At 42.1% G+C, this 144179-nt stretch overlaps 1 protein-coding gene across 8 annotated transcripts; it reads right to left on the bottom strand.

Annotated features, from left to right (window-relative positions):
- Positions 1-40258: 40258 nt before the first annotated feature.
- Positions 40259-123657, bottom strand: PIK3R1 (phosphoinositide-3-kinase regulatory subunit 1). 8 transcript variants are annotated; one of them, XM_036309166.1, is made up of 17 exons: positions 123522-123657; positions 113720-114425; positions 72891-73013; positions 68321-68413; positions 67820-67894; positions 62469-62600; positions 61426-61627; positions 61157-61236; positions 49174-49276; positions 48338-48436; positions 48054-48234; positions 47671-47796; positions 46909-47051; positions 46496-46672; positions 46330-46398; positions 45538-45708; positions 40259-44458 (listed from the first exon to the last, which is right to left on the bottom strand). In XM_036309166.1, exons 2-17 carry the CDS (start codon positions 114051-114053, stop codon positions 44269-44271), a joined length of 2298 nt encoding a protein of 765 aa, XP_036165059.1. In that variant the 5' UTR covers positions 114054-114425; positions 123522-123657; the 3' UTR covers positions 40259-44268. The 8 variants fall into 8 exon arrangements, with proteins under 8 accessions (XP_036165059.1, XP_036165052.1, XP_036165053.1 ...); XM_036309159.1 differs by lacking the exon at positions 72891-73013; XM_036309160.1 differs by lacking the exons at positions 72891-73013; positions 123522-123657 and adding an exon at positions 116945-117392.
- Between the last annotated feature and the right edge of the window lie 20522 nt (positions 123658-144179).

The raw sequence follows: 144179 nt of genomic DNA, 5'->3' as shown, positions 1-144179 counted from the left end.
CCTTTGTAATGGCAAGAGTTCTCCCAATCACCGCCCTTTTTTCCAACTGACTCATGTGGCCATCTATAATTATCTTTTGTCTTCTCAGGAACTCTTCCCATAGAAAGCAAGATTCCTGCATGTCAGAGTGGAGCCCTCAACATAATTTGCTGCCCCTAGAGACTATAATTCTTCCATATTCTATATGCATGTCCCCTATAGAAGTATAATTACATTCTCCTCTTCCATTTCCTGAGAAGGGAGGGCGTATTGACAGTCAGGAACAGGGAAACAATATAATCATCACATCATTGAAGGGAAGAATTCACCAGTAGTAGAAAGTAAAATGAAGGGGAAGTGAGCATTGACCTAGGCCTGGGTGATTATAGACAAAAACAATCCAGAGAAAATGCCACTGCCCTGCTATCACCATAAAACTCTGTCAGTGTTGACCTACCTTTAGAGTATTCCCATTTGTTAGTTTGGGCCTTTGGGAGAATGACCAAAGATTTTGAGGTTCCCATCCCCCGTAGAAATGATGAATGTGCATAGATTCATCTACAGCCTCTCTTTTGATTCCTGTCCGAGCCAGTAGGAGACCACTGCTTGGAATGAGGTTATACTCTGTGGCCGTGGGATTAAACCAAGATAACAGGTCCACTGAGGGGACAAACCAACATAGCTGACCTCTGCTTCACACTTCAACCAACGGTGCCAAATTCTGACCAGCTGCTGAGGACGGGCTGAATCACACCTTGATGTGACCTGAGCTGGCCCCCAGGCCCCACTGTCCTGACCTGCGGTTCCTCAGGAAGCTCTCTCAATAGACCAAAGGAAACCTCCAAATTTAGAAATGACCCGTGGCCTGGAGGCAGCAGACCCAGAATTTCTTCAACCTTGACCACACAGCGAGTCAGTGGATAAAACTACGTCTTCACCAAGTGTCCTTCTGGTACAAACTTGGGAATTCAGCAAGATCTGTAGGAGGGATAGCATTTCACTGTGCCTAGGAGGTCAGGTTCAAGTTCCCAAAAAGCCCATTAATATCTTTTATTTAGCAAGAGAACATATATGCACATTCCTGTGTGAATATGTATTACTGACCTGCAAATTATTATTAGAAGATTGGGACTCTCACTTCTTAGCCAAGATGGCTCCTGGTGGAGAATGTTCAGGCAGTTTTCCCCATCCTACTCACCAAAGCCACATTAACACATATTTTGGAAGGATTTATTTCTCCATTGTAAGTGTTACTATTTGGGGGTCATGGCTAAATAGTTCCTAACTTGGAGGAAAAGGGGTTGGACGCTATTTACAGTATTTCCTTAAATTACACTTCCATTACTCTTGATAATTATAATGTTAATAGCATAAAAAACTTACTGGTTGCAAAAGTGTGAAGGCCCCTATGAAGTTTTACTTAGAGAATCATAGACTTTTGTATGTGAAGGGGTTACCTAACATACATTCTCAAACCTTCTCTGTAACATTCTCTACAAAGAGTCTTTCCTGCTTGAATGCCACCGCTTCTAGGGGAAGTCTGTGGTAAATATCGCTGGAGCCCTGCCACATCACCCACCCACCTCCGATTTTAGCCACAGCCCTGACCAGACTTACCTTGAGCTGATGGAGTCTCGCCTCCAATGGGTGCTCCACATATTTCAACATCTGCTCATGACCTTATCCCAGGCCACTTAGTGTGCAAATGCAGCTCGAAAGCTGGGTGGTGCTGAAGCCATGGGGGAAACCCTCAGTCTGTGGGGGGGACCTTGGGTCAGAGTTGCAGCTGACCCTCCTTTAGGGGGGTGACTGGGGAGGCTTTCTGCAAGATTCTCAGAGGTTTCTGGATCATGCTCACTTACAGCAGCTCTTATTCCTTCCCTCTCTCATTATCCCCACCCCTTCTGTCTTTTCTGTTACCTGGGACCATCTCCCAAGTCAGTGGCTTACATTCAAGCCCTTGCCCCAGGCTCTAATTTTGAGGGAAACTAACTAGAATGTGGCCTATTCTACTGCAGTGGGTAAGAATATGAACTTTAGAAATATACTGCCTGACACTACCTATGTGAGCAAGTATCTTCACCTTCTGTGCCTTAGTTTTTTTCATCTGTAAAGTGGAAACAATAATATTACCTACACCCTGGGATTATTATCGGGATTAAATATTTTGAAAGCTCTTAAGAGCTCCATCGTGAGTGCTACATGAGCATTGTTGGTATGTACAGGTTCCCGTACGTGAAACAGCTGTCATTGTTTAAGAGCTTTTCCCTACGGTGAGCAGAATCTCTCACCCTATAAATTTCATCCTTTAGACAAAAAGGGCCAAGAGTTTCAGGTCCCAGTAGCTCAGATTTACAAATGAGAAGGCAGGCAAGTGAGTTAAGTTTATGGGGATTCCTAAGTCCCCTGGCAAGTCATTTCTCTGGCTTTGTCCTAGGCACTAAGGCCATTAACAACAACAAATTCTATAGTGATAAGGCAAACATATTATTTTAATAGATCTGTAAATGGATAGCTATTCATTGTTACAAAAATACTAATGAAAACGCTATTAAATGCAGTAATTTTCACCTCCTCGATGTTTTTCATTTTAGAAGCAGGGTCATAAATAGTAGAATGCAATATCTAGCCTCCTGACAGCCTGAGTTTATTACCGTAAATGTTCTTCTGCTGATAACGCCCGCCTCCCTTTGATACAGAGCCTCACACTATGTTTGGATTTAATTTGCAAGTATAAAAAGTACATTTCAAGGAAGTGATAAAAATCAGAGATTGTGAAACCACAATGGGTATTTGCTGGGGTCACCAAGTGGCAGACTGTGTGTGTGACCAGGAATACAGGCAAAAAATACTGAATTGTAATTGCAGGCTCCAATGAGCCCTTTCCACTCCCACTCCTTTGCAAACCTATCTGCTCAGTTTCCATGGCCTCTTTGCTCAAAGTCTGGTGCATGGACCAGCAGCATCAACACCACCCGGGAGCTCGGTAGACCCACAGAATCTCAGGTCCCGCCCAGACCTCCTGAACCAGAATCTGCATTTCAGCAAGATCCCAAGTGCCCCCAATGTGCATGAAAGCCTCAGAGGCTCTAAGGAAGGAGGGTCATTTGCTTGCTTAGCCAGCTACCACGTCCCAATTTTTTCTGATATTTGCTCACATCTTCCCAGAATCATTGCCCTAGAATGATTGATGGCAGATGGAGAGTAGAGCAGACTGCTTTCTCGTGGGGGAAGGGGGACAAGAACTGGCTCAATGAAGGGCAGTAGGACTGAGTGATAGGCAGGGAGATGAGCAGTGGGACTTGGGGAGAGAGGTGTGTAAGGTGAATCTTAGGAAGTTGGGGCTGTGATTTGTTTCATTCCTACTTTTCAGCTTCCTAAAGAGACTTTCAATGAAACCTTTTTCTTTTTTTGAACCTAGAAAAAAATAATAGAAAACTGTGAAGGATAATACTGTCAATATTTATGTACTCCCCACCTACAATCTATAAAGGTTAATAATCTTGCATGTTTAGCCTAGATTTTTTTTTAAATTAAAGCGTTGTTGATAAAATTTAAGACCCCTATGTCTTCCCTGGTCCCATTCCCTAATCTACCTACAGGCAACCACTATCATGATTTATATACTTTTACCACATGCACATTTCTGAAGAATATAAGGCATTGTTTTGTGGTTTTAAAATTTGCGTAATTGTTATATTGCACAAACTATAACATTTTAAGAGTTATAATTTTGAAATATATCAAAAAATATAGATCTAGCTCATTCCTTTTTCGAATTTTATTTCTTATTGTGGTAAAGTATACATGGTACAATTTACCACTTTTAAGGTTACATCAGTGGCATTAAGTATACCCACAAATTGTGTGACCATCACCACTACCCATTTCCAGAACTTGTTCATCGTCCCAGACAGAAACTCTGGAGCCGTTAAACAATAACTGCCCATTACCCCCTTCCCTAGCCCCTGGTGACCCTATTTTACTTTTTATCTTAGCCCATTTGCTTTTTTAAAAAAAAAAAACAAAAACAGCCGAAACCGGTTTGGCTCAGTGGATAGAGCGTCGGCCTGCGGACTAAAAGGTCCCAGGTTCGATTCCGGTCAAGGGCATGTACCTGGGTTGCGGGCACATCCCCAGTAGGAGATGTGCAGGAGGCAGCTGATCGATGTTTCTCTCTCATTGATGTTTCTAACTCTCTATCTCTCTCCCTTCCTCTCTGTAAAAAATCAATAAAATATATTTTAAAAAAAACAAAAACAAAAAAAACCAAAAACATTACTCATTTGCTTTTAGTAGCTACACCACATTTCCTCAATACATGCACATTATGTATTCCTCTTTGGGCTAAATCACTGTATTAGTTTTCCATTGCTGCTCTAACAAAATCACCGCTTTCGTGGCTTAGAACAACACAACTTTCTTATCTTACAGTCTCAATAGTTCTGAAGTCTGACACAGGTCTCCATGGGCTAAAATTGAGGTGTTGATGGGCTGCATTATTTTCTGTAGGCTCTAGGAAAAAACTGTTTTCTTGTCTTTTCCCATTTCTGGAGGCTGTTCTCATTCCTTGCCTTGTGGTTCCTTTCTCCACCTTCAAAGCCAACAACACAGCATCACTCTGACTCTGCTGCCATTGTCACATCTTCTATGACTCACCTCTTTCGCTTCCCTTTTTTACTCTTAAGGACCCTTGTGACTACATTGAGCCCACCCAGAGAATCCAGGATACTCTTTCTGTGTTAAAGTTATTTGACTAGTCACCTTAATTCCATCTGTAAGCATGTTTCTCCTTTGCCAAGTGACCTAGCATACCCACAGCAGATTAGGACATGGACATCTTTTGCTAGGGGCATTATTGTGCTGGCCACAACGACTACAACAAACAATGTTGCACTGTGCTCACTTGTGAGAGTTCTCAGGGCAGTACATTTACAGTAAAATTTCCTCTTCCTCCTTCGTTCTTTAAGGTCATTGTAGAATCAGACTTGGCTTTATTTTGGATACAATCTTTGCTGAGACTGACCCCAAGGGGCCAGCTTTACTCAGGCTGCCCATGAGTGGAGGAGTTGACCTTCACCTCTCAGATCTGGTCTTGTGCTTACTCCCTTATAAGGTCCTACTCTGGAAGCTTTAAGGTCAGAGTGGTAACTGAGGGAAGCTAGCAAGTACCACAGAAATCTGCGGAGGAGTCTGTGGCAGAAGGGTCTGGGACATGTGCTGCCAAATAGAGCTGTCGCTGAGATAAGGGAAATTGGAACCAAGAAGAAGAGTTGGCGGGGACAAGGCAAGGAGACGGTCCTGGCGGCTGGCTCACAGTAAGACTGGGTTCCTCTGCACCAGGTGTAAGTGTTATCAGATGCACAGTAGGCACGTGCGTCCAGAGGGCTTTCCCCTTCGGACTCAGCAAATGCATCACTCATATTACAGAGATGCTGCTGTTGATCGAAATGCTTTTAGAATTTCATTAAAACCGAAAGCACATTCTTCTGACCATCATCGCAGAAGGGAAGTCATCATTCTTTCCAGAAAAGGCTTATTTCCGTTGATAACAAAAGCTCATCACAAGTTGTCTTGTGGAAAAGGAAGCTCTCAGCTGAGTAAGAACAGTTTTGGTCAAACAATGACTAACATTGATTTTCTGACGTGGCTCTAGAGCAGCGGTTCTCAACCTGTGGGTCGAGACCCCTTTGGGGGTCGAACGACCCTTTCACAGGCGTCGCCTAAGACCATCGGAAAACACATATATAATTACATATTGTTTTTGTGATTAATCACTATGCTTTAATTATGTTCAATTTGTAACAATGAAAATACATCCTGCATATCAAATATTTACATTACGATTCATAACAGTAGCAAAATTACAGTTATGAAGTAGCAACGAAAATAATTTTATGGTTGGGAGTCACCACAACATGAGGAACTGTATTCAAGGGTCGCGGCATTAGGAGGGTTGAGAACCACTGCTCTAGAGCCAAGTGATCACCCATCTTAGTTGCCCAAGACTGGGGTTTTGCCCATTATCCTAACTTGATTATTAAGAGTACCCACGGTCCCTCCAGTGTGTGTGATAAATTATGACATCCTGCCTTGAATGCAATTTCAAAAAAGGAAGTGAATGCGTAAACCATGGCAGGCTTGGGGATTGAGGGCCCTAATTTCCCAGTGTGACTGCTTTTAAGGACACATTGACATAAATGTATAAGTTCTGATAGGTTTGCTTGAAAAGAACACACAAACAAGCCACCCTCTACATTTTTCTTGACTTTTTAATAAAATCCTGAGCATCCAGTTCGCAGGCAAATAAGTTGTGGTGTGGCAGTGATTGGCAGCAAACCTCTGTCCTCCCCTTTCACACAGCATCAAGATGAACTTATATGACTTCTCTGCTTGCCGATTACCTTTGGTATTATTTACTGAAACTAGACTTCCCCTCAGTCATAACGTTGGGAGAAAATGAAGGCGCTCATGTAGTATCCTGCAGTCCCACAGGAATGTCCTTGGAGACATGGTCTTCTCTGGAGGCCAAGATAAAACCAGGAGTGGCTGACCCATGTCACTGTAAGGGGGTTGTGAGAACTGTTACTAATGAGGGCAGCTTATCCCCGTTGCATTGACAACAACCTAATTCCATACACACTTTATCTTCCTTCTCATATTGGGGAAAGATATACTCCCCAATCACTTCATAAACATGACCTTACTCATTATCATAACACACTTTCCCGAAAGCTGGAGAGGGCCAAAATACCTCCTGGTGGCTTGTGACTATTGATGTAACATCATCAAGTTCTATTAGAAACATGAAGACATAATACTGACACTTCAGACTATTTTGGGCTAAGGAATGTAAATAGACAATGTTTCAAATAGAAACATCCCCAACCTTCTGATATCAAAAATAACAACTTTGCAACAGGCTATATATCTGGAGTCTGGCAACAAAGAATTTCAGAGTGGGATCAAAAAACCATAGTGATGAAATACAGAATCAAAATAACACAGGGTGCACTATTTTTGGAACTCTTTTCTCCCAAAGAAGTCAACATCATGAAGATGCTTGATCATTTTCCCGAGTGAGGCTCCCCCCCGAGAAGGCAGGACTGGTTCAGAGGAGGGACAGGAAAATCAACAGTTAATTGATGAGCAAATATTTATTGAGTGACTATTGTGTGCAGGGCATAGCACAGTGGTTAAGTACATAGGCATTAAATCTACCTGCTCCACCACTTCCTAACCTCAAATGACTTACTTTACCTCCTCTGTCCCAGTTCTCTAGTGTGGGGCTAAGAACAGGATCTGCCTCCTAGATTTATTGTGAAAATTAACAATTCATTTTAGGCACTTATAAATTATAATTAGGCGTTTATTAACTAAGTGGCATAGAGCAAGCACTGAAACATTATAGTTAGGGGAAACTATATCTGCAGATACAAATACAACTGCCAAGAAATGGGCAGCATAGAATAAATATGGAAGGGTAGATCTCTGTGAATTAGAGTGGAGGAATTCTAAATGGAGGAAGTGGGGTTCTACCCAAGTCTTGACATGTAGGTGGGAGGGGAGGTGGTCCTGGGCACATCTCAGCAAGGCCAGGATACAGGTGTACCATGTGCAGATGAGAAGGAGGTAACATACATAGGCCTTTCTAGCCGGAGCAGAGGGTTGATGCAGGGGACAAGTGAAGGAAAGGTAGTAGAGATAATTCAGGCTTAGTTTGGAAGAAACTTAGATTTTAGCTAATTAAGGTTTTTATGGACAAGCTCATGCCCTGGTGCATGTGGCGATGTTGGGAGCATCATGGGCAGAGCTGGCTGGCCAGCCTGGAGGAAAGACGACCTGTAGCATGGGGATCAATGGCCTGAGGCTTTGGTGGTACAATAGGGGTCAAGTGTAAGGGCCTGGACTGGGGTAAGGCAGCACAAGAGCAACGCTCCTGTGGATTCAGACAGGAGGGGCCTCTGCTTAACTTACACTAACTGACCCCAAGGGCCTTCTGGTGCCCAGGGGAGGTCAAAGGACAAGGTCCAGCCTGGGTTGCTAGAAAGGCGAGGCCTTCATAAAATAACTGGTGCCTGAATTTTCTTTTTTTGTGTTGGACAAGAATGTCCAGCAAGAATGAGCAATTCTTATTAATCATAAAACAATATTGGGGACCTACTTGTGCTAGAGACATTAAGAAGAAATACAAATCCAGTTCTCTGAGGTCCCTCAGGGTCTCACAGCCAGGACAGGGGAAGGGAGAAGAGGTGTTTGGGGAGAGGCATTTGTCAGAAAGGCCAGATATGTGGCCGCCGGTTGTTCGATAAATATTGTGAGTAATGTGGGTAACATGTGCTTCTGAAGGTCAAAAGAGATTCCCACAGGCCACCGTAGTTAGAGAAGGCTGATCCAATGATTTATTTTATTATGAATCAAGATATTTATAATTTTAGAGAGGGGGAAAAAAAATCTTGTTTTGGTTAAAGTGGAGACCAAATTAGAAAAATAAAATGAAATTTGATAATATTATTTATCTTTTTGCTCTCATGTAAAATTCCAGCTGGGCCATAGACTTGAATGCACGAAGATATTTAATAATAATAGCTAACAAGTATAGAACACTTACTTTATGTCAGGTACTATGTTACACCACTTACATATGAGCTCATTTAATCCTCACGAACTTTATTATTATGTTCATTTTACAAATGCGGAAAGGGAGGCTTAGAAAATGTTGAATTGGTTCCCCCAAAAGTTATGCTTGGCTGAAAGTATAATTATCCCCATGATTAGACTCTGGCCTGTCATTTCTTTTGTTTTAGGGGTTTTCTTTGTCACCGTTTCCACCACTCTTTTGAGACTAATAACTTTATATTTAGGTAGCGTCCCCTGCAGACACCCTTCAGTTCTGGCTGAGGCAGCGTCATGGCTTTAGGATTGGTGGTGGTTACCCCACAACACCTGCCCCAGATTCAAATCTACAGACGTTGTATGAGCATGTGTAACAGCCACTGCTGCTAGCAACTCCCTGCATTGCCTCCAGTCTGTAGACCTGCTCTGCCTGGTTAGGAAGCCAAGGGGTAGAAGTTGGTGAGTCACTTGGGGTCTGCTTGGATCTTCTGCCTTCCTTGGACCCTTGACCGTTGTTGAATGGGCTGGCAGCTCATCATATTTCAGTCATGTCCAGCTCCTCAGCTTAGCTGTGTGATCTGGGTAAGTTCAATACTCTAACCATCAGTTTCCCTACCTATCACATCAGGACCATCATAGTACCTACCTCTTAGGGTTGGTGTTTAAATAAGTAACTGTAAAACACTTATAATAATGCTCTGCATAGTAAGAGCTCAGTCAATGTTTATTTTTGCTTCTGGATCCTCTAAGACAGTGGTTCTGAACCTTCCTAATGCCACGACCCTTCGATACAGTTCTTCATGTTGTGGTGACCCCCAACCATAAAATTATTTTCATTGCTACTTCATAACTGTAATTTTGCTACTGTTATGAATCATAATGTAAATATCTGATATGCAGGAGGTATTTTCATTGTTACAAATTGAACATAATTAAAGCATAGTGATTAATCACAAAAACAATATGTAATTATATATGTGTTTTCTGATGGTCTTAGGCGACTCCTGTGAAAGGGTCGTTCGACCCCCAAAGGGGTCGCAACCCACAGGTTGAGAACTGCTGCTCTAAGAGTTCATTGAGGATATTGGGTGGGTTCAGGCGCTAGAATCAAATCACAACTTAGGAATTGTAGATCATTGTATACGAGAACAAGTTGTAACATGATTACAGAACAAGACTGACAAGGAACTACTTTACAAGTAAAGTACATTAGGCTGTAACTTAAGTTTCTTTATCAATTGGGAGGTAGAGCAAAGGGAGTGGGGCCGCATTGCCAGAAGAGAGCCCAGCACCCTTGGTTTGCACGCGCCAAGGGCTGTCCTATGTGCTGATCAGAGTGAAGTCTGAGGGCCTCTTGCCCGGTAATCTCATGGATCCTACTGATTCAGAAGCCCTGGAATGTCTGTTTTTCCTTCTCTCTTTCTCTCTCTTTTTAAAAACAAGTATCCTAGGTGATTGTGGGCCACTTGAACATTTGGTTACCATTCACCGAAGGACCGAGTGTTCTGCCAGGATCAAGGTGGACTTGCAGCTGGATAGAAGCAAGTCTGAGCCATGAGGTTTGACAAAATGATCCCAATTCCTAGGCCTTTGGGACATCAATTGACCAGAGAGATAATTACCAACTGGCCTTGTGGGGCACTTGTTGAGTAAAGGGCACTGATCACACTCTTGCCTGATGCCAGCTCCATAGGACACCCGGGATCAAGGGACATGGGGCTTAGCAACAGCAGAGTGACAAAGCCCCCCACTCTCCTCTCAGAACTCATCCCCTTAATTACAAGAATTACAGGAATCAGCAACACTGCCCTCCACGGGGCTAGAAGCCAACTAAAGCCCTAAAGCATAAGCTACGAAGACAAAAAGCAGATGGAAGATTGGTAAGTGACTTAGCAAAAGAGTACAAGGCCACAACTGAAGGTTTACAGAGAAAAAAAGTAAATTAAGCCACTTTGCCTACAAACCTCTGGAAAGACATCAAAACTGGAACACCAAAAAGTGTAAAATATGAGAAGAGATTGGGTGAAGGTGCCTGAAAAACTGAGTGGGGTGATTGATTAAAAGCTACCTTAAAGTTATCTGGACCCCCGGATTCAAATAACCACCCTACCCACTTTTTAAGGAAACTTTTGAAGAGTGTACTGACCAAAACAGGGTACAAACTAAGGAAGAAGTCAGGGATGTTAGGAAACAAGAGATCCACACAGGAAGGAAGGGAAGGGAATTCCCAGGAAGATGACAGAGAGAACTCCCGGAACAGCTGTGCAGCAGGAATAGCGGCCACCCAGCCCGAAGGGGAGCGGGGGCAGGGGACTCTGGGGGGAATGTCTCCAGAGAGAGAAATGGGAGTTTTCAGTTATTTGATGGGTTTAAAATGGGAAACATTGTATTGAAAGCCGTGATTCAAGCTATAGAAAGATATGGGAAGATTTTGCCATTGATTTAAAGCACCCTAAGTAAATAAAAAATTAGGAAATAACTGCAAGAAAAACAAAACGTTATACAATATAGGAATGTAAATAATGTGTACATTACTTGGCGTAAAAGTGAGTAGTAGTCAACAATAATGAAAATATCAAATATAAATTAAACCAAAAATTATGATTATAATTATATTAAAGGCATATAATTAAAGGCTAAAATGCTCATCTACCATAAAAATTAAGTAGATTATGCAAAAATTACAAACCAAGAGATACAAGTATATGAATATTATTTAGCACCACAGTGATAAATACACAAAAACACAGGAGTGGGACAGTGAGGAGAGGGAGGGAGAGAGATAATATATGTGTGTTTAGGAATCTGCTACCTTTTAATTTTAAAACTCTAAATTCATCTTGTACTACAAACTTTTTGTAGCAGGATAATGTAATATTGAATGTGTTGGTTCTGGAGGAAAGCTGTCGGGGTTCAAATTCTAGTGTCACTACTTAGTCACATTGTGACCTTGGGAAAGTTACTGGTGGTTCATGTGCCTCGGTTTTAACATCAGTACAATGGGGATGACTCATGAGTTGTGTTGAGAATTAAGTGAGATAATTCTAACAAAACACCTACGATGGCAGTGGTTCTCAACCTTCTGGCCCTTTAAATACAGTTCCTCATGTTGTGACCCAACCATAACATTATTTTCATTGCTACTTCATAACTGTCATGTTGCTACTGTTATGAATCGTAATGTAAATATCTGATATGCAGGATGGTCTAAGGCGACCCCTGTGAAAGGGTCGGTCGAACACCAAAGGGGTCGAAACCCACAGGTTGAGAACCGCTGTATGGTGTCTGGCACATAGGAAGCATTCAATAAATCCTTTTTCACTTTTAAACGTATATTCATGTGTGACTTCGAAAGAACAAAATGATACGTTTTTTAGAAAGCAGATGGGACAATCAGAAATCCCTATGAAGGGAGCTTTTGAGAGGTTTTCTGTCCACACCCACCCAAAACTGCATCCTGGTTTAGCAGGCCCCGAAAAGGAAACTGAGAGAGAGAGAATGAAGCTGTTGATTAATGTGTATATTTAAAAACAAGTTTGTGTCACTAATATTTTATCGTTAGCCTTCCTCTCTAAGTCTTCACATCTGTAGACGAAGTTCCCTTTCTAGGCCTGGTTTTAGAAAGTAGGCAGGAGGAAAGTCTGGGTATTTCTCCTGCTGAGTTAGCTCAGGTGCTTGCATAGCCTGCTATCGCCTCGCCTCGTGGGTCGAGCACATAATTCACAGGTGGGGTCAGTGGGCTTCATGCAGCCCTGTCTCTCCACCTGTCTTGCTGGGGGAAATGACAAGTTAAGATTGGAAACAGCTGAGCTGGGGTGCTTTTCCTGACTGCTGCTAAATCAAAGCAGCTAATCGGTACCTTTTCCAGCTCACTCTTCAGTGGTTCTCAACCTTCTGGCCCTTTAAATACAGTTCCTCATGTTGTGACCCAACCATAAAATTATTTTCGTTGCTACTTCATAACTGTCATGTTGCTACTGTTATGAATTGTAATGTAAATATCTGATATGCAGGATGGTCTTAGGCGACCCCTGTGAAAGGGTCGTTCGACCCCCAAAGGGGTCGCGACCCACAGTTTGAGAACCGCTGGTCTAGGTGCATTTGGCTGACAATCAACCATAGCAGCTGATACAAATGGAACTTGATTTTGTTTCTCCTGGAGATGTTTGTCTGCAGGGCTCCTATTAGGAGCAAATAGCATCTGCTGATTCACTCTACTCAGGCTTTCAGGGCAGCGTCCGCCACAAGCCCTACTCCTGGGGACCCACTGCAGGTGTCAGAGCGCAGCTTCTCTTACTACCCCCTGCCAGGAGGTTCACTGATGGCCCTGCCCCTTTGGAAAGCTTTTCCCAGCAATGGCCACTGGAACTGACTTCTCACTCCTTCCTGCCTGGACTTGGAAACTGTGAGTCATTCCTCCCCAACTCCCCACCCCAGTTAACCAGCCATCTACCCTTTATGCACTTACCCTTGCCCTTAATGGGTCAATTCTTTCTTGTCTATTCACTGTCTATGTTTAGGTTAGCTTGTCTGCTTCTCTCTCTCTCTCTCTCTCCCTCTCTCCCTCTCTCTCTCCCTCTCTCCCTCTCTCCCTCCCTTCCTCACCTTCCTTCCTTCCTTCCTTCCTTCCTTCCTTCCTTCCTTCCTTCCTTCCTTCCTTCCTTCCTTCCTTCCTTCCATCGGAGTCCTAGATGAATCAGGATGGCTTGCAGTTAACTGACTCCTGTTGTCCTGAGGAAGTTTCTTTGAACAATTCACTGATCCATAACCCTTCTCTGGAGTAAGGCAGGGATGAGTCTCATTCACTCTATTTTATGGATGTGGCATCTAAGGCTGAGTTCAAGTGCCCAAAGTTACTTGGCAAGTTGGTGTTAAGACTTGGTCACTACCCACAAATGCCTGTAGGGCTTTTCAACATAAGCCATTCATTCCGGCTTGCTTGCTCCACTCTCCTCCTGGGAGAACATGCTGCTGAGGTGGGTGGAAGTGTTCAAGCCTGGAGTGTGAGTCACAGAAGTGGGCAGGGAAGAATGGGTCTCTGCATTCATCCAGGCCAGAGCCCACAGTGCACCTGGGGGCCATCCAGCAGTCCTGCGGAGGAGGGTGTGGGGAATGCTGAGGCCAGAGGCAGGGCGTGGGGAAACCCCAGGGTCCGCGGGTGGGCCAGCCCTGTGCCGCTTTACAGAGAGCCTGGTATTGGTGGGTAGCCCAAGGATTCCACTGCCATCAGTCTTGTGTGTTTCCTTCTTCCCTTCCTTGCTCCTCAGAACGCTGACCTAGGGCCACCTTCTCAGGGTGGTTAGGACGATAAGGGCTTTTCAGCTGCACAGGGAGTCAAATGTCACATGTTGGCCGGTTCTCCTTTTCTTTTCCTCGTGTTCATTTTGTCTACATCCCTCCTCCCACCTGCCGGCTGCTTCCTTGGAACCCTGCCATGGCCCCTCTTCTCCCCGTGGCCTGACCTGGCGCTCTCAGAATGTGGCCAGAGGAGCTTGTGATAACCGCTCCACTCTGAGCAGCAGACCCTTCTCCATCACGAGTCTTTACTGCCCGGCAGACATGCTTTTGCATGTGTTTCCTCTCAATGGCTGACATTTACTGGGCATTCTTTGCCTGCCCGGCACTGAGCTAAGTCCTTTATACCAGCGGTCGCCAACCGGTTGTCCTCAGACCACTGGTGGTCCATGAGGTCCGAAAGGTTGGCGACTGCTGCTTTATACAGTTTTTGCTCCTCATTTAATCTTCCTCACACCCTATGAAACAGATAGTATTATTGTACCCGTTGTCTAGATAAAGAAACTGAGTCACAGACAGGTTAAGAGAGAGTCTGTAGTAAATATGTTACGTTTCAGAATGCTCTAGCTGATTCCCATGGAGGGGGCCCAAGGGTAGGTTACTCTCAAACCCCCAATGTGGTCAGTCCCCCAAACTGAACTTCAGGTACAGGGATGACAGGAGAGGAACTGTTCTGAGTGATCTGTTAGCAGGTGAGCAGGTTATGTGATATGTGGGGAAACAGCACATGTCACGGAACTACAGCCTGGCTGTCCTTGGGCTGCAGGGTCCTTCTCGTTATCCCTAGTGCTTGGTCTCTTCATCTGTAAACTGCAGTGGTTGAGCTATATTACCGCCAAGAATGTTTTTAACTGTGAACACCTGGAAGTACACAAAGTAATGTTTTAGAAAAGCAGAAGTCCCGTTTGACCCTTAACACCTGCTCCCCTTCTGTGCTTGTGGACGTGGAGCAAGGCTTCGTGTTGGACAAGTGGCCCAAACAGGGGCTGTGACCTGAGGGGGCCCAGAGGCTTGGGCTGGACAGTGCCTGCCATGATGGGAGAATCCAACTGCGGGGGGCGGGGTGGGGAAGGGGGGCTGAAGTGGTTTGCTAGCATCCATGTTCCAAATAAATTCCTGTTTCATTGTCCTGCTTATAGGGGCCACTTCAAGCTCTCCTCTCTGCTTCTCCTCTCCTTGCTGTGGTCTGTGTGGTCTGTGTAGGGACTTATAAAGGGTGGGCCTGATCCAGCGGCGAGGGAATTTCCTCTCTCCTGAAACCAAAGATCTTCTGGAAAAGGAGGTGGTATTAGAAAGAAGTTATGATGAGAATGTGGGAAGAGAAGTCATGGGAAACATGGGGTTTCTTCTCTACCCAAAACTGTACTCTAAATAGCTGGAAAGCTCTTGGACCATGTGAGAATGGCATGCCACTAATGTCATTGTGAGCTAGAACCAAGATCTGGGGTCATCATCTTCCCATTGTGACTTGAGAACCCTCTTTGGAGAGAAACAAAGATGGCCAGAGGGAGAATGAGCTTGAAGAGGGGGAAGGAAAAGACGTTCAGTTTAGAAAGATCACGTGCATCTCCCTCACCCAGCTCAGACTGCATAGCTCCGGACAGAGGTTGCCCATGGCAATATGGTGATTACCTTTGATCCCAGTGAGAGGCCGGATATCCAAGCTGATGTCCACTTGAATATAACGGCGGCCTTGTGGGGCCAGGAAGGAAATGAGGACTCTGGGGTCACTTTCCTTAAGCTATATCCCCTGGTAGAGCAGAGAGCCAAGATAAAAACATGCCAAACTAGACATCAGATGAGCAGGGTCCTTGGTCAGACCCTCCATGTATGAGCAATGAGACCCTGGCCCTGCTGCCTAACCTCTCCGAGCCTGTGTGCTCTCATCTGAAAATCATAGATTGTTATACCTGTTCTTCCCACCTCAGACCGAGCGGTTGTGAGGAGCATCTGAGATAAGAAATACTGAGACAATGAGTATATCAGTGTATTAAAATTAATGGCTTCCAAAAACAATAAAATTTGCTATCTCACACGGTTGCAGTCTGTCAGGCTTTTGGGGCCAGTTAGCTGAGTGGCTCAGATGTGAGGATGCTCAGGAGGTTGCAGTCAAGACAGCTGCCGGGGCTGTGTCATCTGAAGGAGCTTGAGAACCTGCCCCTCAGACAGTGCACTCACATGCTGGTGAGGCGATGCTGGCGTTGGGCAGGAGGTCTGAGGTCTTCAGCGCGCAGATTCTCGGTAGGGCTGCCTCCGTGTTCTTGTGACATCTAGCAGGCTTCCCCCTGAGGGGACCTTCCCCGGCTACATAGGTCTACCCTGGTCAATGTGGAAGGACCTCATAGGAGCATGACTGACAGGGCCAGGAAGGAACCATCTCAGAGGCCATTTGTAAGCTGGCTATTGCAGGTATCGTCAGATTTATTGTTCTATCTGAGGACATTGCTGTAACTTGGAACTACTTTTAGCTTAAGGGGACTTTGGCTGCAATTCAGTCTCTCAGACCAGCAGCTCTTCTGTTCTCTGAGCTTGTGGCGCCAAAAGGCAATTTTGTTTTCAAAGGACATTTGGGAGAGGAGGGTGGGTAGGAAGGTAGTGCCGATGATAGGAAAGAGGAGGCAAGTGTCATGGATGTTTAAAAAGAGCAGTGAGTGCCCAGCTAGTGTTGCTCAGTGGTTGAGTGTCGACCTATGAAGGTCATGGTTCGATTCCGGTCAGGGCAGATGCCCAGGTTGTGGGCTCGAATCCCAACGTGGGGTGTGCAGGAGGCAAATGATCAATGATTTCCTCTCATCCTTGGTGTTTTGATCCTTCTCTCCCTCTCTCTTCCTCTCTGGAATCAATAAAAATACATTTTTTAGAAAAAAGGAGCAGTGAGTAAGGATCGGTGAGGCAGCTCAGAAGAGGGTCAGAAGCACTGAGCGATGAGTGCCTCAGCCCTCATTGTGCTGGTACAAGACCGAAGCAGGAACAGAGTCAAATCTAACCAATCGTTTCAGATTTCCACCAAAAGCAAATGTGAGCTTGACTTCCCGTGCTGTTTCCTGCTCAGCCTGTGAGGGGTCAGCCGGCACGGAAATGTCAGGAAGGTGGCCAAACAGAGAGCGGGAAGCTCAGCAACCTCCCTGTGCTCTGAGCGTGGCATTTCCCCCACAGCAGTGGAGTACACTCAAATCGTGACAAAACTTCCCCAAGGTTTTCTTTCGCTTTTTTGGTCTCAGGGAAACGTAAGAGTTTATGAAACAAAATGTCAAAAAGAACGTTCCTTTTATTTCTAGGTAGTTTATCCCTAATAAATTCAATCGTATAGGCATTTATACACTACCAACAATGGGCACGTTATCTTTGCAAGACTATGGTGAGAGTGGGGAGGGGCACACTGTCAAGAACCATGTGGTCTTTGCCTGTGACTAAGGACTTTTCTTTAAAGAGCCACAGGGCAGACGCTATTGCCTGGCAGCCCCAGCAGCCTTCTCAGTACCTTCTCCTGTCCACCTCCCACCACAGGTACAGAAGTGAGGCACTCACTTTCTTGGCTTCACTGGAAACTAGGGTGGCCCCATAACCTAGGCTTGGCCACAGCAGTGTGAAGTCTGCTGCAGGCATTTGGGAATGTTTTCTTTCCTTAGAAAAGGGACAGTTGTGAGAAGAGAGTGCATTGGCACTGCCCCTTCCTCTCCTTCCTCCCTTGGATGTGAATGTGATGGCTGGAGTAGGGCAGTTATCCTGTGACCATGAAGCAACAAACACGAGGCCAAAAACCCATATGCAGAGCACAGCATGCAAGGAAGCTTAGTCATAGATGGTATAGTTGCCTTACCAAACCAATTCCAGTAGCTGCCTGCCTGCAGACTTCCCGTAATATTCATTCTGTCATTTCCAAGTGGTTTTCCTTTTATTTGCAGATTAGTCCTGACATGAAAGATACAACTTAGGGCCAAAGGAGAGTGTTAGAGAGTAAATGGCCTGAAAGATCAGTGAGAGGTGGATTCAGTGAGAATGGAGAGGTAAGGGAGGGCTGGTTAGAGAAACCAGGGACCATGGCTAGGTGGAAATGTAGCAGATGGGATGAAGAATGACATTATAGAGTGGATGCACCAAGAATCTCTGTTCACTGCTGCCACGGAAGCTGTATTTCTAAAGATAAGGTTGTGGGTCCTGTTCCCTGAGATGTAGCACATGGCTGAAGACATCTGGTGTAACTGGAGGCGGTACAGGGTAGTGTGTGTGAGCTGGGGCTCTGGCGTTAGGTGGACCTGGGCCAGGGTCCCAGCTCTGCTACAAATTAGCTGCATGACTTGGAGCACTTTGCATAGCCTCGTTAAAGCTCCAGCTTCCTCATCTGTAAACTGGGGGCAAAAACAATTTTTAGTAAGATAATGTATAAAGCATGGTTCCCATGCTTTTTAGGGGGACAATTGAGAATGAGTTATTAAAAGTAAGTCTTTTGCATTTCTTATGCTTCTAGGGGCCTCATATCTATAATAATAAAAGCGTAATATGCTAATTAGGCCAGACAGCCGAACAACCTTCCAGACAAAGCTGGGGCTGCGAGGGCTGAGGCAAGCTGCCTCAGCTGCGAGGGCCAAGCCCCTTGCACGAATTTCGTGCAGTGGGCCTCTAGTACAGTATATAAATATATATTGTAACATATCTATGCATTTCAGTTCTCGATTATATGTTTTGAAACTTTATTTGCTAGTTTTTCATATTTCATATTATTTTTTTAAACAATTTCTTAGTGATTTCTTCCTCAGTACTTCAACTGTCCTTTTGTTCTTTTATTTTTCTCTGTCATGGATGCCATGTTTTTTGGAAGTTTGTTTAGACCAAGTTAATGGCCTTTTGGGCTTCCTCCATGTGAACAGGAGTTCATTTTTTGAATAATAAGAATTATATGTCACAGGGGAGGGGGCATCAGGATTTTAGAGATGCTTAGGTGGGGCATAGCCAAAAACATTGGGAACCTCTGGTGTAAAGCATGAAAACAGTTCTCAATACATAACATTCAATCACATGAGTGGCAGCTATTATCATTATTATTGTGACCAGGTATTAATTATTTTGTCCATGTTTGCTTGCCACCATAAGGATGCTTTCTTAACCTTCTAGAATCCAATCGTCTCACCTATCAAATGGAAATATCATCTCTCAAATGTGTATTAAATGTTAATGAGGGTCCTTGTGAAATTGTTTTTCTTTGAAGCAAATTTGCCTAGAATGTGTAAATAGCATTTTGTCATTTTTAAGCCCTTAATACTTTTGAGCTATAAATCACTATGTGACTTTTTCCCAGCAGAAGATACAAGAATTATGTAAGTCAGGAATATAAAAACTCTAAACAATGACCTTTAAACCCAGTGAAGCTTTCAGGGTTGCCATAGTATAAACTGGCTTAGATTTTGACAATTTTTAAAGAAGTTTGGACCTCAAGGCATGCCCTGGAAAATTCAAGGTCATTCTCTTTTAGTAAGACTTTCTTGTTAAACAGTCTTCATTGGTCAACAAAGGATGGGAGATAGATGGGAAGATTGAGAGAAGGACAAGATGAAGTGTCGTAAACCTGGAAACTGCCATCTGCATGGTACTTTAAAATTCTTGAAAATTCCCTACAGTTATCCAGGTGGTGGTTCTTCAAGTAAGTGGACCATATGAGCATGCACATGAACACACACATATTCATTCATTCTCATTCTCTCTCTCTCTCTCTCTCTCTCTCTCTCTCTCTCTCTCTCTCTCTCTCTCTCTCATACACACACACACACACACACACACACACACACACACACTTACACTTATATGCATTTCTTCAGTTTGGATGCCTTTCAAAACTTTTCCCTCCCTATTCACGATATCTCTTAAATGCCTTTCTAACACTCCCAATCAAAACTTACCACTCCTGTATTCCCTTAGATATCTACTTTTAACTTTTAAAATTTTTGTAGGTATTTCATGCTCACTGAGGAAGAGAGAGAGAGAGAGAGAGAGAGAGAGAGAGAGAGAGAGAGAGAGAGAGAACGAACACCAAGGGCATGACCCATGAAGGAAAGGGTAGACTTCTGCTCTACAAAAGACAGTATCAAGGGAATAAAAAGACAGGCCACAGACTGGAAGAAAATATTTGTTGAAGACACATTTGATAGATGACTGTTATCTAAAATATACAAGAACTCCTAAAACTCAACAGCAAGAAAAAGACAACCTGATTAAAAATTAAGCCAAAAACCTTAACAGACACTCACCCAGAAGATATACAGATGACAAATAAGCATATGAAAAGATGTCACTAGAGAAATGCAAATTAGAACCACAATGAGATACCACTACACACCTCTTAGAACAGCCAAAATCTACAACACCATCAACACCAAATGCTGGCCAGAGATATGGAGCAACAGAAACTCATTCATTGCTGGTGGGAATGCAAAACGGTACAGCCACTTTGGAAGACACTTGGGCTGTTTCTTACAAAATTAAACATGCTCTTCCCATATCATTCAGCAAATGCACTCCTTGGTATTTATATAACGTTGCTGAAAACTGATGGTTCACACAAAAACCTTCACTCAGATGTTTATAGCAATTTTATTCTTAATTGCAAAACTGGACGCAACCAAGATGTGCTTGAGTAGGTGAATAGCTAAATGCCGGTGACACATCTGACAATGGAATTTACTCGGTGGTAAAAGGAAGTGAGCTACAAGCCGTGAAAAGACATGGAGGAATCTTCAGTGCATATTACTTAGTGGACGAAACCAATCTGAAAAGGCTTTTGCATATTATGTGATTCCAACTATATGATACAGTGTTCTGGAAAAGGCAAAATTATGGAGACAGGGAAAAGATCAGTGGTGGCCAGGGGTTAGTAGGGAGGGAGGAATCAATAAAAAGAACATGGAACAATTATGCTGTTATTTATTCAGCAAATTGTTCATTTAGATTAACTCCAACATTTATTATTAAAAGAAATCTATCAATATGCATGTTTGCTTATACTCATACACACACCTGTTCAATTGTCCATTACCTCCCCAATCCTCAGGATTATTGGAACAACTTCACCTTTTTGATCCAAACAACTGTTCTTTCAAATCTCAATTTTTTTTACATTATACATATTCTCATTCAATAGCTATTTTGTCATTTTCATATATTTTAACAACAACTGTTTGAATATTAACTGTTTTTACTGCTGCCACTATTCTCCGCCATTAAAAAAAATTTCCCATATTTATGTTCTTTCTCTTGATTTACTTTTCATTTGGCTGGAGGATTTTTTGAGTAACTTGTTCAGAAAAGGTAAATAGTATCATTTTTAGACGTTACATGTCTTAAATTTCTCTTGCCTTAGAACATGATCAATTATTTGGCGGTCAGATAGCTGTTTTGTCACGATTGATTTTCCTCAGACACTGTACATGTTCTTCCGCTATCTTCTGCCATTGAGTGCTGTGAAGGAAAGGCATTATCAACTTTATTTTCAAAAACTATTTTATTAATAACATTTTGTTTTTGTTTGGTTATTTGTAAAAAAAAAAAAATTTCTCATATGCTAAGAGGAGTTACCTTCAATTTGAGGCTCTTAATTATTTTTTCATGCTACCCCAGGGTTCCTTTATATACATAGGCTCAATCCTTACTCATCTCGAGGAAATCTTTTCTACCCATTCTTTCATGAGTACTTTTCTGCCTACTTTGCTCTCCCGCAGTCCCTAGTATATGTATTAGATCTCCCCAATCTACTGGCTAGGTCTTCAATTTTTACTTATTAGGTCATCTCTTTTCTCTGTATTCTGAGAGGATACCTTGAATTGTTCTACTAATTCACTAGTTTAAGTTTCTGTAGTACCCAATGTGGGTTTTTTTACCAACAAAATTTCATTTTACACTTTGCTAATAGTGTTTTTCATCTGCTAGCCATTAGACCTGAGCTCAAATTGTTTCCTTTTCATTATAATGCAAGGTTCTCTCAAATTTTATTGAGCAAATTGATTCTGTTTGTTTGTTTGTTTGCTTGTTTCCTGGAGTTAGTTGGTTATATGTAGGAGACATTTTCCCTAACCTTCCAGGCATGTCCCCTTTGGTTTAATTACTAAAGCTTTCCACAGGCCCAGTGGTTGACTGTGAAATTTCTGCAGCATGGAGACTATGTGGCTTAGTAGTAAGAGCACATAGAGATTCTACCTGAAATCAACAGGGGGTGGGAGGAGTTAAGTAAACGTTTTTGATAATTTAAGGTTTTAATTAATAAATAATTATTAACATTTTAATCTAAAAAGTTCTATTTTTCTAGATGAGGGGATCACTGTTCTGCAAGAAAATAAGTCAGAACTGTTGACTAGTCGTTGTCCCAAGTGTCTTTCCGTCTTTCCGTATTATTGTGATAGCCCCAAATTAGACAAGAAACCATCTGCTTTTTCTAATTGAAATTATTAGGAACCTGGTATGGGGCTACTTCTCCTCTTCTTAGCAGTCATTCTTCCATCCCGAAGTTGGTTGTGAGGTCCATATGTTTGTATGTCAAGACCCATGCATCTCCCAGAGTTCTTAAAGTTAAGATTCAGCCCTTTGCGACTGCCAACTTAGAAATCAACTTGCTACATTTTCATGTATTTTGTGAGATGGTTGTTATACACAGCTATTCTTGAAAATTAAATGACACAAACTTAAAATCAAATAAATTATCACAGGTCTCAGTAAGAATTAAATCATATACACTTACAATCAAACAAATTTCAAAACTCATCATTTCTTAATTATTGTATTACTAGAGGCCCGGTGCATGAAATTCATGCACGGGGGTAGGGGGTTTCCTCACCTCAGCCTGCACCCTCTCCAATCGGGGACCTCTTGGGGATGTCTGACTGCCGGTTTAGGCCTAATTCCAGCAGTTGGACATCCCTCTCACAATCTGGGACCGCTGGCTCCTAAGCGCTCACATACCTGCCTGCCTGATTGCCCCTAACCACTCTGCCTGCCTGCCTGATTGTCCCTAACTGCCCTCCCCTGCAGGCCTGATCTCGCCCCCAACTGCCCTCCCTTGTAGGCCTGATCTTGCCCCCAACTGCCCTCCCTTGTAGGCCTGATCTCGCCCCCAACTGCCTTTCCCTGCTGGCCTGATTGCCCCTAACCCCCTGCTGGTCTGATCTTGCCCCTAACTGCCTCTGCATCAGCCCCCACCACCATGGCTTTGTCTGGAAGGAAGTTAGATGTCTGGAAGATGGCCGGCCGACCTGGTCTAATTAGCATATTACACTTTTATTAGTATAGATAGATTATATCGGATAGAATTTTTTAAATGGGCGGGGGGGAGAGGAGTCTTTTTCAGCAGGAGGAGATGCTGTTAGCAGACAAAAATACATAATCCCTATATCTGCACTGATAGCCAGCCATATGCACCATACTGCCAAACCAGTCATTAAAAAATTTAACCACTTTTTTACACCTTACACAAAACAGCTGTTGCCCTTAAAACCCCTCCTCAGCCCCTGCCTTCGCAGTTCACCCAGATTAGGTTCTGATTGGTTGGTTTCTATGCCAGTCAACATCAAAAGCTCTGCCTCCTAGGTAGCCATTGGCTCCTTGCAGTTCACCCAGATTTGGTTCTGGTTGGTTGGTTTCTATGCCAGTCAGTGTCTCTGGACCTATCTCCGGACCTGATCTGCAGCCTCCATGGCAGCTGCTGATCAGGCCTTGCCTCTCTCTCTCCAGGCCTCACCAGCAACTGTGGCAGCTGCTAATCAGGCCCCTCCTCTTTTTCTCTCTGGGCCTTGCCAGCAGCCATGGTGGCTGCTGATCAGACGTCACCTCTCTCTCTCTCTGGGCCTCTCCAACAGCTGTGGCAGCTGCAGATCAGGCTCTGCCTCTCTCTCCAGGCCTCTCTCTGGGCCTGATCTGCAGCCGCCCACCTTGCCCTGCTGCCCCACCTGCCCACCAGCCGCCAGCCTTACTGTGATAGGAGCCTATAGGCCCTGGGAAAGGGACCGAGAGGTGCTCCATGGACTTCCTGGTGACCGGTCGTCCGTCTGGTTGTTTAGGTCATGACTGCTCCTGGCCTTTTATAATGTAGATTATATGTGCTCTTGAGGGTATTTCATCCATCCCATCTGCATCAGTGACATGTGGGAGAGCGACTGGTTGAACATTTCCCAGCACACCCCTGATGACCCATCCTAACTCCAATGTCAATGTTTCTGAACTTGGGGAAGGAGAAGGTTATGCCATGGAGTTCTGCTGAGGAGTTAGAGCCACTTACACCCAGGGACACCTTCCCTTCTAATGCCTTTAATCCTAGACTGGTCAGAATCTTCTTCCATCCTATCCTATGCTCCCACATTTTTGCAGAAATTTCTGTGTATCGATGGCAACTCTCCCCTCAAGAAAAGACCAGGAAACTTGTACTTCCAAAGATTGACAGATGTTATTTAGCTAAAATGTATCTTTGAGAGATGAACTTTAAAAAAGGCAACCAATAAAAATGAACTGGAACTAGCATGTCCCGTGGAAGAGTGATGGACAGAATGTAGTACCTCGTGAAGTTGGGCTCCAGACCTGACCAAACTCATGTCTGGAAAAGAGCACAGTGTCCAATTCTCCATAGCTTGAGATTTGGCACCCCCAGAGATGTCCCAGGACTTCTTGAAATGTTACATTCACTTATATCTTGCATTAACTTTTATTATCCACATGCCAAAACTACCATTCAGTAGCAAAAGAGATTTACCACTGAGCTTCTGGCCTGGAACTGTTTAGCATGTGAACTGTGGTCTGTGATTGTCTTTCTGAGGAACTTGCAGCTTTGTCAGGTCTGTTGAAGTGCAGACCGAAGCATGCTAGGAAATGGACACGTTGCACCATGAACAGGGTTTTAGAGCCAAGCCACACAATCTCCTTTCTAGAACAATATCCAGCTTCTGACATAGGTTGAGTAAGAAAGCACAATGGGGGGAGTATTTCTAAAATAATTTTTAAAAATCAAGAACATTGTATGAGAGGCACCATCATTTACAAAGACCCCTTTGACAGATTCCACTCAAGTATGAGGGCGAGGGAAACATTTTTCTCACAATGAACTAACAAGTTCCTCCTATTGGAGCATTAGAACTATGGAACTATTGTGTGGTCCTTTTCTTGCCTGGCTGGTAGGAAGCTCTGTTTTCCTTCAATTATTGGAACTTTCCTTAGACATGATTTGGTTTTATTTTCAATAATTTTTCCCTTCCCCTCCTCTACTACTTGTTTTGCACTTATGTTGATCTTTTAAAAAAAAAAAAATCTTATACTTGTGTTTAACAAAATATCATACAATTTTTTTTCAGAAGAACTACATAAATAGAACAGCCAAATATTCAGGAATCAGTGATTTTAGTGTGTTGGATTATGAGAAATCCAATTTTGTGTACCTAAGTTCCAATAAAAGTAAAATAATAAAATATTTTGTTGGTAAAGGTATAAATAAATATTTTAAAAGTAGGTACATTTTGAGTGGGTCTACCATATGTCCAGCCCTATGCTAAGAACTACAATAAATCAAAGGTTGTAGTTTCTTGAGAAACTAATTGTACTGGATAGGAAAGCCTTACCATCAGCCATAAATATTTGCTTCCATTCATCCCTTGCCAGCCATGTTCCAGGGCCAGGCTACACATTATCTTATTTAATCCTCACCCCCAAGATTCCACATGCGATAGGTCAGTTTTGCTATTAAATTGCTACCCAGGTGACTCTAATATACATCCAGGGTGGAGAATTTCCAATCCAGTCTAAGATAAAGATGCATTAGGGATGTAAAGTACAACATGATGAGTGTAGTTAACACTGTGTAGCATATTCGAAAGTTCAGAAAGTAAATCCTAAGAATCCTCATCACAAGGAAACAAAAATGTTCTTCTTGTGTCTACATGAGATGATGAATGTTAACTAAACTTATTGTGGTCATCCTTTCACAATATATGCGAGTCACATCATTACGCTGTACATCTTAAACGTATACAGTGCTGTATGGCAATTACATCTCAGTACAACTTAAAAAAAATTAAAGAATCCTGTAGTGATATCTTGTGTGAATAGATTAAATGATTGTTGGCTACACAAATTTCCGATAATATTTTCAAACGATAGCACTTGGTTATCTCCAGCTTGGTATTGATGTCATAAATCAGCTCAACAGAAACTGCCGAGATGCTTTTGGAGAGAAAAAAAAAAAAAAAAAGATAGATGACTAACCACCAACATGCTTATCTGCTTTTGCTTTCCAGAAGGAAATTCAGAAATTCCCCACTCTCTATAGCACTCAATCACAAGTGTCTGAAGCATGACCTCGGGCTTAACTTGTTGTTAAATAAAAAATCCTAATGCTTTACCTCTCTTCACACATGTAAAGTTTTGGCCTGTAATACAAGAACAGGACAGTCAACTTCCAGCCATCACCACTCATCACATTAACAGCGGAGTTCCAGGGAAGCGCCATTCATCACCAGGACTGCTCATTAGAATTGTGGTTTTGACTGGAAAGCATGCCACACGTTCTATGCCTAACCTACTGGAACCAATTTATTTATGGAGCTCTCATTTCAGAGCTCAATGATTTATAGTCCAAACCTTCGCAAACCAAGAAAATACGGATAACTTCATCGCAATGGAGAAAATGTGCTGGTCACTTGGTATCATAGTTACTGTCATCTTAAGAGAGGTCCTGTGGCACATGGTCTAACAATAAGACAGGTAGCTGCCTTCAGAGACCTCAGCCTGGTGGTGAAGGCAAGCTCTTAACCACCACCCATCATGAGAGATACAGTAGAGAGGAATGGACAGTAAGCCTCAAAAGGCTAGAGGGAGGGGAAGTTAGGCTAAGCTTCAGAAAGGAGCCATATCAAACTGTTACTTAGTTTAGAAAAACCGGCCCTATGCCTGGTTGCTCCTTCTTAGTCAGCTCCAGCTGCCATCACAAAATACCGTAGGCCTGGCAGCTTATAAACACCAGAAAAACAGAAATGTATCTTTCTCACCATTCTGGAGGCTGGGAAGTTCAAGATCACAGTGCTGGCAAGGTAGGCTTCTCCCTGAAGTTTCTTCTCTGGGCGTGTAGGCGGTACTTTCTGCTGAACACTCTGTGCCCTCTTCTGCGTGCCTACATGGGTGCATGGAGGGGACAGCACTCGGGAATCTCTTCTTCCAAGGGCACTAACCCCACCCGGACTCCCACCTTGTTACTTTATCTAGCCCTAATTACCTCTCAAAGGCTCCTTCCCAAGTACCATCACATTGAGGGGTAGGGCTTTAGCTTATGAACTGCCATGGGGCGGGGGGGGAGAAAGTGGGGGGCAAATATTTAGCCCATAACACTCCTCCCACCTCTGGTAACCACAAATCTGATATCTTTTTCTATGAGTTTTGGGTTTTTGATTTTTTTTTTTTTTTTTTAGATTCCTCATATGAGATCATACAGGATTTGTCTTTCTCTGTCTGACTTATTTCACTTAGCATAATACCCTCAAGTTTCATTCATGTTGTTGCAAATTACAGGATTTCCTTCTTTGTATGGCTGAGTAATATTTCATTGCATTGTGTGTGTGTGTATACATATATATGTGTGTGTATATATCTCTATATATACTATTTTCTTTATCCATTAACCCTTCAATGGACACTTAGGTTGTTTCCATGTTTGGGCCATTGCAGATAATGCTGCTATGAACATGGAAGTGTAAATATGTCTTTGACATAAAGTTTTGTTTCTTTTGGATATATTTACAGAAGTAGATTTCTAGGATCATATGGTAGTTCTATTTCTACTTTTTTGAGGAGCGCTCCACACTGTTTTCCATAGTGGTTGTACCAATTTACATTCCCACAAACAATGCATCAGAGTTCTCTTTTCCACACATCCTCCCAGCATGTGTTTCCGCTTGTCTTTTTTATAATAGCCATTCTTTCCCCCCACAGTTTTATTGAGATATAATTGACATACATCACTATATAAGTTTAAGGTGTAGAGCATAATGGTTTGACCCGTATATATTGTGAAATTACTACATTTAGCTCATAAGACTCCCCACACCTCTGGTAACCACAAATCTGGTATCTTTTTCTATGAGTTTTTGTTTGGTTTTTATTCCTCGTATGAGATCCTACAGAATTAAGATCATAAGTTTAGTTAGTATCCATCCTTTCATGCAGATACAATAAAAGAATATGCAAAAATGATTTTCCTTATGATGAGAACTCTTAGGATTTACTCAGTAGCTTTCATACCTATCATACCGTAATGTTTACTGTAGTCATCATGTTCTATATTACATCCCTAATACTTGCTCACCTTATAACTGGAAATTTGTACCTTTGACACCTTCCAAATTCCCCCTTCCTCAACTCCCCACATCTAGTCTGATCTTTTCTATGAGTTTGGTGTTTGTTTATTTTTTAAATTCTACATATAAGTGAGGTTATATAATATTTGTCTTTTACTTCACTTAGCATAATGCCCTCACAGTCCATCCATGTTGTTACAAATGGCAGGATTTCCTTCTATATTGCTAAATAATAGCCTACCTAATAAAATGGTAATATGCAAATTAACTTACTCCGTCACAAAGATGGTGGTGCCCATAGCCACAAGATGGCAGCACCCAGTCCCCTCAGCCCTGCCGCTGGAATATCTGGTCCTATCAGCCCTGCCAGGGGGAGCAGTGGCTGAGCAGAGGGAGGGAGGGAGGGAGGGAAGGAGGGAGGGAGGGCCTCTGGCCAGAGGCCGGCTGGGACACACGGGACGCTGGGGCAGCGTCACCCTGGCAATGGGCCCCAGCATCCTGTGCACTCCAGCCCATGGAGGGAGGGAGGGCGGGCCTCTGGCCAGAGATGGGCCAGGGCACAGAATGCTGGTATCATTGCAGGCTGGGCTGAGGGACACACTCCCCCCTCCGCGCCCCCCCCCCCCGCCCCACCACATGAATTTCATGCACCAGCCCTCTAGTTTTTATATATATAAACCATCAGAAAGGGAAATTAAGAAAACAATATATATATGATAAAGGCCTGGTGCATGAAATTTGTGCACTCATGGGGGGGGAGGGTCTTCCAACCTGGCCTGTGCCCTCTCACAGTGTAGAAGCCCCGCGATCGATCACCCCAAAGAGGTAGGCCCTGCCCACCCATCCAGGGTTCCTTGATGGATTGCCCCAAAGAGGTAAGCTGGAGCCGTGGGCCCTGCCTCCATGCCGCATGGAGCTGCGGGACCCCCAGACCTCACCACGCGGAGCCATGGGACCTGCCTCCTCACCGTGCATGCAGCATCAAGCCCTGCCCACCAGCGTGCGCCTGCTGTGCACCTGGTGATGGTTGTTGTAGCATGAGGGCGTCACAGTGTGAGGGTGTGATGACCACATAGGCTTTTATTAATAGGATGTATATATATGGATGGAGATATATATATATATATATATATATATATATATATATATATATATGCCACAACTTTTTTATCCATTCATCTGTCAGTGAACACATAAGTTATTTCCATGTCTTGGCTATTGTAAATTATGCTACTATGAATATGAGGGTGAAATCAATGGACACTTAGGTTGCTTCCATATTTAAGCTATTGTAAATAATGCTGCAATAGGCATATGGATGCATATGTCATTTTGATTGAGTCTGCAACCCAGGCATATGCCCAGACTGGAATTGAACTGTGACCTTATGGTTCATAGGTCGATGTTCAACCTCTGAGACACGGTGGCTGGGCATAGAACTTTTTTTTTTTTTTTTTGCAATTGTAAATGGGATTGTTTTCTTAATTTCCCTTTCTGATTGTTTATTATTAGTGTACTAGAGGCCTGGTGCATGAAAATTCATGCACTGGAGGAGTGGTCCCTCAGCCCAGCCTGGCCCCTCTCACAGTCTGGGAGCCCTCAGGGGTATACCCGGAGGCGACTCGGCGATCAGGGGAAGGCGACACCCCATCACACCTCTGCTGGCAGTGCAAGCCTTGGCCGGCCCTGGTTACCTGAGCCTTGGGCAGCCCTTGGTGTCTGGGGCAGCCCTGGGCAGCTGGGAAGCCGCCATCCGAGGCTTGCCTGAGCCTTGGAATGGCCCTGGGCAGCTGTGGGGCTGAGGAGACTGGGGGACTCTGGAGGCAGGCGTGCGGAGTGGCCGGGCCTGCCTGGGGGGGCAGGCCCAGCCTTTCTGCGTGCCTGCTGCCTGGCGGGCTGAGGGAACTGGGCATTGCCATCTTGTGGCTGTGGGCGCCGCCATCTTTGAGAGAGTGGCAGTCAATTGCATATTCCCTCTTTATTGGCTGTGGGTGCCGCCATTTTTTTTGAGGACAGGACAGTCAATTAGCATATTCCCTCCTTATTGGCTGTGGGCGTCACCATCTTTGCAACAGCATGAGGGCGAATTAGCATATTCCTTCTTTATTAGATAGGATAGAAATGAGCAAGTTTTTGTGTATTGATTTTGTATCCTACAAATTTGGGTATTAGTTCTAACAGTCTTTAGGGTTTTCTGTTTATAATATTACTTCTTCCTCTCTAACTTAGATGCCTTTTATTTCTTTTCCTTGCCTAATTGCTCTGACTCAAAAACTAACTATATATATAAAAGCCTAAGCGACCAAATGACCAAACAACTGAACGACTGGTTGACCAGTTGCTATGACATGCCCTGAGCACCAGGGGGCAGACACACAATTCAGGAGCTGCCCCCTGGTGCTCAGTGTTCTCCCATAGCCAACCTCCATGGCCAGCCAACCTCCTGCAGTCCCTCCTTCAGGCTGACCAACCTCCCATGGTCTCTACCCTTGGCTGGCCGGCCCCAATTGCCCCTGATTGGGACTGGGAGAGATGGCCCTGATCGGCCCTGATCGCTGGTCAGGCCAAGGGACTCCACCCATGTATGAATTTGTGCACCGGGCCTCTAGTCCTATATAATAAAAGCCTAATATGCAAATCGATTGAATGGCAGAATTACCAGTCAGTGCGGGACAGGGCCGATTAGCAGGTAGCATTAGGCCAGCCAAGGCAGGTGCCAGTGGCAGAGGGAGGGGACAGCAATCAGGGGGTGGTGGCGGGGGGTGATTGGGGACGGGACCAGCCACTCATTGGCTGGTGAGTCCCCCAATCAGCCAGCCAGTTGCCTCATGCAGAGGGAGGCCACCACCACTTTCCTCCCGCAGAAGGGGGCCAGAGAGGAGCGGGCCTAAGCCATCAGTTGGAAATCCCCCAAGGGCTCCCAGACTGTGAGAGGATGCAGGCTGGGCTGAGGGACCCCCTGAGTACACGAAATTTCATGCACCAGGCCTTTAGTGTTGAATAAAGGTGCTGATAGTGCACATCCTTGCCTTGTTCCTGACCTTCAAGGAAAAGCTTTCTATTTTTCACCACTGAATATGATGTCAGCTGTGGGCTTGTCATATGCAGCCTTTACTATGTTGACATACATTTCCTCTATACCCTCTTTGTTGAGAGCTTTATTATAAATGGAATTTGAATTTTATAGAATGCTTTTTATGCATCTATTGAAATGATTATGTGATTTTTATCATTATTTTGTTATTGTGGTGTATGACACCGATTTGTGGATGTTGAACTATCCTCGCCTCCCTGGAATAAATCCCATTTTATTGTGGTATATAACTATTTTAATATATTGTTGAGGTCAGTGTACTGGTATTTTGTTGAGGATTTTTTGCTTCTATGTTTATCAGGAATATTGGCCTATAATTTTCTTGTGGCATCTTTGTCTGGTTTCAGTATTAGTGTAATGCTAATCTTGTAAAATGAGTGAAATATTTCCATCCTCTTTTGCTTTTTGAAAGAGTTTTGGAAGGGTTGATATTAAATTTTTTGAATGTCTGGTAGAAATCACCAATGCTAATTTCTTGTCTGGTCTGGACTTTGGTTTGTTGGGAAGGTTTTTATTACTGATTAAATCTTTTTACTAGTCATCGGTCTGTTCAGATTTTTCTATTTCATCATGATTCAGTCTTGGTAAGTTGTATGTTTCTAGGAATCTCCATTCAATCTAGGTTGTCCAATCTGTTACCATATCATTTTTTTATAGTAGTCTCTTATTATCCTTTATATTTCTGAAGTATCAGTTATATATCTTTCATTTCTGATTTTATTTATTTGAGTACTCTATTCTTCATGGTGAGTAGCTAAAGTTTGTCTATTTTGTTCATTTTTTTAAAGGACTAGATCTTAGTTTCTTTGAATTTTTTCTATAGTCTTTTTTGTTTCTGTTTTGCATATTTCTGCTCTGAGCTGTTATTTCCTCCTTTTCACTAATTTGGGGCTTCATTTGTAATCTTGCTAGTTCTTTGAGATATAAAGTTAAGTTTTCTGAGACTTTTCTTGTTTCTTGAGGTAGTAATTTGTCATTATGAACTTACCTCTTATAACTACTTTTGCTGCTTCCCATTTATTTTGGTATACTACATTTCAATTTATCTCAAGATATTTTTTAATTTCTCCTTAAATCCACTGATTTGTTCGGTAGCAAGTTGGTTAAATCTGCACACATTAGTAGAATTTTCAGTTTTCATGTAATTAATGTCTAGTTTCATGCCATTGTGGTCAGAAAAGATGCTTGATATCATTTCAATACTCTTAAATTTATTAAGGTGTTTTTGTGGCCTTACATGATCTATCTTAGAAAATGTTCCATTTGCACTTGGGAAGAATGTGTAATGTTTTTACTATTTAATGGAATGGAATGTTTTGTAAATATTTTAAGTTTATCTAGTATAACTGATGTTTCTTTATTGATTTTTCTTTCTGGATGATCTATCCATTGATATATGTGGGATATTAAGGTTTCCTACTATTATTGTTGTATTGCTGTCTATTTCTACTTTTAGATCTATTAATATTGCTTCATATATTTATGTGCTTCTATGTTGGGTGCACATTTACAAATGTTATATCTTCTTGTTGGATTGATTTCTTTATCATTATGTAATGGCCTCCTTTGTCTCTTACCACAGTCTTTGTTTTAAAGTCTATATTATTTGATGTAAGCTTTCTTTTGGTTTCCATGATATGGAATGTCTTTTTATATCCCTTTTCAGTTCTTATATCTAATTTTATTAACCAATGCCACACCAATAAATTCAATAAAAAATTAAAGTGAGTTCTATATAATAAAACCTAGGTGGTGCAACGCCCTCGTGCAACGTCATCACAAGATGGCCGCCACAAGATGGCCAGCAGGGGAGGGCAGTTGGGGGTGATCAGGCCAGCAGGGGAGGGCAGTTGGGGGTGATCAGGCTGGCAGGTAGGGCAGTTGGGGATGATCGGGCTGGCAGGGGAGCAGTTAGGTGTCAATAAGGCTGGCTGGGGAGCAGTTAGGGGGTGATTAGGCTGGCAGGCAGAAACAGTTAGGGGCAATCAGGCAGGCAGGCAGGTGAACGGTTAGGAGCCAGCAGTTCCGGATTATGAGAGGGATGTCTGACTGCCTGTGGGATCAGGCCTAAATCAGCAGTCGAACATCCCCCAAGGGATCCTAGATTGGAGAGGGTACAGGTCAGGCTGAGGGACACCCCCCTCCTGTGCATGAATTTCGTGCCCCAGGACTTTAGTAGATGCATATTTATTTTTAAAAAGCTATTCAGCTACTTTGTGTCTTTTGATTGAAAATTTTAGTCTATTTAAAGTAATTATTGATAGGTATGTGCTTATTGCCATCTTGTTAGTAATTTTCTGGTTATTTTTATATGTCCTTTGCTCTTGCTCTGTTTCTTTGTGGTTTGATGACTTTCTTTAGTTATATACTTACTAGTGACCCAGTGCACGAAATTTGTGCACATTAAGAGGGAATTAATTAGAGAAAATATTTTAATACTAGAGGCCCAGCATGTGATTGAAATTGCACAAGGAGGCGCCCCGCCTCCCACTGTGTGAGGAGGCACCCCGTGGGGGGCTGGGACCCGCGCCTGACCTGCATAGTGCCGGCCGGCCACAGTGTTGTGTCTGTTGGGGTGGGGGCATGCTCCGAGCTGTGCAGTGGCTGCTCTGAGCACTTGCCCAGCCACCGCATTGTGTCCACTGGAGTGGGAGTGCAGGCGCTCCTGCGTGTTGTGTCTCCACTCCTGCCTGCCCCCAGCCTCCCCACAGCCACTGGGGTAGGGGTGCAGGCAGTCCCCTCCACCCATCTGCGCGCGCAGCTTCTCCTGAGCGGTCGTGATGCAGCTCCTCCTGAGCAGTCATGACACTTGGCTAATTAGCATATTCCCTTTTTATATATATAGATTGCTATTTGCCCTTTCTCTGTAATAGAAGTGTCAGAGATGAAAGAAAATTAGTAAAATGTATATGAAAATCTTCCTCCTGTCAGAGTCTAGAGCAGGGGTGGGCAAACTTTTTGACTCGAGGGCCACAATGGGTTCTTAAACTGGACCGGAGGGCCGGAACAAAAGCATGGATGGAGTGTTTGTGTGAACTAATATAAGTTCAAAGTAAACATCATTACATAAAAGGGTACGGTCTTTTTTTTTTAGTTTTATTCATTTCAAACGGGCTGGATCTGGCCCGCGGGCCGTAGTTTGCCCACGGCTGATCTAGAGCGTGCCATGGGAACCAGAGTCAAGTCCCTGCCCACCCACATACACCTTGAAATCGCGTGAGACCCAGACCCAGCTGGCCCCATGCCTGCCAAGCCCCGCCAGGTGGGGGGCGTGGCCTCAGGTCTCCCGGCCTGGCGCCAGGGCAGGGGGCATGACCTGAGGTCCCCCAGCCTAGGGCAGATAGGGGACACACCTTGAGGTTCCCTGTCAAGCTCTGTGGGGGGGGGGGCACAACCTGAGGTCCCCCATCAAGCCCCGTGGGCAGGGGACATGGCCTGAGGTCCCCAGTCAAGCCCCTTATTGCGGGGGGCTCAGCCTCAGGTCCCCCGGCCTGTTGCCAGGGCAGGGGGTGCGGCCTCAGGTCCCATGGCCCGGTGCTGGGGCGTGGGGCGTGGCCTCAGATTCCCTGGCTTGGTGCTGGGGGCATGGCCTGAGGTCCCCCTTCAAGCCCCACCGGGTGGGGGGCAGTGGCTTGAGGTCCCCTGTCAAGCCCCGCCGGGTGGGAGGCATGGCCTCAGGTCCCACAGCCTGGTGCTGGGGCATGGGGCGCGGCCTCAGGTTCCCTGGCCCAGTGCCAGGACAGGGGGCACAGCCTGAGGTCCCCTGTCAAGCCCCACCAGGCGGGGGGTGCAGCCTCAGGTCCCCTGCCCCGGCCCAGTGCCATGCAGCCTCAGGTCCCTGCTGATTGCTCGTTAAGGCTCGTTACAGGAACTCAGCCTCTGCTGTGGGTGCAGCCATCTTGACCATTACAGCCTGATGGTCAATTTGCATATCCCCTCTTTATTAGATATTTCTTTCTCTTTCTCTTTTAAGTACTGACTATAGGATTTTGCTTTGTGGTTACCCTGAGGCTTACATATAACAACTTATATCTATAGCAGTCTATTTTACATTGACTACAGTTTAAGTGTTCTTTTCTCTTGCTGCTTTTAAAATTCTTTGTCTTTGACTTTTGACAATTTACTTATAGTGTGACCTGGTGTTATCCTCTTTGGGTTTAACCTATTTGGTGTTCTTTGGGCCTCTTGAATCTGGATGTCTACTTCCCTCTCCAAGTTTGGGAAGTTTTCAGCCATTTATTGCTTTAAATATACTTTTTTATCCTTTCCCTCTTCTCCTTCTGGAGTTACCATGCTATGACTGCTGCTTCTTTTCATTGTGTTCTCTTTTCATTCTTTTCCTTTTTTTTTTTTTTATTGTTCTCTGACTGGTCATTTTCAAATGTCTCATCTACCAACTATCTTATTCTTTCTTCTGTATGGCTGAGTCAGCTTTTGAAGCTGTCTGTTGACTTCTTCATTTCAGTTATTACATTTTTCAGCTCTAAGCTTTCTGGGTTATTTTTATAGTTTCTATTGCTTTGTGGAGCTTCTCATTTTGTTCATGCATTGTTTTCCTAATTTAATTTAGTTGTCTGTGTGTTTTTGTAGTTTACTAAATTTCTTTAAGATAATTATTCTGAATTCTCTGATATTTCTTAGCTCTCCATGTTTTCAGTGTCAGTTATTAAAGCTTTATTAGTTTCCTTTGGTGGGTGTCATATTTACCTGATTTTTTCATGATCTTTGGTTCCTGTGTTAATATCTGTGTATTTGAGTAAGTGGTCTCCTCTTCCAGACTTTGCAGCTCCCTTTTGGCAGCTAAAGTTCTTCTCTAATCACTTCAGTTTGGGTTTCTGGACTTATCTGTTGGTAAGGTCGTTGGGTGGGTGGGGCCGTCTGTAAGGGCGTATTTTGGGTGAGGCAACTGTTTGAGCTCTGAGGTTGGTGGTAGCGGGTGTGTGCCACTGTCTCAGAATAGCTGGATAGGACTACTGGCTTGGTTCCCTGTCCAAGTGAGGCTGTAGAATGGGCTTCACAGTTGCCTGAATTCTCTTGTCAGGCTTACTAGACAGCAAGGACTGGTTCCTGTACTCAGCAGTAGGTGGGGCTATGAAGTAGCTTCCCTGCCCTGGTTGGAGTCCAGGGACTGCAAGTCTCATTGTTTGAGGGCCTGATTAGGCAAGAGTGTGTACTGAACGTCCTGGTCAGGTGAGGCCACCAGTTTTGCTCTGAAGACAGGAAAAGCCATGCTCTCTGTCCAAGTTCCACTGTAAGCAGGGCTGTTGGATGCCCTATACAGCTTCCCATCTCTCTGGTAAGGTTCCTAGTCGGGCAGGCTGTATTCTGCAATAAGAGGGCCATGAGTTAGTTTCCCTGCCCAGGCACGGTGGGAGACGCAGCTCCAAGGCCGCTCAGGTTCTTTGTTTGTAGTTTTATCTCAAGCTGACCTGTGCCCCAAATTCCCGAGCTGTACAGGGCCACTGGCTTTGCTCTGAGAGCAGTCAGCTCTGCCTGCCTGCCTGCCTCTTGGCTCGAGCATTGCTTGGTTGCAAAGCTTCCAGGTGTTTTCACCAGCCTTTCCTGTCAGGTGGGGCTGGGGGCCACACACCACACCACAGTGGGTGGAGCTGTGGCTCAGCTCTTCTGCCTGGGTGTGGCAGACCTAGCTCTAGGGCCAGCAAAACTCCTCAATTAGGACTCAAATCAGACAGGTCTGTACCCTGCCAAGGACCCTGGTCAGAATGCACCACTGACTTAGTTTTGCAGATTAGCAAAGCTGCTGGTTGGGCTCTGCAGGTAGGAGGGTAGTCTGCCAAGATCTGGGTGCTGGTTGTTGGAAGGCCCTCTCCTCTTCTCTGTCACAATCAGAGTCCCAGTAGTTGAGCCCTGCAGAGTCCCCTGTGGGGCAAGACCAGAGTAGGGGTTCCCAAGAAGTGCTCCACAAGGCTGGGGGTGGGGGCTAGAGGTCACCCCTGAGTTCTCTTTTCCCACTGAGGTGACATAGGCTCAGGGAAGGGTCTGCATGTAGCTGTCCCTCTTACCCTTGTCGTGTAGTTTCTCTTGGTCTCTGTGGTGCAGGGGATGCTTCAGCCTCACTCCTGAGTTCTAGGATTCTCTGAGAGATGTCTTGTCCATGAGTAGTTGTTAGTCGTTCCTCTGTGAGGGAGAGCTATGTCAGGAATGACCTACGACACTATCTTGGTGTCTCTCTTGTCAATGATAGCCTGATAGCCATTCTAGCAGGTGTGAGGTGATACCTCATTGTGGTTTTGATTTGCATTTCCCTGATGATTAGTGATATTGAGCACCCTTTCATGTATCTATTGGCCATTTGTATATCTTCTTTGGAAAAATGTCTATTTATGTCCTCTGCCCATTTTTTTTTTCCAACCCTGTCTTCTAATTCACTGATCTGATCCTCCGCTTCCCCTAATCTGCTGTTTGAGACTAGGTTCAGCTCTTAGGGACTAGCTCCAACCTTCGGGATGGGCCTCAGCTGTTCGTCTTCTGCTCCTTTTTAAGTTGGGTTATTTGTGGGGTTTTGTTTTGGTTTTTTGCTATTGAGTTGTATGAGTTCTTTATATATTTTGGATATTAATTTCTTATCAGATACATGGTTTGCAAATATCTTTTCCTAGTCTCTAAGTTGCCTTTTCATTCCACTGGTTATTTATTTATTTATTTATTGCTGTGCAGGAGTTTTCTAGTTAGACATAGTCCCACTCATTTATTTTTTATTTTGTGTGCTTTAGGTGTCATGTCCCAAAAAATCTGTTCGAAGACCCATTTCAAATAGCTTTTTCCCTATGTTTTCTTCTAGTAGTTTCATGGTTTCAGATCTTACAGTTAAGTCTTTATAGAAATCTTACTTTTAGGCTTTTTAAAGGACAACTTCAGGAAACAGTTTTTTAATGGGCTGATACAGGATCAGATCTTAACATAGTACACTTACATGCCACTCGCTGTGTCCTAGAGGATTTGCAGGCCACGTTCTCTGACCCAGTGCCCTGTGCTTTAGTTAGATGGGCAAGGTGTCATTTCCAAGCATATGCCCCTCCACATTATCAAGAACTTGGCTGCTCATTATGATACAGCTGAAGTGTAGCTTTAAGGCATCTGCACGATAAGTGGGCCCTCATCCTGCTAATGCTTTCTTGGGCATCATCACTGACAACACAAAGGGCCAATACTCAATCAACAGCAGTGGTCTGCAGTCACCAGTCATCAGTCACATTGTGGGTTATAACTGTGATCAAAGTGCAAGTGGAGAACTTGGGGGAGGGGAGCACTCTCATTCAGTGTGCTCTGTTACAACGTACACTCTAGAAGCAGTCCTGAAGACTGTCTAGAGCAGTGATGGCGAACCTTTTGAGCTCAGCGTCAGCATTTTGAAAAACCCTAATTTAACTCTGGTGCCATGTCACATATAGAAATTTTTTGATATTTGCAACCATATATTTTATATATTTAAATGCCATTTAACAAAGAAAAATCAACCAAAAAAATGAGTTCGCGTGTCACCTCTGACACACGTGTTATAGGTTCGCCATCACTGCTCTAGACTCATAACCTTATTTCATAGATATGGAGGCCCAGACAAGTAAACTGAGTTCATCACGTTTCCACAGCTGGTTAAAGACAGAACTAAGACCAGCTTGAGCCTCCTAAGGTGTAAACCAGTCTATTTCCTTCCTGTGGAGAGCCTACACTATGAGCATAAATTATATAAAGCATTCTTATATCACTCATTGATGTACTAGTTCAACAATCAGGTGAACTTAAGTAGTCAGTCTCAAACTTGAGTGTGCGTTAATATCACCTGGAGAGCTTGTTGAAACAGATTTGCTTGGTCCTGATTGGAGAGTTAGTAGGCCAGGGGTGGGGCCCTGGAATTTGCACTTCTACCAGGCAAATCATCAATGAAGGATATAAATACGCTTTATATAATATATGCTCACGGTGTAGACTCTCTACAGGAGAGAAATAGACTGGTTTACAGCTTAGGAGGCTCAGAAGCCAGAGGCTTAGACTGAGAGCCCTAGAGTGAGGTTGCTTAGACCCCAGAGAGGGTCTGCCTGAGGAGCAGGAGCCACACACAGGAGACTCACTTCCTGGCAGCCAGAGGGCAAAAGACCCTGGGAATACAGTTCTCTGGAGTACAGAACAGAGCAGGGGAAAACTGATTCTGAGTTACTGCCATACAGAGAATCCGGACTCATTACTTATGTGCCCCTCATCTCCATTACCGGACCATGTCTTCATGTCCAGGGCTCTCTCTATGCCCACAGGTAAAGTCAGCACCACATATATATAGGATGTTCCCCCAAAATGTATAATAATTTGAATAATTATTAAGGCAGTGCTTATTAAGATACATTTCATTGTCAAAATGGAGTTATCAGCTGTTAAAGTGTGTATACTGTACAAGCAAAGTGGCATTCATTGTCATAAATTCACTCAGCAAGGAAAGTGACATAGGAGTTATTTCAGAATCAGAATACTTTTTATCTGTATTGACTAGATGCCACAATGCGAAACCTGAATCTGTTGTGTGGTTGGCTCTGTCTGCAACTCCATGTCACACTCTGCATGCTACTCAGTGCCTCATGCTGCCCCTGTGGGACAGACACACCAACTCAACAAACCATAGTTTGTAGAGAGCAATTCTGAAGGTTTGGAAGTGGATGGTGGCGGGATTGAGGGACGATGGGTATTCTATTTTCTTATAGCAAGAACATGCCTTGAAATGACATCACCTAGAGATTATGTCATCATTAAGGACATGGTGTAATTATGTAAACAACACTAAGCAATCATTCATGTGACTGCTTTTCATGGCCTTCCCACTTTACAAAAGTGAGGTGGTAGAATGAAAGGGGGTGGGAGGGAGACTATAGAGACAGCAACTTTCATTAACCAAAAGAGCAAGAGAGTGGTTTCAGAAATATTTCTTAGGCAATAATTGAAATTTCAAACCATCACATACGTTTCAAAACAACCTTTATTCTGTTTGAGGCCCTAATACAATGCATTACAGCAACTTAAAACAACAAGACATAGCTCCATTAAATCTATAGCTTGAACCAAGTGTCAAGGAGGCACACTCCCCCCGCCCCCCACCCAGGTTGCCTTGTAAAGGCAAAATTACAACAGACCATCACATCCTCCCTCTCGTCAAAAGACAAACGTTATTTTAACAATGTCATATAAACAGATTTGTAAAAACATCCAACAGACCGTAGCTTTAAAAAATACACACATATAAATGATTTTTTGTTTTTGTTTTTTTAATAGCAGCATCCTGGGTAGCTAATGCTATCTCATGGTGACAAGTTTAATGTTAAGTTAGATAGTGTTTCCAATTTTGTTCCCTCCCCACTCACACTAGTATTTTATATAACTAGATGTTTAAAAAATAAGAATTTGGCATTTTGGAACTTTGTCTCATGTGAGGCATTGTGCTTTTAAACTGCCCCTTTCTTAAGTGACCCTGAACTCAGATTTCAGGGTCTGCTTTCCAGCTGACTTGAATACCATGCATAGCAAAAGCACAGTTGTTAAAACCAGCAGAACTTTTCTCCCAGTAAGGAACATCAGTAGGACTTCCCAAACACATTACTAGTTCATAACCAGCTACATGACAAAGCAATAGGTTCCCTATAGTGACAGCTCACATACACACATTTTGACTTGACACACTGAAAACAAGGATTTCCAAATTAAGCGAGGCCAGCTTCCCAAAAGGAGTTAACTTTTAAACACAGGGGGGAAAAAAACGCCAAAAAATTATGAACTTCTCACTTCACTTGCAAACAATTTTCACCTTTGTAAGACAAAACAAAGCAAATTCACAGGAAAAAAACCACCCATACACATATATAAGAACTATACTAGACATTTGCTTGTTTGCACTTGAACTCAACTGTGGATCTGTTTTGGCTGAAAGGTGTACTGAAAACACAGTCCATGCACATATACATATATACATATATCAAGGGCCACGAAGTTTTCAGATGTTGCAAACACATGCTTTTTGCCTTTTCTCACGGTTATAATATTTCTCTTGTGTCTAATGTCAGGTCCCAGTGCTCCTACCTTATAGCCCCGTCATAGCCTCTCTGAAGCCTAGTTCTGGCTTTATTTTTAGGATGCTATCTTGGGTAGGGGAGATCAATGCATGGCTAAGAAAATGTCTCAGAGCACCTCTGCTGTATCCATTCATACTTGTGAGCCACTGAGACGATGTTGTTGGATGACTGTCTGAGGAACCCAGAGAGCCCTGCTGGTCAAACATCTGGAAGGACATAGGTGGTGGGCATGCTACACACAGTCAGGAAGGCACCTGGCAGAGGGGTGACATCACAGGTGTGTAACTCACTGTGATATGGAGTGAGGAATCCTGCCTTTGCAGTGCAAATAAAATCTATTGTTTGTGCTTGTGAGATGCAAAACTAAGGCAGATGCCTACTACCATGTCATCTTGCAAAATGTTGAAGCAAAAACACTAACAAAACTATGAAATGTATTGTTAATGAAACATTCCATTTCAGATCTTATATTTTGGAAATTAAATGAAAATTATTTATACTTAATAGCATACATGGATGTGCTACCAAAAAACAAAACAAAACCAAAAAAAACAAGAACAAAACCACTCTTGTTTACAAGCTACTATTAACTAATTGTTAAACTTCTGTGAGACATGGAAGGATAGTTTTAAACCAGACACCCAGACTCAAACCAGGAGAATCGTCAGTTGTCTGGAGATGAGAGAGAGGTGGTCAGATCAGTACAGTCAAGTCTCAGGCTGACAGTCTGGCTGTCATGCTGACTATTGCTCTTGATATGAGTAGCTTCATGAAAAAAGGACCAAAAAAAAAAAAATACATTTTACAGTTAAGTCAGCTGCTAGACACATTCTTTCAAAAGAATTTTTAAAGGAACAACGTTAAGAAAACCAAGTTCCCTCACCCCAATATTTGAAGGAAAGAGAAATAAAGGTATGAAATTGTAAGATTCCATCTTAATCCACCAGCGTAGTTGACTATGGTTATAATTATCCTTTATTCCTCCCAATACATGCACAATTTCCACGGAACAGAAAGGCTTTTTGCGTATGTGAATCAGGGAGGCCTCTCACTCATGCCCCGAATTGCAGAGATGACTCTGACACCCCTTCCTTTTCCCCACAGTGAAGTATAACACATGCAGTTATTTGGATGAATGAGAAGGACTGTTATTACGATTCCTGAAATGGCCGTGACTTTAGCGAGTTCCACACAGCCCAGAGCAGTAGCAGTTACCATCATGCCTCTTTGCCTTATGGTCTACGGTGAATGGGAAGCTAGGAAAATAACAGCCGGATAAAAATCTTTTCTCAAATCATGTTTTCTCAAAAACGAATGTTTGTTGGTTGTGACAGTAGTCTAATGTTAAAAAGAGACATTTTCTAAGTGTAGCAATTTAACCTTGAAATCAGTGTTCCGAACGAGGGTCAGCACTGGAACATCTGACCAGCCGAGCCGCACTGGTAAGAGCTGTAGCAGATGTGTAATTGTCATAATTGGCAATAACTAGCAGGTGAGAGTGGGAAAGACTGAAGTATAAGCAACTTCCCTCTGCAGTTACCTACTTTTTCTCTAATCATGAGAAAGAGAAAGTGCATTCCACCACCACCCCCCACCTGTACAACCTTTCGCTATATCCCTCCTCCCCAGATTCAGGAAGTTCACAATTCTTTATGAAACAAACATTGCCAGGTACCGTATTTTAAGAGTTTTGAAACAACATTGTCGAACTCCGCGACACTTTTGTCATATTCATATATCTTTCTCTTTTTTATTGAATAAAGCAGCTTTGAAGCTTATCAGGCACTGCCCAACAAAACATTTAGTCCAAAAAATCTGTTAGGAACTTTTTAACCTTGGACTAATAGCCAAGTACTCTGTACAAGAAAAACTGTAAAATATTTCATAGTTTTAATTCTGAAGCCTTTTTAAAAAACTGGCATCCTGTACATTTCTTCTTTAAAAAAAAAAAAAAAAAAAAGTAAAAGAATAAACAAAATGAATATTAACACAAAAATCAGGAACAACAGTATTTTCAAGCAACAAAAATTGGGGCAGGGGAAGCTTATTCTGAACGTACATTTAAAACTGAGATAACAACTTAATGAAAATTAGGAATTGCATAGCGCTGTGAATTTAGCCTTCAGCAAAACAAAACAGAAGCTATTTGGTATTGATACAAATCCATCTATTTGATAGTTAGTCATCCAATATTATGTACATATTTTATATACTAAATGTCACTTGAAGTCCTGTTTTCCAAGTTCCGTTTTTCCAATGGTAGGTTTTGTTTTTTGTTGAAAAGTTTAAACAAAACGCTTTCTGGCACTTTGCTGCAACAGAATTTCCTCTGAACACATGTGAGCTGACGTTCGCCCCAAAGTGTCCCTTGTGAGTGGAAGTGCCTTTCTGCTACATATCGTTCATTTGTTAGGAAATGAAATAATCCACAGTGCGAAGTGTCTGGGTCCACCGTGCACAGCAACACCAGGCTAAACCAGGCTGGACCGAGCGCTCCCGGGCCAGGGCTCCACAGCCCCGTGCATCCTCGGTCTCCAAGGTCCCAACTTTGAGCTGGTAAAGCTTCAGAAAGCATTAACGAGCACCATGGTGAAGGCCTCTTTGTCCCTGCACGCAGAGATTTTTGCATTTATTTTTCTCTGTGTTGTGGTGGCTTTAAATTAAACCAAAAAAAAAAAAAAAAAAAAAGGAAAGGAAGGTTAAGCACTCCAGATTAGCAACGTCTGGTCATCGCACAGTGCTGGCTGCATGTCTTCCCCTACTGCTTTCTTTTTGTCGAAAGCTCCAGTCCCATCTGAAGACGTGGTCTCCGCAGCTCAATTCACAGGTCAGGCTGGAGAGGAGCCCTGTGCTTTCCAGAGGCCTCGGGTGGTTGAACATCAGGAGGAGGACCGGAGGGCACGCTTCATCGCCTCTGCTGTGCATATACCGGGTAGGCTAGTGTGACGTTGAGGGAGTCGTTGTGCTGCACGAGGGAGGTGTGTTGGTAATGTAGCACCAGTTCTTTGAGGGAGCTGTACAGGTTATAGGGCTCGGCAAAGCCATAGCCAGTTGCGGTTTTGTTTATGACACAATGCTTTACCTCGCCGTCCACCCTAGAGAGGAGAGAGAACAAATGCATTGTGACCTTGACCGGGACAAACTGTGACGCAGCTAGGCGTTTTTAACAAAATCATCATCAAAAAGTACACTTGACACAGGCCGGGGCCCACGTGGGCAACTGTCCCAGGTGAACTGCCAGACTCGTGGCTTTGCCACCTACTTACTGGCTGAGTGACTTGGGTACGGAACCCAGCTTCACTGAGCCGCTGTATTTTCATCTTTAAAATGGTGTAAGAGGAACATGATAGTAATGTGTGTCACCAGGTGGCTTTGAGAAATGAGATGATGTGCACGATGTGCTTGGTAGAATGCCTGGAATGCAGCGAGCACGCAACAAGGGGGAGCCGCCGGCCATCAGCGCCGCGGTGTGACCAGAGGTGTGACTAGTTATTAATAGGATCCCTTCTCTCAGGCTGGCTTTCAAGTGTCTACGTGTCTCTCCATCTTGGCACTTACGCAGAGCTCTTCTCACACCTCCTTCCTATAGGACGTCTCCATAAATGAGAGAGCTTGCAGGGTAGGATGTGCTTTTAGAGCAAGCAAACTCTAACATGGGCCAAATAAACGAGCCATGCAGCCTGCGGGCCCCGAGTTCGACATGCTTGTTTTAGAGCCTCGCACTCGGAAATGACGCCAGTGACCCAAAAACTCACTGTCCATTCAAGGTGCTCCCTGGACTATTAAGAAATCAACAGAAAGAAAATATGCCAGGGGACAAACATGTCTTCTGGGTGTAATTACCTCAAGGACAGTTCCTGATGGGGACTTTTCACCTGTGTGTGGTGCTCTTATGTGAGTTACCTCAGACTCTATACTAGCCTCGAGGCAAACATTGCCATTTACATTTTTAAAAAGACTTAAAGTAGTTCCTGAATTGGTACCCAAACAAAGTAGGTCTCTTTCTACTAGACTCTACTGACAGGCAGACTTTAAATATCATGCCTGTTTTATTCCCTCTTCTACACTGTGTGCCATAAGATTCTTCCAGGTTAGAACTTTTCACCTCCCTGCCCATGGCTGGCGGAATGAACCCCCCTCCAGGAGACAGGAGATGTGGGCGGGAGATACATACACTACAGAGCAGGCGTAGCAGCCCTGTTTACTGCTTTCCCGGACCAGGAAAGTGCCGTCTCGCTTCCCTCGTAGTAGGTTCTCAGCCTTGTTTCGGTTGCTGCTTCCAACATTCCAGGTCTTCTCGTCATGGTGGGGCAGATCTTCATCATCCTCCACCAGCGAATATTGGCTGAGGAGGGAAGGGAGGAGGTTCCTAAGTGAGGTGCATGGAGCCACAAGCCTACCCTCACCTTTTCTACCTCGGTTCTGCCCCTCCTACAAGCAGGCCAGACCAGCGATCACCGGTCTGACCCAACCAGCCCTCCCTCTCATCTAGGGAGGGGAGCCTTCTAGGTAACTTCCCTGGACAAAGAAAGAGTCAGTATTAAGCTCAGGTACCTGGGCAGAGAGGAAGGTATTAAACAATCCTGTTTGTCCAGTTTAGATCAGGAAATTGATGGTCTAGGAGGATTGCCAGCTTTCAAATAATTCAAACAAAACATATGCTTAAGCTTCAAAAACATACTAAGCCTAATTCTGTCCTTTTTTTTAATTGTTCCAAAAATATGTTGGGACATCACTGTGGACACAGTGTTGGAATGGGGGGGGGGGGGGAGGGGAGTCTGTATCTTCCCTCCCTAAACTCTCCCTTTAAAATATTCTGGATAATGAGACTGAGTTTATACATTTTCTCCTACAAGATGTTCCAAACTCAGTAAAATTCCTCACTTGTTCTCTAAATAAGGCAAGTCATGCATTTTCCTAAAATGAAAAAAAACCCCTGCTGCCGCCATCTGTGGTAACGACTTACTCTTCAGTGTTTTCATTGCCCAACCACTCGTTCAACTTCTTCTGCCGAACACCTTTCTGAGTCAACCACCTGAAAAAGAGTTTCAGAGAGAAAACGCATTCAGAACTTAGCCTTAATTTTAGCCACTGGCAGTCATTCCCTTGCGGGTTCCGTGCCCACCACTTACATCAAGTACTGGTCTCTTGTCTTTCTCAGTTGGATGAGGTCGGGCTTAATGCTGTTCATGCGCTTGTCAATCTCCCGATACTCAGCTGCCTGTTTCTTCAAGTCTTCCTCCAGTCTTCTTCTGCTGTCCACAATTTCACTGATCCGAGACTTCAACTTTTCATAATTATGCATAATCCTGCAGGCAAGAGAAACGCACCTGTGATCACCCGAGTTCATCATGAAGGTATCCCCCAGTTTATATGAAAAGGCTCCCTGTGGAGCCCCAGCCATTTTCCTAAGGCAAGGAATGCTTTGCTTTCCCTTCCCGTTGTTTTCTAAATATGCACAGCACAGAAAGCAAGATCATTTTTAAGCAGTTTAAGAATATCCTGGTTATCTCTAGCAGAACAAAGGAACACTCCTCTGACCAACCTTTGTATTTCTTTCTCATTGCCTTCACGTTTAAACTTTTCTATGTACTCTTTACTGTAGCGCTCCTGTGTTTGGCACTGTTCTTCAAATATTTTTATGGTTTCATTAAATGCTTCAATAGCTGTTCTTTTCATTTGGATTTCCTGCAACACAATATTAGTAAGACCATGTCACACCTTTCGTAGAAGAGGTGATTTCTTATTGTGAGAGACTCCCATTATGATTATCTAGAATGTTAAGTACTTTGTTAGCAAGGTGGAACTCTAATTCATAGAATCACTAAAACACTATCACAAAAGCACACACTTCCTTTGGGAATTATTCCAGTCTATGGAAAATGACTACCTGACAGTTTCCTAAGTTTTCATCTTGGTTAAAATCATGCCATTTTATCAGCAATTCATGACATCCGTCTTGTCCTTTACTCCCCCTGCCGGTCCCGATGGTTAAATCCCTATTTCTGATATTAGCCAAGTTCCACAAGTCTGTGGACCTTCCAATCTAAAAATAATTCTTCAATCAAGAATTATGTCAAATCAACTTAAAACTCACAGTAACCTCTTCCTTTCTCTTGTAAACTTACTATTCTGATAGGCTTCATTTACAAATAGAGATATAATGAATAAATTACTAGAATAATCCACAATGATTCACAAATGAGCTCTCAACCTTTTTATTCTGTTTTTGAAGCTGACTAATATGCGTTAGGTTTTAATAACTAACACTTCTAAAATTATAATGTGATTTTCACAGAAAACTCACCTGGGAAGTACGGGTATAGTCCTCATATAATCTATCATATTCCCGACTTTTTTCTTGAAATTGAGTGTTATATTCATGTAATTTTTTTCCTACAGCTTCAATATTATCTTCTTTGACAACTTGATCCTAGAAGGATTAGAGAGAGCAGAAGAAAAAGCAATTCAATGGATAAGGTATGTAATCAATTAAGAACTATTTAACCAAATATCTGACGTGGAAAAATCCTTAGAGTATTTTATTGAACTACTCTGAAATTGTAATTTTGTGATTACAAGTACAAAGCTTTTCAAATTTCATTACATGCAATTCATCTGCTTCTAAGTGTTTCTAAGCACTGAAAGTACCTTATTTAAATGACATTAACAATGTGAGCATTTGATTACCTGTTGGTATTTGGATACTGGATAAAGTAACTTCACATCCAGCTTGGGATTGTACTGAGCTAGAGATTCATTCCGGTAGTGGTTTATTAATTCAACCACAGAGTTGAAGGTTAATGGGTCCGAGAAGCCGTATTTCCCATCTCGGTGAAATATTTTGATTAATTTGTTATTTCCTCCTTTCCTGTAAATACAATATGAATGTAATGGCATACTATTTCCTTTAAAGAAATGTGTTTTAATGTCAACTTGAACCACCCCGGCTTTGCCTCCATTCTCTGACTCACCTTAGTGTAAGAGTATAATCTCCGTGCATTTTAGTAGATGCATCTCGTACCAAAAAGGTTCCGTCAGCTGTATCTCGGAGTTTTTCATTCACTTCCTCCCTGATGTGAAAAGAATACAAGACAGGGCTTACCTCAAGGATTTAGTGATTATCTAAACAGACTTAATTTTTAGAGCAATTTTATGTCCACAGCAAAACTGAGCATAAAGTGCAGAAAAACCCTCTAACACCCTTCCCCTATAGATTTATACTTATTAATTACATTTTCAAAGCTCAACAATTTATTCTTATATAAAAAACGTTACAAACTCCATCTCATTATAAACAGGTGCATGGGAGTTAAAAAAAACAACCACCTACTTTCACTGTCCATATAACTGTGGTACACGTTTTTATTTTTTAACCAAAGATGCTAACAAATCAGCAAATCATGATCCCAAAAAGGTTTCCTGCCCATCCCTCCCCGCTTAAAAACAAAAAGCTAAGAATAAAAATGCCACTTTATTTTACTGTGTGTGAGATAATCGTATGAATTCTTAGAGTTCTGCGTGACAGGAGTGCCTGCACGCTGCCTTGGGCAGGGCCACTTGTCCCGGTGCCTCCCTGACATCTGTCAATAATCGAACTTCTCAGTGTGTAATTTCCGGTGGCACCAGCACCCACAGCTCTCCAGCGTCTCAGTGACTTCTCTGGTATCCTTTGGAAGGGAATCCAGTATGCTTCAATGCTTATATTGGATGATATCCTAAAAATGGAACTTAGCAAGCTGGTGCTTTTCTTTCTCTTAACCTAAAACTCTCTATCGCTAGTGAAAACTAAGCGTTTCTGTGGGCTTACCTCGAGATATCTCCCCAGTACCACTCAGCATCTTGTAAGGACATATTGTTATTCATACCGTTGTTGGCCACAGTAGTAGGTTTTGGTGGTTTAGGAGGCAGTGCTGTAGATTAAGGAGAAAGGAAAAAGTTGTTTGCGACCCCAAACTAACATTTTAAAACAGACCTAATTTCTTTGGATGAAAGTAGAGTGTGACATACAGCAATAACTCAGAAGTCCATGAAACATGCAAGATTGTTTTCTTCTAAAAAAAAAAACAAACCAGAAATCTTTCAGAGTACAGCTCAAAGAGAAAAGAAACTGAAGAAAACAGCTTGGAGATTAATAAATGTGAATTTCAGAGTAAATCCAGAGTTGTGCCATTTTCTACTTCTAGGTTCTAGTTATAGTAAAGTTGCATGCCTGGTCAAATCCAGCTGAAGTCAGAAACCATGCATGCACAGTGAGCAGGAGGAATCACATGGGTTGGCTTTAATTTCCTCCTGTTTAATTAGGAGAGACAAATTTGGCTTCTGCCCTCCACAAATGCTGGTGTGGTAGAGGCTCACCTACAGCAATATGTTTTCAGAGGAGAGTTAGTATTTCTCATCTTAGTATTTCAGGCACTGTTCTGCCAAAAGCCACTCTAAGAAACTCATCCTTGACCTAAATCTCTTTAGTGTTAATTTTTTATTGGAGAAATTGTGCTCTATATGTCAACTGATTAAAAACTATATTCCTCTTTCTCAATGTCAAATCAGTATTCATATACCAATTGGTGACAAATGAAAGGCTGTGGTATTTCTGAAATTTCTTCATTGGGAAATGGGCTAATAACATAGGGATAAAATAAGTTAGAAAGCACAATAAACCCAGGACTTTTTAGCTAAATTCTAAGTCATAAGTTTTAAAGCACAGTTACGATTTTAATTTATGTGAAATTATTTCAGAAGTCTGTCAAAAGACTATGTGATAAAGACTAGGACTAAGGAATGGACAGCCAACTTCTCTTCTCTTTATAGTATCCTAAGATAGTATCTTAAGACAGGAGGCAAAATCTCAAAGTTTGATTTAGAATAGTTTCCGGTCACCTAGAACTGAGTTGCAATCATTGCTACATTTTACATGCTTTCTAAAGTACCAAGTGCTATCCCCACAAAGTATCACACTGTTCTCCTCCATTGGCAACAGAGAAAAGCAGCACAAAGGAGACATCAATTCAATTACAGGAACGCTATACAACAATATAACCCAAATAGCAAAAGATCTTAACAAAAGACACCAGTGAAAAACGGACATTCCATTCATATCCATTCAAGTAAGAATAAGCATTTACCACATACAATCTGATCTGCCTGCTTCCACAGGCTATGATCAAATGAATTATTATTAAATTAGAACAAATTAATAAAAATAGAAATCTAAAGAGGCTCTATTACAGAGTTGTCAAAAAAAAAAAGCCACAAAATTAACTAGCTTTCTACAAGAATACTGCAGTATTACCTGGTGGATCCATTTCTATATAAAACATCAAGTCTGTGCCACAATTTATATCTGTCTTAGCATATTCTAAATCCAGGTCTTCCATATTCCAAACAGTGTTGTACATTTGTGCGAGAGTTTCCTTGGCTGAGCTCAGTTATAAGAAAAGAGTCCGGCTTTCTTTGTAATGGTGTCTTGGAATTCATTTTAAAACCTATAAGGGGCTGCACTGTAACCTATTACATCACACAGCCCAGCCAATCAAGTCAGAAAAATGTCACCAGACCACTCCTGCTTCATTATTTCTCTTCTGTATCAGCCTTAGCACAACCCCAACCTCACTAAGCTACATTTAATAGAACTGCAACATATACATGCTCATCGTTTCCAAAAGCTGTTTAATTTGACTGTTCTCCTCCAGCAGTGAGTTTTCTAATTCCCTTTTTATTACTCCTTGCAGCTTGGTACGCTCCGCTCTTGGCAGGGTGACAAAAGCTGATATGCTGCAGCACGTAGCTTTTTTCCCCTAGTGCATCTGGGTTTTTAGATAGCCCGATCATTCCTTGGTTTAAAAATCTTACAAATGCATGAAAACGGTGTATTTAAGGTATATTTTACAGTCCTTAAATACCTCCCATATGTATTAAAAGCAGAAAGGACTCAGGATATTTAATCTCAGTCCTACGTAAAAACTCAAACACTGTCACAAGCGTACCACATTAGAAAGCTCAAGCACAAGGAAATACATAGGCAAGCTCTCCTCCTCGACCAAATACTGCAAAGTCAAAACTACACTTTATGGACTAACACTGGAAATTCTTAACAGGAATGAAGAGGTCTGTTAGCAGAAATAATCAACAGAACTGTCAACATCATTAATGAGAATTTTAATGTTACTGCCTAACAAGACTGGTCAAGGTAAGCTGTCTTCCAAATAGAAAGAGGCCATACAGATCAGAATGCAGAGGGGGAGAGCTGTCTCGGCAAAGTATTCTCACCGGTGAACCCATCCTGGGATTTATTGTGTTAATACTGCTTGGGTGGGCGTGGGGATGATGTAATCACTTTTTGGGTAGTTGGGGGTGGGAAGGGGGCTTTTATCTCCTCTACCTCAAATGCCTCGCACTGGGGAGGACTATTACTATTCCTTCTTAGCAGTACTTAATGTAAAGACATCAATTCCCCTATAAGCCTAATTATTAATCTTTTTTTCTTCCAAGCTGTTCTCTATATAATCCGGCTGCTCTTACTGGAGCCTAAGGTACATTCCCCTTAAGAAATGGTCCCTCTTTGCAATAGGATGCGAGGGAAGGAAGAAGGGGGGTGGGGGAAGCCCTCACCCCATGTAAATGTGGCTGATTTAAAAAACTATAGTGGGCTCTGTGATCTACATAGTATTTGTGTGATTAAAGAGCACAGAAGCCCTAAAAATTTACTCTTAGACATTCTATCCGCGTTGGCATCATAAACTATATAAAAGAGCAGGGCAAAGGCAGGTCATTCTCTGAGCACTATTCACTTGAATCCCCTCTCTAGTTTATAATTCATCTTCTCATTAACCATGAAGGCAGACTCAGCCTAAAAACCCTCCCACTCACTTTTCTATTTGCCTAAGAGCTTAAGTAAACCTAAACTCAAGTAAAAGTGGCGGTGGTGGTGGCCTCAAATAAGATTCAGAAAGAAATCTCTCGGTTTAATAAAAACAGTGATACCCCCCACCCCACCCCCACCCCCAAGGAAGGGAGACAAGTTCTAGCCTCCAACAGAGGGCCACATGCCCTGGAAGCACTCGGTGCAAACCAGGGCAGAAAAGGGAGCCCATGTGGCACAGGGAGCAGGGAGACAGGTGATTTTCCATGTCTCTCCCAGGCCTGGCCAGGCACCAACTTCCAGCCCGGCACTGTGTAATTACCTCCTTCCCGCTTCCACCCTAGCCCCATCCTTCCCTCACACTGTGCCCCTCCAGGAAGGAGTATCGCCCTCATCTGCCAGCTGCCCTCCCCAGGGAGTGCTTAATCAATCTCTCTCTCTCTCTCACAGAACTACAAAAAAAAAAAAAACACCACAAAAAAAAACAAACAACAAAAAAACCCTAATGCAACAGCGAAGGGGCAGAGAAGTGCACAAATTAAAAGCAACTTACTTTGCAGGTTATGCATTTCAACGGTTTCTCTTTGAAAGCCTGTATCCGACAATGAAAAAAAAAAAATCCAAAAAGCTATTCTTCCAGCCAGCAGGACCAGCCCCCGCGGCTCCCCCCACGGCTCTCAGGCAGGCGGTGCTGGCTGCCAGCGCGCAGGACCCCTGGGACCGAAGGAGGATCGCGCCGCTGCACCCTCACCGGCTCCCCGCGGAGACAGCCGCTGGACGTGGGTCCAGTACCCGGGAGGGAGAAGGCACCGGCGCTCGCAGGGCTCTCTCAGATAAAGATCGCGGCTTCATGATTAACTTGGGCAGGTTCAAATATTTGCTGAGCCAGGGATTTCGGGGAGGGGAGGAGAGCCCAAGTCAAAGTCAAAGTTGTCATCTGCTAACAAGTGGCCAATGCCTGCCCAACTCGCTCATTTTCACCGAGGAAATGAGAAGGCCATTGTGCGGGGACCTAAAATAGTCTCTCTAACTGGCTGCGGCAGCGCGCTCGCTGGCTCGCCGGGCTCAAGTGGCCACAGTGAAGCGAGGCACTATGCGCAGCCAAACACAGGAAGTGGCTGAGCTAGTTCAGCAAAAAATAGAATCAAAGCCCTGCTTGTAAAGGCCTGAACCCTCGGAATGGCCCAGAACACCATGCCTTGCTCAGTCCACCGCCTCCCACACCCAAGCACAGGCAGCCCGCAGGTGTAACAGGAAAGCCCTACGCAGCAACTGGGCAGGGAACAGGTCTACAAAAATATTTCAAGTCCTAGGGAAGATGACTCTAACTCTGCATAGATACCATGCTCCACGACCACATGAAGATTGAGAGAGAAAACCCCAGCTGCAGCTACTTCTATAGTCAATTGCAACTTGGGCTTCAATAGCCAGAGGGTTTTGTAATAATTAGGAGGGGTGTCTGCATCGGGTTCATGCAATGGCCACATGGAGCAAAGGATGGGAGAAGGGCAAGCAGAGAGAATACCTTTCGGGAGGATGTTTGTCCTCTATTTGAGAAAGGTGCAATGAACCAGACTTAATTAAAATTTGACCTCAGAAACTTTTCACTCGTATCAGCTTGACTATTACTCCAAGAACCAAAACACAATAATCATACCTTTAAAACCAGACAGCAATTTAGAGATGACTTCAAGCAATTCCCTCATACTAAACACACACACACACACACACACACACACGATTCTGACCAGAGGGGTAAAGTGGTTTGCACAAGATTATAGCAGGAGGACCAGAACTCCTTTTCCTCCACCCACTGGCCCTGCCCTTCACTTCCCTCTGCCAGAGAACGTAAAAATTAACAAGTGAAACTGAAGCTAATGTCTTCTAAGCCACATACCAGAAATTTCACACTTGCAACAAAACTGACTTTTTATTTTCTATTTTTAGCTTATCTAAATTTTTAAAAAGCTACCTTCAAATTCTCTTTGAAGAAATATGGGTGTGGTCTCTAACATCCTCAGATTCTGTATAGGAAGGTGACCCAATGGTCATATGCAGGGATAAAGATTGAGGTGCCGATATAATGTCTACTACACCGGCAGGAACCGGGGAGCCGGTTTCAGGATTACTTGCAACATCTGGGAAGTGCTGCTGCACTCACAGTGAAAGTGACTTTACAAACTTTCCGCTGGTGTAACTGGTGAAAGATCTCCATTTCTAATGAAAACAAAAACTGTGTGTAAGTGCATCTTCCAGCTCCTGCCCAGTGATTACAGGGACCCGTGGTTAGTTCAGAGGCTACCCTTGCATCGTGAGCAGCATAATCTTGCTCTATTTTTAAAAGTCTTTCTAAAGCTAGAAACTTCGGAAACACCAGTCTCTTAAGCATACCTGTCTGGAGGCACATGATGATTCATGCCAAAACCTTCTAAGATTAAAATGCTTTCTAGTCCAACAATATATTTTCTGTTTCAGAAGAAAATTATCCACTGGAAAGCAGTACACCCTCTACTTACAGAAAATTCTTAAAATAGATTTGTAAACTTTGCTTAGAATTTCTCACAATATGTATCATCATCTACCATAGAGGTTCAATTATATTACTGAAAGTGTGAGCTGGGTCTTTTCCTCTTCAGTTTTAGTGGTGGAAAAGTGATCTGCAGACACATGCTCTTTATTAGCTTAAAAAGGGAGCCCTCTGCTGGTAGAACAGAGTCAGTGACTTCTGCTTGGGAAAAACCAGGCAAGTTTCAGTACTTTTCATTCATCTCATATTACGTCCAAAATTTCACACAAAATAGATGTCCAAATGTCACTTAATCTATATGATTCACTAACAAATAACTAATAAATCAAATGCACAGATGTCATAACAACGTAGGAAATATTTTTCATGTGGCTGCTAAGCTCTTGGATGAAAACTTATTTCTTATTTATCTGAGACTCAAAGACAGCCACCCTGGCGAACTTACACACATAATTAAAAATAAACTTTAGCCCTCCAAATTCTTCAAGACAATATGTCTTACTATTTTCCTTTTCCCAAAGTTTGGTAAAACTCATTTCTGAGGCAAAAATAGTTCATATTTCACTTCTCAGCAGGTCCCTTAACCACTAAAAATACCTTTGAAAGTTACAGACTGAACATTATATTCATATGTGCAAATCACCATCAAATCACGATTGTTTAACGACTACCATTCATCCTGCACAACTTCTTACCTGTTTTGGTGGGCTATCATTTCTGAACAAAAGGCCACTTAAAAAACAAACAAAAACATGAACCCAAATCATCCTTTAAGGGTTAAATGAATGCCTCCCTTTATAATTTAACTTAAAACAACTTAGGACAAAGGGGCTTTTCAGGATGATGCAAACTCATCACTCCCTATCTGGCTCTTCTAATCACCCTGCATGGAGAAGACTGTCCATTTGAACTGCTAAATAAACTCAGGTTTGCATATGCGCAAAAATGACATCCTACCAAATATCTGAAAAGGTGCATCCACTGCTTAGTGGAGTGAAGAACTCCTGCCCTCTCATTTCCCCCTCAGCCACTGTCTCTGGAAATAGAAGGCTGCACTGTGAAATCAGAAGTAAAACTGAGCTGGATGCCAACATACGCACCCTGAAATGTTTCTTTTTCAGAATACAAGTAAAATTTCCTATTTTTTTTTAAATATATTTTATTGATTTTTTACAGAGAGGAAAGGAGAGAGACAGAGAGTCAGAAACATCGATGAGAGAGAAACATCGATCAGTCGCCTCCTGCACATCCCCCACTGGGGATGTGCCCGCAACCCAGGTACATGCCCTTGACCGGAATCGAACCTGGGACCCTTCAGTCCGCAGGCCGACGCTCTATCCACTGAGCCAAACCGGTTTCGGCAAAATTTCCTATTTTTCAATACATAACCCTGATGGCTTGCCTCTGTTTACTCCAACCCATCTAAATGTATGCATGCATTTTTTTTTCAAGGTTTCATTTCTTAACTTTAAAACAACCTCTAATGTCAGGCCACATTTTAAATTCAAAAAAAAAAAAAAAAAAAAAAAAACACCAAAAAAAACCAAATCAGAGAAAAGTAAAATTCTTTGAATGTCATTTCACTCTACCTTAGTGCTTTGGTCCTGGTGGAAAGGCAAGCCCAGAGACTTTAAAACAAGATTTATGAATCAGGCTCTTCAGGATGAATGTTTTGCAATCCCCCAGTGGTTAAAAATTAACTCTGACAGGTGTAAAAGGGCAGGGGGAGAAAGAGTCATGTATTTTCCTCTCTGGACTTGAGGTGCCATATCAGACTTCAATTATGCTACATTAATATTTCTGAATGTATCCATGAAATCTGAAATATGTAAATATACTTAGAATGGGTTTCATTCAAAGGCAGCCCATGTTAACTGGTCCTGTTTTTACTTTAGTTGCCCTGTAGTGATCTGCTTTAGCTACCTAAGCATTAGCAGGGTAAACATCACACCATGATTCAAAAAAACCTGCTGTTTGAGCTTTAAATGTGTTGAAGACCTTTAGTCACAAAGGGCACAGCACTTACGCTATGCTTAACCTCAAACCTTCGTTTCCCTCCATGAGGGGAGAAGCCTTGCATTGCAGGTTTGCTGGGTACATTAACAGAGGTGGTATGTGAAAGTGCTTTGAAAGCTGGGGTGTGTACCAGAGGTTAAAAGACAGTTCACTGGATGATTATCATTCTGTGCAGTTCTATGCAAGGAAGAGCTCCAAAGGAGAAGCGGCTTTTGTCCCTGGGAAATGTGCTTGAGCAGATGAGAACACTTACGTGTAAGAGGACAAGGGGCTTCGTGCAGATGCAGTGGATGGCAGTGTCTGGGGCTGCTGTGCACAGCTGTACATTGTGTGCACTGTGTGAAGGCACCTGGGCAGTGGCAGGAGGAACTGGCACTAAAATCCAGGCCCTTCCACTCGCCATGCCACGCAGAGGAAAGGGCCTCCTACAAGGGCACCTTCCTCCCTCTCAGCATGCACCCACTCCCGAGGCAGCAGCCGCCCAGAGAGGGTCTCTCTCACATTTGCAGGCTCCCTGGCCTGGGGCCTATCCCTGCTGGCTAGGAACGGGGGTGGGGATGGGGTCAGAGGGGAAAACGGCCTCACAGGGAGACCATGAGACAGTGCTCACCAGGAATGGGGAACAAGGGGGATCGGAGCTGAGAGTGAGGCAAGCTCTCGCAGGGCCTTAAAAACCAGAGCTGACCCAACACACAGCAGAGACCACCTCACAGTTCTCACAACCACCCCAGGACAGAAGCATTATTCCAATGTCAAAGGCCGGAAAACAGTTTGGAAAGGCTGAGTTACTTGATAACGAACTTGGCAAGTAAGTAGCAGGAGCTGAAATTCAGACCCAGTTCTACTTGACTCCCATGGTTCTTTCCACCGCGTAGCCGACAGAGGGAGTGATTAGGAGCCTTATGACAACAGTTATGAAAACTGCATGTGGCTCTTTACTGTCTGTGACCCAGAGGAGCAAACTGCATGTACTTTTAGTTGATTACTTGCTGGAGACTTAGAGGACTTCTGACTGGCACTGAGAGCAGCACTGCTCACGCAGGTTCCACAGACCCGGGCAGCAGGGCAGTGGAGTAGAGCCCTCCACAGACTCGAGAGTCGGCACCCATGGGTCGGGTGCTACCCCATGAAACCCTTAACCTCTGCTGGCTTCCCCTTTTTCGTGTGCACACAAAGAGCTGGGCAATACTTTCAAACTAAGTGACGCCTTTATGATACTGTCACTGAAATATCTCCTGCTCTTTACAATCTGATAAAAATATCAAGCCTCTATTTCTTTTTTAACCCAAACTCAAACCATCTTCTGTCACCATATATTAGGCCCCCTTTACACACACCCCACACCCACTTCCCTCTGGTAATCACCATCCTGTTGTCTGTGTCTATGAGTTTCAGTTTTATATTCCACCTATGAGTGAAACCATATGGTTGTTAGCTTTTTTCTGATTAATTTTGTCAAGCCATTTCATTATTTCTGTACTTGGCAATTTATCTTGAATAAATCTTTGAAACTCCTTGAACTGAAATGTTATTTCTCCTTCCCCTATTCAAACTGTTCCTTTTATTCAAAACCCAATTTAAGTCTTATTTTTCCTATGAGCTTTTTCTGTCGACTCAATTACCCTAACAAGGTACCAATCACATCCCTAAAATTATTTTTGTACTTAGAATACAAGCCCTTCGGTCTAGTGCTTAATTAGACATGATGTGCTAATGGGTCCTATTCGAATTGACACACTGCCTCAAACATCATCAGTGTTGCCTGTCCGTTCAAGTTCTATCTGGTAAAAACTATCAAAGATGTCTTTGTCCCATAATAGTCTTGCTACCCCTTCCCACAAATATCATTCACGTGCTCATTTCTATCCACAGTAATAAAGTTACTGCAAGTGAATGATTTGTAACCGTTTATGGAAATGCATGGGTACTGTGTTCCCAAAGCCCTCTGGTAAAACCACGCACGCGCTGGGGCAATGAGGGGACTGGAAATGTCACATTCCTACCAGGCCTAAGAAATCATTTCTCTGACCCAGGGCCTCCTGCCAGTCACCTGCACTGGAGCCATTCCTGAGCAAAGGTGTCCGGGATGGGGCGTTTTTCCTGGGATGTGTCATATGTTTTCACAGGTGAGAGACGCTAAAGCATCCCTTTAATTCCAAAGGGCCTATACAATTTCCAGACAGCTAGGAGATAGCACACCGAAGTAAAAATGGCTCACCATGGTTTAAAATGACTTGGGTTCATTTTTTGAAGAGGCTGTATGAATTCTGGGATGGTCTAGCAAATGTTCAAGGCTTCATTTGTCTTTATGCAACAGAGCTGGTGGAAGTAATCCACCTTTGGAACTGCCGCACCAACTTCCTTATAAAAAAAATGTAGGTAGGGTCTACGATATATCAAGCAGTTTTGTTTTTGTTTTTAATCCTTACCCGAGGGTATTTTTAAATTGATTCCTAGGGGGGTGGGGGGCATTCAAACATCTATGTGAGAAATATCAATTGTCTGCCTCCCGTATGCGCCCCAATCAAGCATCAAGCCTGCAATCTAGGTACACGCCACGCCCCTAACTGGGAATCGAACCTGCAACCTTTTTGGTGTGTGGGATAATGCTCCAACCAACTGAGCCACCCAGCTGGGACTATCAAGCACTTTTAAGTGTGTATTATGAAAATGGTTGCAGATGAATCTTTTCTTTGGCAGAATTCAGCAGAAACTGATAAAGATGTTTGATCAGTTTATACCAGTCACTCATTAAACTCCACCACTGATCCTACTACACCCATGTGATAAATTCTCAAAAACTCCATGTGATAAATTCATTTGTGGGTGTCTGTCACACCCTGGTTGGTGTTTAGCTTCCATACCTCCCCTCTCCAGAGGGGGAGCCACTGAGAAGACCAGGACGGTGGTACCACCTAGCCCTTCCCTGCAGCAGGCCCTGTTGCTCCCCTAGGGTCTGAGACAGACCGCCACACTAATCAGGAGGAAGTGAAACATCATAGCCCAACCTTTGGCCCAGCGATCTACTTTCTTCCTCACTCGTGTGTGTGATTAGTTTAGGGAAGGCCATCAATGAATGACTATAGTGCCATGTTCCAAACCTGTGCCGACCTCTTCTCACAGGGTCCTTCCAACACATCCCGGCATTCTTTCCTGCTGAGCCCACAGGCAACCTCTGAACATCGACACAGAGCTCCAAGACCCACTAACAAATGACCCACGCATCACAGGAGATGAAATCTGTGGACCACCACCTGGGCTTTAGTCCGTGGCCATCCTTGTCGACAGCCGTCTCTGCAGTTTACCTATAATGCGAGGCCCCCCTGTGGAACATCCTGCTTGCTGTGATCTGGAACACACCACACCTGCCTTAAGTACCACTTCTGCTGCCTCTTCTCACCTCTGGAGACCATATTTTGGGCCTGTCCACAGGAGCCCTGCCCAATACCCACCTGGCTTTACCCCACCCCTACAGGCGGGCTGTAAGCACAGGCCCTCGCCTCTCTCAGTCTGCTCCACCCAAGTGGAAATAACCAACCCTGGCCATGGAACACCTAGAGGGGCACAGCTTCAATCTACACTGCCTGACAGTGACCCTGGGTTCCCACGGCTGCCCACACAGAGGTAAATCTGGGAACTCTCAGGAGCTACCTCTGAGGTTTTATTTAAAGTCTAAGCATAAATGAAGAATATAAGCAACACCTTTTACTGGTCCTGAAACTTCACTTATAAGACCTTACTCACTATTTTAAATGGCCAGCTTTTAACCGGCATATACAGCAAAGTAAGGTTGCTTAGACTTTCCACAGTAGAAGAAAAATACATCAGTTTAAATTAAACCCACTGCTAACACGGTCTACATTTCCTGCTTTGTTAAATGGCTAATTGAACGCCAGCCTGCTTTCAAAGAAGGGCCTGGCTTGCTCTAACGTGCTGCAGTGAACTCCCTGGTTTCATGCTGCTTGCGTTCCTGAAAATGTTTATTTTGACAGACATTTCTCAGCATACCTGCTTCCAAGAAACACATTCCCAAATACTTTAAATTATATAGTAATTATAAATCCCTACTTTCTCAATATTAGAAAGACAAACTAAAATGTCAACAACTAAAATGAGCTCCATAATTTATGCAAAACTAGAAACATAGAAGTTGAGGGGAACAGAGAGCTCTCCCAAGAAGCTCATCGAAAACCAAGATCATTTCAAATCCACACACACTGAAATACGGATGACACTGACCATACACACTACCATTCACCTGTGGTTCTTTAATCACAAGAACATGTTATTACAGAAACGTAGGCTATTTCAGATGAAGTCTAAAGCCACCATTTATCAGGCTCTAAAAACCAAACAATGAATGAAATTGGAAAGTTCAAAGGGCACTACCTGGTGCTGGCTGTCGCTCGCTCCATTCCGTTGAGATTAAAATTTCTATAACTTTTCGGAGGGGTTCAGCATTCTCAGAGCTACAGAAAAAAAGAGAATTCCATTAGAAACCTTCTCCCTACACAACAGACTCATCTTCATTTATACACATTCCAATGTAAGTGTACACATGGGTCTGGGAACTAATATCTTTAGAGTAAGTGTGAAGGCGAATCAACCTAGGACTACCCTCATCATCCCCAAACGCATGTTTCTCTTCTTTCACTCACCTGGCTGCAGGGAATCTGAAAAGCAGAGGGCTGAAAAGTTCCGAGAGCACTCCTGCAGTCAAGAGGTTCTTGCTGGAGCTTTGGGAGAGCTTGAAGAAATGTTTGAGCAAATACTGAAGCGTAAGCCAATACTGATGAGGTATGTTCGGTGACCTAATGAGCTTCTTCAACAGCTGGATATAGTCTTCGGAGCTTTGTACTTCTACAGGTTAAAAACAACAAGAAAGGAAATGAGAAAAGAATAAAAGATATTTCTAGGTACCAGTGAATAAGCACCTAAAAAATTCCTGTCCTTCTGGCTATGGAAGAAGGAGCCATTTAAAACAAAGTCATCAGAAGCAGCAGACAGTCCATTTGTCCTTCTCATTAGAAAAGACATTGTGAGAAAGTAGAAATCTCAAGTCAAATGGAAATGTAAGAAGTTTTTGGTGTAAAGAAAAAACCACAAAAGGTTCAGGGTGTGCTGGCAGAAATCTGCCCTCTATTGAGCAGCTGCAAGTGTGATTGGCTAATTTGGAGGAGCATCAGATAAGTATCACAGGTTTTAACTTTGAAGGTTACAAACCACAATTTCCTGTCCCCAAAGCACTTTAACTGAGCATTAGCTCCTAAAACTGAGTCCTCTTCCCTCGACACTTTTTTCATGGCCACTTGAAGACAATGGTAAGAACATCCCTAGCCACTGGGGCCTAGTCCTGGTTCCCTGGACCCAGTGATGGTACCTGAAACACGGTGGCCTTCACTGATGTGATGAACTCTGTTAACACTGATAAAGGTAAACCATTAGCCACTTCAACATGTGGACAGTTTTCCTAAGCAAACGAGGAGCTGGGTCTTCTATTGGATGTTAATGGAGGGAAGTGGTACTAATGGGAGTGGGGGTAGGGTGGTGATGTAGGGTCAAGGGTGGGGGGAAGAGGGAGGAGGAGGAAAGATTCCTACTAATATTTTCTTTAAAAAAAATCATCTCTTCATATGAAGACTATACAAGCATATCCACATCTCAATACATGTTCAATGAAGTTCTCCAAGAGAAAACAAACCTTGGGCTAAAGAAATCATTTCATTGTAAACAGCTACTGGAATGACAGGATTCGGTAGGTCCGAGAGATAGCGTTTGAAAGCGTCTGCTAAAACTTGAACATCAACTGTTTCCAAGTCCACGGAGGCAGCATCTATGATAAAAACATTAAAAATAAAATTCAGACATTTTATACAATGGTTAGGCCAATTTTCTGAATGTCTGACTTAAATGTGACATATGAAAGGAAGCAATAAGGACTAATATGAGTTTCTCACAGGGGTTGCCCCTGGCATTTTAAACAATTTTTCTTTGTGTCAGTCTATCTCCAACACAGTAAGCACTTAGCATGATGGCCCTTGGCCATGATGCCAGGAGCACACTCCCAGACTTCGGGGCAATAAAAAATTGTTGTGTCCCTTCATTCATATGCTGAAGCCCTAACTCCCATATCTCAGAATGTGACTATATTTGGAGATAAGGCCTTTAAAGAGGTTTTAAGTTAAAATGAGGCCATTAGGGTAGGCCCTAATCCAATCTAACTGGTGTCCTTATAGGAAGAGGAACTGTAGACACACACAAAGACACCAGGGGTGCACACATAGAGGAAGCGCCACGTGAGGACACAGCAAGAAGGTGGCCATCTGTAAACCAGAGAAGGGTCTCAGAAAAACCAAACCTGCCTTCACCTGGGACTTCCAGCCTCAAGAACTGTGAAAAAACAGGCTTCTATTTTTTAAGTAATCCGGTCTGTGGAATTTTGCTTATGGCAGCAAAACTAATGTAGTCCCCAAAACATTTCCAGAGGGGGGTTTTGCCTAGGGATGGCTAATCATATAGTAAATGCTTCCTAAAACCTCAACAGGAAAATGTAGAATTCTTAGACTTCCTAAAATTTGAGTTGCTAAGTCCTGCACCTTAGAATTCATATAAGTGTAACCCAACAGAGTGACTGATTGAGACAGCAAGATATTATAGAATTTTAGCAATCTCAAGAATACCCATAAAAATAACCTGAGCACCTTTAACACACGATCCCCCTAATTCTGACAGGGTATTGTGATCAGGGGATTACTAATCTAACCAGTGGGCTCTGAACTATCTCAGAAGAACAGTAAGACGAGCATATCTGTCCAGCAAATCCTTCAGCTGGAAAAGAGGTCAGGTGATTCAAGAATGGGATGATACGAATCAAAGCCACTCTGAGTGCTTGAGAGAGAAACCGGCACAGTGCTCAGGAGAAAGAAGGGGTTCTGGGGCAGGAATGGCCATCCAGAAACAAGGGGCGTTTGGCTGCTGGTGAAAGATGCACTCGTGACATGAAGGGTAACTTGAAGAAAATTATCTGGAGACTCAATGGAGAAAAGGTGAGCCGATGAGCAAATTGCTACACTACATCTTTAAACTGCTTTATTAATTGTGGTGTTAAAATAAGTTGGAAAGCAGAGCTGTCGGAAGTAAAAATAATACTTTTGGTCATCTGAATTCTACTACAGCTAGAAATGTATGAGACATTATCTAGAACTAAGGTAATGTGGGACTGACTGGATGAGGCTGGAGCCTGAAGAGGATGAGCAAGAAGACGTTTGAACACAAGTGGAGGGTGGTATTCTGGATTCCGTGAACCAAGCATATTGATATAAATCACTCCAGGTTGAGCCTGAAGCTACAACAGTTCCCTGGACACATCCTTATCATAATCCAAACTTGCCCAACTAAGTAGGCAGATTTTACAAAAGATAATCACATACCATAAAGCTTGAAAAGTTCATCTCATGGAAAACGTTGGCAGTTTAGTTTGACTAAAAGAATGATTGAACTTAAAAGGTAGAGTCAAAGCGTTAAATCACTTAAATGTCCTACAAAGAACTAACGAGAGACATCACATTAGATATGTCCCAAGCGTGGGAAAGGCGATACTAGGTCTTTGGATAAAGGATCCACCCACCTCGAAAGTACTGCAACGACTTACTAGTGGACTGTCAAGAAAAATTGTGTGTGAATCACTATGGGAACATTCCGTAGCCACTGACTATTGGGCAAGCTGCTGCCTACCCTCTCACACTCCGCCCCATATGCTTCATTTACTAAGTCTCTTTGCCAGCAAATTAATTATTACTTAATTCGTTCATCCTAAAAAATGTGAGAAACCATTGGGTGATGTGGTATAAACATTTAGACACTAAATATTCCGCATGTCCCTCCATCAGGCAGGGTTCCTGCTGTCTTCTCTGCCAGAGCAATGTTGATGAGCCACATCTCCATCATGACACGTCCCAGACAGGATGCTAATGCCTGTCTCCCTGCTGGACTGAGAGTACAAGGGCACGGGCTATGGCTCTTACCTGCTCCTCTTGCCTCTCCCAGTGCCCAGATCAGCACACAGAATGTGCCTGTTCAGTGTTTGTGGGCTAAACTAAATAAAAGGTTCTTAGAGTAGGGCTTTGGTAAATGAACATTACGCTAACACCTGAGGTGTATTCCAAAGAGCCTTAACCGTCTTTGAATGAAATAGCCTTATTTTAAGTCTCTGGCAAATCCTTGCATCAGCTCACCTTACGTCAAATTCCACTAAAATTCATGACATCGTATGTTCCATTTATTTTTTTAATGTAACTTCTAAAGTTTCTTGTAGTTTCTGACCTCTGTCCTATGTCTCCTTTTTTGCATTAAAGCTCTTCCAAGAGCCATCCTTGACTTTCGAAGCTAGCTAGGTAAGAGCTGTACAATCTTTAGATCTGGGTTGGAGGAGTTCACACTCTCTCCCACCTCACTTTTCACTGAGTTCTATTCAAGACAGATAACCAGTAAACTCGCCACCGCTTCAGCCCTCCTCCAACTGGAATGGCATCCCCTCCTCAACTGACCTCACTGTTAGCAGCTCCCAGTTTTGCTGCCCAACTGCACCCCCCACCAGGGATCTGGCAATGTCTGGAGACATTTTTTTGTCACAACTGGAGGATGAGGGCATCTAGTGGGTAGAGGCCAGGGATGCTGCTAACCATTCTATCTTGCATAGGACAGTATACAACTGTTTATCCTAAAATATCAATTACAGTACTGAGGTTTAAAAGGCCTGACTTTTAGAAAATTGAGATATTATATTAGTTTTAGGTGCACAACAAAATGATTTGTATTTGTATATATTGTGAAATGATGATCACAGTAAGCCTAGTTAACAAAAATTGTTTTGATGAGAACTTTTAAAGAAAAAGCCTGATTCAGGTTAAGGAAAACCAAAATAGTCAGGAAAAAGTTCACATAAGACAAGAACAAAATAATTCATTTTAGGGCAATATAGTAGGAACACTAGTATAAGGACTTTTGGAGTCAGAACAATTTGGGTGCAAGTTAGAACTTTCCATCAGGAATAACTGATGCTTAAATCGCAAGGTTAAAATGTGGGTGAACTAAGAGAACTTAGTAGTTGGTAATAAAAGTGAGCTGTAGTCTTCCAGTCTGTCCTTTTCATCCTAAAAGGACACTGGCAATTCACAGCGTTGGTTAAAAGGTTTTTGTTCAGTGTAAGTGACTTATCTCTGAGCTTCTTCCAGAATACAATATTTTTATGAATTGAAAAATCCTCAAGCTGGAAACAGCCCTTACGGATCAACTCCTAAATTTAGATATTGCTTATCTTTTTTTTTTTTTTTTTGCCACAAAATTCACTTTTATAGCACAGGATCCAAATGCCAAATGAAACCAGTGTTCTATGTGTGTGTTTTGATCTCAAAAGGGGAAGGAAATCTGTCAAAATATATTGTTGACGTGCATTTTGGTTATTTATTCCACCTCACAAAGTGGTGTGAGGGTTGTTGTTTTTTAACTAAACTACATCATTTGTGTTTGGTTACATTTAAAAACTCAACCACTATTTCTCAAATAACTCCCATTGCATTGGTCTCTGATGTCTAAACATTTCCTGTGACTTTTAACATGTTCAACTTGACCGATTTTCTGACCAAAACATGTATCACTATTTCAACTGGCTCAGGACAAAATTCAGAGTTTCCTTAACACCCTAGTAAAGCTGTTAAAAATAAAGAAAAACAGGTCTCTCACCTAGAGTTTTATGCTTTTCAACTTCTAATGACCTACTCTGTGGGCAAGACAGGAGACACAGCAGTAAAGAGAACATGCACTGCACAGTGTAAGACTGATTTCCATGTCCAAAGTAAAAAAAAAAGTTAAGAAAAAATTTTTTTTTAAGTTTCAAACATTCAGGTGGTGCATTTCAAGTAAACTATTTACTGATAAAGATCTAATCTCCTTTTCCCCCTGAAACATCTTTTCTAAATATTTTGAAGCTGCCTCACACTTCAAATTTTCATTTGCTAACTATCATGTGGGCATTCTTTGCACATGTCTGAGACAGCTTCTTCTAAAACAGGTTCACTCTTTTTTGTTCAAATATCCATCAATTAAATAATGTGAAGAGGAAAATTATTTTTCTAAAAGAGTGTTGGAAAGAAATGAAGGATCTGAGAGTTGATATAGAAGTTGACATAAAAGTGATGGAAAATAAATTTATTCACATTTGTACAGTTTTATTCTGTCTGGCAAAAGAAGGAAGGGACAAATAACAGAACCACTACTTGGTTGAATTAACTGATGTCATTAATTGGTGTGCAGGGGCTGGGTTGTACCCACTCACAAGGGCCACTGTAACTGTGCTCAGTTCTACCCAAGCCGGAGTTCAGTGATAACAGGAGAGTTGGAAATTGAGCATGGTAAGAATATTTACACCACAGAAATGGGCAAGTGCAACCAACCAGGGCTTTTTTCCTCTTTCAGAGTTGGTTTACTAGTACACCATGGAATATAACAATATCATGATGTTACTTAATGTAAGTATGGCATGAAAAAGCAAGCAAACAAGAAAGGAAGGAAGGAAGGAAGGAAGCAAGACAGAAAGAAAGGAAAGGGAATAGGAAAGAAAAGGAAAGGAAAAAGAGATGGAAAAGGAAAAGGTCAGAAGAGACATCTGTTAAATGACACAGACAGATAAGTATTTTTTAAACTGATCCAGATGAGTTAGATGTAGCCAATGGCAGGGTCAGAGAAAGATGGTAGATATGCAGAGCCAGAGAAATCCCAAGAGGCTGTTTCTCTCCTCTGCAACTCCAGAGGCTTGTGGCTGTGATGATGGCCCACATGTCTACCGGCAGGCGTGCACACACACCCCAACACAGGAGACAAACATCAAAGGTCTGCACTGTTACCATAATAGGGCAGAGGGAGCTATGCTTGATTTCTGGGCTCCCTTCAAACTTTGAAGGTAGCATGGTTAAGTTCAAGTGCTTTGTGCTTTACCCAAAACAGAAAGGTAAGCACTGTCTTTGCCATCTGTATCCGTAGCTCCATGCCACTCACCACAATCAAGAAGCTGCCGTAATTCTGCTGGGTTGCTGGAGCTCTGTGCTCTGTATAGAGTTGAACATTCCAGACCTAGGACACAAAACAGAGTGAGCATGCGAAACACAGCTCTCTGGAGAACCTGTGAGCCTGCTGCCAGAAAGACATTCCAGTTTCCATCCAATATCTATTCTAGATGTGTACCAAATATTCTTGGAAGTCAACTCCTACTATTAATCCTATCTGGCATGTCAATAACTTTGGCAAATTTTTCTGTCCACCAAGGAGCAAGTTAATTATATTTTTTAAATTATGGAGAATTTAATAGTTTCCATAGAGTAACTACATGTTAATATGGAGCAAGAAATCAGACCAAGATTATGTCCCCAGTACACAGCAACACATCGCTTGGGTGTCTAGCACAGGATTTGATGAATGCCCAAGAGTCAAACGTAAGTTGTAACACCCATGAAACAAGGATATAACAAGTTAGCTGATTCCCTCTACCCGTCAGATTACCTTTCTTTTCAATGGCTTCTACTAGCTTGATAAGAAGAGGTGGAGCGATGTCAGGAGGGGCAAACTGTTCTGCAAGATCCGGAAGGGTCAAAGCTGCAAATAAACAAAATCCTATGATTATATTTAATTTGGGGGCAATAAAATACATCAAGCAACAATGAAGAAAATTTAATTACAAAATAATTTAGTTCTATTTGACAGTAGTAAACTCAAGCCTGAGTGAGAGAGAGCCCTGTGCTGGGCCTCCTCCAGCTGTGCCTCTTCCCACATTGTTGTGAGTTTGGGGGCCAAGACACACGGCCTTCTCTCCTAGGACACACTCAGAATCCTCATCTGGAATCCCTAAATTCCTTGCCCTGGAGGCTTCTCCTGGCCTCTTCCCCAGGTAGGCTTCCCTACCCTTGGGCTCAGAGGGAATGGAGTTTGGATGTGCAAGGCCCTGAAATGTGGCCTCCTGGTCATTATGAATAAATAACTGTACAGGCAGGAGGAGAGAACAGATTTTATCCGTTTCTTAATGTAATTCACAACTTTAAAATATTCAGACACAGGGGTACATGGGTTTCCTTTTGTATTCTTGTCTAAAGCCCCAAAAATGTCAGGGGTAGGCCAGTATCAGATTTGGGAGCCAATAGACACAATCACTGGCCACTTGGCACTCAGGTTAAGACCCCCTGTTCCTGCTTTGAAGCCTTTATCTGCTTACACTGTTTTGGTCACTTAATATCTTAAGAAATGTGACACTTTCATGAACCCACTTTTCCATGCTCTATTTACATGTTTTACTGATTACAATGCAATGATTCAAAAGAAAAAATCGAAATGGATGACACAAATGTCCTTCAACATTACATTGATAACTGTATTCTCACTCCACAATCATATGAAACATTTTAAATAAAATTTTTTCTCATAATAAACCAGAAGAGGGAGCTAAATTTCTCAAATTGCAAAATATAGGTAAAATAATAGTCTTTATGAAAGCATCTATATGTGCAACCTGCTTATTGGCTATTGATTAATAACTTTTTAGACACTTAAGGTTCATCACTGTGTACTTCAATCTAGGAATAGTTTATATAATATAAGATAGACTAAATATTTACAATTTTGTTTCAGTGAAATCTTAGGTGTGTAATTATTATAAGCCACATATCATGTTAAGCAAATTTCTAATGAGCCGTCCTCTTTCTAATACTATGAGTCTATATAAGGCAACAACAGATTTACAATACAAAAATAAATAAAATTGTGTTAACAAATTTTGACCTCAGAGAATTATGTCTAAGGTCCTTTTAGATTGCAGCATGTCCTGTGATAGACAACACCTGATCTTGCTACGCATCTCTATTAGCCATTGCAATCACCTAGGACAGTGGTCGGCAAACTCATTAGTCAACGGAGCCAAATATCAACAGTACAACAATTGAAATTTCTTTTGAGAGCCAAATTTTTTAAACTTAACTATATAGGCAGGTACACTGTTAACTTAATTAGGGTACTCCTAAGGCTTAGGAAGAGCCACACTCAAGGGGCCAAAGAGCCACATGTGGCTCGCGAGTCGCAGTTTGCCGACCACGGACTTAGGACAAAAGAAGAGCTAAATTATGGGAGAAAATCCTCAGCAGCACTGTCTAGCGCAGCGGTCGTCAACCTTTCGGACCTCAACGGACCACCAGTTGGTGACCGCTGGTCTAGTGGAACTTTCTATGATGATGAAAATGTCCTAATAGCTGTGCTATTCAATAAAGCGGTGACTAGCCACATGTAGCTACTGAGCACTTGAAACGCCACTGCTGGGGCTGAGAAACTGAAATTTTCATTTGTATTGACTTAAATTAAAATAGCTGTATGTGGCTAGTGACCCCAGTATTGGAAAGCACAGTCCTAGCAGATGACAGATTCCAGAGTTGGCTTTGTGCTATAGGGACCCCCATTATTAAGTCATCCCTGAGGACAGGGCGCCTGGACATAGGGCTGATGCACATCTGAACAATGGACATGCAAAGGTGATCGTGGGTGACTGTGTACTACTGTAACATCACTGGAACCCCTTTTTGACTTCCTGAAGGCAGGACAGATATGCCACTGACTTTCCAGACAGTCACTATGCAGACAGTTGAGTGGGAACTTTACCTCTCCTGTATTTCCTTTACCTGCCTGGGCCTATGGGCCACTTGAGACTTTGCTAGGAAATCAGAGTACCACCACAGGGCTCTGGAATTGGAATATCCAGGATGGAGTCAGTGATCTTTTTGGATTAGTAGTAAGTTTTAGGATGTGCTATTATGATAAGCAAGGTCATGTGGGTGACTCCCTGAAAAAATCCAGCAATACCATCCCCAAGTCTCTAAATCAGCGGTTCTCAACCTGTGGGTCGCGACCCCTTTGGTTGTCGAACAACCCTTTCACAGGGGTCACCTAAGACCATCCTGCATATCGATTCACAACAGTAGCAACATTACAGTTATGAAGTAGCAACAAAAATAATTTTATGGTTGGGTCACAGCATGAGGAACTGTATTTAAAGGGCCAGAAGGTTGAGAACCACTGCTCTAAATGTTAAAATGTGAGCATACCTAAAAAGCACTTAAAATACAAATGCCTTGAAAGTCTCAAATAGACTTTTTTAACTTAAAACTTTATAAAAAGAAATACTATAAAATGAAAGAGCACACTGTTTAATTTCTTCAAATTAACTATATAAAAACTATTTCCCCTTGCCTTTCAAAGATTATCAGTTCACAAAAATATGCCTTCACTGAACAAAATGAAATATCATCTTATCAGCAAGGAAAACATAAAGGTAGAGAAATGATGTGCAGAAATGTTATTAATTAGGACTCACTGTCGTTCTCTTCTTAGCCCTCTCAAACTTACAGGTCTTAGCACATGCCAAGATGCAGAAAGCTAACAGTTAAATCGTAAATCCACGAACCCACATATCCATCCAACACTCATCCAATTAACATGCCCAATTCCACCTTCTCTTCTCTCATAAATTACGCAAGCATTATGTTTTTTAAATTAAACAGCAAATCTTTGAAGTTGGCAACTGAAAATGGAATTACTTTTTATCTCCTTTCAGAATCTTATCAAAACAATCATTTCTGCAGGCAAATATGAAAGTTAAATTAAATGTTAAAGATTTCACCTAACTGTGAATTGAAATATATACCTAAAAGCTGTTATATTACTGAGTTGGCTATCTTTCTATTTCTTCACTTCAGCTTGAAGGAGGAAAAAAAAAAGGCAAATCCTTCTTTCCCCCGTTCTTTCAATGTTTCCTTGGCCAAAAAACAAACAAACAAACAAAAAAACCCAAAAAACAAAACACCAAAAACGGTAGTTTAGTTTCAGTATCCTGAGTTATAAAACATCATTTGTTTCACTCCCACAAGTGTTATATGAAGTTTCTAAAATGCGTTGTGATAACTATCAGGTATCTGAAACTTTTCTCAGAGTACACACCGGAATACTGCAAAAAGAAATAAATTAGATGTATGTGGTAGGAAGTACAGAAAATATACTGAATTTCCTACTGAATTTTTAATATTGAAAACAGCTTTATTACCTAAATGTATGAATCATCACAGCTGATCAAGGTTTTACAATGGGAGTTTCAAAAGGTAAACTTACAAGGAGACGATTTTTAAAAGTAACAATGCAAGGATTTCCTATTCTCTAGTACAATATCTGTGATTCAATCCATTTCCCCTTTAAAATATTTAAACAGGGAATATGGAAGTCCTACCCAGAAACATTTAAAATTCACATATTTTACTCCAGGCAAAAGGATCCACTAACATCAAAAGTCTAAAAAGCATTCTAAAGCAAAAATATTCATTATTTCAACAATCCTAAAATCAATGATTCCTTTAATTATATTAAATACCCAAGGTCGACATCTACTTTTCCATGAGACCTCATTTTAAAAAACTCCAACAGGAAATGACAACAGCTAGGAATTACCAAATTTGGTAAGTTGTTCTTTCAAAAGTCGTTGATAAGCCCTACATCATACAGTTCAATAAACCAAAATGTAATGTACCTAAAAAAATATATAGATCATCTATGGTGGCTATCAAACAAAATAGAAATTAGCATGTTCCTCATAAAGTTTGCACATAAATTCTCATTAGATTTCATCTTCCAGACAGATTTTTATACCTGAATGAGGAATGCTTTTTAGCTGTGAATCCTGTGGTAGCCAGTATAATAAGTCTGGGGAGGCAAGTCTGGCGAACACAGATTCTTAGCTGAATCGTTTTTTTCATCAGAAGAAATCAGTATTATGTAAGGAGAAAGAAGTAAAAAAAAAAAACAAATAGCAGTAGGGTCTAAAAGAGGAGAAGCCAAGATGTATTGTTTCCTAAGAAAAGAGGAATCGGTCTTCAGCACTGAACTAGGTGCCCCAAACTACAGAAAGAATTTTTGATGACACATCAGGTTCTGCATTTTCCACTAGCTCTATTTTCCCCCCTTTGCCCTGGTGACAACCAATCACGTAGACAGAAGAGAGCCTTCTCTCCAAACTCACGCCCGTCCCAAACCACTAACATGGACAGGCCTGAACAGTCCTTGGGCACTGGCGGTGTGTAGGAGACAGTGGCATTCCTCGCACTGCATGGTGCCAACACCGCTACAAAGTGCAAGATGAAACCAGCACACAGCCGCACCTTTTGGAGGCGGTCTCCATAAAAAAAGATATTTTAGACTTAGTGCCTGGCAGGGACGAATGGAAAGTTTAAGCTGAAATTCTGGGACTCCAGAGACTGCCCAAGCCAAGTATTTCATTACTGATGAAAGCAGCTTGGAAGTACATGAAAAACTGCCCCTTACCTTTTAAAATCTAATACAAATACGTGGAAGAGAGTGTGTATATGCAAAAGTGTGGATCAATATTAAGTCAAGATGTTTGTCTAATCTCTGTTGCTGAATCAAAACCTGATTTTTGTCTGAAACAACCTCATTACTTCAAATAAAAAAATGTACATTCTGGTGAGCAAGAATCTAACAAATCCCAATACTTTTCTTAAATAAACCTTATAAGCACACTCATACGTTACGCCTATAATGGTTAATACCCTGAACGTTTAAACGTCTAAAGCTCTATGGGCAAAGCCATAACAAATGCTGGCTAAGATACTGCAGCTAAAAAAATTAAGCGAAGCATAAAAACATTTATGGGTTCCTTAATGTGGAGCATGCCTGTTTCATGAGTAGTAGAGAAATTATTAAAAGCACAGGTTTAAAGCCAGAGAGACCTTGGTTTTAGTCCTGGTTTTGTCACTTATTGGGTGTAATCTTGGGCATGTTAATTAATTTGAACCCCAGTTTCTTAATCTGTAAAATGGGAATAATTATTAGTATAATAGTGATTCAATGAATACTATAAATCAACATGGTGGGCATACTGCCCAGTATGTAGAAAGCACAAACTAATGGATAGCTATGATTAATTTAGAATTATTCATGTAATCTTTTTCATTATTATTGTTAATAGATTTTTTTAAAATACTCAATTGCAATGGCACATTTTAAAATCAGAAAATATTATTATTAAGACAGAAAGAATTCTCGATACTTTTTAAAGGTGGCAAACAGAAAGCATATGAGAAGGTAGACACTTGCATTTTTATTTTTATTTTATGTATAAACATATTCAATATTTTTATAGAAGTCATATTTAAAATATCACATTATTTTTACTGTACTTCACATTTTCCCTATAAGGACCATTATACTAAATCTATTTGAGTTATTATTCTTCAGTTTTCCAAATAAAAAAAAAAATGAAGTTGGAATGATACTGAACTTGGTGGAAAGGAACTTTTTCGGGGAGAGGAGGGAATATGGGCAAGTAAAAATAGAAGTAAAAAGAGTAGATGTGAAAATAAATCTTCAGTCATAATTATATCATGTTCAGAGATAACTAGTTGAAAGGAATTAAAAGAATTGTCAACAGATTTAAAACGAAGTTTGCAAATCTTTTCAGATACCCTAAACTGATTAATTAGTCTTCAATATCTTTGTTTCATCTTCTCCTACTTATCTCTTCTGCTCCACAGTTTAAAAACAAATGAAGGGAATCTGAACTCCTCTACCCATTTAGTTTTATTTCTAGACAGCAAACTAGTATAGGAAACAAATAGCAGGCAAAGACCTTATTAAACATAAACAGACATTACAGCTTTGCTTCTGACGGCCTCCGATAAAACCTCAGAGTTAAGGTAACTGAAACGCAAGATTACTGAATCTTTGGCAGGCTATTAATTGTGATTCTTATCACCTAAATTGGAGTCTGATTTAAAGATTACCATTTACAGTGCATAGCAAATTAAAATGCTGAGCAGGAGATAAATGGGGAAGAAAGGGACTCACCTCTCTCTCCATCAGGAAAATAATTTATAGCTGAGTCTGTGGGATTTAGGTTAAAGATTTATAAGAAAAGTTGGTCTGTTGGCTTAGAAAGATTCCAGAGAAAGTATGACTAAGAGCACTCATCCCCACCCCCCACCCCCAGGCCCAGAGAAAGAAAGAAGGAAAAAACAGGTGACACAAACAATGGGTGCTGGACCATTTGTAGAATAAATAAGTGACTATTACTGAACATCAATTAGGAGCCACACCCCAGTAACATTCTACAGACATGCTTTCATTTATAATCTATAGCAGTTCAAAGGCGTCCTTATTATCCCCAATTTCAAGCTTAGGAAACTAAGGCTTAGAGAAATTAAGTCATTTGGTCAAGGTAGCAAAGCTCATAAGTAGTCACTCTAAGTTCAGCTTGGACCTCTTTCTCTCCACCAGAGTCTACAAACCCCATTCAGGAAAGACACCTATAATGAGTTTCCCCAAACTGCCTGCTGTCTCCCTAATTTAAAGGGTAACCAGGTATTTGATGCTTGATCCCATGAGCAGCCATAGTACTTTCCAGTGTGTGAAGTAAAGCTTCGCAGCTTTACTCCCACAAAATAAGCAAGTTGGTACAATTTGTATAATTCTCCCTCATTATAAAAACATTCTGAAATGCAAGTAATTAACACCATAAAGAGAAAGCAATGGGATCGCCTTTAATAACAAGAGGGAGTTGGGGCTCGGGGTGAGCCTTGCTGTCCCCTCGTGGTTCAGGGTGACCCTGTGGAAGCACCCACTTCTCTCCCACTTAGATCTGGTAGATTTCACATCGAAGGTATAAAATGCAAAGCTAGAAATGCTTACAAATAATTAAGCCAGGTCTTCCAGTGTAACCTGAGAAGCCCAAATCCCATAAGAATTAAAGTTCCTCGGATCAGGAGAGGGCAGAGAGGAACTGGATAGAAAGATATTACTGGTGAAACTGAAGACCAGAAAGGAGTGTTCTGATCTAGGTAGGAACCTCACTAACTGCACGGAAGCAAGCGCTGGCTGACCAAGGAGAGAGAGCAAAAGGAGGGGGGGGACTGCCAAAGTGGAAAATCTGTCCAGCCAGGCGGAACAGGCGGTTTGAAGAAAGCCTGGAGAGGAATCAGAGAAACAAACCACTAGAATCCATTCTAATAACTACAGCGAGAACAGGCTTTTCTCTCTGATGTATTAACATATGATACCAAAAAGTACAGAGAACTGTAGTGAATCCCCCATATATCCTCATCCTAGACTCCAAATGTAACATCTTACTGTTTTATTATATATCCATCCAGCAATCTCTTACCTTTTTTATACATTTCAAAGTAAGTTACAGAAATCAATTACTATGGACTGAACTGTACCCTCCTCCCCCACCAAATCCATATGTTGAAGCCTCAACTCCCAATATGACAGTATTTCGAGATGGAACCTTTGGGAAGTAATTAAGTTTAGTTGAGCTCATGAGGGTGGGGCCATCATTATGGGATTAGTGCCCTTAGAAGAAAAGATGCCAGAGACCTTCCTCTTTCCCTCTTTGCTATGTGAGGACACAGAGAAAAGACAACTGTTTGCAAGCTAGAGAAGAGCCCTCCCTAGAACCCAACCATACAGGCACCTGGACTTCCAGTCGCCTGAACTGTGAGAAACAAATTTCTGTTGTTGAAGCTACCCAGTCTCTGGGATTTCATCATAGCAGCCCAGGCTGCCTAATACATCAGTATACTACGCCCACAGAGAGGAAAGAAACCTTTAGTCTAAGGGGGAAAAAGTCAAATACCAATTCTGTATTTAGGTATTTAGCAAACATTCCCAAGGCAGTGCTTCCTAAACCCAATGTGCGTAGTAAAAACCTGCTTCGGTAGGTTAGGGCGGGGTTTAGGGTTCTGCATTTTCAACGAGCTTCCAGGTGATGCCCAGACTGCTGGTCCGTGGACCACACTTTGAGTAGCAAGGACTGAGACTAGGAAAAGTTAAGCACATTGCCCAGCACATTGGTAAAAGTAGGATTTAAAAGAATTGGTCAACTTCAAAGCCAGCCATAGCCACTCTGAATCTCAGTTCCCTCATTGCGCAGACACACCACATGACAACATTCTGGTGGTTACAACGCCAGGAAGAGCTTGAAAAACCTTTGCAGGATGTGGATGGAAGAGCACTTGGCAACAGGACACATGCACAATTACAACCTTTAGTGACCAGAGGTGTGTCTGTTCAACTTGAGCTTGGACTGGTGGGCCATTTTCTCGCCAGCACCTCAGCTTTATCAGGACTGAATCCTTGCCAGCCCACTCAGCTAGGCTAAATATTTTCAGGACAGCATTTATTAAATATTTTCTCATAAGGCTAAACTAAGCACATTCTTCCCCAAGGACGTAATGGGTTTTATTCAGCTAAATATGGCTGGCTAACATCACTTTCGGCAAGGACAAATGGACTATTCTGGTTAATCGTTCGGTGGAGAAAGAATCCAGCAAATAACCTACAAGTACATATATCTATGTACTTTTGTAACTTACATTTCAAAGGATTCCAAATGAAATCTTACTAAGATATGCTTAGTAAGTATATGAAGGCAGTTAAAGTGCTCATGATGAGAGAGGGAGAGAAAACTATCTGTGGGATTGGGAAGGAAAAAAAAAAAAGGCAAAAAAGACAAGAGGCCAGAAAATATTGAATAGAAAATTCCCTACCAGCTAATACATAAACATTACATAAGAAAATAAGATATAGTATTTAGTCAGGGTTTGTTTTTTTTAATTTAAAGCTTTTTTAAAAATCACTGATACAAAACTAAGCTATCCATGTATAATAAAGGGCACGATTTTGAGATAAAAGTAAACACAACCCCAAACAATTGTGTGAGGAATCAGAGTTGTGGTGTGTGTTTTTTCTAAATGAGCAATATACTTTCATTACCTCAGACAAATGTGATTAGTTCTGGTGGGCTAATAAATTCTCATATATCTCATGTACTGTGATCTTCTCAGTTAAAAAAAATCCATGGCTTATTCTGTTTATGATTTTCTTTATAAGTATAATGATTTTAGATGCGCCAATCTGGGCAGCAGTTGAATCATATCATTAAACTAGAGGCCCGATGCACGAAATTCGTGCAAGGGGCTCAGCCCTCGTAGCCTCAGCTGCCTCGGCCCTCACAGCCCTGGCTTCGTCCAGAAGGTCGTCCGGATGATTGTTCTGCTGTTCAGCCGTTCGGTTGATTTGCATATTAGCTTTTATTATTATAGATTCTCAAGTTTAGGATAAGAAAGCATACAATGCTAGACACTTATTTGTGCCAGACCAATCTACCCTTTTCTAAAAAACAACAACACAACAATACTGATATACAGGAGGCCCTACAGATAGAACAGAAGCAACACATAAAACATATGCCGATTACAGAAAGAAGATTGCCTGTGCACCCCAAGAGTCTCAGAAATAAGCAAAAAAATTATATATATATATAGATATAGATATAGATAGATAGGTGATCACTGAGAACTGGGTATGGTATATTTTTATAATTGCTTAAAAGTCAGCAGAAAAAAAATGTGGCTACGTCAAATAAACAAGAGCTAGCTGGTGAAAGGGAAGGAGTGAAGTAAAAAAGTAACTGGACCCAGATTAAACTACTCAAACAGTAATTTTAATCAAAACGAGTTTCTTGCTAGAAAATATACTGGTAACAATTTGTAGACAGCACATGACTACAACTTCCCAGTGAAAAATGGGAATGGTAAGGAAAAACACACACCACAACTTCCCAGTGAAAAATGGGAATGGTAAGGAAAACGTTGATTTGCTATAATGAAAATACCTGTAATTAAAAGTACCCGGTGACCGAGGCTGGGGGGGGTGGGGGGGGCGCGCGACCCAGAGGTGGCAGCAATCACTGATCACTGCAGGGTGTTCCTTTCTGCATTCTCCTCTCAGAGCCGCCTCTTTCTTAACCACCTATGCTCCACTTCTCCATTGCACCACTTGCTCTTCAGTTGAAAGGGAAGTGATAAGGCCTGAGCCATGGGAGGGAGTTTTGTACATTTTGTTCTATCAGATTAGGCCTCAGTAACTTTATGAATTATGAGCTGTCAACTTCTTTTTCATCTGCTATAGAATATGCTTCTTAGAAATTGTGGCTATAAATAAAACAACAGATGTTTTTTGCTGGCTTCAATGGGAGCTTGGGTAATTTTTTAAAAGGGGCTAGAAGTTAAGCAAATTAATTTAAAAGGCTATATTAGGTTTCCCCCTGTTGGTTACTTTTTGCATTATCTATTTCAAGGCACTAATTCATTTTAGGCCAGAAAATACTTTTGGGTGCCATTTAATGTAACCTCTTGGAGAAAACAGAAAGGGATTTATAACACATTGTATCCTTTCTGTGACTTTTATGTAAAAAAGAAAATACTCCTTACCTATGCATGGTTACTATAGCATATGAAAACAGTTGAAAAGCCATTGTGAGGTAATAGAAAAAAAAATTAGACAATAGATGAAGATATGAGTTCCAGATATGTCAATCAAAGGGGGAAAACAACTGAATAGCTCTCCTCCTTCACTTCCACATCAGGGAAGTGGGAAGGTTTAGCTAAGAAGTTGTAACATAATTCCTAGTCCTTCAATTCCATGATTGGAAGATAAAACCAAAGAGATCACATGACCAACATAAAATTACTAAATTACATTTAATCATGAGCTACTCTCAAAACAACTCTATTTTCTCTTTAGGCACTTCATTGTTGCAAATCTGGCAAAAAATCACCTGGGGGATGAATGAAGTTGGTACCAAGTAAAAAATTACTTCAAATATGGGGGGTAGGGGAGGATAAATTAAATGACATTAAATAAATTAAAAATGACACAATTTAATCATATTTCATTGGGCTACTATATATCATGAATTAGGGGGTGGGGGATGGAGATCATGAAATATGAAGGTCAGGCTGAGGGAGGTGAGGAGGAAAGCAAACAGTCACTGGCCTAGATGCTGCTCTAGTCACTTAGGTCATTTTCTTGAGTCATGATAACAGCCTTGTGAAGGACATCAGTCTCACTTTGTAGATGGGAAAGATAGAGGTTAGGTGACTACAGCAAGGTCACTTGACTAGTATCTGACAATGCAGACACCACAGCCCACGTCTGTCTGAAATTCTCTCATCATGAGGAAAATTCTATCATCATCCCCATTTTACAGAGGGGAACACTGAGATTCAGAGAGGTTAAGTGATTTGTCTGGGCTCACACAGCTGTACCAGTCAGAGCCAAGATTTAAGTGACAGAGCTTATCTGGTTTAGAAGACATAAAGTCATCTTCCTTCCAAGGACACTGACTTCCTAATCAGTGTCATCCCATGAGTTCCTTCAGGGCATACAGTTTCTGTAGAGACTGCACCTTTTATTGGTAGAGCCCAGTGCACTTCTCTGGAAACTGGACTGCCAAGAGCCAGACCACAAAGTTAGAGAGATAAGAGTTCTCTGGTTAAAGAACAGACCCAGAAAGTAGGGAGCTCAAGAAGAGCCACTCCCTGATCGACCCATTTCCTACATTCTGTATTTTAAAAATTCTATGAGATTCCACCAGATGTTGAGTATATCTGATCTATATCAACTGTCTGAGAGAACTTCCCATGCATGATGACAACCAACCCTCTTCATCCTTGAAAATCACAGTATGAGGCCAACCATTTCCATGGCCCTATCTCTACCAAGTGATCACTTTAGAAGACAAGACATAGGTATACATGAAAATAAGTCCAGAAGATCAGTATCATAAAACCATACATTTGAATCCCACATAATTAACCAATGTCACCCTAATAAATTTAAAAAGTTAGAAACTGAATTAGTTTTTTTTTTAAAAAAAGAAAGAAATCCAACAGAATATAAAAATCAGCACCAAGCAGAATTTATACCAGAAATTCAGAGGAAAAAATGGCTTTTAGTAATCTGTAATGATGAGGTCCAATTATGAGCTCTATATGTGATTTAAAATTTTCTGGTAGCCACATTACAGTGAAAATAAACAGGTTAAATCTTTTATTTAACCCTAGATAGCCAAAATATTATCATTTCAGCATGCAGGGGTGGGCAAAAATAGGTTTACAGTTGTATTACAAAGAAATAATACAAGAATAAACTGTTTCACCTACTCACAACCGTAAACCTGCTTTTGCCCATGCCTGTATAATCAATATAAAAGCTGTCAATGGGATATATTACGTTCTTCTTTTGTTCTTCTACACTCTTCGCTCATCTCAGCTTGACCCCGCCACACTCCATGGCTCAGTGTGACTGTGACCCGTGGTGGTGGACCCTGCGCAGGGTAGCATGGCTCGAGAAGACAGTCTTCGGTTTTCTCAGTGTGAATCTGGTTCTCTGTAGAAAGTGTGAGCTTTGAAATAAAACTAAAAAGTTATGCAAAGAACCAACTTCCTTATATCCTGAGAGGATCAAATAAGAGTTCTGCGTTCTTTGCTCTCGGCGCGTAAGGTATCTTAACGCTGCTGTGGAGACATTTAGCCCGGGTGGATGGGAGGGAGCAAGGGCACCTGCAGTGTTCATTCAACACTAAGAACACCAGGAAGCAGGTGTCCTGCTGTCCATCACAATGCCCAGTGCAGGGTGGGGACATTAGGAGACCTGTAAGTTGATTCTTCAGATATGCTGTGATCAGTAAAGCTGCTTCATCTGATGGTTCTCTGTCTGCTACTGGCTACCCTTAGAATGAGTATTAAGTGTGTCTGGTACCTCCTGCTAGGCACAGTAAGCTGACTGCAGCTGACATAGGTCCCATTTTCAGGGCAAGGCTGTCACAGTCTAGCTATTAAGTCAGAAAGTATAGTCTGCTGAGGTTCACATCTTGACAGCTGTGAACCTTCATCATTTCATTTATGAAATTAGTGATCATTAATATGTCTGATATTGGCTACAAATGAACAAAAGTTAATGCTAAAGGGGGAGGAGGCAGAAATGAGTACCTAGTATTGGAGGCAGAAGCAGGTGCCTTAGGGAGCTGTTTTCCCTCCTGATAAGATGGTCCACTGGCCTGTATTTTTATAGCCCGGAACCTTCGAATTCAAAGTCTCTGCTTAACACACCCTCTATCCAGAAGAAGCAGCGTTAATAAATCAATTCTTACACAATTTCAACTGTGTTGGTCACAATACTAAGTGCATCCTGGGCATCAAACTCCTGCTAAAAAGGCAGCATGACATGGGACCGTGGACAAGGACCGAGGAACTTAAGTGACAGCTTGTACTGCCAAAGGCTGTCTCCCTTGCAGCAGGTGCCCATGTGGTTTGCTCTCAGGCCTAAAGCCTTACTTTTTCCAAGTACATGGGACATGAAGCTTAAGCCCAGCTCCTAACCGACACTTCTAAGAAAAAAAATGAGTTGCACAGCTCAAATATCTGCTTCCAGTTTGGACCCGGAAGAGCAACTCTTCCTTTAAAAAGTCAAGCAGCTATTTTCTCCAAATGCAAAGTATTGTCTGGGTGTCAGAAACCGGAAGTGACAAGCAACTCCCATCTCAGATTATATGACAACATTATAAATCGCTAAAAGGTCCCGAATCAAAAATTATTATTCAGGAAAGGCAACAAGAACAGAACAGAATGGCAGTGCGTGTGCTCCTCCTCGGGGCTGAGTCGGAAGGCAGTGGATGGATGCCTGTGCCTGAATCTAAGGAGGGATGTGAGGAGCCCACCTTAAGAGACAGTTGACATAGGGATTTATCAAGTCAGCAAGGCTTTCAAGGTGTGAGTTTATGGTTTTAGGGCTTGGCCATGCAGGTCAAACCCTAGTAGCATGTGCTCCCCAGGAAGCGCACTCTCAGGAGGAAGTGTGCGGTCTGTAACGTTGTGTCCATACCACCTGCACCAAACAGCTTGAAAAGATTAATTTCAGATATAAATCAACATTTAAAGAAGGCGGTTCAAGATCACCAAGAGAATGTAAACTCTGGGAAGTCACTTATGGAATCTGCTTAAGCTCCAATGAGTCCCAAACTCATTGGACCAGGACACAGAGGATGTGACCAAAGAGTGTCTGTCTGTTCATACTCATCTATAAGGAGGTCCATTTTCCCCAAAATGTTCAAGAACTCTTGTTCAAAGAGGACAATTTGAAGATGAAACTTATGGTTGACTAGGGTCCATCTGAGACTCTTAACTAAGAAACCTTGGGTAATTTACTTAATGTAAATGAGAGAACAATCACTTTAGAATTTGTTTGACCTGGGTTTAAATGACCCCTCTGCTCCTTTTGCTCTTGGTGGTAGTGTCTCCAGAGCAGGAACAGCGAGCAGGGACGTTAATCCTGTACCCTGCGCTGTGTTGGGGGCCTGACACATGCAAGTTTTTAGTGAACACTGGTTCGACTCCTCTATGTAGAATCTTTCTGGACCTCAGTTTCCTCAGATGTAAGTTATATGGATCGGGTTATCATTTCTAAGTTCCTTTCAAGTGCTCTATGAATAGTATTATGAATTGAACTTGATTCTGGAAAAGAATTGAACAATTATGTTATGTATTTCTGCTACCAATACTGAACATGAACCCTGAAATAATGTAGCATCGAGATTTTAACACCCATCAGTATTAGTCCTTTCCTCACCCAGTACTTGAAGATAGTCTATGAATAATTCAGAAATTATAGATGAACAATAAAAAAAATGGTATGGTGTTAGGAAAAACAAAAACCAACCAACCAACCAAACAAACAAGCAAACAAAAAAACCCCAGATATTTGCCATATATAGTGACTATTTGAAAATGTTAATCAATCTGTTCTGGAAAAGTCTGAACAAAGGAAAGGGAAGGCCATTTTGCAGAACACAAGAAAAAGCAGGAGCGGAACATTTTAACTTCACAGTGTAGTATGTCCATTTTCCTAACCCTCACTGACTGTCATGCCTGTATTACTCCCCTTTGGGTCTTTTTACAGACAGCAAGCCAAAGGCATAAATGGGAATCAACATTAAATTACTAAAGGTTGGGCCTATGTTAACAGAGGTCTCTCCTCCAGGGTTACATTTGCATTTCAGCAGGATCTGTGGTAAACAGGAGGGGGTGAAATTTGTGGGTCGAGGAAACTTCATAGCTCTTCGTAACGAAGAGGCAACTTCTACTGTCCATCTGTCCACATTTCATTGAGTTATGAATCCCTTTCCTTGCTGAATTGGGAAAACAACCGGATGTGAAGGTAAGCTGGGCCTGGCTGAGCCACGCAGCTCTCACCTGTCTGTTGCTCCCACCGCAGACTGTGGGCCATGCATCCTACATCCCTGGTGGTACCCATCACAGTGGTAGCCTGCCTGCCTTTCCCTGGTGGCCATGCCCTGAGGAGGACACTCTCTCTCACAGGACAAGTACTAGTGCCTCACTGCCCCCCCCCCCACCCCCCCCAATCACACACACACACAGAGCTGACAGGTCACGGAGCCACAATAGGCTGGTGAATACACTGACCTTCTTCAATAGGGAAAAGCCTACAAAACTGAAAAACAGGAGACCGTCCTCAGCATCTCTGTCTTCCTTTCCCAAACTGGCAATATTTTTCTGCCTCCATTATTTCATTCTCTTGCCAACCCTCCTTTTCAATCCATGAACTGTTCAGCGCCTTGTGGGCCCTCTGTCTCCCCTGTTCAAAAACCAGCCTCCCTGACAGGGTCTGATCAACAGCCGCCCTGCAATGGGAATGACCAACTAAGCTTCTCGTGTTACCACATCAGATGGACCTGGTGGATGTTAATAGGGTCTCCAGCCAAATTTCCTAATTGCAGAATTCCAGGCATAATCTTCTCTGAAAACACACATGCACATGTATGACTCCTCAGTGCTTTGCTATGAATGAGTCATTGAAATGTGTCTAAATAAGATCATTAAAACACTCCGGTCAATGGGTTCAGCAGAGCTGAGACCAGGTGAGCATATAGGACACCCACCCCTGCTCACTGTCAGTGCTTCAACACCATCACCTTCAGACCACAATGGCAAAAATTAAGTAGTATAACAATAACACCTTAAATTTCTGTACTATTTAAAAGATTACAAAATGCTTTTATACTTTTTTTTAACCCTCAAAACAGAGAGAGGAAGAGAGAGAGAGGGAGTGGGAGAGGGAGAGGGAGAAGGAAGAAAGGAATGAAGAAAGAGAGAAAGAAAGAGAGAGAAAGGAAGGAAGACAAGTTAAAAAGAAAAGCAGGGATTGGAGGTCAAAGTAGAGAAAGGCAATAGATTAGTAAGTAAGTAGTAAGTTCAGGCTACTTTCATTAAAGAACAGAAAAACACCTACTTGGGGTAATCCAAGTTGCTTTGAATCAGGTGCTGTTTTATTTTTATTTTTTAAAAATATATTTTATTGATTTTTTACAGAGAAGAAGGGAGAGGGATAGAGAGTTAGAAACATTGATGAGAGAGAAACACCGATCAGCTGCCTCCTGCATACCTCCCACTGGGGATGTGCCTGCAACCAAGTTACATGCCCTTGACCGGAATCGAACCCCGGACCTTTCAGTCCACAGGCTGATGCTCTCTCTATCCAATGAGCCAAACCGGTTAGGGCTCAGGTGCTGTTTTAAATAAACAGATACTTACCTGGTTTTAAAGATTTCTGTGAATACGCCCCTATGAATTCAGCATCCATACTTGCAACTGGGTGCTTCAGAGAAAAGAATAAAACCACAAAGGCACTCCTTCACCAGGCCTGCAAAGCCCACGTCTCTGTGGTTTTTTGAAGATGTTATCAGCATTTTAATGTGAAACATCTTACAGACCAAAGTCCTAAGCCATCATCACTTCCCGGGAATTTTGCAAAAGTATAAATAATGTTCCAAACAACGTAAGAACATTCATGAATGTGCATATTATAATCTCTCCATTACAGGGGTGGGTAATGACAACAGTTACTAATACTAGAGGAAGTAGCTGCTTCACACTGACAATGTGCTTCACTTTTGCCCTCCGAATCCCTCCCAAGTTATAAGAAGAGCAGTGGGAACAGTCAGGGTGGGGTCCTGAAAGAATCCAGTACCATGAGAGTACTCCAAGTGAAGATACAGCTCATTATAAATTCACGGGCCCATTTCCCCCAAGGACTATTTCACGGAGCCTGGCTTCAAATTAATGCTTGGTCCATAAGGGTCACGAATAAGTAGCTGACAAGTGACATTTGTTTAACCCACTGCTGAAGGAGACGATGAGGCTGAGCCAGAGGCTGACCCAGATAAAGATGCCATTTGCATGCAGCTTGGTGGGAAATGAATACCTCCAAAGACTGGGGAGAAGCCCTGAATTCACCATTTGTTCCGGTGCAACACTAACCTCCCTTCACCAGTGCGAGTGGGCTGCCCTTTCACATCCGTGGGATGGAAAAACCTGTATCTGACAAAAACTGGAGAGGACTATAAAGTGAATACCTTGAAAATCAGGGGCTGAGACAATCCTCCTTCGGAAATTTTTAGAAAATTAGACGCTGTTAAATTTCATCATCCATTTAGAAACCTTACACGTGAAGCTCTAAAAAGCTCCTGGAGCCGCCCAGTGACGAATGTTCCAGGCCACCACAGATTTATTTCCCTCGAAGGATGGCTCTCCCTCCCAGCAAGGGCAGCTCAGAGCAGCACTGCATCCACTCATGGTACAAAATGTGGCCTGACTCATGTCAACCGGGGACAAATGCAAGAGAAGGATCTGGAGGTTGCCCAGTGGAAAATTTAGGAATAAGATTCCGGAACCTCAGGAAACCCTGACTTAATTTAAGATATTGCTTCATTTGCCTCATTTAAAAAAAAAACAAAAAACAGAGGGGGGCTGTACTTATGCAATCTATTCTCCTATATTATATAAAGTGTTAAGACCTAAAAGAAACATGATGATGGTTATGAGCCAGAGCTAAGCACTTCCCAGTGTGTCTTCCCTTAAATCGCATCCAAGTTGTAAAAAGTAAGTTACACATGGTAACTAACTCAACACTTAGTCCATTCGGGCCAGCTCCAATGTAAAGTTAACCTAAATATTATATTAAACCAGTGTTCCAGAAACGTACCATAATCCTATCCTTAGAATTCCTGACACAGAGTCATTTTTTAAAGTTAAAAAAAAAAATGTTCCCCCTCAACTGAGGATATATTAATTGATTTGAGAGAAACACTGACCCTATGGGCCCCAATCCACAAACTTTTGGTTTACGGGATGCCGCTCTAACCAACTGAGCCACCAGGCCAGAGCGGGGTCATCTTTTAACTGAAGACTTCACTAAAACAATGCTTTTTAAAGATGTCCTTTTGAATAGGAGTTTTAGATGAAAATACCTTAAGATGACTTCTGCTTTATAAAGAGATTCCAGTGTCCCAAGACTACATCATTTATACTCTATTTCTTTCTCTCTCTCTCTCTTTTTTTTTTTTTGGCAAGTTGGACTGAATAATCCCTCTGCTCCTTTTCAAATCTAAAATCCCACCCAAAATTATTTTCAGCAAACTTTCAATTTTCCATCCTAATTGAAGAGGGGGAGGATAAGAGAAGGGACTTGACCATACAAAACAACAACACCTCTGCACAGCTATGTTTAGATTTAGAATGCAGAATCACTCTGTCAGGAACAGCTCTCTCCTGGTCTGGCCTTATATTTGCTGACAGTCCCAGAAGAATAGGAAGTTCAGAGAGCGATCACCAGAAGTTTGCTCAAACGAAAAGTTTGGTCAGCTGACTTATATAACGTTTACGTGCCGCATTTATGACCAAATGGCAAACATTTAAAAATCACTCAAGACTTGGGAAAGATTATAAAAATACAAAAACAAAACAAAAAATTGGATTCATGGGAAAATAAAAGGAAGACATTTAATAGCTCTTTCTTGGAATTGATACAGATCGGTTTATAGTCCATTGTTTGCAAGCATTCCTTCAACTAAATAAACTTGCCACCTGCTTAGTCAAGTGCTGAGAGAAATGACTACACCGAAATGAAGCAAGCATTTCATTTACCGTAAAGAACTCTAATAAGGCAAATGTGTGCAGCTGGAACTAACTTGTACCACATTTCGCCAATCCCCCAGCTCATGGTGGGTATTTGCAAACACCTCTACACATTCCAGCTGTTTTCAGTTGATAGCTGATGCTGGGAGCATCTTGCCTAACTTACTGGACTATTCAGTTTACTTAAAATAGGACTCTGAACCCTTTCTTTTATGAGGACTAGATCCATTTATTTTTCAAGTCAAATAAATGACCCAGAGATAAATTTAAGTTGAGCTCTTTTGAAAACAGTGATATTTCACATTGAATGTGCTCCTGAGGCCAGAGGAAATGTTCTTTCCTTTCCTAAAATTCCTAGCCAAGTACGAACAAACCCGGTTTCTTCCCAAGAATATTTGTTTTCTATTTCTCCGAGTCTCGTTTAAAAGGGCTGGAACCTTTCACAAGAAAGAGTTATTCCATTTGCTAGTTGCTCTCTCTCCAAGTGCAGTTCGAGTCCTATGGGACACATAAGCCCTTGTCCGAAATGTAGGATAAGTGTCATAAAACAGCCTTGGACGCTGGGAAGCCACAGCTCAATGCATAAAAGCAAAGATGTGAGCGAAGACCCACTTTAAATCGAAACCGTGGCAATCAGAAATACCACCGACCATTAATTCGTTAATGGAAACAAAGAAGCCAAGGAAGCAAAAACATTCAAGGAAAAAAGTATGCATATCAGTACTAATTCGGGGAGAAAAACAGCAATGCAGATATAATTAGCATTGCTAGGAAAAAGAGACAAGGTAAAAATAAACTCACACTCATCCTGAATTACTTAATTACAATTTCCCCCCCACCAACTACTGTGTCGGGTATTATGTGAAAAACAAAAACAGACAAACAAAACAACCGAACTAGGAAGCTCAGGGAGAGAAGCACAACAAGGTTGGTTTTCTAACCACTACGCTGCATAAGCAGCTGCTGCTGAAAGGTAGTGGGGGCCGTCACATAGGTGAGTTGCTTAGAGAGTTAGGATGGGTCATTCAACACTCCCCACACACTCTGCCCAAGGACATAAAAAAGCCTTAGGAAATAAGAAGTCCACAAAAAGGCCTGGGGCCTTTGGCTTAGGAATTATAAACCTCTGCTCTGGTCACCAGTAAGTCCCTTAAAAAATACTAATTTACTACCGGAATATGATTTGGGGATAAAACAAGTTAAAACTTCTAAATAACTTCTAGGATTTTGAAATTCAGAAAACACACACATCCTATAGTTTACTATTAAAACAATATCATCCCAAACCCAATACAACAAATGAAAACCACATTTAATTCTAATTTCTCTTGTTAACATGACGGCTTCCCCATACTTTTAAATCTTACACACTCCCTTCCCTATCTCCCTTGGCATTTGATTCTCTCTCTTTTTTTTTTTTTTTTGGGTGAAATCAGTAATCTCACCAGTGACAAGCTTTGCTTTCAATAAGTCTATCTGCCAACTTAAACAGCATCTCCTAAGGCAACCGAATAATGAAAGACACATGTAGGTACTTGCCCGTCATCAGTCACAAACTCCTCAAGTCCGCCTGCAATCGAGCCTGTAATTCCACTGATCCTCGGTTTGGGACAGTGTGCCAAGAGGGGTTTAGGGTGGTTTAGGTCTTCGTCTGAACAGCAGGAGAGAGAGGCAAGGGGCTGACCTTTTTTTTTAATCTCTGCTGGACTTACTGTGAAACAAGTCATAAGCCCTTCAGTTCAATGGGATGTGAGGGATTGCTCAAACATTTGGCAAACATTAAAGTCTTAAGACACCAAATCGTGAATGTCTGCCTCATTCCTGCTGGTGAACTGGAGGCAGTGCTTTCCAAGCTCAAACTCATGATCCAACCAGAACATCTCCAAGATCAGCCAGCCATTCCTGTGCACAGAGCCAAGGTTCCACCAACCCCCCACGGGGCGGAACCCTGTACAACTCCTGATCCAGTCCCTCCCTGGACGATAAGCAGTTTGCTCTTTCCCCCTCACAGTGCTGTCAACCGTGTGCTTTCCTCTGTGGGTACAGAAAGACTTTAAAAAATTGCAAAGTCTGAAAACTGGACTCAGGAAAAGGCTGGAAGGTTTGAAAGAAAGAATAGGATCTGTAATCCTGGCCCATTAGAAAAGCTTCCTACTGTTTACAGCTGGGTTGACCATCAGAAATCAGTGGCTGATTAATCCAGGTCTACAGGAACCAAGCTCTCCACACACGCAGCCCCGACCTGGAGGCTGACTTACCCACCCTTTTATGCATTTCCTGTGTTAGTCAACGGCTCACAAATGTCCAGCCCCCTCATTTCTGCCAAATAAGTGAAACCCTTGAGGACCATTAGGGCTCGACCAAACTCATTTTAAAAACTACTTTTTTTTCCCTTAACATAACAAATTACATTGAAAAACCAACTTAGCAAACACCTTTATACCTTTTATCTTCTGAACCAAGGCCTTGAGTGATCTCATGCACAGTGAGACTACCAGAGATGTGCTGCAAAGGTTTTACCAAGAGTACACACTTCCAGCGCGCTTATTAAATCTAGAACTTTACAATATTTTAAAATCAAATCAAGAATTCAGGAATTTTTACTTCCACAATGACAAAGGCAACCTTGGCCAACAGATCCACTGTATCACCTATCTTAAGGAATCAAGGTAGGTGGCCAAAATAACAAGATCCCAGGACAGTTAAAAAGTGATCCTTATCTGAAAGGAATAGCAGTAACCCATTGTATGCTGATGGTTTTGAAGGCAAATCTTTAGTATCTAAAAGTTGGTTATTGTGTCAGAAAATGAATCATATCTCTTACTTCCCCTCTCAGGGCAATAAGCTGTTGGGAGTATCAGTTTAATTTCAGCACATGCATAACAGGTCAACACACACAGCCTTGACTTAAAAGGACCTTTTAGGACATGAATTAGGTTTCCCTTAGCTCAGTAGCACTGATAAGTATGTTTTGAAATCACCCAACGAACCTTAAGAGCTTCAAGAGTTGATTCAAAATCCGCCAGCAGCACTGCCTTTAGAACGAACAGTAGGCCGGCGGGCGGGGACACACAAAGCTGGGCTCTCCTAGAGTGGCTACACAGGAAGTCTCAAACTTACACATGGATTGTGTTTCCAAAGCTTATTTGTAAACTGGCTGTGCAAATCCAGGAACAGTTTTCTCTCAGAATGTTACAGAGTTTGGTGGTCCCCACATTAGACCACCGAAGTCTATTCCACTCAAGTTTATTTAAAATAACTTCATTCGTGATGACTGTAAATGGGCATACGTATTTGAGTGACACTGTGGGTGATATAAATGTTAGTAAATAAATATGGAAACTTAACTCACATGATAATCTCTACATCTAAATATGTCAAGACCAATGGGGACAATCCAATCCTCCCCCCTCTACAAATGATGTCTACAGCAGGGGTGATGACAGGGCAGGGGGAATTACAAGGGGGGGGGGGGTGGTTGGGGGATACAGGGGTCAAAGGAGGTCTGGCAACACCAGACAGCAACACATGGGTTCCCACTGCCTTGCTTTCTCTTGGCCTTGCCTGCTGGGCCTGTCACTGAGTTCCCAGGCCCTATGGGATCTAGACCTCAGAGAGAAGCAAGGGCATTGACATGAGAGCAGCACAGTGGTAAGGATGAAGGTTGGTGCCTCCTCCTGTTTCCAAGGTACTCGGTTCACACAGCTGGGTGGCACGCATGCTCTCTGCTTCCCTCCACTAGGTTAGGAGCTTCAGTGAGGCAGTGAAGGTGCCTTGTTCATTATGGTGACCCCAGCATCCAGCCCAGTACTTGGCACACAGTGAGCACATAATAAATGACTGTGTACAGGGGGACCCAGGGAACCACCTCCACTTCTCCAGAGGAACAACTGAAGGTCACTGGCATGAGACAGATTTCAACCATCCATTTATTTACTCACCAAAAGTCTATCAACTGCCTTCTTTGTGGAATGTGCAAATGATGGCCAGATTGAGAAAGTGTGCTAACTTTTTCCCCAGTAGTTTCATTCAAAGAACACTTGAAATGCTTGGTAAGTGATGCCTATAAACACCTACTAAAATGCAGCTTTATGGGAAGTTAAATCATTAGTGTAGTAACAGGAGTTCCTGGGATAACAGAATTCCTAGAATGGCCTGTTGAATAACCTATGACACTGGGAGAAAGAAACTAGTTACAAAGTCCAAATGCCCAAAACAATGTTCTTTAAAAATGAATTTGATTTTGCATGGCTCAGTCACGTGTGTTTAAGTACTAGATTTTGTGACAGGACCACCTAGTGCCAAGGCATCACTGAAAAAGCCCTGTATATCTATCTGCTTTTATGGAAATATACTACAAAAAGGCCAAGGGGGGGATACCTCTATTTAGACTTGACAGTTGAAAGAGTAAAATTTTAAAAGGGATAAAAGTTGGATAGTTGGAAAAAGCCGAAATTTAAAAGGGATAAAAGTTTCATGTGCACCAAAATCTATTCTTCTTTTAATGGTAGGAACATAACCAACTGGAACAGGAAAATGACTCTGAATTTTAAATAATGAGTAAGCATACATTCCTTTTCCTAAAGGAAGGGACAAAAATAGAAGCAAAAGAAGGTATCATTACTGGTAAATGGGCAGGTCTTTACAGAAGGAAATTACACAGACTGATTATAACAATGCATTTTAACTTTCCTACATAAAATGCTCAAGTCTTAAATTCCTTGACAGTGTTCACAGTCACCTCCTCTCTGTCTCAGGATTTCAAATGATACAGCAACACCAGGGATAAGCCTACTGCTGACGTCCATAGGGATCTGCTAGCATACAGAAAAGTTTTACCTGCCTCAGGAAGCATTCCTTGATTTATTATGACCTCACCTCCAACGACTCTTCTATTTGGTTTTTGTTTTTGTTGTGCCTGCTCATTTAAATTCATCAATATGTTGCTTTATAACAGTTTACATATGTTTCCACACATATATAGGTGCACTATGTAAAAATTAAAGCAAATAACATATGTTTCTCCCAATTTCTCTTGTGTCACTTTCTTTAGCTATTAAGTGTACTTAGTTCCCAAACTGTGTGTGTGTGTGCGTGTGTGTGCGTTGTTTATTGCATGTTGTGTGTGCGCGCGTGTGTGTGGGGGCTATAAATAAACTTTGCCAAATTAATTAACCAAATATGTAACGCCAACAAAAGTTATCAAATGGTTATTTGGGAAGTGCCTTACATAATAAAAGCTTAAAATAGGAACAATGGTTGTTTTATTCCTATTTGTTAGGACACGTACCAACACATACACATATACATACACAATCATAGATAAAACTCTATGTAAATTTTCATTTCCTCATGATTTGAAGGGTGTTTAGATATAGGGGACACAGAGGGGACATGGATTTAAGATGATACAGTATTATCAATGAAAAATTGCTACACTGGTGTTTTATATTTAAGTATCTATATAATAAAAGCCTAAGGAACCATTACAACAGAATGACTAGAAAGACTGGTCATTATGATGTGCACTGACCACCAGGGGGCAGACACTCAACACAGGAGCTGCTCCCTGGTGGTCAGTGCGCTCCCAGAGGGGGAGCGCTGCTCAGCTAGAAACCGGGCTCACGGCTGGAGAGCATTCCGCGGCAGCGCTAAGAAGCAGCAAGCCTAGTGGTAAGGAGCAGCGAGCAGGCAGCGGTAAGGAGCAAGGGGTCCTGGACTGCGAGAGGGATATCCGACTGCTGGCTTAGGCCCGCTCCCTGTCCTGGACTACAAGAAGGAGCAGGCCAGGCTGAGGGAGATACCACACCCCCCCCCCCAGTGCACAAATTTTGTGCACTGGGCCTCTAGTTCTTAATTGAATTTATGTATCCATCCAAATATTGGGGGAAGAATTATTTAAAAAGAAAAATTTCCCAGTTTGTAACCACTTCAGACTTTTCAACCAAAAAAAACAAACTATTTTTTTTTTAACCGAATGCTCCTTAAGGGTGGATGTCCCCATGACTCTGGGGAGATTCACTCAGGGCAGTGTTCTCTATATAGTGCTCATGACCAGGAAAAGCAAATCCTGTTATCAAGTGGCACAAAAAGCTAATGTCGCCAAGCTTGTCCCATTTCAGTTGGACAGGAAATTCTGGGTTTTGAAGCTTATACTGAAGGAAAGCCCAAACTAACAAGAGTTAAAAAATTATTTTCAAAATAAAGCCTCCAACATTCGTCTGCTTAAAAATGCATTTATCCACCTAACATTACATTCAAATAAAATCCTTTTTAAATATGCTTTTAAAGGGGGGACTATGAGAGCTGTACACTTCCTCTCCCTAAATATCTGCTATGATTTAATGAGATTGGCTAAGAAATTCAAAGCACAACAACTCCTCATTAAATCGTGCACTTTCAAATACCTCAACCAAGAGCACCTTCAAAATAACTGTCAGACTGGCAAGTGTTTCTGAGTTTTAGTTCTTCTTTTAACCAGTAGGTGGCAATCTTTATTGCTAAGACAATTTAGGCAAAAGATTCAGTTCAGATAGTTTTCCTCCCTCCTGCTATAAAAGTGAAGTAGTTGTAATTTTGGCCTTGTGAGAGAAAAAGAAGAGCTGAGAATATAAAATATAAAATCTCTAAATGAATACCAAATAAAGAGAAGAAAAAGGGACCTCCCTCTCCCCACCTCCCAGCATGGTTTTGACAGCATTATTACCAAGTAGGCATAGATTAAGTATAGAATATATCCACATGGCATATTAAAGACTCCGCAGTGGCTCCCAACCATCAGTACATGTAATGAAAACCTACAATGTAAAAAGAATACAGGAACTGACTAGACAACATGTTCCAGGGGACAATATTTATAATCATTGCTGTCTAATGTATGCAGTTCTGCTGTAATGTAACCCCATTTATTCTGTGGATAGCCTTAAAGAAGCTGAAAAAGAGTTCATTACTACTCTCCATAGAATACCGCTTCATGTAATTTTTACCTGTTTAAAATGAGCCCTACATCTTTATGCTAACCAATTTCAATTCCTTTTCATTTCCTTCAGATCTAAACATATCACTTCAGTATACAAAACAATTTGTATGTGTGTGCATGTACTAGTATGTGCCAAACATTTTTAAAACTCCTAAATGGTATCAACAAATATTTGGTTTGCACTAAACGATCTGGTTTTTAATACTCTAGTTTTTTTTTAAGGACTTGGCTGTGATCATAATTCCTCACGGAAATCCTTGGCTTGGAAGAGTGTCACCAATTCTATCTGACACAGGGGAACACCAATGTTAAGTACGTGAACATCTTTAGGTCACACAACAAATTAGAGCCAGCAATTAGGACTAACGGTTGACCAAGGGCATTGTTCAAATCCGTGAGATGCCCAGCCTGTGCACGTAAGCAAGAACAATGAAAAAAGACACGATGTTGAACAGAAGTGCAGTGGTTGCTTTGGTGTTCTTCTAACATCAGTCAGAAATTCATTCACCTATGTACTAGTATCTTCCCCACGCCCGCAAGGACCCAAATTTGACATATTTAAAACTCAATTCACTGAAAATGATAAAGAAAGAAAGCACATTAATCAGAATTCCAAATTTTCCAAGAGGGACAACCACACCATTGTTAAATACAGTTATTCACAATGTAATGAATAATTATGAAATGTAATAAGGATTTGTTGATGTACTGAAGTAGTTCAAAATTTCCCTCCAACCAGGACTTCTGATTAGAAAATAGTTGATAATTAATAAGACCCATTACATATTGCATGCTATTTTCTTTTCGGAACTGAAATGATTTCTTCCTTTTGAGGACAGCAGCTGAGTCTCAGAGCATCGACCCGAAGCAGAGGGACTTGGATGCCTGATTTAACCCGGCAATTAACTATGAGTCACTTCACCCCTGTTTTGTCCCCTCAATAACAAAAACAATTCCTTGTGCCACAGGGATGCAAAGAGGTCAATAAAACTGCATGCTACTTTGGATATCTTAAAAATTGTCTATAAAACCCATGGGATGTGTTGTGCAATAAAATTATTATAGAATTTCCAATGATGTTCAGGAAAAGCTATTATTTCTTCCCTCTAGTCCCACTCATCTCCACATTAGATCTAAGAAGTTCAAGCAAGTGCATTTTTCCAAAACATACATTGTATTAAAAGTATTATTAGAAAACAAAGGAGGAAAACTTAAAATCAACAATGGATCTGACTAGTCGATTATTCAATGAACAGTAACAAATATATTCAGCATTAGCTAGAGTAACAAACTCTTCACTGTACCACAGAAATTTATTATTACTAGATATAAAACATGCAGTTAGAAGAAATGTTTTCACAAGGACTACTGAATGAGCTTAATGTTCTAATTAAAAGAAATAAACCTTATTTCTTTAATTATGACCTATTTAGGTAAGAAACTTTTAACACACGCTTTCTGCTAAGTCCCACTGAATGAAAGAACAGACTCCCAAATACACTCCTCACAACTGTGCTTCATGCTGATTCCTTTGTTCTACCTCACTAGAAGAAGAGAAAAATCAAGTCAAATAATTTCAATTATAAAAGCTTCTCATGCATAAATAAAAGATCAACAAGGATCAGTGGTTAACAGAAGTTTGGTTTGCCCTGGATAAGCCATACCGTTGCTTATTGCATCTGTCAAATCCACAGGAATGTAATCTTAGTAAAGATATAATTAATGCAGCCACAGAACACTCTAAATTAATGCTACAATTTAAACTACAGCTGTTTAATCTTCTCATTGTAAGAGGCCAGAATACCTAATGCTTGATTCTAGAAGAGCAGGAAGTAAACAAGAGTAAAGAGAGGAAACTGAAGTTACTCAATTGTCCATGAAGCTTAAGGAACCATTTTATGTAGTTTCAATTAAGTACCCTGTCACTCCGGTCCATGTGACTGTTCAAGGACAAACTATTCAGAATCTGGATCCCCAGGCACCAAAGTTAATTGAGCACTTGCTTTACGCTAGAGACCTGGGCTGTGAGCTAATCTTGACAATGCTTCTTTTTGGTTAGCAAACTAAACTGCCTCTAAAGCAAAAAAAAGGCTGCAACATGGGACACGTGTGTTTATCACAGCTGGTTTACATGTATGTTCTCCGGGAGGAAGAAAAGGTACAACTATTAGTACAAATTCCTCATGGGGCTGCAGGTTACCTCTCTCCTCCACTATGAACTGATATTGGTGACTTCTGTAAACATATTTGCTACAAATTATGGAACTGTTCAGGTGAAATGATTTATTCGGCTACAGTAGAACAGAACTTTCAGCTTCCTAACTCCGCCCCTCTTTTAATTCACTGAAATTTCCCTTCAAAAATGTTCTAGGTTATGACCTCCACAGATGGTTCTTCCCAGAGCTAACTTTCTCTGAGGAAAATCCTTTCATCTAGTCAGAATTCATTAAGAAAGGACACATTAAACACACACACACACACACACACACACACACACACAGGAAACAACATCAAAACCTTTCAAAGTTTTGTGTGTCTAGCAGAAGAAATCTTTTCTTTTTTTTTTTTTTTTTTTTAAATATATTTTATTGATTTTTTACAGAGAGGAAGGGAGAGAGATAGAGAGTTATAAACATCGATGAGAGAGAATCATCGATCAGCTGCCTCCTGCACATCTCCTACTGGGGATGTGCCCGAAACCCAGGTACATGCCCTTGACCGGAATCGAACCTGGGACCTCTCAGTCCGCAGGCCGACGCTCTATCCACTGAGCCAAACCGGTTTTGGCAGAAATCTTTTCTTAAGCAAAAGTATTACTTTAATAGTTACAGAGCTTAGTAGGTTTTACATGCCTACCAGAGAGGCTCAGGAATAATTCTTCTGATATCAAGAACAGAAATACAAGTAATGCTTCATATAACACAGAGGCAAAGACCTCAGAATGGGCCTTCCTCTTTCGTGTAGCCTTTTGTAAAAATTGCGACAGTGGACCAGTGGGAATTCTGGCAGGAAAACGTCCCATCAGAAACTGGCTTTTTTTTTTTTTTTAAAGAAAGAAAAAAGCCCTGCTTATGCAGAAAATTCTTGCTTTTTCCATTATGTGGTGTCTAGGGGAGGGTGGGAAGAGGAAGGCTTCTTTCTATATCGGTAGAGCACTGTAATTTAAAATGACTCATGTAAAACATAAATGAAAATGTAACCTCTAGACCGGGGTCAGCAATTTTTACCCCTGCTTAGATCCAGTTTTCTCTGGCAACTTGACTAAACCCAAACCAGGGGCTTTCCCTACAAATACACTCCAACTTACCCAGAAACTGGGGTTTAAATTTGCAAGAAAGGAAACTCAAGAAGGAGGCTTCCCAAATTGAGAAATCATTGGCTCCGGCTCAGCCTTGGGCCATCGATGGGCCATCGACCCAGCATAACTCAGATTTCACAGGAATGATTTCCCCCATCCTAGCTACAGAGGGGACCCTAACTTCTGAGAGGGGAGAATTATCTGCCTTAGGGTGAAACCAGACCACAGTAGTTGAGACGAGAAAAGCACACGAGGGCCCATCTTCCCATGCGAGACCTTGCTTTCTGGGCTCCCTTGCCCTGGCTCACTAAAATCATTAAACCCGTCTTAATGATTTAAGACAACCTTCTAGCACCTAAGACTTTTCTTTTGGCTTCATACCTCATGACAGTGGCCAGAACCAAAGTTTGACTGCTGTGTTCTCTGAGCAAGACTCAACCTGAGGGCACAGGGACAAGTACAGACCCCTGATCTGTGTTCCAGTGTAAAATGCTCTCTTCTCTCAGTGCAGATTAAATTTTACTTCACCAATTAAAACATTCTTCTCCCTGCTATAAAGAGTCCAACCTAGGTTCAAACCCTGATACTGTTCTAAGAGCACGATACTGCGCCTGATAGAATGAGGCCTTGGCTTTAACTTATATTTCATACTCTTCTCTATCAAAACGTTTAAAGAAGTTGATAATTACACACAAATGTCTAGTATGATGTATGTTCAAGTTCATGACCTTTAACAGAAACAAAATATTGGTCAATCAAATAGTTTTAATCTCTCTCTCTCTTCAAGACTTTTAAACGAGTTCGAGGGTAACTGAAATAAGGGCAGAGATTACCGATATGGGAGACTGTATGTAAAAGTCTGTAATTTATAGGCCACTGCTTCCTAATATTCATTGAATACTGGCTTTCAGAATCTGTGATGGCTTTAGCACGACATGACCTCTGGAAAAGTTAATCCTGCCAGAGTTTCCTCGCACCCTCCACTGTGCTCTGAGATGATACAGTGTGGTCTGCGTGCAGGTCCCAGCTGTCCGCCCGCCACTAGCGTTTGCCTCAGGGCAGGTTTCTTTTTCTCTCTCCGCCTCAACCTGTAAATAGGACAAAATGAGGTAATGCAGGTAGAGCATGCAGCACGGTGCCCGGCACAAAGCAAATGCTCAAAGCACGCCAGCAAACATATTACTAAAGAATCCTGTTGCAGAAATGTCAAACTTTTCATCTCATAGGTAAATCATTTCATCTTATATGTATTTAAGAAAAGAAAAAGCATCCAGAAGCAATGAACTAAAAACACTAATATAAAGACGCTGCAAATACAACCATTTAGCAAATTAAAAATTCATGTAATCACCCAGCCGGGTGCCCATAACTGAGAGGTCCAGAGTAAGATAACAAAATTCATCAAAACCTGTCCTGCCTTTGCCTAAAGCAGCGGTTCTCAACCTGTGGGTCGGGAACAATGAAAATACATCCTGCATATCAGACATTTACATTATGTTTCGTAACAGTAGCAAAATTACAGTTATGAAGTAACAACAAAAATAATTTTATGGTTGGGGGTCACCAAAACATGAGGAACTGTATTAAAGGGTCGCGGCATTAGGAAGGTTGAGAACCACTGCGCCCAAAGCATTAAATATCAACTCTGTGAGTTGGATTTCTGGGAAATGGCTAAAACCAATCAGTAGCGGTTTCTTCTTTTCAACTCCTATACACAAAAGACTTTCCCCCTTCATTTTAAGAAGCTTTAATGACTACAACTATTAACCCCACCCTCTCCATTTCCTTCTTTTGGAAATTATACATTAATGTGAGACAATATGATCTGAAGATTACTGACTACCTTTGCTGGGATATAAGATTTAAAACATTTCAAAATGTGCACTAAACAGAGCATATTGACACTGGCAAAACATGGTCCCAAGGGACCCACTGAATCAAGAGACTCACAGGCAAATGCCTCAGCAATATTTTAAATGTGTTCTAGAAAATGGATTGAGTGGGAGTTGCCCGAGAGGTGGGAGGACATGATTTTATATTTTGGGAAAATATCATTGTGAAACTGACCCCATGCTTCCCTTCTTGAGTATATGAAAGGCAGCTAGTCTCAAAACTAGACTAAAACTAACCCTCCCCCCTCCAACAAAACCAAAACAAATATTTTCACCCTTAGAGTTAACACGTTAAGCGCCAAGCCTGTTTTGTCTTCCTTTCCACTTAGCCCACGATATCCGATTTCACCGATATGCTGGTGGCACCAGTGACTGTCCGGTCTAGACGGAAAGTATAGTGTCAGTCACCGGTGACTGACATGGCGCTTAACGTGTTAAAGAATATAAATTACTCACAATATTAAAAGGATGTAACAACTAGGCTGCGATTCACCAAAAGCAGTCAGGGAAATAACACTGGTTAGCTGGGACGATTCACTTACTTGAATTCACTTATTGGATCACACTGCCACTAGACAGGCAGAGGCCTGGAGCCTGCTATGTAGGCTCCGGAACCTGGCAAAGGAAACAAGACAAACACTGTGCGCCTCATGAAAGCTTTCCTGCATGGGGCCCAAGTTAGATGATTCCAGTCGCAGAAGACCTAGAGGGATATGGTCTGACAAGAAACTGGAGTTTTAACCTAAACAACTGTGAATATTTTCTCCAGTGTGTTTAAACTTCCTCTAAATGTTCAAGCTGACCAGGTTTCTCAAGTTTCCCTTAAAGGGAAGATTAGACCACAAATGACAGTTACAATATAACTGTACATGTAACTACAAACAACAATGGCTACTAACGTAGTGAGTTAGAATTAGCTTTCAATCCTTTAAAACTGATCTTAGTGCAATAGCACATTCAATGATAAAGGTTCAGTTGGATAATTAACTCAACAATGACTTTTCTATATTGCTCTATATACTGGACTATCAGATATGTTTATATATAACATTAGAAATGAGAGAGAGAGAGAGAGAGCGAGAGAGAGCGAGAGAGAGAGAGAGAGAGAGAGAGAGAGGGGCACTAGACAAATAAGGGCGAACTTGAACCATTTAAGCCCCCTAGGTTCCAACATGCCTTTAAAGTAATTATCTCTTCCCAGCCTGTTGCTCCGATAAGGTTCTTTTGCTGGAAAGAAGAGTAACTTGCTTCATTTTCCTTAGTTATTTCTGGGGTCTATTTCCTGAGAGTGGATAAATCTTACTGTTTAATTCATTTTCAAATATCAGGCCGCATCATAAGTCCCTGGCAAACCAGGATCATTTGCCTTTGGCTTAGGGATGCCCTCCTGGCTGACCGGCTATCCAGGAACAAAGCCGTGTCACACAGCACGAACACCACCGCCAAGGGCCCTTTTGCACACAGTACGGTACTGTTGCTTAAGGACACTGTGTCAAGAGTCAGGTGGTTTGGGGACAAATCCCAACTCCTCCACCAGCTGGGTGAGCTTAGGCCATTATTTAATTAAGCTTTAATTCTTTATCTTTACAACAGGTATAAGAATGAGGCCAATGTCACAGAATTCTTATGAAAAGTAACAAGTTAGTGCAGTAAAATGTTACTACGGAACCTGACACAGAACTAACATTTGTTGAACACACGATTATAGGTAGGTAAAATCCAGTTCTATATTTATGTATGTATACATATATGTAATATATATATATTCACATATTTATATTTCTTTAAAGTTTTCATATGCAGTATGCATATTCCCCGTGTCAATACTATTTTTACACTTTCTCTTGCCTATTTTTTTTGGGGGGGGGAGGGGATATGCAGTGTATTTCTAAGTATTTGCACAAATATATGCCTTACATAGTTTTATTCTTTTGCTAATTATTCTTTAAGTTATTCAAAATAAATTATTTTTTAACCTATGCTTTTCTAATCTAATTAGAAAGTTTAGGCATAAAAAGACAACTTTAAAATCTTCCCAGGTGACACGAGAAGATGAACATGCCTTTCTGGGGGCTTGCTTATCAGGGAATGTCTCTCAATGGCCTTTCCACAGGAAATACAAGGAAGCAGCACAGTAAGTTCTTGAGTCACCATTTTTTTCCATAAAACTCTACTAAAGCAATCTACTACTTCTGCATTTACTACAAAGGAGAAGGGAGCCTGAATTTTGTTCCTTGATAGTTAATCAGATATTTTGACTGGATGTTTTAATAGTATTCTTATAATTTTTTTTTAATTGCCAAAACATATCTCGAGGTGGCCTCTCACTGACTTCAATCAAACAACGTGGAGAACACTTTCAAATCTGTACACATGCATGCAAGCTAAGTTTTATGTTGGTGTTTTCCACTTGATATGACTTCCTGTTTATCTACGCTTTAAAAGCACGTTAGAACTTCTATATAGCTACCATTTTTTCCCTTGTTTTTATCTCTTTTTCTTTGGATTCTGGAAGAGCTTTATCTGCATTTCCACTTCACAACACTGATTTATCTTCAGTTGTGTTAATTCTACCCTTGACTGCCTCTCATATGGGTTTTAATGTGCTATTACATTTTCAATTTCTTTACAATCACTCTTCTATGGTTTCATCCCATCCTATTGTCTTTTCAGCTCATAATCATCTATTTGCTTCCTGCCCCTCTTTCGTTAGGGCCACATCTTTTTTAGTAATGGATCACTGTTGGAGATCTGCTCTTCCTTCAAATCTTCCATATGGTCTCTCGTTTCCTTTCTAGAACAACAATTTACAGTAAGCTGGGCTTTAGTTCTCCTGTTTATTGATCACTAAACTAGGAGAGATCTACCCAGACCCAGTGCTTGCTCTGAACTACTCTCGATCTACTTGGCTCACCTACAATACCACTTCTGTAGAGTAAGGTTCTCAGGATGTGATAGTAACAACCCCTATCCCACCCTCCCAGCTCTGCCTGGCTATTCTGAGTTACAACATTTAACTAAATAAAAAGGCACTACTGAGAGGGATGACAAAGAGGAAGGAAAGAGCTTTCTGAGGACAGCTGCCTGGGTTTTCTGAGTTAAAGGCAGAGAGCTGAGGAGCAGATGGCTTTGCCTAACTGTTTTCAGGTGATCGAAACTTAGTCTACGTTTTTAAACCGGGCTCCTGGAGTTCACGGTGACTGTTTAGAGCAGCGGTCGCCAACCTTTTGGACCTCGCAGACCACTGGTTGGCGACCGCTGGTTTAGAGTAAGTGCTTTCCTCTCCCTTCTAGTGAGAAGTCGCAAGAGATCCTATCCTGTCAGGACTACAGGCTAGAGACACTTTACAATCAGGAAATATTTAAATAAGTTTCTTTTTCAGCTGAAAAAAACATAAGCAAACATAAAAGCATCCAAGAAGTTTTGCCTTTGAAAGACCATCTCTGTGCAATGTCACACTGTCCCTTTAAACACCTAGAAATAAAATTCACTTGTGCCTCCCACTTGCCATCATCCACCCTCTTGTCCTCGGAAGGCAGGTAACAGAAACACAATGTTTATGTTATAAACTTGGCAGTGACTGACTGTACTGAAAAACGAAGTTTGACATTCAAAGGAATTTAGCCATTTCGCTCGTCTTTTAAAATGGCGTTTACAGCTAACTTTGACAGAACTCAGGTATAAGCCTTCCCATTCATTTGAGCCAACTTGAGATTTCTTGTACTTACGATGTCAAGCAACCGCTATCCACATGCCAAAACACATAATTCTTATGCTGGATACCTTCAGCTTTTGGGCTTTTAAGCAGGAAATAACCATCCTGTGTTCCATTTTAATCAAAATGATATGATTATGTGTCAGAAATAAGAAAATCTGAAACTCAGAGAAACATTTGAAGCAGATATTTAACTTCTTCAAAAATAACAAATGGAAGAAAAATCATTTATCAATGGTATGTAATTTTGGAATATCTAAACAAGGTATATTTCTTCCCAAGAAAAGCTGCATATACACACATACACCCAAACTCTGTCTTAAGTTTCACGGCCTTTATCAGTCTCTTTGTAACTCAACCTTTTAATATATTTAGCAGACATAAGAAAATGTAAGTCATACGTAAAGCAAAAGTAATGTGTTGTGTGTTTGTATGAATACAACAGCCAAAGAAACTCAGAAACAACAGACATAATTAAAGACCACCCAAACAGCAGAAACTATCTGGTTTCTGCAGTTACTGATATCTTCAGAAAGGACAGCTTAACAAGACCTACGCAACAGGCTGCTGGAGGGTTCCTGAACCCTCTGAATGCACCCCCTTCTTTTTAAATATTTACATAATCATTTGAGCTTGCCTGTCTTAATCTGGAAAATTGTTACAATAATGCCACCTTTGCAGGGTGGCTGAGGATCAAAAGAAAAACATCTAGAATGTCTAGCAGAATGCTTGGAAAACATTAAGCCTGCAAATTTTTAAGGTGCACTTTGAAAAAGGCCTTTTCAACATTTAAACAGACCCATGGGGAACTGCAGGACAATGACTATAACATATACTTTGGTATGTTCTAACCAAATGCATTAAATCTCATTCCTTGGTACTTAGTAGGTATTCAGTATTATTTAGCAATAAAGTCATTCTACCCTCTTTGAATCTCTCTGCTTCAAAATGGAATATTTCCCTTTTGCTACTTGGAAAAAAACAGGGTAAGCCTTAAGTTAACAATGCTGTGAAATATTACAAAATTATAGATATTCAACTATGTTTCTATAGCTAGGACACAGAGATAGAAAGATATATTTCAAGTAACATGTTTACCGGTAAAGAAACAACATTCATTCTTAAACATTAAAAATTATTTTAAAAAATAGGATAAAATGTTTAATGCAGTTTCCCAGTAGATTATCTTATTAACAACCTTAAGCAATTCTGAAAACTGCATTTTCCAAAACCTAGTCAAAAAGTGGAAACAATGCTGACTTTTCTTACTATCACATGGTACCATGTGCTGAGTCTGAGGGCACTATGGTAGCTTGCCTCCTTAGGGTAAAGCTTTCAAGATGACGATGACCACCTCACAGTCCTACGGGCTTTACAATGTAACCTTGCCTAATGCCTATACTAATGTGTTATTTGAATACTTCTATCACATGTACTTGAAGAGGTGTGAAAAAAAATAAAACTACAACCTGAGTAGACACATGTTACAATCATCACCCTCTACCTGCCTTGGAAAATTTAACAACAAAAAAACAAACCCCACTAGATAAATACTTAGGAACTCTGAGAGCATATTATGCCAACAAATTTAGTTATACCACACAGGTGCAGTACAAAGAAGACATTCCATGACTATCTTTAATTCGCTCATGGACTGCAATGCAATGTGTGAAACTGGAAGAGTCTCAAACCAATTTAGATGTCAGAAGCTGCTGAGAGCCCACCAACAAAGGTAGAGCATAAATTCTCACAGTGGTAAAATATATCATAAAATCATACAGTGTGTATATCTGCAAATACTTGGTACCGATTTGGCACTTTCATTAGCAATAATCCCATGGATCCATCTCCAATCAGATCTTGCAATGAAGTCACGTGAGAGCATCTGCCCAACCATCCCAGCTTGTTTCTCTCTATAAAATCCCTCCCCCTCTGGCTTCAGGGTTGCATTACTAGGAAAACACTACTAGTGAGAACGTAAATTTTCTGGGGTTTGTTTCTCTAAGAATTCTATCAGTAGAAATGGAGAAACTTTTGTTGATCATGTGTAAGAGGCTAAAGCAAAAATATAGCCAAAATTCAAGAGGCAGTAGCTACTTATTTTACAATTAGAGGACATTGGGATTAGAAGGGTTAAGGAATTTAAAGGAGGCAAAGCAGAATGAAATTTCTGACTCAAATAATATATCCCAGAGATTTATATTTCACAAATGCCAACATCTTTACTATCTTGGATATCAGATTTGATTATCAAATTACAAAGAGTCTCCTACAATACAGTAAAATAAACTCACACTTGGAACTTCAATATGCCTCAAACTATGACAGGACAGAAGAACCTACAGGCATTGCATAATACATGCTGACAATTGAGAATCGATTAATAAGTGAGCACACACACCTCCAAGCAAGAAAGAGTCCAGAGAAGGTATTCCTGAAAACGATAGCCATACTTTAGGTGGCATAAAAACACTGGGAGAAAGTTCTGCATGAATAGTGAAACAAAGATCTGCTGCTTGTTTGTTGTAAACTGTTTTGATATTGAATGCTATAAACTCAATCAAGACATCAAAACATCCTATATAATAAAAGGCTAATATGCAAATCCACCGAACAGCAGAACGACTGGTCGCTATGATCTGCACTGACCACCAGGGGGCAGATGCTCAATGCAGGAGCTGCCCCCTGGTGGTCAGTGTGCTCTCACAGGGGGAGTGCCACTAAGCCAGCAGCTGGGCTCACAGCTGGCAAGTGCAGCGGCGGTGGCGGGAGCCTCTCCCACCTCCCCGGCAGCGCCAAGGATGTCCGACTGCCACTTAGGCCCACTCTCAACTGATGTACCATCAGTTGGAAATCCCCTGAGGGCTCCCAGATTGTGAGAGGGTGCGGGCCGGGCTGAGGGACTACCCCCCAACAAGTGCACGGTTTTTGTGCATCAGGCTTCTAGTTTAGATATAATCCATCATGCAATTATGCTTCTCATTTCTAGCTATCACACGAAGTTATTTTCTCCTATTTTGGCCTTCAAACCAACTTTATGTCTTTCCTCATGGAAATTTGTTAGCAACAAAGACACACATAAGGGACAGCCAGCTGTACTGCTGACATCTGTTTTCTTTTACTAAGAAAAACATGGATATGTAAATGGCATCATATTTATTCTTACTTGACAGAGGTACAAAATTCTCCCCTTTTGGATGTTACTTTAGCAGATGTAAGCACCATTTGTTGTTGAATTTCAGAATTTCAAATGTTTATTTTCTTAAACTCAGACTTACTGGGAAAGTGCTTATTAATCAGAATTTCTCCTGTTTTAGACAAAGATGCATTCACTTAGAAATCAGAAAAGACTGACATCAAAGTTATCAAAGAATTTATTGAAACTAAGCTAAAAAGGAAACACTTTTAGCATATAGAGTTCTACTTTTACAACAAAGACAATTTTATTAGAGTATCAACACTAGCTTGGTTGTAGGTAAACAAAATAGACTCACACCACTTACACAGCTCCTGTTGGGATCAGAGGTGTGAGGGCTCTACTTAGATTGTACAAATGTGGATACTGGACCCTGTACTCATTTTGGAAAGAGAACAGAGAATAAAATCCTAAAGCCAGCAGCCTTCATGGAAGTGTCTGAAGATATGTCTCACTTAAATAAGAAAATACATAACTGTCGTACCACAAGCTGTGATTCTAAATGATATAGGTCATGGTGGGCTGGCAGAAAGTTTTTCAGCAAAAAAAGGTCTCATCTATAACCCTGCACTTAATTGCTCCCACGAACCCAGGAAAGAGAAAGCCAGGCCCTTCCCTGGAGGACCGAGGAAGGACGGAGGGGAGCTCCCTACCCATTGGGGACGGCTTGCTAGTTTCTAAGTGCTCAGGGCGGAACCTTCCTGCTACAAAGCAGCCAAAGTGAGACTTTCTCTTCGTGTCAATTTCTGTTTCAAATAACCCACCTGGACATGCAAATTGTTCATCAACATTATGTCCCTGTCTCTTTCACACTTCTGTGAAAACACAATAACTAAACCTAAAATTAACAGGAAAATGTCTTAAAAGTCAAGGCTTTAGTAAAATAAATAAATAGATAGATAGATAAATAAAAGCTGGTTCTCATGAGAAGACCTGTGTAAGAACTGTATATTCCTCATGTAACTGTGGTCATCAGAGAAGAGGGGAGGCTCCTCTGATTTTATCAAAACTAATTATTACCTTTGCTTTCTCCAGATGGATTTGCTCTTTAATCAATTACATTGTTACATCTTTTGGAAAGGTATTTCATTTTGTGCTGAAACAGAGGGAAAACACCTTTTTATACCTGGGTGAAAGAACCCTGTGTTCTGATTCCGTTTTCTGGAGGCAGGGCTCAAAGGCCCCCATCTTCAAGTACTTGCCAGCAGCCGCACTTTCTCACAGAAGCACAGTGGTCAGTCCAGAGGGGGCAGCCGGCACCAGTCAGCTGTCTTACCCCATCACTGGGGGCTTTAACGACACAGTCCCCCAACTTCTCAGCAGAGTCCCACGTAAATAGGAGAAAAGGTGAAGAAAGCTATGACAAGGCATATTCTGAACTAAACAGAATGCATAAAGGCAGGAGTTTGTGAGGCAAAGCAAATTACTTTCACAGAGACTATTTCTGTGAGGGACAGTGACACATTATGACCACGGGGCCCAGCAAAGGTGTGTAATTTGGGATCAGGTCGCTATCTTCCGTGACCTCTGTGCAGTGTCTTCAATTTATGTGATTTATTTCAGCCTTGCTTTCTAGATGGGGAATGAAAACCATGGAGGGTCATTCAGATGCTGAGTGTGAAAAGGTAAAAATAGCATGGCGGGGGAAGCCATGAAAAGCAAACACAAATTGGAGGCTCTTTTCTTTTACTGTTTAGGAAGAATTTTGATCAAAATTTAAGCTTTATATTTTATGTGTGAAACCTGGGACCCACCGTCAGAGTCAGAAGTGGGAGCTTGGGAGGATGGGGGATAGAAATGGGTAATGAACTCAGATTCGTAAGTGACCTCTCAAGTTAGCCGATTTCAATGTTCTGTACCAGTGGTCGGCAAACTGCAGCTCGCGAGCCACTTGCAGCTCTTTGGTCCCTTGAGTGTGGCTCTTCCTAAGCCATAGGAGTACCCTAGTTAAGTTAATAACAATGTACCTACCTATATAGTTTAAGTTTAAAAATTTGGCTCTCAAAAGAAATTTCAATCGTTGTACTGTTGATATTTGGCTCTGTTGACTAACGAGTTTGCCGACCACTGTTCTATGCAAACTAACCTGGCCGCAGAATCTCACCAGTCTAAATATTCTGCCTTCGCATGGCTTTAGTTAAAGGATCTCAAAATGCCGTCTTAAGGAGTACCCCACTGGACAGCTTACTTATGAAAGGAAGAAATACATTTTCTTCCCCCCATCTCTGAATCCCCACCTCCTTTAACTCACTTCCTTGTGTGTGAGAGGAAATAGGGAACCAGGGTTGAATGGGGTTGTGTACACGGGAATAAAATACCAGTGTCTGAGCAGCCTGATGTAGAAAGGGCTGGAGTATTTATTTGAATAGGATGTCTCTCCTAAGGGGCAGGAAACAGCCATCAACATCCTTCACCTGCACAAAACATGGAAGAGGTTCTCTCCAAAGGCAGCAAAATGGGGCTTTTACTGGGTTGTGGGAAAATGAAATGTGACCCTCGTGCAAAGGGAAGGAGATAAAAGGAGGGGAGAGAGGGCAAAAAACCTGTGCCTGGGGACACTCGCTGACCTTGACACGTGTTCTACTCACTTTAAGTGGCAGGCAGTAAGCACCATTGCTTAACACACTTTCCCATCAACAGAACTACCTGTCCTAACCATGAGACAGAAAAATAACAGTTCTGGCCCTAGCTGGTTCAGCCCAGTGAATAGAGCGTCAGCCTGTAGACCAAAGGTCCCAGGTTGGATTCCACCAGTCAAGGGCATGTACCTTGGTTGCAGGCTCCTCCCCAGCCCGGGCCCTGGTCAGGGCTTGTGCAGGAGGCAACCAATCGACGTGTTTCTCTCTGTCTTTCCCTCTCTTCCACTCTCCCTAAAAAAATCAATGAAAAAATATCCTCGGGTGAGGAGGGAAAAAAAAGGAAAAGGAAAAGGAAAAGATCTGGAGACACAGCAGGCAATGGTCAAAGCCAAGGCTGCAAGATACCTCAGATGTGAATGATGCAAAGAACAAATAAACTGTGATTTCAAAAACAGGAATGGGCTGTCATAGGCCCATGTGCCTGCACATGACATACAACATATGTGGCTAATTTTAAGTCACATGGTCATGAAATAGTTAAATGCTGAGCTTACTAACAAGCATTTTATCCACTTGCAGAGAACCTACTGTATTGTTCTAGATACTTGGGATGATGGACAGACAACTGAGGTCCCTGCCCTCATGGAGCTTATAATCTACCACAGGGAACAGACAAGACACAATCAACATGTAAGTAAATTCAGAGTTTAGATAATAAATGCTTTGCAAAAGCAGAGGACCCTTCGGTCCGCAGGCTGACTCAGAAGGGCAGGCTGCTACGTGAATAAGGTGAGCAGAGCCAGCCACCACGAGAAGGATTTTAGCAAGGTGGGAGAGTAGACTGGGCAAAGGGATGCTTGAGGAAGAGTGTCCAAGCCCTGAGGTGGGAGGGGCAGGAGAGGGCATCAGAGGGCAAACTGCCTCTCTTGAGTCTTGATTTCACCTTTCATCCATGCTTCATAGTACAAAATAGGGATGCAGTTCATGTTTAATTATTTAAATTCCAATAAATATAAGATTACCCAATACACACAAGTTTAATCCAAACTACAGGCTAGGGCTTTGTAAGAAAACTGTACACAAAATGTATTGGTGGAACATACATTTTCCTGAGAGGAGTTGAATATCAGATTTTCAAAAGGGCTTTTTTTTTACTCTTTTCCCCCCTAAAAGTTACATATCACAGCTTTGTTTCCAGGAACATATAAGGAAAGTGGAAAAGCTGGTTCTATTACAATAGGAGGAATCCTTCACAAAGAGTCTACTTTTGGGCCACAGTCTAATGACAACTTTCTTTTAAACACAGCAGGTGGCAAGCACAGGGTACAGGAGCATGTGATCGGCAGGCAGGCAGGTCAGAGCACCCTATTTCCCCCTTGCCCATCATGGGAGTGTGCAAAACTGCCCACAGGACACTATCTCAACAAGAAGGACCTGCATGAGACCTGAGACCTCAGGGGTCAATTCTAATAAAATAAAGGCAGTCAAACACCAAAAACAGGCTAAGTCACGGGGGGCGGGCAGAAAGGAAAAGGAAGACTCAAGAATTCAGTTACAATAAGAACTATCCTTTCTACCTTCACAGAACATTGTCGCTGCAAAAGTTTTTCAAGCAAATATACGCTTAGGCAAAAGAAATCAGAGTCCCATAGCTTTCAACATCTAACTTTGTCTTACAACTACTTTCCATATCCATTGGACATGCAACTAGTAGGAGTTACTAAATTCTCATTTTATAGAAACTGCATTTATTTATTTATTTAAATTTTTTTATGTACTGATTTTTAGAGAGAAAGAGAAGAGAGAGAGAGAGAGAGGGGAGACAGGAGGAGAGAGAGAGTGAGAAACCAATTAGTTGTTCCACTTATTTATGCATTCATTGGTTGATTCTTGTATGTGCCCTGATGGGGGATCTAACCCACCACCTTGGAATATCCAGACTAAGCTCTGACCAATGGAGTGTTCAGCCAGAGCAGGAATCATAATTAACTGAGAATACAAGATTAACAGTCTAGAAATTCGAATGTTTAGTACTGCATTCCATGCCCAACCCCAAAACACTGCCCTTTCAATCTCTCCATTATTCCCAATTTCTCATTTATATTCACACCTGTTCTTTATAATACTTAAATGCATATTATCATGGGTCTCTTTCTTAAATTCTGCTAAAAATTTTCACTTTACATTTTTATGATTTAAAAAAATAAAAAAGCTGTTAAAATTTTCAATTGTCACCATATTACATGAGAAAGCATTATAAAAGAGCTTAGGACCTAAAAAGAGAAAAACATTTTTCTTAAAAGACTTGCTTTTTTGTATACTATATCCAGATAAAGTTACACCTGAAACAAATATCAAGTGCAATTTTGTTTAGAAATTACTTTTACAAAATCTTTTTGTCATTAATATTGACAAAATACCCCTTTCCACCTTTTAAATATTCTTTTCTAATCCAACTCAGATATTTTTATGGTTCTGTAATCTTTTTTAAAAAATATATTTTTATTGATTTAAGAAAGGAAGGAAGAGGCGGAGAGAGAGAGAGAGAAACATCAGTGATAAAAGAGAATCATTGATCAGCTGCCTCCTGCACACCCCCCTCAAGAGGGATCAGGTTGCAACCTCGGCATGTGCCCTGACCCGAATCAAACTGTGACCTCCTGGTTCATAGGTCAATGCTCAACCACTGAGCCTGGTACAGCAGCTGGACAGTCCAGTAATCTTTTGTATTCTGAGATAAATTAAATCGTTTTCTCTCTTGAATTAGCCTACTTATAAGGACCTGTTTCTAACTTATAAAACAAAAATTCAAATTAAAAATATGTAAATTGGTGGAAAAAACCAACTATTTATGGTTTTTGCCATACATAGTCTGAGAGAGAGAAAAAAGATTACACAGTAGAAAAAAAAAAATGCTTGAAACTGACAAAGCAGATAACAACAAAGCTGAGTAAAAGGCTTGCCTCTGTGTGAAACTGAAACAATCAAACAAATAAACAAATAAAACCCCTTAAATGAACAGCTGTGCACAGAGCTCCAATGCGGACCATCTCCAATAATCAATGAGAGGTTTCTGAATCAAGGTGGTTCAATACCTTTTATCAACACCATGGTTGACAAAATTTGTGTGTCTAGATTTTGATTTACCTGAAAAATTAAGTCTTGGCTTTTGAAATGTATAGTAAAACATATTTAAACATATTTTACAATAAATATGGTGTAATGTTCATGAAACCAGTACCTCTTTTGGGTCAGGTGGGAGAGGGAAAAGGCATCCTTAGTAAGTTCTTTGACTTTTACAAAATATTCCCATCCTATTATTACTGTACACTAAAAGGCAGCAATTTACCCTTACATCCTGCTTCTTTATTCTCATTACCTCATTCATTTTTTGCTAAAACAAGCCACACCAAAGAAAGCATAACAGTATCAGAATCTCTTCCAGAAATACATTGCGATGCTGCAGCCAGTTCTATTGTAACCGCTGCCACCGAGTCCACCCATTCTAAGCATACCTTTCCATACCTATCCCAGTCTTGGGAAGGGAAAGAAAGATTACACAGCAGGAAAAAAATGCTTGAAATTTACCAATGAGGAAATGAATTGACAAAACTGATAATAGCAAAGCTGAGTCAAAGGCCTGTCTCTGTGTGAAACTGAACAGAAACAAACAAACAAAGCTCATACAAGGACCACCTCCAATAAACAATGAGTGGCTTTTGAATCAAGGTGGTTTCCATTTAGGAAAAGCATTCAGTGATCTTTTTTTCTCATGAAGGCCAAGTGCACTATAGGCACTCATGCTACATACACATTGCCCACAGAGGAAGAGAACTCCCTCCACATCTAGGCTAAGACAGGATTGGGTTTCAGCTGCAGGCACAGTGTTCCTGGAGAGGAAACCAAGAGGTAGACACAGGGTTATGAAAACAATGGTTTCTTCTCCCCTGAGTTCTGTGGTCATTTTATTACTCTCTACATTTTTTCCACACAAATCACATTAATGTTAAATATACTTACATTAGACTTACCCTCTATTTTCCTAAAATGATTTAGATATATAATAGCAATTATAAGAATAAGAAAGCAAAAAGTATTTAATTCAATGACAACTACAAAAGTAGTTCTTAAAAACACTCACTAAACAGGTTCTCAGATACCATCTCCCTATTTTATAACTAAACCCTCCACCCCACAAGCACAAACGTCTAGTCATGTGGTGACTAACCAAGCTTTTACACACCATATATAAATTCAGGTAAAGTTGCCGAAACGACTTCTGCCCAGAGCATTTCAACTCAACCCAAATGTAAAACTTCCCTTTTTAAAAAATAAAAAGAGTCATTTAAAAATCACTCATTAATACTGACCTTGCTGCTCAGTTTCTGCTTCAGTTTTCGAAGAACCTGGTGCAACAGGAAGGGGTCGAGGTGGCCGGGGCTTTGGGGTGGGAGGTGAGATTTTTTTCCTCCCAATATATTCTACGTAAGTTCCTGGAAAGTCCCCTCTCTCCCCCGTGGTTTCATTATAGCCATTTAACCAGCCAATTTCTTCAGGCCTGGCTTCCTGTCCATCACTAAATCCAAGAGCTACTAAGGACCCTTTATTCACAGTCAATATGTCACCCAAGTGCAAGTCAATATCTTCTTCTCGTTCCTTTTTATAATCATAGAGTGCTCTGTACTGGTACCCCTCAGCACTCATGTTTGCAAATCTGTGACCATGCAACAGACGAATCTGGTTACACTGCAGTCTAATTTTATGTTTCTAAGGAAGGTGAGCTCAGAGAGTGTGTTAAGATTCCGAATATGTGTCCAGCAGAGGACAAAGGGCAACTCTCCAAAGGTTTAAGAGGAGAGGTGACTGTCCATCTGTCCTCCATCAACGGTGTGACTGAAGACAGGGCTCCACTTCCTCTGCAGGCCACAGTTCTCCCACTGGCTTCCTTTTCAGCAACTTGTCAACACTTGGACTCCAGGCTGACTCTCACAGCGAGGCCCAATCCTTTCTGACACTCTTGTCACACTGTCCATCTGTCGTCTGATTTTACTGCTGCGCTCCACACGCAAGCTTCACCTAGCAAAAGAAAAACAAGACTTAAGAATGAACATCACACTTGGCCATCTGTGTGAATTTGAATTTCTACTTCCATTCAACAAGTACTTAACCAATTTGGCAGATGTACATGGGCAGCGTGCTATTGCTGGACATGATATCCACAACAAAGATTAGTGAGACACTCCCTGCCTTCTAAGAGCACCAGGCAGGGCTGGAAGGGGTGTTGGCATGTGGCAATGTCTCAGAGATAAGACTGGTACACAAGGAACTGGTACACAATAACATGAGGTAAATGCCAAAAGACAGCAGCGACTAAACACTAGAGTTCAAACGAGGGAGAGATAACATCTAACTGTAGGGATCTGAAGGCAGAATGAAATGTGTGGCATGGCCTAAGGTACAAATGTGACTAAGCAAGTATCATATTCTGGAAAGAGCCAGAACAGGGAGCCCAATCCGTCTGGAGGTAAAGAGGGAGCATCGTTGACTTTTGAGAAAGCAGACTGCAGTCTAGTAGTATTGAGGATAGCAAGTAGAATTTAAGGCGTTAAGGAACTGAAGAGGAAGTAGAGACAGCTCCTGCAAATTATTCTATGAAGATAGCTTAGTGGAAGGAGAAATGGGAAATGAAAGCTTTCTTTCTTTTTTTTTTTAACATAGTGGAGACAGAGAAATTAGAGAGCCAACGATTCTCTAAGTTAGTAAGTTAGCGTTGGATTGCCAATAGAATAGTGCACGCATGTGCACACTTAGCACTCCAATCATTTCTCATCGTTACCTTTATTATAAAGTCAAAGCAACCTAAAGGTTTCCGTTAAGCTGGCTGAACAATAAAGCAATAAAAACAATAGTCACACAATTTCGGTGTGCTATATCAAAGAGAGCTTGTACAAACTTTATACAGTGTGGAACACTTCAGAAGTTTAATATTATAGGCACTCTTCAGTGTAAGCATCTTAAGAAGACAAATCTGATTACAGAGTAATTGTTATGCTGGCGTTCAGAAGTGTAAAGTATTCAACTTTACATGGCTAAAGCCTCTTAGCTGTAATATAATAACACTCTTAGGAGAGTTACATATTAAAAGAAGCAAAAACAAACACTGGAAATGTTTGTGTAGCAAGAATATGAATTTTGGTTAGTATCATTCTGCTTTGTATTTCAGTTGTCAGAGAAAAAAATGAAAGCAACCAGCAGAGAGGATGAAAAAAATAAACTATATTATGTTTGAAGACAGCCTCTCCTTTTGCTAGATCTGGAATCAAATTAAATACTCACTGCATAAATTCACACAAAAATGTAGAACTAGCACATCTCATTTTTAGTACTAATGCACTCTGTACAAATGAGACACAGAACTCTAAAGAACATGAAAAAATTTACATGTCCCTAAATGCCTGGAAACCAGGCAATATGCCTAAGAATAATGTAATCCCTCCAAACCTGCCTTGCAATTTTTGTTAGCTTTTCCAGGCAATGTACGTCTTTTTTGGGGGGAAAATTCCTCAACCAGTGGGCTGGCAGATCTTTCCTCCAGCTGCTGCTTATGGCTTCCTCTATTTCAACAACTCAGTGGGCCAGTTTGGTGAGATTCTTCACAGAATGGGAGCACAGTCCTCAGCGACCACCAGGCCCCTGCTCACCACATATCTACGTAGCTATCTATGCAAGTTCCTCGCCAGGGCACACTGTAGTAAGAAAGGCTCCATGAATACTCAAGGTATTACAAACCCGAAGAACTTGCTGGCTTTACTGAGGCCAGACTCTAGAGTAGCAATCTCTGCCATGTGTGCCAGAAACCTGTGTTTCTATTAATTCTTTGTCCCTCACCATTTGCAAAAAGAAGCTTACTGACTGTGTACGATAAATCCTGTACAGCATGCTGGGCCCTCGTCTGAAAAAATGAACCCCAGATCTCCTATGACTATAGGATTGAAAGTACACCGTTGTATTAGAATACACCATTCCTATCTTCTGGGACCCCATCATCAAGGCCAGGAAGATCAATCAAAACAATTCGAGATCAGCCATGATTCGGTGTCAATTAAGTGGCCAGAGAACAATGTTGTAAAAGAAAAGGGAGACCTGACTAGTCATTTGGGTGACGAATGTCTCGTGTCCTAATGTGAGGTACACAGCATCCTTGGCTAAGAAGATGCAGGCTATTCTTTCCCCTCCAGGGCTTAATACATTAGAAGTTTATTTGTTGCTAATGAAACAAACTTGGCCATTATTCAAGTGTGCAGTCGCCAGGCCCATTTTAATAATTGTCACTGTTGTCCTGGTCAGCACGGTCATCACCTGACACGTACTGGAGGCTACGTGTGTTGTAACCGATTCAATCGTCTTCCTCCTCCTCCTGACCTAACGCTTACGGGAGCTGTTCTGTCAACACCTAATATTTGTTGGGAGTTATATGTGCACTAACACATTCAATACAGACAATTAGCACATTCAAAGCAAGATAATCATAAGGCAGGTACTATCAATCATTCTCACTTTACATGGGAGAAACTGAGGTGCAAAAAGTTCAGTACCTTGGCCATGGTAACACCGAGCCATTGAAAGGTGGAAGCAGGATTCAGATCCAGGCAGTCTGCCAGAGCCACCACTTTTTACACCACTAGAACCTACTGCCCAAACTCAACTTGCTTCGATGCCTGAGTTATGTCCATGGGGTGACCGATGCAGATTCCTGCCCACCCGCTCTGACCTCCGCTTTGTACTCTCTGTAACAGCAGCCTTACCGAGTGTTTGTGGCTCTTTCACAAACGCACCTGCACAAAGAGAAGCCATTCTAACTCAGAGCAGTTCCGTCAAGTCCAAGACCAGGCATCTAGGACCATGCAAATTTCCTTCCAAAGAGACTTCACTGAAATGAATCCTTGCCAAAGAAGTCCACAAACTAGTGAATAAAAGAATACTGGACACATCACTTCTGGAAGGCTGCCCACTTCTGCTCTATGAGCTTAAGCTTCTGCCACCTGTATCCCTCTTGGCATCTATGTCCCCTGCCCCCCAACCCCTTCCATAGCTATCCAGGCTCCTTATTGCACAATTTGTAAAAACGCAGCTCCTCCTTAGGGAGAAGTGAAGTATTAACCCACAGTCACAAGGGCTATCACATCTAGAGGACTGACAAGTTCTCTTTTCTCTCAGCAAGAATGCAGAAAACTCAGAAGCCTGAGGCACTGGCAGTCTCTATCTGAACCTCCTGAGATCAATGGAGCCCAAACTATTCAGATCCACAGGCTATATGCTGCCCAGATTTCACAAGATTTTGCTTCCAGTGTCTGCCTACATACATCTGTCCATTGAGCTATTTCTACCCAGCACGGTGTAAAGATTTTTATATGTGGATAATATCGACCATCCATTAAGTTAATGTTTTCAAATAACCAAGAGTGTTATGATATCTAGTCTCCAAGTTAGTTACTATTGTTGCTGGAACAAAAGGTACAAAGGAATCCTATGAACAAATAACAAATTAACTCACTTATATAACATCATATGAACAGTTCAAAATTTCCTTAAAGGGAATGATTTCGCTCCATTCTTTCAACCATTTTAAAGACGACTCAAAATACTGTTAATTGGAAGTATATTTTCTCTCTCTGCTAAGATACTGAGCAATTCTCATTCTCTTCCTCAAAATAAATGTTGTTTCTGATGCCTGACAAGCACCCATGACTTCTTAATGTACAACTGCTTGGAAGTAAAATTTTAATTTAACCCTCTAACCTACAGGCATTTTGGCAAAGAACTTTTCTTTGAAAAGTCCTCTGACTTTGTTGACTTACTCACCCCCTTTTACAAAGGGCAAGGATTTAGCAAACTTGGTGAGAGATAAAGGATATTTTTAAGTCACTTTAAATAAATCAAGACTATATCCTGATCATATGATTCTACCCTGTGATAAAATTAGCAACCTTGCACTGGGTCCCAGCACAAAATTGGTTCTGCGATCCAGATGCAAGGGCTATAGAGGGGTTCCTGGGCCCCAGTCCTTACCTCCCTATATCCTCAGTGTGCTCGCTCTGAGTCTAGGGCAAGCTCCCCACCTAAATTCACAGTCTTTAAAAAAAAAATCATTATTTAAAAATCTTTTCACTTTTCAGGTATGTTCTGGAAATCATGAAAATCGAACTGAACGAAAGTTAAAATGTCCTAGTAAACACAATGCAGTTCAACTTAAAATGATGCACTCAGGATAAATTTTATATCAACTAAAACAAAATAAAAATGATGGGATCAAATTAATCTGGGAGTCGCAGTCATCAAATATCTCCATTCATTTTCAAACCAACCAGAATGTACTGCCTGCTGCCAGGCTCAGGGCTGAGCTTGTACTGTGGGAAAGCAGTGTCTAGAGCAGGACTCCCTGACTGCAAGCCCTTGGGGGGGGGAGGGGGGGGGACACACGTGCAGAACAAGCCCAGGTGAAACTACAAGGAAGGACAAGGAGGCAGGATTCTCCAGAAAGCACAGTGATGCCTGGTGCCACAGTACTGCAGGAGGGCAGAGGAGAGCGTGACCAGGCCCAGCTGGAGACAATTCCAGGCTCAGAGGTCATCACCTGGGGTCAAGGAGAAAGGATGATGCAGGCACCACACCAAGGCTTCCTTGGGCCTGAGAAACACCCTGTTACCCAGAAATGGGCATAGGGCTGAACGTTCTGCTTCTCTGCATCATCACTGAAGAGAGGCCCTGAGGAGGCACCCTGGGATGAGAGGGTTGAAGTAGACAATCCAAAGCCCCTCCTCTTGTTAAAATGCAATGCTGTTTTGTAAAACTCTTAATAAGAAGGTTAGTATAAGCACTAAGCTTCAGACTCAGCAGCTGTCCCTATCAGTGCCTAGATTTTAAACTTGGGCAAGTCAATTAAACCTGTGTGTCTGTCACAAGTTTAGCATCTATGAGAAAAATACAAAAAAGCAAATCTACAGCTCATAGGGTTATTATGAGGATTAGATTATATGGCACATATAAAGCACTGAGCTCCATGATTGATAATTAGAGCTTAACTATTAACACCAATACAGTGCTTACGATGGGTCAGGCTCAATTCTCAGTTTTGCATATATCAACCCATTTAATCCTTATAGCCACCCTAGGTACAATGATTATCCCCATTTCACAGATGAGAAAAGCGGAGAGATTAATTTGCCAGAAGCGACATGGCTAGTAAATTGCAACTATGGTTTTGTTAATATTGTTACTACTATTAGTATTGAATGACACTGCCATTTATGCAATTCACATTTAAAACAGGAATTTTCTTTTGTATTGCCTCTAAATACTGAAAACTGTTCTAAATGAATTGTGAAGCCAGCCAAAATAAAACTCTCTGCTGTCCCCTTAATTCCTTTCCAGAGTAAAGAGACAGATAAAGGCTGCAGGCAGACTTTGCCCATCTCTCCCTATCTGAGGTAGAGGGTGGCTTTGCAGAGGTCAGGGCAAAGGAGACTCAGGAGGCAGCAAGGGTGTGTGAGAGTGTATGTCAGGTAGGACAATACTAGGCTCCCTAGGTGCTCTCAAAAAGAAAGGATGAAAGCACAAATGCAATCCTACAGAACCGACAGTTCAAATGTTACAGCCCCAGCTCTTCAGGCTGAGCTTTGAGTCTAGACCACTGGGGGTCCAGTGAGGAGGGCAAGGGCATGGCACAATGGCCCAGGTGCCTCGCTTTATTAAAGTACTCCACCCACTGGTGGACTCTCCTTCCATTTTGGCCAGACTCGTGACCTGAAGGGGGTGGGGGAGGGATGTTCATTAACCTGAAAACTATTTTGACTACAGGTGCCTGTGGATATGCATTTGATTTACTTTAAGAAAAACAATGGTGGGAAGATAAACTATCCAGAGATGTTTTCATAATAGAATTTTTTGGGTTTTTTTTAGCAAAATCTATACTCATTCTACCCTTTACAAAAAAATAAAATAAAAAATAACATAAGCCAAACAGACAAGTTTAATAGATGATGACACAGTCAACTTTTCAGCTCTTTTGGCATAATATACATAAAATAACTTTTAATCACCACTCTTTTGGCAAGTAATTTCAATAAAAGTGTTGGCAGAATCATGGCAAGTAATCACATTAGGGGGCATAGGTGAAGGAGATGGGGGAAAAAACAATAAATATAATCAGAATATTTTAAATATTGATTACAACCTAAGTTTTTGTTTTAAAAATGTCATATAATTACATTATGCCTTCTAAGGTAAAAACTAATTGGCAATCCCTTCCTTCCATTGATGAGTACCTTGCTCACCTTCTCAAGCTTCCCCGAGATGCTCCATTCTCCTGCCTTTACTGGCAAAATGCCTGTGCCTTCCAGAGGGGGACCTGCCGGGAGCCTGTCCAAAGTGTGTAATATACTGAACAAGCACTTCCCATTTTCTCTGCATTGTGCATGCTTCAGATGTGAGTATTGGAAGTAAAACCCCAAATGCAGACATTATCTCAGCTTTCTATAGTCTATCTGACCATAACATTTTTTTTTTCCAATTTGTTCATGTACCATCTCTTTAGTCAATAAGACACATTTGGAAAATTACCAATTGCAAGCATAAAAAAAGCTGAACTAGAATTGTTCCTGTTGTAATGAACAATCTCTCAGAGTATGTCTTTTTAGAACAGTCCTCTAAACGACCTAAGGAAAAAAAAATTCAACCAACATACTAATCTAAAAGTTATATGGCATTCATGGAAAAATTTAATTAAAGGTTTGGCCAACACTTTTAACACCACAAACTTTGGATAAGTGCAGCAGGTTTGCCATTTGAGATGCAAAACTCTTCTGCACAGTCCCAGGAGTAAATGCATACTCCACCACCACCACGGTCAATAACCGAAGTATGCATTACCTGTAACTCACTGCATCACTTGTTTCCCCAAACCAACCTTATACTGTGGGGATTTCCTGATCTTAATACATTTCAATTTCAAAAAATAACTAAAGATGACAATATAATCAATGGGAAGTGAAATGCTTTTTCACATTGGCTATCAGCATCACAGATGTAAAAAAAACAGTGATATCGTTTTACAAAAGCAGATATAACAGCAGATAATAGTGTGTACATTGCAGTGTTCTGTGAGGCAACTGGCAAGAACAGGCCCATATCAAGATGAAAGTTAAAGAAAGCAAATGCACATTTACACTTTGAAAGCCAATTATCAGACACATAAAACTTTCTTCCAATCATAAAAATCTACACATTTCTACAGGAAAAAGTATGACTCTCCTACCTACCTGCAACTTGTGCAGAAAAGCTGAGGCCAGCAGTGGCAGAGCCCAACACTTCCGCAAGGCGGGCAGCCTCCTCCACTGCCCTTTCCAGTTTCAACCTTGGTTCCCAACCAAACACACCTTCCCAAACTTTAGAGGGACACTTCCACTCCCCACGCCCCCCCCCCAAAAAAAAAATCAATGGAAGGGGTTATTTTCTTTGTAGTAATCAAAACACTTGTTTCCAAAAGTTTAAGCAACTTTTGTTCCTCCAAAAAAAAAACCATACTCTACTGCTTTTAAACCGTTTATTTCAAGAACAGTGTAATCAGTCAAAAAAGTAGACATGGGAAAGGGGAGTGTGCTTTTTATTTTCTTTTTCAACCATAAAAGATGGTTGTGGCCTTCTGTGCAGAAGTCACCAAATTCCCAATGATTTACTCCTGAAGGTGCATTACGCTGATAGCCTGCCTCAGAAATGAACCTGCTTACCTACTCCAACCTTTCCTAGCTAATACCTCACCATCTTTAGAGTTGCCAAAACGCAACACTAGCTAATGAAGTATTAAGATACAATTCCACGTGAAGCTTGGGTCAATCAGCTTTGGGAATGTCCTGCCTAACAACTAAAACTTGAACCTCATCCCACTGAAATGACAATCTCATGCTGCATTCAAAACCCGGAACTACTTTATCCATTCCTACTTCGCACCGACAAAGAGGAAAGGGACAGAAAAGAAAAAAAAAAAAAAAAAAAAAGGAAGAGAGAAAGAAATCCTATGGCTTCTAAAGTCCTAACTTCCCCCCACCCCACCCCCACCCCAAAGGAGAGTGAACTCATACTTCAGCTGCCAACAGCGCTGCAGCAGCCACCAGGGTTCCCGGTATTAACAGCGCCCAGAGAAGCATAAGAATTTCCCCCAAACAGTTCACACACATGCTGCATTCAACATGCAACGGCCATTCCGTTCACACCCTCAAATTCTGGTTCCCACAACGTACACTTCTGGACTGGAGTGGCTGGTCTGGGCTTTTTGTTCTCTTTGTCTGGTGATCTGCGGGGCAGTTTCTGCCCTTGGGAAGGGAGTGTTAGAGCGCGGTTTCCAGACAATTCCCCAAGCTACTTTACCTCGGGCTTGCACGCTGTCTTGCCTTCCCTAACCGGCTCCATATTGCTGGGCAAGTCCCTCCAGTCTCAACCCGCCTTGCAAAAAGATGGATTTCCGGGCTGTTCCAAGACCCCATTAAGCGTGTCTCTAACAACCTGCCCAGGCCCGGCCGGCACTAGACACAGAGTTGGGGCCCCGGCGACCGGCTGCCCCGAGGCGCACTTCCTCCACCCCGGAAGAGGAGGGAGACAAACTTCGGGGAGGTGGGGGGAGGGCTGGCAGTGGGCTCCGGGGACCACCGCCGCCCCGCCCGCCAGGATGGCCCAGGCCACGACCCTGGTTGCAGCTGGAGGGCACGGAGGAAGGCATCGCTCCTTCCCGCTAACGCAACGGCAGCGGCCAGGGCGCTCTCCTCCGGTGAAGGACTCCAGAAAACTGCAGCCAGGCAACAGTGGAGACCCTCCGAAGTGGTCGGAGGGGCGAGGGAAAGCCGGGGGGTCGCCTGCAGCTCGGGGACGGCAGCGCCCGGCGGCGTGCAGTACCGGCTCGCCGGAGGCCGGGAAGCGGGAGCCAGGACGCTGGCTGCGATCGGGGCCCCGGACGGGCGCAAGATGCCGGCGGCGAGGACGACCGGCGGCCGACCGCTCACCCCAGGCTGGGCTCCGCTGAAGAAGCCGCCGCCGGTGACAGGAAGAGAGCGGCGACAGCCGCGCGCACGCACCGCCTCCCCCTCCCGAGCACACACACCCCGACCCGCTGCCACCGCCTACCTCCCCCGCGGGCCGGCTTCCTTCCTCTCCCGAGCCCGGGCTGCAGCGGCGGCCTCCAGCGCGCACAGCTCCGACGCGCCTCTGCCCCGGCTCCGACCCGCCGGCGTTCTCAATCCGAGCTCGCCGTCGCCCAGCCGCTCGCCCGCCAGCCTCGCCGCAGCAGCCGCTTCCTCCAACTCCACTCCAGCTGCTCGCGACTCCTCTCCGCGCGCCCGCAGCTCCAGCGCCCGGCGCCGGCCCCGCCTCCGGCCCCGCCCCGTGCGCCCCGCCCCCGAGCCCGCGCCAACCAGCGCCCGCGTCCCCGCCCCTTTCCGCTGGCGCCGCGCCCTCCGCCGCTGCCCCTCTCCGCGCCCGCCTCCCGGCCAGCCGGCCAGTGGGGCGGAGCTCTGACCTGAGGACCCTTCCCGTCGCCGGTTCGCCAGTCGCCCCGCTCGCCTTCCGCTCCCGCCGCGGGGATGCCCGGGGCGCGCGCTGCCTCCGCTGTGGAGCGCTCTGGGTCTGCGTCCTCCGAGCCCGCCAGGCTGCTGCCCGCCCGCTGCAGAGCCGGCTGCTGGGCGTCTCCCAGACGGGAGGCAGCTGGGCTGGGGGAGGTCGGGGACAAGTTGAGACTGACTTGGAGGCTGCGTCTCTAATCCGAGCGTCTGGAAACCAACCCCAGCCTTTTGGGAGCCCTCAGCCCCCAGCAGAGTGGCTGGGCGGGAAGGACTCGGATTCAGGGGCTCGCCAAAGCCGGGAGGCCCCTGCAATTCCCGGCCTCGCCAGCACAGCCTCGGGAGTGGGCGGAAAACCACGCCACTCCGCGTGGGCCCGGGGGTGAAGGAAGGGTGAAAGGGTGAACCGGAGGGACGAGCGCCCGCAGCCTGCCGCGAACTCCAAGAGCCTGGCACCGCCGCCACCGGGAGCCAGGCGGGTCCGCCAGAAGGGCAGTTTTATGAGGGCGCAACGGGCTGATCCCTTGCAGTACTGAGATGACGAAGCAAATGTAGGTCGCTCAGGCAGACTACGGCCCTCCCTCTCCATGTTCGTGCACGGGGTCAGTGGAGGGAGCTCACCTGAATTATACTGGCCCATAAATATGTTCGCTTTCAAAGGCAGATTCTTCACATAATAACCATGACTTAAGTTGCCACCCCCAAACCTGATGTTGGGTAAGATGGCATGCCAGCACCTGGTGTTCCGCTGTTTTCCATGAAAACACCTAAGGATCGCTTTTTATAAAGCTCTTCCCAGATTCCTCCTCTTCACCGCCCAGCCTGCTTGCCCCAAAAAGCCTCTTTACTGCTCTCTCCCAATTTCCTTGCAAGAATATTACATTTTTTTTCACCAAGCACTTATTTGTCAAACTTTGAATTTGGTGGTTTATTCCAGTGGGTGTTGGAAGTAGAGGAAAGAGCATTCTGAAATTTATTGACTGTCCTTAGAAAATACTATTTTTAAAAAGATGTATTTTTATTGAATTCAGAGAGTAAGGGAGGAGAGAGAGACAGAAACATCAATGATGAGAGAGAATCATTGATTGGCTGCCTCCTGCACGCCCCCCACTGGGGATCCAGCCGCAACTCCAGCATGTGCTCTTGACGGAGATCAAACCCAGGACCCTTCAGTCCCCATGCCGCTCTATCCACTGAGCCAAACCAGCTAGGGCGAAAATACCATTTTTAAGGTGACTCACATTCTAACGGAAAAGTTCTACTTTGGGTTAATCAGGAACTAGCATTTCTATTATTCTAATATGTCTCTTGAAGTGGAAATGCAGAAGCAGACAGCTACCTACCTGTTTTAAGAATCCACTCTATTTAAAAGTAAATAGGAAGTTTATCAAGCTACATCCTTCCCACCTACTATGTAAAATGAAGGCCCTCCTATGTTGTCTGAGCTTTGTAAATAAAGCGAGGTGCCTCATCCTGTGGTAGAATTGCTTTGATCCAATGCAGTAAGCTGAAATGTAACTGCTGTGATGTTTACAGTGTTTCCTTTAGGCTTGGTTGGGTCTGAAGAAAGCTTACCAGCAATCTCCTCTTTTTGTACATGAGGAGTTCCTGGAAAGAGACTGAGCAGGAGAGAACCCCAGTTCAAACTTAAAAATAGCAGGAAAGCCTTAATTGAGCTTCCTTTTTAAGATAGTCTTCAGTAATTTATTTCCAGTACATATTGTACTTAAAAAAAATTTTTTTACCATCATATTGGAACACTTAACATAAGTCCAAAGACTGTCCATGGAAGGACTATATTTCTCTTTTTTCATGAACTGAATAATTTCAGTCTTTGTGTCATCTGTATTAAATTGATACCTTTGCCATATTACTAATATTAACATTTTTATTTACATCATTTCCATTGGTTTCTATGAAATAATAAAACAAAGGCAACAAAACAGCTGTATTCAAACTTAAATTAAAGAAAATAAAATCTTATCTGGACTCTCCAAATGGAACTGAGGCCAAAAGAGCTGATAGGCCTTTGGAGCAGCCACATTTTATCTCCTGGGAATTCGTTGGAAATGAAAATTCTCTGTCCTCACTGAATCAGAAATACGGGGGTGGGAGGAGGGGGCCTGGCAATCTGTTTAAATAAGCCTTCCAAATGGTCTGGTGCCTGCTGGGGTTTGAGAACCATTGCTCTAGGCCTAGGGTATCTGGGAATGCAGACTAAAAACGACTGTAATAAAACGCTCAAATAAGCGCACCAACACCACAGTTCAATCAGTAAAGACCAAACTGTTGGCTGACAAGTGGTGCCACCATCAAGAAGCTCAAAATGTCAGAGGACTTGCAATTTACCAAAAGGAGACTGTCACGTGCAACTGGGGACAGTGAAGGCATTTTGGGAGTCAGACCTAAGGGAGTCAAGGCCTCCCCCGCCCCCACACCTTGAAAGGCTGTCATTGGCCACAGCAAGCAGATCAGTGTCCTCCTCAATAAGGACCAGGGGGATACTCCCATTTGCCATCATCACTCCAGCTACCTCAATGTCAGTGCTAGACTTGAATCCTAAGTATGTAGTTTAGGGTTCAAAAAACAAAGTTAAACAAATACAAATGCCTTAGAGCCTTTCTTCTCAAAGAGAGGACCATAGACCGGCAGCAGTGGCACCATCTAGGAGCATGTTATATACGCAAAATCCCAGGCCCTATTCCAGACCTTCTGAATCATAATCTGCATTTTGACAAGATCCCCAGGTGATTGATATGCAAGTTAAACTTTGAGGTGCTCTGTCTTAGACAGGCATCCTCAATTGTGGCCACATATTTGGAATTGCCTGGTCTGCACCACAGGTGGATTCTATCAAAACCTCTAGGGGTGGGACACAGGCATCAGTAGCTTGTAAGGTCCTCGGGGGATGCCGATGGGAAGCCAGGTTTAAAAGAACTACTGCCTTGGAGGAACCAGGTAGGAAAGGTGCACCAGGAAAGTCAGCTGGGGAGAGACGGGAGCCCAAATGTCTGGTCTTACAGGAAGCAGCTGGTACTAGAGTTTAGCTGGTTGTTGCCACACAGGGATATAAGCCCAGATTTGCCAGACCTTTCAATTTTCAAAGAAAAGTTTTAAAATCTAGATTTTTATGGGCAATTTCTCAATTAATAAATACTGGCAATTATTTCAACATCCTCTGAAACCTGGGTTAGGTCACATAAGTGTGATGACCACCAATTTATGGTTTTACGGCGCTGTACATCATACAGGTGAGCCTAAAACACATACACAGGGTGTCCCAAAAAATGTATACAGACTTTAACAGCTGATCACTCCATTTTGAAAAGGAAGTGTATTTTAATAAACACTGCCTTTATAATTGTTCAAAATGTGTGTATATGTTTTGGGGGACACCCTATATTTCTTAAATATACACACCAAAAGCATGAACTATAAATAGAAAAAAAATCAATGAGTTGGACTTCATCAATATTGAAAAGCTTTAGTCCTCAAAAAAAACATTGTTATGGAAGTAGAAAGCCACAGAAAATATTTGCAAAATGTACATTAGGAATTCTCACAACACAGTAATAAAAAAGCAAAGAACACAATTTTTTTAATACACAAAAGATTTAAACATTTCACCAAAGAAGATAAATACATGGCAAATAAGCTCATGTACAGAAGTTCAACATCTTTAGTTATTAGGGAAATGCAAGCTAAAATCACAATGAGAAGGAACTTAAACAGGTACTTACATGCCAATGTTCATAGCAGCATTACTCACAATAACCAAAAGCTGGAAACAACCCAAATGTTCATCATCACAGATGAATAAACCAAGTATGTTATATACACACAATGGACTATTACTCGGCCTTGAAAAGGAATGGAGTTATCATACATACTACAACATGGATGCGCCCTGAAAACCTTCAGGGTAAATGATGGTGAAGAGGCTGGAGGGATATTTCATTCTGCTTTTGGAAAACCTTGGTGAAATGTCCGAGGCACCAAAGGAGTACATCTTCCTAGTGAGCAGGATGTGTGTATCCCACATCTCAGAAACTTTCTCCCTGGTATGTCTGATAAACATGGAATCACTTCTACCCTATGACATCTCCTTTTGTAGACTCCATGAACTACCTCACTTTGATTAAAAATGTTTTACAAAGCTTTCAGCACACTAGCTAGCTTTCAGCTTCCTGAGCTAACATCACATCCCCATCCTGCTTCAGAGACTAAAACGTAATCAGCTTTTTAGACAGGGTAACACAAGATGTTCTCCATCACTCTCTACAGATTCTCTCTTAGGTCAGTGGTCGGCAAACTCATTAGTCAACAGAGCCAAATATCAACAGTACAACGATTGAAATTTCTTTTGAGAGCCAAATTTTTAAACTTAAACTATATAGGTAGGTACATTGTTATTAACTTAATTAGGGTACTCCTAAGGCTTAGGAAGAGCCGCATTCAAGGGGCCAAAAAGCCGCCTGTGGCTCTCGAGCCACAGTTTGCCGACCACGGTCTTAGGTGATTCATCACATGTTAATTGTTCTATCAATTGCCTTCTCAGAGGTCACCTTTTCCCAAAGTTCTGAAGCCACTTTACTCCAACAAAAGCAACCATAGATCTTTAGGTCCATGAAGATGTGTCATTTGAATTAAAGAAGAATTTCTGAACCATTCTACCTTTTTTTTTTCTTTTTTAAAGGAGCTTGCATTTGAAACATGACAAGAACTGTAAATACAATGGAAAGCAAACCAACAAACTACATTCATTAGTGATTCAACTAATTGGAAATTTAGCCCATAATTGATTTTAAACCTCACCCAAGCACAATTGTTAGGGTGCTATTACAGCTGTCTGGGTAAAAGGATTTGGTTAAATATGCCCATGTTGGCACTGCCAGCATAAAAATTAAGGGCAAAGTCACACCAATAGATAATGAGCCCTTTATCAAGGAAACTCTGTTGGACAATCTCACTGTTCAGAAAGAATTTTTCAAAAGAAACACCAGCCTTTGTTCCCGCCACTGGAAGGGATCCAGAAGTGTCAGTGCTCCGATAGAGCCTAGCCCTGAGTGAGTATCCAGCCAGCTTTGCAGAATAAAGGAACACATTACCATCAGCCTCCCCAATCGAGCGCCTATCACACAGCCTTTTCTCTGGGTCCTGCCAAGCTGTGTGCGCAAAGAAAATTGCTTTAGAAAAGGTCAGGCTGTATTGTGACAGTACCAGTTTTTCTAAAAGTGGTTAGAATCTTTCATTTTAACACTCTAAATCCTTGTTGGGTGGCAGTATCACAATGTTAACAAGGATTTCCTTTCTCCAGTTCTGAATAAAATGCACTTTGAAGGAATGACTAGTGATAATTTAGGATGTCTGATAGGTTGTTCGTTTCTTTTACCACTAAAATGTTTGAAAAACATTTATTTTGTGTTTTCTGGTTTAAGAAGGGAGCCGTGCTTATGATGGCTTTTGTGTCGAGTTTTAATGTTTAAAGAGGGCTTTTACAGGAATCGTCTTATTTAATGGACCAGCCGTGGGTTGTAGGCAGAACATGTGTCATGATTTCCATTTTATAGATGGAGTCACAGACTCGGGAAGGCTGTGTGATTTGGCCCGAGTCCCATAGATGGTAAGTAACAGAACCAAATCTCTACCTGGGTCTCTGACTCTGGGACTGTAACACATGCTGCCTCACTGCTCAGTGGTGCCTGCCTTCAGGTTAGTGTGCTCTGCATTTTACACCTGTAATATGCCACTTCTGGGCAACTTTCAGTCTAACCACTATGATCACTAACTTATCTATGACCCCCACAAATCGAGGAGGAACTCTGAAAAGGCCCAAAAGGATGCGGGCTGATCAACACAGAATTTCAGACCTCTGGGATCAACTCCTCTCTCACTTTGGGTAATCCTGAATTACAGAGTTGGCAAGAGCCTCAAGCATCTAGTTTAACGCTCTAGTTTTTCAGATAAGGAAACTTAGTCCCAAAGGACTTACATGTTACAAAGTTAGTTGACACTCCAAGTCACACAGCTAATTGGTATCAGAATCATTAACAAGAATCTAAGTTCCATGAATCCAGGCACAGGACTCCCTGTTCCAGCCTGTGGCCTCACTGCTATCATTCCGGCTTAGCTAGTACCTGGTAAATACTTGCCAAATATAACAGGCACCGTTGACTTATTGAAGAAAAGATTTATGACTCGTCTACACAATTACAGGCCTGTCAACAATGCCCTTGTAAAAGATTAATAATCTTGTACATAATTTAGGCACTGTGCCACATGAAAAACAGGAGGAGCTATGCAGGCTGATGATGCAATCGAAGGCCAAACTTCTTTAAACCTGAAATGCTATAAAATACTCTACCATACCATTCCACGGCAAAGGAGTTGGCAATTCCTGCTATTTTTTTTTTTTTTTTTTTTTTTTAGTCACTGAATTCGAAGAGGAAAAAAAATGTATCCGTTCCCAAGCCATTTACCTGACCATGAATGTTGGCATACACCCCCAGATCCACGAACACCATCTCCTTTCCACAGTCCATGTTGGACCCCGCTAAAACTGTACCCTAATATTCCCATCATTCAGGGAACCTTCCCGCACCAATCTCTGTGTAATACTAAAAGCCCAGTATTCTCCCTAATGGGAGGTGGAATGGGAGGTGGCTTTGCTAAGCTTTTCCTTATTCATTCTTTCTGGGAAAGGGCTTCAGAAACTTCTCGGCTTACCAACTGGCCACCTTGCAGAAGGCTACGTGACCAGTTGTCTTTAGATTCAAAGTAATGCCAAACAAATGAACACTAGAGCCATTAGGTTGAAGCAGTCCCAGGGAATGTGCTTTTGCTCTAGAATGCAGCTTTGAATGTATTGAAGACTGCTCCCAAGTAAGAAGCTGACCTTACAAGGGGAGGTGTTTTCCCACCTGGCAGGCTCTTACCCTAGTATTCCCCTAGGAAAAAAACACAAAAGGAAGCTGAAAAAAGGGAGAATAATAACAGTACTTAATAACACATATTAACTACTGGTCCAAGGGCTTTATACACATAAATTCATTTAGTCCCCCACAGCCACCCTACGAGGTGGGCAGAGTACAATTACTAATATTTTACAGATAAGAAAACTGGGGCACAAAGAGGTTAGGGAGCTGGTAGAGCTCAGCTTTGAACCCAAACAACTTGGCTCCACACAGCATATTCTAAACCAGGGGTCTACAAACTATACCCTACAGGCCCACTCTGGCCCACCGCCTATATTCATAAATAACTTGTTGTCTGTGGCTGTTTTCATGCTTCCTCAGCAGAGTTAGTAGCTGCAACAGGGACTGATGGCCCGCAAGGCCTAAAATACTATCTGGCTTTTTTTTTTTTAAAGTTGCTGAGCCTTGCTCTAAATTATACTGGGGAAGAACAGGGACTGTCTGTCTCACAGCTTTAAAAAAAATACAAACACTGAAAGCTGTTGTTATATAGACTAATGATTTAAAATCTGGAAGACAATTTAACATCTACCTAATTCCCAATAATTTTAAATATGAGGAAACTAAAGTCTGAGGACAAGAAAAATTGCCCCTATGTGATACTGAGTAATAACAGCAGAGCCAAGTCTATAACCCAAATTTCTAAACCCACAGTTCTGCTGTGTTTGAAATAACACTGCAATTTTCAATTAGCACCCTAGCAAGGATTAGTTGAAATGGGTTGAGAGCAAGGCTGGAACAATTGCAGGTACCAGCCAGCACATGGAAAAGAGAGGTAAAGGTAAGTACAGAAAGTCCAAAGGGGAGAAGACACAGTCTGTGCTGGACAAGGGTTCAAGGCCCCCAAGACAAACTGCACTACTTTGTAGCTTTGTCGAGGGCCAGTCCTGGCCCAGCCACTCAAGCTTGCTTGGACTCCCAGCCTCTCACTTCTCTTTAAACTACTGTAGGCTGTCTACTGGACTCTCAAGAATAGATTATTTTATAAATATCATTAATCGTGTGTTTGTTTAATCCTAACTGGATTGTTCACTCCTTGAGGGAAATTCCAAAGGTCATGAGCACGTGAGGTGTAGAGTCTGCAAAGAGGGCCACTCCCTGGGAAGTCAGAATAGAAGTACTGACCTGGTTCTTTCTTAGTATTTCCATGAGGAAGTTCATAAGAGATCTTTATTTATGATCATTTTCATCACCAGTAATTTGCAAAGCCCTCATTTTATCTTAGAGTTTCAAAAGAATACACTGTCAAAACCAACTTCTTCATGACTTGTCATCTAGAAGTGTGTTTCTACGGGAACAAAGTACATATTTTCCCAAATGCAACTGAAATCTCAACTCCTGCTCCTTCTTTTAGGGCTTTGGGGAGTCTTACTGTTAATCAAATGCTAATGAGACTCAAAAGAGTGGACTTTATTATATAGCTTTCCATCTATACAAATGCAAATGATATTTAGACTTAGAATCATTTCAGAACTAATGCAGCGCTTTGTTGAATCAATTCAAAACTTCACAGTCCAAATCGTATACAAGTGCAAATCTATTTGCATCCCTCACTATCTGAACATTTAAAAGATTCTGAAAACTTCAGATACCATTATAATACCAGTCCAGAGAAATACAGTATTTTGTAAAATTCTCAACCTGCTTGAAATTGTTCTCAGTTAGATCCTGTGGTAATTTACTAATTGGGATGTAAGGGCAAACTTGCACAATTCATCCAGTCCTTGCTTTTCCAGGACTTGCAACCTCAGTCCCAACGCAATCCCGGTAGACTATCACAGAGGCATCCATTTCAGCCACAGTTCAGTGTATCAATAGGGAAAACCACGGCCTTTTCCTCAGGTCTTACTTCCTGCCCACAGTTGATTGGTCCAGAGAAGGACACCTGGTTCAAGTGAGCCAGTGAGTTCCTTCCTCAGGGTTTGGATTTTGTGCTGAGGCAGGGCAGCCTCCCTGATGTCGGAGCTGTAAGACTTAAACCTCAGAAGTGTGAACGGCCATGTTTTCTTTTATCTTGACAAGTAATGGGAGCTGGGTTGTGAGGAGAGGAAAGAACAAAGCAGAAGTGCAGAGAGGAAGCACTAAGGAGAGATACCATGAAGTCATGAGTTCATGATTTTAGTTTTTCCTGAAACCTAGCTGCAGATTCATCTTTGTATTCCATGAGATACCTTTATATCTTTACAACAAAATGTTCTTTGTTTACGCTTATTGGAGAGGGTTTCTTCCCTTGGCACTAAACATCTTAAGAAATACACAACATAAACAAGTAATAGAAAAGATGAAACAGAAACAATTTTCCTAAGAAAATATGTGTATGTACTAGAAAAGTTTATTTACTCATCAGTAAGCTTCTACAAATTATACTCAAAGATTAATTAGGCCAATGTCTTGAATTTAGCAAGTGCTTAATAGTTTGTGGTCATTTGTTTGTTTGTTTTAGTGAATAATAAATAGCAAGGCTTGGTGAGGGACATATAGATGTTCTAGAGAAAACAGAAGTAAAAAGCAACATGATGGAATGAAAGCATACTCCACATGTTAAAATTAAAGTCTCAACCCCACTCTAACCCTGTCTGGGTCTAATCTTTGTCCTCATCTCAACAAATAGCACAATTATACAGCCTGTTGTGTAAACAGAACCTGGTAATCATCCTCTCTCTTCTCCCCTACACTGAATCTATCATTTCAACATCCCACCAGTCCCAGTGGTTTAACCACCAAGAAATATTTCATATTTATCCTTTTTTTCATCTCCATGGCTACTACACCATCCATCCTTGCATCATTCAGTAGTCAATTATTTTGGTCTTCTTTCTGAAACATCTTAATTCCTAACTCCAAAGTATGCTTTTTGAAATGTAAACTGAATATGGCATCCATTTCTCCCTAAACACATGCAGTGACATACTCTCTTTTAAACATTTATGGTTTCCCATTGGTGTATGGCAATGATTCTCACCCAGGTTTCACAATAAAATCACCTGGAACAATAAAAAACAAACAAACAAACAGAACAGAACAAAACTATGCATGGGGTCTCATTTCCAGAAATGTGGATTTAATTGTTCTAGAGTAAGATCCTCTTATAAGTATTTTTCAAATGTTCCCCAGGTCATTCTGATGGGCAGCCAGAATTGAAGGAACTGCTGTAGGCAGATAGACCCAAATCTTTAACACTGGCTGTACAGTCCTGCCCCTGCTTCCGTCTCTTCCCTCATCATAGACCGCATCCCCATCTTCTGTTCTCCAGCCACTGGCCTTCTCTCAGTTCCTCAAAAATCACCACACTCCTTCCTGCCTGGGTACAGGGCTCTGAGCAGGTTCTTCCTGTGAAAACACTCTCCTTTGTCTCCAGATCTGCACTTTGTACCACCTCCTTGGGGAAGACTTCCTTGACCTCCCTGAGTAGGTCAAATGTCCATTCTGGCTCACCCAACTCTGTACCCTTCCTTTACAGCACTTGTCACTAGATAGCTTTACATTTATGTGTAAGTCTTTGAACATGTTTATCTTCCCCATTAGACTACAAACTGTGTGTGGGCAGGGAGGGATTCTGCTTGCTTTGCTCTCCAGCCCATCTGCAGTCCCCAGCCTGTGTCTGAAAGAGGAGGCCCTCCTTATATGGTATATGATGAGAACCAATGAGAAGAAAAGTGATATTTACCGAGAGCATCACTATTGGCTGTGCAAACTAAAATTTTGTTATAAAAGAAACAAAAACTTTAAAGGGAACCCAATGTTTGATTGGAATGGACAGTATAGTTCTTTAAGGGGTATATGATTGATGGTGGGATGGAGGATGGAGGGAGTCAGGTGTAAAAAAGCTTAGGGTAGGGAAAGGTCTGCAGGAGAGATCTCTGACCTCAGCAGGTCTGGCCTTTCATTTCATCCCCATAAACCTCCACCTGTGGTTTAGCAGCACAGCTTGAAAGTAGAAAAAGAGAACCTTTGCTCAGTAATCCCCATGGGACTTGGCAATGCAAGGCAGCAGCCCTGTGAGTCACTGGGACAGACTGTGGCTTTGTTGGGTCACAGAGAGAGGGCTCACCCAACTAAGAGGTATCTAGTTTGGTGGTTAGACTTGAAGCCAGGCTCTCTAGTTTCAGATGGCCACAGGGAGCTTGCTGCTTATCTGCTCTGTGACTTTAGGACAAGTTTCTTATGTTTCCTGACTGCAGCATGGGACAACAGTACCGACCTCACAGCAGGTCTATAAAATTATACAGATACTAGAGGCCTGGTGCACAAAATTCATGCACTGGAGGGGTGTCCCTCAGACCAGCCTGCACCCTCTCCAATCTGGGACCCCACAGGGATTGGGCCTAAACTGGCAGTCGGACATCCCTCTCACAATCCAGGACTGCTGGCTCCCAACCGCTCACCTGCTTGCCTGTCTGATTGCCCCTAACCACTTCTGCCTGCCAGCCTGATCAACACCTAACCACTCCCCTGCCAGCTTGATCAATGCCTAACTGCTCCCCTGCCAGCTCGATTGCCCCCAACTGCCCTCCCCTGCCGGCCATCTTGTGCGAGGGCATGACAGTCAATTTGCATATTACTGCTTTATTATCCTATATAGTAAAGAGGTAATATGCAAATTGATCATCACTCCAACACACAAGATGGCCACCCCCATGTGGTCAAAGATGGCCACCCCCATGTGGACACAAGATGAGTCCCCAGCTTGTCGCTTGCACATCTTGGGACTTGGCAGGCCCAGGATGTGAGCAATGCCTTATAATAAATCTCTCCACATATATGTATTCTGGTGGGTCTCTGGAGAGCCCTAATACAGGGGACTTAGGAGAATGATCTGCCTTAGTACATTCAGGAGACCAAATGCTATGGACTTTTTCCTTATAACAAAGACTCAGAGGATTTTAGAGAAATACTGAACATGAACGGACATGATTCACTCACTACACGGTGCTGTGGGCAACAAATGGAGAAGGAACATACACTGAGTGCTCTCTTTAAGCCAGTCACTTTCACAAACATCGGCTTAATGAGTTTAAGGAAAATTGACTAACCTAAGGTATTAGTTTAAGAGCAAGTCCCAGACACTAGTTCTATCATTTTCCTTAACCAATAAATACATAATTTACTGAGTTGAAAAAGCCTCCAACTTAGCCATGACACAGGCTAAGGCAAGGGCCTCCTCTTGCTAAGGGGCGCTACAGAAACTTCAAAGGAGAAGGTGTGGTTACTTTCCTTACGTTAATTAACTGGGTGGTCACTTTAAACTTACTAATCTTCCTGACAAAACTGCATCATTGTGATGCAAAATAGGTGGCCTGACATTCTGCCTTCCTGACCCACAACAGGGAGGACTATGTCTCACGCCAGATGTGTGTGTGCGCGGTCACCACCCGGAGGTACCATAGGTCACTGCTGCAGGTTTAGGCTGGCTCAGGGACATCTCCATTTCCTCACAGGCTTTTTGTAAATCGCAGGAAGCCTTCCAGACTCAGTACTGCCCCAGATGTAGAAACTTAAGGTTTAATTGCAAGAGGTGAGGAAAGGGTCAGGAAGTTTGTATTTCTGACCTATATCCTAACAGGGCAACTTAGAGTCCTGCGGCCTCCTGGTGAGATCTTTCTGGGACTTTTCTTTATCTGCCTGATGCAAGGTGTAGAGAGTCCTGGAGGAAGAGGACTCCAGCTGAGATCAACAGGTTGGCAGGAGTCTCACTCTAAATACTCAACATCCCTGGACCCTGCGGTTTTTAATAAAGTACAAACCCCAAACAGTGACTGACACAACAATGAAATGGAAAAGAATTTACGGTTAGAGACTACCTCCATTACTTAGTTATGTCACTCAACTTCTCTGGCAAAGCTGGGGTGGGGTGAGGAGAGCTGGGAAGAGGAGGATGGGAACACAGGATTTTTGTGACACGTTTACCTTTAAAAACCCAAGCTTTCTTGTTATCTCTCTACAGAGTGGTTTTATTAGCATGATAAGCCTCTCAACCTATCAAGGGTAAAAATTTGGCAGCTACAAAGTTTCTTCTCCTTCATTTGGATGGCAAGGTTCTTAGCTTGTCAGTCCTCTGTTTCGTTTAACAAACATTTTGGAGCATTTTCCACAACCTGGAGCCTACTCGGTGCTGGGATCTCTAAGGACAAAGTAAACTCACAGTCTTGTGGGGTCTTTAGGAGGATCCTGGTTGCTAGTTGAAGATAATAGAGAGAGAGAGGGAGGGAGAGGGAGAGGGAGAGGGAGAGGGAGAGGGAGAGGGAGAGGGAGAGGGAGAGGGAGAGGGAGAGGGAGAGGGAGAGGGAGAGGGAGAGGGAGAGGGAGAGGGAGAGGGAGAGGGAGAGGGAGAGGGAGAGGGAGAGGGAGAGGGAGAGGGAGAGGGAGAGGGAGAGGGAGAGGGAGAGGGAGAGGAGAGGGAGAGGGAGAGGGAGAGGGAGAGAGAGAGAAAATATAAGCTGGGCTTTTTAAAGAAAAAAACAAACAAACCCTTGCACGGCAGTTTTAAAATGTGTCTTTGATATGCCTCCCAACAAAAGGGGGCCAATCTTAGTGACTGGGTTATAACCAACTGAGTCTGTTGACAGTGATGCTGTGTGTGTGTGATGTGTGCCTTGTTCTCTTGGGGCATTCACCAGCCACCACGCAGGAAGTCTGACTACCCTGAGACCTCCAAGCTGGTGTAGGCTTGTTAACGGCCCCTGCTGAGCTCCCAGGGGACCCCCTCAACTGTGGGCCTGTGAGAGAGCACAGGGGACCTTTGATGAGGGGAGCCCCAGCCAGCATCTGACTGGAAGGGCAGGAGGAACTCAAGTGCAATGTGCCCAGGCTGAGCTCTTCCTGAATTCCCAACTCACAAAACCGAACAAAAGAAAATGGTGGTTTTGAAGCTACTAGTTCGGGCGTGATTTGTTATACAGCAATAGTAACCAGAACAATATCTTCACCAAAACTATTCTTAAACTAATCCAGAATCAAAATCATGAAAACATTACTATTACTACATTTTTTTTTCAGTGGGTGTGCTCTCCGTGTTCAAGGAGAGAAAGATGTATAGGCGACCTAAAAGCTTCATACAATTTCCTCAGATGTCTTATATTTTTAAAGTATAGCCTTGAAAAGTAGTTTGCTTCCTCAAACTAGAAACATATCCATGGAACACTATATTCTGAAAAACAAAAATTCAATGTAAGGGAAATGAAACCACCATGACCCTTTAAATAACAGCTACAGTTGTTCTATTTCACATTATCAGTGTTCTTCAGAACAACTGAATTTTTTGTTTCTGTTTGGGGGGAGAGGTTATCCTGAGCCTTTATTTATTCTAACCACAGTGAAAACCATTCTGGCTTAGCAATCAGAGGAAAAATACAGGAAGGCAAGAACAAGCTCCTGCCCCCCACCCCTCCAGCTGACCTGTGTGGCATGTGATCCTCCCCACCATAAATTCATAGATATTTTCGACATCATCAAGCACTCTAATTCACCCGGAGAGTGGAGCATGACCCGTTCCTTAAGAATGATGGTGTTCAGACTCGAGGGACCAAGAGCTTGTGTGAGGATGCAGCCTCCGGTCACTGCAGACAATATTTCCGTTTTATTAACAGGTGACAATTCAAGGCCTACCTGGGGGAGCAGCTAGCCTTGCCTCTTCTTTTAGGTTTCTCTATTGGCAAAGTTGAAATTATAGTCCTGACCTACCTTAATAGTCACTGTGTCTGTTGGGGGAGCCTGCAAACTGGTTTGAAAAAAAGATAACCTGAGAAAATACTAAATCAGCTTTGCGAATATGGTAGTTTGCAAAATCAACTGAATTAAAAATAAATATGGTTAATCTTTAAAATTTACCCTGGCCACATCTACCTGTGCTGTTGCCTGCCTTTTGTCATCTGAATGTTAATACTCACTAAATAAGCAGAGTAGTGAATGTGTGTGAGTGTGTGTGTGTGTGTGTGGGGGGGGGGGGGGTGGAGGCGGTGGACAGGGGGGATGTGGGGAGGGTGTCAGCAAATAAACATAAAACTCACTAAAGTTCTTTTTGTGTTTGGAACTAATGAATGGAACAAGTAGGAAGACATCTGTTTTCATGATTGCACTAACTACAGGTGATGTACAAAGTCCCATATGGGAAAAAAAAAAAAAAAAAGAAACAGACAAAGAAGGGGTTATTTAGATAAATTCATGGTAGGGTTTCTTTAAATGGCAAGTTCCCTTATTTATTTGGAATATGCCTCAAAAATATCAAAGTTCATCCTGTGCGAAACTCTTCAGGAATACTTCTACTACAGAAAAAAAGGGCAAAGTGTCTATCAAATAGCATAAGGTCCCAAGGCCATGATAAAAATACCTTTTAAAATATAGTTGTTTTTCTTTGCTAACCCAAGTGTGACATGTTCTCTGATTATTTCTTCTTTCCCCTACATTTGTGAGTCTCATTCTTCTAACCGTGGCTCCAGGGGTGCTTCTTCTCGGAGAACTTCTGATCTTTTGTGAATCCTGGTCCCTCTTGTGCTGGGCTCTATTCATTTCTCTGTACATGCACTTCCAACAAGGAACTGAGATAACCTGTTTATATCATGTCTCCTCCATTAGACTCTGAGGGCCCCTGGGCCAAGGACTGTGGTTTTTTCATTCACCTTCATGATCCCAGGAACAGCTAGTGTGCAGAGGTGCTCGGTCAGCCCTGGATGCCTGCTTGGGATCTGCTGGCATCGCTTTGTTTCTTTTGCACTTTAATTGGTAATATGTTTTTTCCTCTTAATCTTTGTGATTTCCACTGCATCCTTTTGAGTTTTGATTATAAAGTTCTTAAGATCATGTCAGCTAATGCCAGGCCTGCAGAAGTAGGTGTGTGTGCCTGCGGAGTCACTGTCGCCCACCCCTGGCTTTGTTCCTTACATCCACACCCACCCTTATGCTCTATTTTCATTCCTCCTCATTTTCCCTCTTGGAGCATATCAGAAGCTGAGAAAACTTCACCTTACTACTGTACCTGTATTTGCCAACTACTATGCTGAGTCCAATCACAGTTCTTAAATTATTCTGAAGTGGTACATATCTAGTGCAAAATAAATTTCCTTTTAATCTCTATAAACATCCTTTTTTTAAAAGTATGGCATGGTTTAAGTAAAACTCTGTTCTGAACTTTTTCTGGCACTGAGAAATACAGGGTTAAAATATTCCAAGTCCTTATAAATCATTGTTTTAAGAATATCTAATGGCAGGGGTATGGTCACCAGAGGTGAAATAAAAGCATGGTAAGCATGGTGTCACAGCTAGATAGAACTGGGTTCCATTTAGGTATGTTACACCCCCCCCCCCTTTTTCTTCCTCTCTCTGTGTGTGTATAAACATTCAAAGGAAAGATATAAAATACTAACAAGTGCTAATTCAAAGACACGAGACTTACATTTTCTCCATTATACTTCTCTCCTGCATCTCTCAATTTACCATGATGATAAGGTACTTTTTTTTTTTTTTATAACTAGAAAAAACAGAATCCTGGCATGTTATTTAGAGAGAGGAAAAAAAAACCCTGAAAAAGCTAAAAAGACAGGATAGATAGAGATATTTATTAGAAAATCTATGTTTTGTATTGTTCCCTCAGAAAAGGGGAGAACAAAGTGGGTTTTTTTATGGTAGTATTTTTTTTTTTTTTAATGAATACAACTTTTAAATTCTCAAGAGAAGAGACTAGTAGGTAAGGCCCCAGGGACCTGTCACTCACCTTAGCCCATTAACCACACTGCCATCATTCTTTCAGCTAGTTTCCCTCCCCACTTCTTCTTCAAAGCAGTAATTTTTATTTTTTATTTTTAACGGACCCGAGTTATCCTTTAATTTGTCTGGATATATTTTATTTTACATAGCTCCGGCTTTCTCTTGTTGGATCGCTTACAAAGCCTCAAAGCTTCTGAACGCCCACTAATGTGGGGCAGCATCTTGATTCTGCAAGTATGTGCCCTTCAACCCCACCCCCGGACGAATCCTATTGAAGTCTCTGAGAGCAAACATCTATCAAAAGCAAAGCGAGATGGTATTTACTCAACTCTACTCCTGTCCGCTGGGTTAGAGAACAGCCTCCAGCGTCCAGGATAAAGCCAGGCCTGGCCGGGCCTTGGCAGCTCAAGCCGCCCCATTGTGATTCAAGATTCAGGGTGTAAACACATGCAGTGTTTAACCATCGCCAGTTTGCTTTGAATGTTTGATAGCCGTGACTGGGCTTAGGAAGAACACAGTAGTGACTTCTTCACTGGAACTGAAGTTGAGGCTTTATTTAGTATCTGGGCAAGCGGCACGGGCAGCTGCAAGCCCTCAATGGGCGCTTTCTAGTCCCAGAGTGGACTGCGCTGGTTGCTGGGAGCTGAAGGTCTGGAGCTGCCCAGGAGCTGGTGGGGGAAGAGGAGGAAGCAGGACTGCCCCAGCCGGGGCCTTCCCAGCTCAGTGACAGGTGCTGAGGAAACTGAGGAACAAGGAGGAACTCCTCCCCATCCACTCCCCAAGCCCAGCTCAGTGTTAGACACTGACTGCCCTTTTTATTGCGTTTTTGTTTCAGGAATACGGGATGTTGGCAGGCAGAGATGTACCCTTGGGCCAGTGGTGATGAGAACCATAACAAAGACCCTGACTTGGCTGAATGACCAAGACTCCCTTAGATAACCGCCAGCACGGGTGTTGGCAGAGAGGCCTCTCGGTGGCTGATGCAGTGTGACCTGTTAGAGTGGAAGGGCGTTGGAAGGCCAGAGCTCTAAGTTACATTAAGCACTACCAAAGGGCATTGTCTGCTCTTGATGTGGATGGCTGGCCCTGTTTATTATTAACTCTCATTTACTGGGAACTTGACTGCGTTAGGTACTGAATTAGGCACTCCATGCTTATTTTTTCGTTCATCTCAAACCTGCAAGGTTTTGTTGTTCTCTTTCTCTCTCTCTCTCTCTCTCTCTCTCTCTCTCTCTCACTCACTCACACAAAGGATACAATTAGGTTTCAGAAAGGTTAAGTAATTTGTTTAATGTTTATTATGCAGCTTATAAATGGCTCATGACTATAAAATAACTTTTACTCTTTCTTAGGGGAACACATAGCTTATACCTAGTAAATTTTATATTCAAGGTGCCAGTTGGCTGTAGCCTAAAGCAGGAGAGCTGGCCATTAGAATAAAGAGTAAGTCAATAACTTATGTACACAACAACATCTACTCTTCATCGAAGAGAATTCCAGGAAAATTCAGGAGAGGCAGAATCGTTAGGCAAAATAGCAGAAGGATTCCTTCTCAATACGTTAAGACACCCATCCACACACCCCCAGCCCAGTCTGGGCTTGGTGAACCTGTCAAAAAAATTTTAATGCCACTGGCCATTGTTCTTATATAAATAGTTGCTCATTAATTTTTTTAAAAATGGACTTCATTGATTAGAACAGTTTAAGATTTACTGAAAAAACTGAGAACATAGTACAGAGTTCCCATATACCCTATACCATGCTTCTCCTATTATCATCATACTAGTGGCCTGTGTACAGTGAAAGAAAATTTATTAGCCCTAACCGGTTTGGCTCAGTGGATAGAGCGTTGGCCTGCGGACTGAAGGGTCCCAGGTTCAATTCCGGTCAAGGGCATGTACCTTGGTTGCGGGCACATCCCCAGTAGGGGGTGTGCAGGAGGCAGCTGATCAATGTTTTTCTCTCATCGATGTTTCTAACTCTCTATCCCTCTCCCTTCTTCTCTTTAAAAAAATCAATAAAATATATTTTTTAAAAAAGAAAATTTATTAGAAGATTCGTGCAGTAATTATGTTACTGCAAAAAATTACATGTCAAAATAGTATATATAATATAGTATTATAAAATTAAAACATGCGTGTGACTAGTGCCAGAGAGAGCTTTATATGTATCACATATGCATGAGTCAACATTTAATTTTAAATTGCCAGTGTGTGTCATATGTACCAGCCAGCTGGTTGGTCGGTCGGATGGATGTACCGTCGGTCACTTAGCCTTTTATAGAGAGAGAGAATAATGCACATTTGTTATAATTAATGAATTAATATAACAGAAGTCCATAGTTTATTCAGGCATTTCTTAGCTGTGATAATTTCTTAATTTTGATGACCTTGACAGTTTTGAGATGTACCAGTTATTTTGTAGGAGGCAAGAGGATGCCCCCACTTTTGAAATTTGTCTCAGGTTTTACTCATGATTAGACTAATGCGTTTTGAGTAGAGGACCTCAGAGGAAAAGTGCCATTTTCATCACATGGTATCAAGGTAAAAACTATCAACATGATTTATGGCATTGACGTTTATCTTGATCACCTGCTGAAGTAGTGTTTGTCAGGTTTCTCCACTGGAAAGCTACCCACTCCTCCCCCCAGCTTTCCATACTGTGCACTTGGAAAGTCACTGTGCACAGCTCATACCTAAGTGGGGTGCTCGTCACCTTTTATAATAGTCTTATTCATTTCTACCCTTCTTTCAAAGTGATTTCTTCTTATTTAGCCTGATTTGATACCATTTATATTTATTAATCTCTTCACCTCTACTTCTACTCTATAAATTGTAACTACCAAATATTAGACTTTCAGAGCTTGAAGAGAGTATAAAATGCACTTGGACCTTTCAGGATAGGATTGTATGATAGCCCGATGAATCAAAAATACATACACATATTGAGAGAATTTAATATTTCCCAGAAGCAAGGAAGTAGTCATCATGGGATAGTCATAAATTTGTTGGGAGTCCTGATATTTACTTTAGGGACTAGTATTATTTTTCTTTTGAATAATATTAAAAGGTGGCATGGTGTTTTTAGTGTCAAAGCCCTAAACATCCCTCATCCTTTACAGGAGAGTTGGAGAGGTGAAGTGAGTTGTTCCAGTTTATAAATGTAGTGTCTCAACTCAATGAAAGAAAGTCTGCTTGCTACAGATAGAAACAGACATCTGCTGTGAACACAGATTTCCCAACAAAACACAAAGGCAGCTGATCCTTTGATGATGAGGAAAACAAAGATGATGGAGGGAGCTAGAAGTTTGAGATGGAGGCAGTACCATTTCTTCAGCGTTATATACAGGAGCATTTTTTGGTCGTCTACAGTATTGATACAAGAAAAGAAATAACAACACTAAACTAATGTCTTATGTAAGCACAACTATTACTGCCTAAACATTTCAAATTTTAATCACTTCTATCTATGCACTAACAAGGGTACTTTTTCTTAATACACTTCTATTCTCTTTAAATGTTTTACAATATATTTTTGTAAATTTTAAGATTGTG

Source organism: Myotis myotis, unplaced genomic scaffold (genome assembly GCF_014108235.1).
Source record: "Myotis myotis isolate mMyoMyo1 unplaced genomic scaffold, mMyoMyo1.p scaffold_m19_p_5, whole genome shotgun sequence".
NCBI classification, from domain to species: Eukaryota; Metazoa; Chordata; class Mammalia; order Chiroptera; family Vespertilionidae; genus Myotis; species Myotis myotis.
Note: the sequence above shows the minus strand (reverse complement) of the source record. Positions and strands in the feature narration are given on the sequence as shown.

Coding starts and splice junctions, on each gene's coding strand:
- PIK3R1 (XM_036309166.1), bottom strand. CDS start 114,053: ATGAGTGCTGAGGGGTACCAGTACAGAGCACTCTATGATTATAAAAAG. Junction 62,601..67,819: donor ACGGCAGCTTCTTGATTGTG/GTGAGTGGCATG, acceptor TTTTTATCATAG/ATGCTGCCTCCGTGGACTTG. Junction 61,628..62,468: donor AATGATTTCTTTAGCCCAAG/GTTTGTTTTCTC, acceptor TTTAACCTGTAG/AAGTACAAAGCTCCGAAGAC.